This window comes from Bombina bombina, chromosome 1 (assembly GCF_027579735.1).
Source record: "Bombina bombina isolate aBomBom1 chromosome 1, aBomBom1.pri, whole genome shotgun sequence".
NCBI lineage: Eukaryota > Metazoa > Chordata > Amphibia > Anura > Bombinatoridae > Bombina > Bombina bombina.
The window spans coordinates 209,036,028-209,180,206 of NC_069499.1; the positions used below are offsets into that span (position 1 = coordinate 209,036,028).

The following is a 144,179-nucleotide window of genomic DNA, read 5'->3' on the forward strand; positions in this document are numbered from 1 at the left end:
TGTCAAATGCTGTTTTGAGATCTCTCCACAGGTGCTCTATGGGATTGAGATCTGGATTTATTGCTGGCCAGTTCAGTAGTCTCCAGCGCTTTGTCTTAAACAATTTCTGGGTGCTTTTTGACGTGTGCTTTGGGTCATTGTCCTGCTGTAAGACCTGTGACCTCTGACAGAGACTCAACTTTCTGACACTGTGCCCTACATTGCACCACAGAATTCTTTGGTAGTTTTCAGATTTCATAATGCCATGCACACAGTCAAGACATCCAGTGCCTGAAGCAGCAAAGCAACCCCAAAACATCAGTGAACATCCACCATGTTTGTAGGGACTGTATTGTTTTTTTTTTTTAAAGCCTCATTTCTTTTTCTGAAAATAGTAGAATGATGGGCTTTACCAAAAAGCTGTAATTTTGTTCATCTGTACACAGCACATCTCCCAAAAGGATTTCTGGCTTACTCGGGTACATTTTGACAAACTTTGAGTGGAATCTATCAGATTTGTCTTTTTGTTCTCCACTTTTTTGTGTTACAGCAATACAAACAAAATAAATAAACACAAGACTGCCTAAACATTTGTAATGGCAACAATTTTCTGGGCAAAGTGGTGCATTATTTGACAGAAATGCAGGGGTGCCAATATTTTTGGCCATGACTGTATATATATATATATATATATATATATATATATATATATGCATTATATATACATACATTTATATATGCCCATGTATTACCAGCATATCATATATATATATTAAAAACAGCGAATAGAATGAAGCACTCACTGGACTTTGGATATCTGTAAAACTTATTTATTCGTGATGTTTCGGGACCTCAAACGTCCCTTCTTCTGATGTTTGGGTCCCGAAACATCACAAATAAATATGTTTCACAAGTTTCACAGATATCCAAAGTCCAGTGAGTGCTTCATTCTATTCACTGTTTAATATTCCCTTCAAGAGAACCCTGGCAGCTGCAGGGCGGTGGTGAGAGTGCACATACCTTTGAACTTTGTTTAATATATATATATATATAAATCAAATATGAGCAACTGGAGAGCACTCTCACTTCCAAAGTCAATCCGCCAGGGTGCATGCAGGGGTTGAATACTATAGTGAATGAAAGGCAGCACTCTCTGGTCCTTTACATATACAGTTTTATTTGTTTATATATATATACCTTTATATTACCAATATATATATATATATATATATATATATATATATATATATATATATATATATATATATAGTATATAACAGAAGTGAGTATATCAGATTATTCAAAATTGTATCACCTCTCAATAATTGTTTTATTTCTAAATTGACAAGTAGAGTATTACAGACCCCAAAGTAGAAACTTAATGCAACAAAAGTGAATACACCTGTAGTCACTGACACACAAGTTAGATCACTGAAACAAAATTGAGTACACCTATGATTTCCAATTAGCCTAATTGCATGATCATAGTTACCAGAATAGTCTATTTTTTTTACCAATGGGCTGTGTCCATCTGCAAGTGTGCATCATGTCTCCACATGGAAAAGAATTGCCAGAGGAATTGAAAAATCTGTTTGTGAGATTTCACAAAGATGGAAAAGGATACAGGAATATTGGTGTTCAACTAAAATTCAGTCAAAACACAGTTGCAGCAGTAATAAGGAGGTATAGATCAATACACAGCGCCAAAAATCAGAACCGCAGTGGCTGTCCTCCTAAAATGATGCCACAAACAGTGCGCTACTTGCACAATCTAGATCTGAAAAACAGGCAACAGGCAAGTGCTTCAGATTTACGTCAAGGCAAGTACTTCAGATTTGCAACAAGCAAGTGCTTCAGATTTGGCTCAAGGATTATCGATAGAACTTGGAGTTTCTGTAACAGCTCAGACAGTGCTAAGGACATTGCATAATGTCAACTTCTATGGACAGCATCCAAGGAAAAAAAACCTGCTTGCTCTTCGTGACAAAACTGCAAGATTAAACACTGGTAAACAACATGAAAAGCCTAATGAATACTGGGAGCACATTATTTGGTAAGATGGCCTAGACCAAGATACAATTTTTTGGCTCAGATGGGGTGCAGCATGTTTGATATGAACCTGGTCAGGATTATTACTGTGAATACAAAGAGATCTATTTTCATAGATCTTGCAGACCTGATCCGACAGTGCGGATCAGGTCCGCAAGACCTCGCTGAATGCAGAGAGCAATACGCTCTCCGTATTCATCATTGCACCAGCAGCTCACAAGAGCTGCTGGTGCAACGCCGCCCCCTGCAGCCTGCCATCAGGGAGGTGTCAATCAACCCAATCAGGTTGAATTCCGGCAATGTCTTTAGACCGCTGCTTCATAACTGCAGGCTCGCCAGAAACACGGGGCGTTAAGCTCCATTTGGAGCTTGATAGATAGGCCCCATAGTCCCAACAGTGAATCATGGAGGTGGGAGTGTGACGATATGGGGCTGCATGACTGCAAAAGGTGTTATAGAGATGACATATATAGATGGCACCATGAATGCCTGCAATATACCAAAATACTGGCTGACAAGATGACTCCCAGTCTCCAGAAGTTTGGCAGAGGACGAATAGTCCACCATGATAACTAACCAAAGCACACTGTCAAAATCACAAAGGAGTTTCTAAAGGAGAAACAAGTGAAAACTATGACCTGGCCAATTATGTCACCTGACTTGAATCCAGTAGAACACCTTTAGGGTATTTTAAAGATAATGGTAGAGCAACACAACCCCTCCAGCAAAGAGCAGCTGAAAAAATGTATCTCTGAAGAAGGGCAGAACATTTTGTACGACAAAGGTTGCCAAGGAGGATTGAGTCTGTCATCAAAAATAAAGGTGGACATGTTAAGTATTGAAAAAAATAAAATATTTGAATCTCAGTAATGAAAGGTGCAGTATTGATTTCCTGCTTTGGGGCCAGCATTTTTAATATAGTAAATCTAAACTGTTAGTTTTTAATTTTACATAAGAGCAAATACCCTACTGTAAAGCTTAACGCAATGCAGTTACTGTTAGGTTGTACAATTTTGAATCATTTGACATTTAAGTGATATTGCACTGGGGTGTACTGACTTCTGTTGTATACTGTATAAATGTATATATAAAAAATGTATTTAAGAATAATTATTCCATGTGAAGAACATTGGAATGTGAAATATTAATTTTCATGTCAAGCTTAGCGCTCCTGAATGATTGTGTTCGTGTTATCGAGCAAATATTGGCGTTAGTTTTCTTGCAGTTGGTGACCTCTATTGAAGTCTATGGGAAAATATGTTTAAGTGGTTGCAAAATTTAAAAATCAACTTTTTGCACACGTCACATTTTTTCTCACGTGTTAACTTTTAACTTTGAACTTGTAATATGAATGCAACCCGACGTGTGCAAAAAGGATCTGTCTAGTTAAGTTAACACATGAGCAAAAAAAATCGCACTCCACTCTTAATCTTCCCGTAAATAAAGTATTTTTCATTAGTTTTTATTGACCAACCAGCTAGAAAAATGTGGAATATTAAGTTAATATTACATTTTTGTAATGTTTGTCGCACAAATTCTTAGTAATAATATGATATTGCAAGTATTAAACTTCCCCTTCCTGGCTACTTAATAATGCCACCCGGCTAGAAAATTATTCTGTGGAGAGCACAGTATGCCTTGCTTAAAAGGACATTAAGCACTAAAAGAAAATGCCATTTAGAATAACATATTTAAAGCAAAAAAACTTTAATTTATAATAAATATTTAAGTGGAAACATCAATGCTTATAAAGCTAGGGGGATTGCTATGCTATAATCTCGGTTTCCCTTATCTAATCTTCTCTGTGGAGACCAGAACCCTTTCTCCCCTGACAGTTGTTTAGAGAGCAGAAGCTTGACAGGATACCTACCGATTCACTCAGGACCCTTGTTGGTTTTACTGTGACAAATGGTGGAAATGATGGTGTCCTTTAGGAAGAGAAAAAATAGCATCTAGATCCAAAATTTACAGGAACAAAATGAAGGCAAGCTGGTTGGTTTGCAGCTATTTCTTTCAACCAGGCAGGATCAAGGGTTGTGGAAAAGAAGTATTAGAACACACAGTTGATCAAGCAGATAGTAGACTGTAGACAAATATGATTTACAACTAATGGGTTAAAGAGTTAATGTTTTTACTAAAATAGCAAATAGCTGACAAAGCCTGACAATTAGAGGATCTTTATTGGTTCACTGTGTAGATTGGTAAAATACTGTCAAAGGAGAATGATGCTAATGAGAAAAGAGATAGTGATGTCAAAGTATAATCAAGACATCAAATAAAGTCCAAAAGCAAGAGCCGGGACAATACGAACAAAAGATCAGGGCCAGCAAAAAGCAGAATGGTTATAAACCAGACAAATTAAAGGATATTGTACCAGAATCTAGATGGCCACTGGTATAACTCATATGTCAGAGTAGCAAGGATAGGGTTATAAAGGTTGAAGCTGAAAATAGTTTTCAACAGGTATGTGAATAGGATGAGAGTAGCAAGTAAGGTGCCAAATACAGGTAATACCTATTAAAAATTAAGAATAGACTCTAAGGGGCCTATTTATCAAAGTGTCAACTAAAAATACACTGGAATTCTGTGTCATAATTGTCGCAAGATTGATCCGCCGTAGTTATCAAAGCGTCAAGATCGCAAATGCTGAAATTTGTGAAGTAAAATACGATCCCGTGATCTCAATCTGAACGCAGATCAATTCGAGTTGAAAACCGTGGTATTCAAGCGGAATTGTGTTCATTCGCCCTCCTATTCAACACTATTTGAAGCTTTCACAAAGTTATCAAAAATTGTACATTTATGCTCGCATCTTTTTGGACTCAACGTACCTAGTTTTCAAACCACCACCCTTGAGGTCGAGGATGCCATAGAACTCAGTGGTAGTCTGAAACACAGAAAGCTTATGTTTGATGCTGCAAGAGAATGAAGTATATTACATAATAATAATATTACATAATAATAAGTAAATTAGAAATGCTATTAAAATTGTATACCCTTTCTAAAATAAAACAATATTATTGCTCCACATTTGGTGCACTATTAGATAAAGGGATACAAATGAAAAATACATTACTACTTATGGATTATGCTACAACTCTGTCTCTCATTACAAAGTAAGGGAACAATATTATTTCTACATATTTGGTGCAAAGTTTTGCCCCAAACTTGTGGCACTTATAGATATAGAGATAAAAATGAAATAAATACACAACATAATATAGCTAACTTCCTTTTTATTTTTGGGAAAAATCTATATGCACCATGTTTAAGCCATATAATACAAGTCACACTCTCCACTTCACGCCATATTTGACTCAACACTTTTCACACAAATCATGATGCAAACTCCTAAATAACCCACACACTAGTGAATTTTTCCACCACTTTTGATTGGAATATGCATAATAACATGATTTATGACATCTGCCAATCTGATTCAAATACACATTAAAAACGATCACTAACGAATCAAATTGCTCGATAGTTGTGTCATTGATCATCAGAATGTGTAAGTGCCATTTGCTACATTGTGTATTATATAATAATAACATTGATGCTGACATTAGGACACACAGTGTAGTATTTTATACAAGGATTTTAAAATTTGAATTGATGTTTGATTCAATAGAATCTTAAGCTAATAGCTCAAAGGGATAGCCCACATAACATTACACTGTCATGATTCAGATACAGCAGAAATTAAAATCACCTCTTTACTGGCATGCTATTTTCAGTGTATTTCTTCCTTCTCTTGAATTTATTTTTCAGTAAGAAATGTCCTCTTATATGCCAGCCCATTTTATAACACCTGTGTAGGGGTGTTTTTTTAAAAAAATATAGATTACAATCAGGAGAGGTTAGACAGGTACAGAGAGAAAACTGGCCAAACTCTTAAAGGGATAGGAAACCCCAAAATATTGTTTCATGATTTGGATAGAACATACAATTTTAAACAACTTTCCAATTTACTTCTATTATCAAATTTGCTTTATTCTCTTGTTATCATTTGCTAAAGGAACAGCATTGCACTACTGGCAGCTAGCTGAACACATCTATTTAGCCAATCACAAGAGATGAATGTGTGCAGGCACCAATTAGCAGCTAGCTCCCGCTAGTGCAACTTAAATTTTAACTTTCCTGTTTCTTTAAAATATCCATTGATTGCAAATAAATACATATGATACTCTGATTACATGTTATACAGACTAATAGCAATATATATAATAATAACAACATTATAATAACAACAATATATACATATAGTGGTATAAATAAACACAGAGATATGACAGATAACATTGTTTAGGACAAATAAAGGAATATATATATATATATATATATATATATATATATATATAAGTATGTGCAAGGATATATGTACAAATGCTATCATTAATAATAATTAAAAAAAAAAAAAAAAAAAACATATGACTCCAAGAAATACAAATACACATTAATTTCTGTGAAAGTATCATATAACAAATTAATTTAAAAATAACTTTCTATGAGATATTGTTTGTTGAGGTATAAATCACTCTATTTCTTGGACATTAACAGATGAAAAATAAAATATTAGCTTCAGAGAAATGTGCTTGTTCATGGGCAGTAATGAAATGGTATAAATAAAGTTGGGAAAAACCTGAATAACCGCGACATTGATGAATGTTAGTTAACACTAGTCCGATGCTCTTTGCACCGTACTTGACGCGTGTGTTTTTGACAGTTTTTTTTTATAAATAAGGAGATTGTATTCAGATCTGCGGCATCGATGTCTCGCAAACGTATTGGTGCCAGCGAATGCAACATAGTTAACGCTTTGATAAACAGGCCCCAATATCTCTGACCTAAAACCAGCAGATGTGATCTGCCTTCTTTTAGAATTCTAGACCCCTAGCTTTGCTGCATTATATGAATACGTTTTCTTAAATCTACTAAACACACTGGTTTAGAGTTTTAAAATAGAAGGAACGGGAACTCTCTGAAAAAGTGAATAGCTAGGGGAGAGTCTAATTTTAGACCATACAAACTTACAATGAGCAACTTATGTGTTTCTGCCATTTGAAAAAGTAAGTTGCACATTTACAGAATTGTTTTTAGTTTAATTTAAAAAAAAAATATACAGTGTTGTATTGTATGTGTGACATTAAATTGTTACATGCAACAGAGTACCGTTAGCTTTAGGTTAAGGGATCTAAGGGTGACACTAGAAAGAGAAGGAAGCATTTAAGTGCAACCGGGGGAAAAAACATAAAGGGGTATATTTATCATAGTGCAAGCGGACATGATACGATGTAGCATATCATGTCCGCTGCACATCGATAAATGCCGACAGCGTATGCTGTCAGCATTATCATTGCACCAGCAGTTCTTGTGAACTGCTTGTGCAATGCCACCCCCTGCAGATTTGCGGCCAATCGGCAAATAGCAGGAGGTGTCAATCAACCCGATCATATAGGATCGGGTTGATTTCTGTCCGCTGTCTCAGAGCAGGCTGACAAGTTATGGAGCAGTGATCTTTAGACCGCTGCTTCATAACTTCTGTTTCCGGCGAGCCTGAAGGATCACGCAGAAACAGGGGCATCAAGCTCCATAAGGAGCTTGATAAATCAGCACCAACGTGTAGAAGATAGAGGGCTAGATTTTAAAGCAGCATTTTGTGGAAATACAAGGATTTTTTTTTTTTAAAATTGAGAAAATTGTAATATTTCTGAAATAAAGCTAGAAAGAATTAAGTCTTGATTAAACACTACACACTATTATCAAAGTACTATTTAAAAAAAAAATGAAAACTGTGGGGTCTATTTATATGTCCGGACAAACATGATCCGCTATAGTGAATCACGTCTGCCGCACATCGATAAATGCCGACAGCATACACTGGCGGCATTTATCATTGGGCCAGCAATTCTGGTGAACTGCTGGTGCAATACCGTCCCCTGCAGATTCGTGGCCATTCGGCCGCTAGCAGGGGGTGTCAATCAACCCGATCGTATTTGATCTGGCTGATTGCTGTCCACCGCCTCAGAGGTGGCAGATGAGTTAAGGAGCAGCGGTCTTAGGACCGCTGATTCTTAACTTCCGCTTCAGTCAGAACTGAAACGGAGAGGGTCAGAAGCAGCATCCGCTGCTTCATAAATAGACCCCTGTATGTCCATTTTAAAGAAAACACACATCGAAGTTTACAATGCAAAAGATATGATAGTTAAGCCAAAGGGATGTCCCAATAAATATAAGGTAAGAAAAAAACAGACATTTGCAGAGCACAGATCTAATAAAAATATGTTGAAAAAATTATTAAAGTATTGAACAAATGAAACAAGTAAAATCACACTTGCAAGTGAAAAAGAAAATGGTTTGACGCGTTCCAGCTTTATGCCTTCACTAGAGACCTGGCACACCATAGTTTTGTTAAAGAGAGAGATTATAGAATTTTTTTTTCACAATAGTGGCTTCATTAACAAATGTTGGATGGACATTGTTTGCTGCTTGTGTAATTCGTCCCCCTAATCGCTGGCGGCCAGTCATCCACGGGAAGGGGCCAGTCGTCCACGAGAAGGGGCTGTCAATCATTATGATCAAATAGGCTACACTTTAAGTGGTGGAGAGGATAAACAACAGCGGTCTTAAAGGGACATGAAACCCACATTTTTTCTTTTGTGATTTAGAAAGAGTGTGCAATTTTAAACAACTTTCTTATTTACTTCTATTATCTAATTTGCTTCATTCTCTTGATATCCTTTGCTGAAAAGCATATAATTGATAGGCTCAGTAGCTGCTTCTTGGTGGCTGCACATAGATGCCTCATGTGATTGGCTCACCCATGTACATTGCTATTTCTTCAACAAAGGATATCTAAAGAATTAAGGGAATTAGACAATAGAAGTAAATTGGAAAGTCATTTAAAATAGTTTTGTCTATCTGAATCATGAAAGAAAAAAATTAGGTTTAATGTCCCTTTAAGAACGCTGCTATGTATTTAGTGTTTCAGGCTGGGGCCGCGAAGCTGCTTTCGCAGTTGATAAATTGGGCTCTATGTGTTAAAAGAATGTAACACAAATTGTCTGAAATGAAAAGAAAGATCAGGATAGGTTAAGGAGGATAGATCAGAAAATTATAATGTGCACACATTTCTGTAAACTATACAGCCAGGTACTCTTCCTGTCTGTCTGTCCTTCTGTCTATTGATTCTCAGGCATTTAAAAAGGCATGAACCTTTAAAAAGTTATTGCATTTAATGCATTTGATAGCTGGGAGGGGATTTAAAACAAAATCCTTAAATGAGAACATAAATTCCATAATTTCAAGCTTTTTTATATGTATATGAGAAATTAACAAAAAAATCTTATTTGTCTATCTTTGGCTTCAATTATAAAACATGCTTTATTTGACTCTATTATTATTAAATAGAACAAATCATTTAATAGCTGTCTTTTATAAAATAAGAGTTTATTTTAGTTCACCAATTATTTTATTTATTTCTTATTAAGTATTCTATGAGCACTTTTGAATGTTTAAAATGTTGTACATGTTATTTCCTTTTATAGTTTTCTAAGAAGAGAAGTGCTTGGTTGGTTGCTACTTTGGATATGCAATTACAGTATAATGTCAGTAAAATGGATTGTTAGTCCAACATAATAGTATCCTGCTGGAAGAAAATAGTTTTATACTAGAGCAGGTTTTTTACTATGTACACTACATGTTATAGCAAAATAAATGTGTATTCTGAAAAAAAAAGAAAAAGAAATATATATATATATATATATATATATATTCATGTATTTATATATTGTTCAACAACATGTCATCAATTTAAATCCATTAGAAGAGCTTTGAGAACTTTTCAGATGCATGCTGTGGTGATTTTTCACTCTCTTCTTATGTCATTGCATATATCTGCCATTTGAATTAGAAAAACAGCCTGTATAGCAAATGAAAGAAAAATATGGAAATGCATGCTCAAATGTTTAAGAAACAGCATTTTAAATTCTGTCTTTGACTGATAACCTCGAAGATTTTTTATTAAATTCTAGGTTTCTAGAAGAAACATGTGAAAACTGTGGCTTCTTAGAGTTTCTAAGATCAGAAGTAAAGAATATCTGCTCTTGATATTATATTTAAGTGCATGGTAGCCGATGCAGAATCAAACTATGCCATCCTTTGTGGAACAAAAAAAAACCTTTTTCAGACTGGACATGAAGAACATCGAATGGATTCCTTTACTAGATTTTCTTGATCATATTTGTCCATGAATTAGCCTTAGCAGGAATATGCATCAATTAGGAATAGGTGCTCCTGGTATTAGATCAATGACAATGATCAAATAGGCAATATGGAGGGATTACTTCTGTCTCCTAGATAAAGATCAAATCCAAAGATTCTAAATATGTAGATGGTAAATTTTAATTTTGAAGATGCAGAGGCAAAATAAGTTCAGCTTAGAAGAAGAAGAAGAAGAGGTGCTCTTAGACAACTTCAAAAACATCTGGGACCTTAAGAGCACACTTTTCTTGTAGACCACTTTAAATAATCTATGGTCCCTATAAACATTAGGTAAAACATGTATCTTTATCTACTGGGGTCATCAAATAGAAAAATATATGTTTAATGGGACAGTCAACACCATAATTGTTGTTGTTTAAAAAGAAAGATAATTTATTACCCATTCCCCTGTTTTGCATAACCAACACTGTTATATTAATACACGTTTTACCTCTGTAATTACCTTGTATCTAAACTTCTGCTGACTGACCCCTTATTTTAGTTCTTTTGACAAACTTCCATTTTAGCCAATCAGTGCTCATTCCTAGGTCACTTCACGTGCATGAGCTCAATGTTAACTATTGAAACACATGAACTAATGCCCTCTAGTGGTCAAAATGTATTCAGATTAGATGCAGTTTTCAAGGTCTAAGAAATTAGCATATGAACCTCCTAGTTTTAGCTTTCAACTAAGAATATCAAGAAAACAATGCAAAATTGGTGATGAAAGTAAACTGGGAAGTTGTTTAAAATTACATGACATATTTAAATCATGAAAGCTTTTTTTTGGACTTGACTGTCCCTTTAAGTATAATAAATGTGCCTTTGCAGTTAGTTATATTTGGTTTACCTTGGATCAGACAACATGATGCTTTGTTCCAGTATTATTAAAGTAGGTTTTTAAAAAGAGATCTGGGCATCAAGAGGCTAAACTGGATGCAGTATCCATTAATCTAAGGCATTTTTAACAATATTACGTACAGGACACCAATTGGGCTAAATGCCGTCTAGCCATGCCTGCACTGAACCATTCAACCACTAGATGGAGATTAACTTAAAAAGGAGCGATACAAAGATATTTAATAAACATTCATTATATATATATATATATATATATATGTATATATATATATATATATATATATATATATATATATATATATATATATATATATATATATATATATATATACAGGGAGTGCAGAATTATTAGGCAAATGAGTATTTTGACCACATCATCCTCTTTATGCATGTTGTCTTACTCCAAGCTGTATAGGCTCGAAAGCCTACTACCAATTAAGCATATTAGGTGATGTGCATCTCTGTAATGACAAGGGGTGTGGTCTAATGACATCAACACCCTATATCAGGTGTGCATAATTATTAGGCAACTTCCTTTCCTTTGGCAAAATGGGTCAAAAGAAGGACTTGACAGGCTCAGAAAAGTAAAAAATAGTGAGATATCTTGCAGAGGGATGCAGCACTCTTAAAATTGCAAAGCTTCTGAAGCGTGATCATCGAACAATCAAGCGTTTCACCCAAAATAGTCAACAGGGTCGCAAGAAGCGTGTGGAAAAACCAAGGCGCAAAATAACTGCTCATGAACTGAGAAAAGTCAAGCGTGCAGCTGCCAAGATGCCACTTGCCACCAGTTTGGCCATATTTCAGAGCTGCAACATCACTGGAGTGCCCAAAAGCACAAGGTGTGCAATACTCAGAGACATGGCCAAGGTACGAAAGGCTGAAAGACGACCACCACTGAACAAGACACACAAGCTGAAACGTCAAGACTGGGCCAAGAAATATCTCAAGACTGATTTTTCTAAGGTTTTATGGACTGATGAAATGAGAGTGAGTCTTGATGGGCCAGATGGATGGGCCCGTGGCTGGATTGGTAAAGGGCAGAGAGCTCCAGTCCGACTCAGACGCCAGCAAGGTGGAGGTGGAGTACTGGTTTGGGCTGGTATCATCAAAGATGAGCTTGTGGGGCCTTTTTGGGTTGAGGATGGAGTCAAGCTCAACTCCCAGTCCTACTGCCAGTTTCTGGAAGACACCTTCTTCAAGCAGTGGTACAGGAAGAAGTCTGCATCCTTCAAGAAAAACATGATTTTCATGCAGGACAATGCTCCATCACACGCGTCCAAGTACTCCACAGCATGGCTGGCAAGAAAGGGTATAAAAGAAGAAAATCTAATGACATGGCCTCCTTGTTCACCTGATCTGAACCCCATTGAGAACCTGTGGTCCATCATCAAATGTGAGATTTACAAGGAGGGAAAACAGTACACCTCTCTGAACAGTGTCTGGGAGGCTGTGGTTGCTGCTGCACGCAATGTTGATGGTGAACAGATCAAAACACTGACAGAATCCATGGATGGCAGGCTTTTGAGTGTCCTTGCAAAGAAAGGTGGCTATTTTGGTCACTGATTTGTTTTTGTTTTGTTTTTGAATGTCAGAAATGTATATTTGTGAATGTTGAGATGTTATATTGGTTTCACTGGTAAAAATAAATAATTGAAATGGGTATATATTTGTTTTTTGTTAAGTTGCCTAATAATTATGCACAGTAATAGTCACCTGCACACAGAGATATCCCCCTAAAATAGCTATAACTAAAAACAAACTAAAAACTACTTCCAAAACTATTCAGCTTTGATATTAATGAGTTTTTTGGGTTCATTGAGAACATGGTTGTTGTTCAATAATAAAATTAATCCTCAAAAATACAACTTGCCTAATAATTCTGCACTCCCTGTATATATATATATATATATATATATATATAAATACGCACACACTTATATGCACACTTTTGAGGCCTCCTCAGTGACATACCTTGAATAGCAATAAATATAATAAATATTTTTTTAACAAATGTAATATGTTTTAATGTTTTTTTTATAAAAATGTCAATTTCCTATGTTCTTTTGTTCTATATATATATATATATATATATATATATATATATACATATATATATATATATAAATAAATATATACATATTTATACACACACACACACACACACACATACACACACACACACACACACACACACACACACATATATATATATATATATATATATATATATATGTATATATATATATACATTAGTTTGGTAATTTCACAGGTGGATTATTAGGACTTGTTTCAGATCTGTGTTTCGGATCTGTATTCCATAGAGTATGTCGCCAACAAGATCAAAGGTGGTTAAACTGTCAGATCCCTGTTCCTGCTGATATTGATTATTTATTTATAATATACAAGTTGTTGTTTTTTAACCTTACCAGCTTAGGTATTTCACTCAACAAAAGTAGACACCTGCATTAGAGAGGACTATAAAGGCAAAACACACAAGATCAAATTATTAACAGGCACAACTGTATGAACCTTACACTTCTTTTTAAAAAATCCAAATGATGTATATCCCTTTAGATTAAAGGTATTTCATGGAGATGACTTGCTAAATTAAGACATATATGAGCTATATTTAAATAAATTATTGTCCTATAGTATAAATAAACAATCTTTACTTCAGTATTAAGAGGTTTCACTAAAATATGTGGGTAAAGGGTTAGCTTGTATAGTGAAGATTTTAACTAATCCCAACTTTATTTACTTTCTAAAATTGATAGTTGTGATAATTAATATGAATCAATTACCTTCTGAATGTGTTTATTATTCACTGCACAATTAACACTGTTGACACTTGAGAGATTTGAAAGTCTAGTATAGTATGAAAATAGCAAGGACAATAATATTTTCTTCACAATTTTCAAAATGTACTTTTAATGCTATTTGAGTGCTTTAATATAAAATCTAAACAGGTAACACTTTCTTGACCTTGCCTTCAGGGGAAGGCAAATACCCTTACAGTAATGTTGTTCAACCTCAAGTGCATCTCAGTTTTAAATTCACTATTAGGTTCATTGTATATTTCTGTAAAGGAATTCATTTTTCTTTCCAATTACTATTCCAAACTTTATGCTAAAAGAAAAATGTAATCTACTTTTTATTGATTCCCATAGACTCTGGCTGTGAGAATCTGATATAGTTGAGTTGTGTGACCTTTGAGATCTGGAGCTGATCACCCTGTTGCCTATGATTTTATTGAGTTAATTTAGTGAAGTAAAAAAGTAAATCTTGATTTTAATTAGCCAGCAAATTCAATGCTACCATTTGGTGAACTTGAATATTCTTATTTGGTATTAGCCAATTATATCATACTTTCTGTCCAATAAAGCCTACCTTACCATTAAGGGCTAGATTTATTAATGCTGAGGCGTACAGGGGCGCGTGTATGTGCCCCTGTATGCCTCAGCTCGCCTGTGGTTGGGTGAAATTACCCGCAGGTATTCGCCATTGCACACGAGAGCAATTTTGTGCTCGCGTTCAATCCCGCCCCCTGCCCGCGCACAGCCAATCACGCATGGGCAGGAGCTGTCAATCTCCTCGGTCGGACTCGACCGAGGAGATAGAATTTTGCCACAATAGAGGTGGCGAAGATCTTAGGGAAGCAGCGGTCTGGTGACCGCTGCTTGAAAAATCACGGCGAGCAAGTTCTTGTGAGAACTTGCAGCCATAGAGGCTTGATAAATCGAGCCCTATGTGTACTCCAACTCTATCATTACTATCCAATAAGGTCTACCTTACCATTATATGTAGTCCATCTCCATGCAATGAAATAACTAGAAAAATTCAAAATGTGCATTAGTATTCAGACAAATTACGGAAAAAACACATCAATTTTGATATATTCTTTGCATTTGCTTCAATCTGTTATAATCTGCCTATTTTGTAAAGCAGAAAGTAAATTTACCATCTGGCTGTCAAAGGGAAATTAAAAACTTTGAGAGGATAACATAGAATGATAAATCATGTAAATATATATATATATAAAAAGTCTGCACTATACCATCATTATTTATTTTGTAATTCCATTCAGAGATTATATTGTTATATTCCACACAGCCATACACTGCAAACTCTATTGATCTTTTCATAACTCTCCCTAATTGGCCACAGCAGAGAAGGTAACCTAAGTTACAACATGACAGCTCCCATTGTTTTATAGTCACTAAAACTTTAGACTTATTTTGTCAATATTTAAAGGGACAGTCAAGTCCCAAAAATATTTCATGATTTAAATAGGGCATGTAATTTTAAACAACTTCCCAATTTACTTTTATCACCAATTTTGCTTTGTTCTCTTGGCATTTTTAGTTGAAAACTAAACCTAGGAGGTTCATATGCTAATTTCTTAAACCTCGAAGACTGCCTCTAATCTGAATGCATTTTGACCACTAGAGGGCATTAGTTCATGTGTTTAATATAGATAACATTGAGCTCATACACGTGAAGTGACCTAGGAGTGAGCACTGATTGGCTAAAATGCAAGTCTGTCAAAAGAACTGAAATAAGGGGGCAGTCAGCAGAAGCTTAGATGAAAGGTAATTACAGAGGTAAAATGTGTATTATAACTGTGTTGGTTATGCAAATAAGGAGAATGGGTAATCAAAGGATTATCTTTCTTTTTAAACAACAAAAATTCTGGTGTTGACTGTCCCTTTAAACAGCTAATGAAACTTTAAAAAAGACATCTAAATGTTATTCTCAGACTAATCTTTTCTTTGAATGCATCATTCTATTTAGCTATTATTTAGTGTTTAATGTCCCTGCAGAAGTGATACAGGACGAGAAATCTGGTGTATTATGGCTACCTAGCTGAAAGAGGTCTAACTGATGTGGACTGCTTTGCCTTCAAATGTCTGGGCCTATTTTTGGTCCCAGTCCAGTCCTGGGTGGCCCTTTAATGAATAAACAAAGGAAAGAATGATGGCGAAACAAAAAAATAATAAAATATTCCTTTATTTAAGCAGTTAAAACTATAGATCTAAAGGTGGAGAACTTTTGTGCAAGTAGAAAATAGTTTAACATTCCAGATTTATAGTATTAAGGAATTAAAGGTTTCAGAAGTTCAAATTTATACTATTTAAAGATATCCAGCAATTCCATTGTCAGTTGATTGTTTGTTATGTCAATTAACAAGTATATGAGGATCACTTTTGTTCTTGGCCAATTCTAGCATTTAAAAAAAATAAAATAAAAAAAATGTAGCACTAGCTAACAATCAGCTAGATTACAAGTTTGTGCGTTAGTCTTTTAATGCATAAAATATGGTATTTTCAGGGTTAAAACAGCACCACATCCATTACAAGTCTTTTTGGTATAGGTGTACCTCAAGACTTTTAGAATGTAACGCAACATCAGTACCGCACTCATAAAAAATGACGTTTTTTAATGGAATTCCCATAGCGCCGGTAATACGAGATTTGCAGTGAGGCTAAAAGCGAGCGTTACACTCTAAAATGACAAGGTCCGTAATGCCATCTAAAGTCAGTAGTTATGAGTTTATCGCTACAAAGCTGTAACAAAAACTCATAACTAAACTACTACAAAGTACACTAAACACCTATAAACTACCTATAAACCCCTAAACTGAGGCCCTCCCACATCCTAAACACTATAATAAATTTATTAACCCCTAATCTGCCGCTCCCGACATCGCCGCCACTAAAACATATTATTAACCCCTATTCTGCCGCTCCCCAACATCGTCACCACTATAATAAACATAAAAAACCCTAAACCACCGCCCCCCCACATTGCAAACACTATTTAAATATTATTAACCCCTAATCTGCTGTCCACCCACATTGCCCCCACTATACTAAAGTTATTAAGCCCTACACTGCCGCCACTATAATAAACCTATTAACCCCTAAACCGAAAGCCCCCCAAATTGCAATAAACTAAATTAAACTAGTAACCCCTAAACCTAATGCTTCCCTAACTTTAGATTAAATTTACAATTTCCCTATCTTAAATTAAATTAAAATTTACCTGTCATATTACAAACGCTAAGTTAAACTAACAATTAAACTAATATAATTATTAAACTAAAATTAAGATAACTACCAATTAAATTAAACTAAACTACACATTAAAAAAATCCTAACATTACTCTAAAAATTACAAAGTATCTAATTATCAAAAAATAAAAAAAGACTAAATTACACAAAATAACAAACACTAAAGTACGAAAAATAACAAACAAAATTATCAAAAATAAAAAAGAATTAACCTAATCTAATAGCCTTATGAAAATAAAAAGCCCACCCAAAATAAAAAAAAAACCTAACCTACAATAAACTACCAATGGCCTTTAAAAGGGCCTTTTGAAGGGCATTGCCCTAAGTTAAACTGCTCTTTTACCTGTAAAAAAAAAACAAAGACACCCCCAACAGTAAAACCCACCACCCAACCAACCAACCCCCCAAAATAAAAAACCTAACTCTAAAAAAAAAATAAGCTACCCATTGCCCTGAAAGGTAAGAAAACCTAACACTAACCCTCGATGATCCACTTACAGTTTTTGAAGTCCAGCTTGAGCGATCTTTATCCCAGCGGAGAAAGTCCCCATCCAGGCAGCGAGAAGTCTTCATCCAGGTGGCCTCTTCAATCTTTACCCCAGCGCAAAGTCCTCATCCAAGCGGCGAGAAGTCTTCATCCAGGTAGTCTCTTCAATATTCATCAAGGCGGCATCTTCTATCTTGATCCCGGCAGAGCGGGTCCATCCTGAAGACATTGGGTGCAGAGCATCATCTTCACACGGTCGCTGCCATACACTGAATCTTAAATGCAAGGTACGCGATTCATGATGGCGTCCCTTGCATTCCTTTTGGCTGAAAAATTTGAATCAGCAAATAGGAATTAGAGCTGCTTAAATCCTATTGGCTGTTCAAATCAGCAAATAGGATTTAGGCAGCTCTCATTCTATTGGCTGATTAATCATCCAAGAGAATGAGAGCTGCTTAAATCCTATTGGCTGATTTGAACAGCCAATAGGATTTTAGCAGCTCTAATTCCTATTGACTGATTAACATTTTTCAGCCAATAGGAATGCAAGGGACACCATATTGGATCACGTACCTTGCATTGAAGATTCAGTGTACGGCGACGACCGTATAAGGAGGATGCTCCCCGCCGGATGTCTTCAGGATGGACCCGCCCCACGCCGCCGGGATCAAGATAAAAGATGCCGCCTGGAAGAAGATTGAAGAGGCTGTCTGGATGATGACTTCTCGCTGCCTGGATGAAGATCGTTCAAGCGGGACTTCAAAAACTGTAAGTGGATAGGTTTTTTTTTAAGGGTTTTTTGGGTGGGGTTTTTTTAGTTTAGGGTTTGGGCATGTAAAAGAGCTAAATGCCCTTTTAAGGGCAATGCCCATCTAAATGCCCTTTGCAGGGCAATGGGTAGATTAGGTTTTTTAGATAGTTTTTTTTATTTTTTGAGTTTGGGGGGGTGGAGGTTTGTAATGTTAGTGGGTATTTGTATTTTATTTCACGAAAGAGCTGATATCTTTAGGGCAATGCCCTACAAATTACCCTTTTAAGGGCCATTGGTAGTTTATTCTAGATTTGTTTTTTTATTTTGGGGTGGGTATTTTTTTAATGGGTATTAGAATAGGACTAATTTTTATTATTTTGGATTATTTGTTTGCTCTTTTGTGTAATGTATTTTTTCAGGGGGTGATTTTTTTTGTAGCAAAAGAGCTGTTTAACTTAGGGTAATGCCCTACAAAAGGCCCTTTTAAGGGCCCCCCAAAATGCTCTTTTAAGGGCCCTTGGTAGTTTGGGGGTGGGGGTTTGTATACTGTTAGGGGTGTTTTTTTTTTAGCAAAAGAGCTGTTTAACTTAGGGCAATGTACTAAAAAAGGCCCTTTTAAGGGCCCTTGGTAGTTTATTCTAGATTAGGCTTTTTTATTTTTGGGTGTTTGTTTTTTTAAAGGGCATTAGAATAGGAATATTTTTTTTAATAATTTCTTTTTTCTTTTTTGTAATAGTAGTTTTTTTATTTTTGGTGATTTTAGTGTTTTTTTATTTTTTGTAATGTTACCTTTTAGTGTAAGGTAGCTTAGCTTTTATTTCACAGGTAAGTTGTATTTAATTTAACTAGGCAGTTATTAAATAGTTAATAACTATTTACTAACTAGTCTACCTAGTTAAAATAAATACAAACTTACCTGTGAAATAAAAATAAAACCTAAGCTAGCTACAATATAACTATTCGTTTTCTTTTACAGGTAAGTATGTATTTAGTTTTAAATAGGTAGTTAGTTAATAATGGTAAGTTCAATTTATATCTATTTTAATTATGTTAAAGTTATGGGTGTTAGGGTTAGGGTTACGTTAGGGTTAGGTTTAGGTTTAAGGGTAGGTGCAGGGGTTAATAGTTTAATTTAGGTTGTTGCGAATTGGGGGGCTGTCAGTTTAGGGTTTTTTAGGTTTACTTAGTGGTAGTGATGTGGGAGGCCGGAAGTTTAGGGGTTAATAAATTTAATATAGTGGCAGCAATGTTGGGGTACGGCGGAATAGGGGTTAATAACTTTATTTAGGTGGCGGCGATATCGGGAGTGGCAGATTAGGGGTTAATAACTGTAGGTAGACATCGGCGATGTCGGTGGGGGGCAGATTAGGGGTGTTTAGACGTAGGGTTCATGTTAGGGTGTTAGGTTTACACGTTAGTTTTCTTTTCCCATAGACATCAATTGGGCTGCATTACGGAGCTTTTCTTTCCGCGATCCCAGGTGTTAGCCTTTTTTCTGACCCGCTCTCCCCATTGATGTCTACGGGGGAAGCGTGCACAAGCACATCAAAACAGCGCTTGCTTTTTGGTGCGGTATGGAGCTTAAAACCCCATATCGCCTGCACAAGCCTGTTTTTTTAAAAAAAAAAAAAAAAATTATAATGGCAGTGCTATAAGGGATTAAATAACGCCACTTTTGTTGCATTCATTAATTTTCCTATAATGCTCAAAACTCATAATCTAGGCGTAGTTTAAGGTTTTGTTCATCTGCTTCTCTGCTGTGCTGAAGATATTGGCTAAATAAATTAATAATGTGTTAACTAGGAATTTTAATCTTTTTTTAATAATGGACTACTGTCACACCTGGGATTGAGATGGGTCACCTGGCTCACAGTCGTGTATTTCCCCTCTGAGTCACAAGAGGGCTTTGACTGGGTGGTTATCTTCAGTTTTGCTGTTTACAATTGCTGATTCTCTGGCTTCCCCGTCTTACCAGCTTTTGGTACTTCTGCGACTTTTACAGACTATTGAAGATTTCTTACGTTTTCACTTCATTACTTGACATTGAGTTTTCTGTTTAGTTCTGTTTTAGTGACCCTGCTTGTTTGTTTGGAAGCATGTTTTAACCTTATTCTGTTTCTCAGTTTTGACTGTGCCTGATTACCTGACATTTCTCTTGGATCTTCCCTTTGCTTGCTACTAGTAAAGATTGAATTGATTCCTGACCTTTTGCTTGCTTTTGAACTCTGTCTTTAGCCTTCTGATTGTGTCCTGCTTCTGCCCATCTGCTTCTGACCCTGGCTACTTGACTATTCTTCGTTTGCTGATTCAGATCTATGCATAGTACTCAGCTTTGTTTTCCTGAGAAACTTGTATCTAGCCTTTTGCTCCAGTGACACCTGCAAAATAACCTGTATCTGGTCTTGTGCTCAATTGACACCTGTATCCAATCTTATGCTCCAGTGACTCCTGTATCAAGTATTGTTCTGCAGTCACTCCTGTATCCAACCTTGTGCTCCAGTGACACAGGTATCTAGCCTTGTTCTCTAGTCACACCTGTATCCAACTTTGTGCTCCAGTAACACATGTATCTAGCTTTCTGCTCCAGTGAGACCTATACCCAGCCTTGTTCTCCAGTGCCATCTGTATGCAGTCTTGTGCTCCAGTGGCACCTGTACCTAGCCTTGTGCTCCAGTGCCACCTAAACCCAGTCTTGATCTCCAGTGGCACCTGTACCTAGCCTTGTGCTACAGTGACACCTGTACCCAGCGTTGTTGTCCAGTGCCACCTGTACCCAGCATTGTGCTCCAACGGCAACATTACCCGGCCTTGTGTTCCAGTGGAACCTGTACCCAGCCTAGTGCTTCTGCTGTCTCTGGTTCCTACCTTATGTGTCGGAGGTCTCAGTATCCTGCCTTGTGTTCTGGTCAGATCCAGAGTTCTGCCTTGTTTTACTGTATTCTGCATTGTGTTCTAATCAGTCCCACAGTTCTGCCTTGCATCCTTGTGTCCTGCCTTGTGTTCCAATCTGTCCCAGAGTTCTGCCTTATGTTCCTGTATCATGCCTTCTGTTCCAATCAGTACCAGAGTTCAGCCTTGTGTTCCCTTATCCTGTGTTGTGTTCAAATCAGTCCAATAGTTCTACCTTGTGTTCCTGTATTTCATGCCTTCCTGTACCCAGCCTAGTGCTTCTGCTGTGTCAGTTTCCTACCTTGTGCTCCTACTGTCTCAGGTTCCTACCTGAGTCCCAGAGTTCTGTCTTGTGTTCATGTATTTCATGCCTTCTGTTCCAACCAGTCCCCAAGTTCTGCCTTATATTCCTGTATCTTACGCTGTTTTCTAATCAGTCCCAGTTCTGCCTTGTGTTCCTGTATCCTGCATTCTGTTCCAATCGGTCCTAGAGTTCTGCCTTGTGTTCCTGTGTCCTCCTTTGTGTTCCAATCAGTCCAAGAGTTCTGCCTTGTATTCCTGTATCATGCCTTCTGTTCCAATCAGTCCCAGATTTCTGCCTTATGTTCCTGTATCCTGCGTGTTGCAATTACTTCCAAAGTTATATGTTCAAGTCAGTGCCAGAGTGTGCTTTGTGCCTTGTGTTCCATCCTTTGCTAGTACCTCAGTACCTGTCAATAAACTTTATAATTTCCATAGTATGTTCAACCCATTTGAAAACTGAGCTCTAAGCTACCTCAGAGAATAAGCTCTACTCACCTGATCACACCATAAACTTGACATTATTTCTCCCAAAAAAAAATTCTCTGTATATAATAATGAAAAAATAATACTATTGTAATTGTAACATTGCTTCAAACTCTATCCACCTACAAAAGCTTAATAACTTATTTTGCATTAGTTATTATTATTATTATTATTATTATTATTATTATTATCAAGTATTTGTAGAGCGCCAACAGATTCTGCAGCGCTGTAAACATAGTCAATATAGAGGATAGCTTTTGCAGGGATCAAGTGGGTTTCACTGTTGTAGTAGGCTCTTATGAAGGAGATCTGCAAACAGCTGGGCTCATAGGCTTATATTCTAAGGGAATCAAGGGGAAAGCAATGGAGTTAGGAAAGGTTAGTGTTGGTTGTAAGCATCCCTGAATAGTAGAGTTTTTAGGGAGCACTTGAAGCTGTTAAAACTAGGGGAGAGTCTTGTGGAGCGAGGCAGGGAGTTCCACAAGATGAGGACCAGTCTGGAGAAGTCCTGTAGACGGGAATGTGAGGAAGTAACAAGAGAGGAGGAGAGGAGGAGATCCTGAGCTGATCGAAGGGGACGGGAGGGAGAGTATCTGGAGACAAGTTCTGAAATGTAGGGGGAGCAGTGCAGTTGAGAGCTTTGTATGTCAGAGGGAGGATCTTGTGTTTGATCCTAGAGGCAAGAGGAAGCCAGTGAAGGTATTGGCAGAGAAGCGCAGCAGATGAAGATCGACGAGTAAGGAAGATGAGCCTGGCAGAGGCATTCATGATGGATTGTGAAGGAGCTATGCGGCAGCTAGGTAGACCAGAGAGGACGGAGTTGCAGTAGTCAAGGCGGGAATGGATGAGAGAGTGGATTCAAATCTTAGTTGTATCTTGTTTAAGGAAATGTCTAATTTTAGCGATGTTTTTAAGGTGGAAGCGGCAGGCTTTAGCCAAGGACTGAATGTGAGCGGTGAAGGAAAGATCTGAGTCAAGTGTGACCCCAAGACATCAGGCATGATGGGTAGGAGTAATGATGGAATTATCAACAGTTATATAAATTTTGGGGGTGGAAACATTGGAAGAAGGGGGAAAAATAAGGAGTTCAGTTTTGGAGAGATTTAGCTTAAGGTAGTGAGAGGACATCCAAGATGAGATATGAGAAAAACAGTTAGTGACACGGGTTAGTAAGGAAGGAGGTAGGTCTGGTGCAGAGAGGTAGATTTGGGTGTCATCGGCATACAAATGATATTGAAACCCATGGGACTTTATTAAGGAACCTAATGATGACGTGTAGATTGAAAAGAGAAGGGGACCGAGGACAGAGCCTTGAGGTACCCCAACAGAAAGTGGTAACGGGGCAGAGGATGCTCCGGAGAAGGCTACACTAAATGTACGGTTAGTTAGATAGGAAGAGAACCACGAAAGAGCTGTGTCGCAGATGCCAAAGGATTGGAGGGTTTGGAGCAGAAGAGGGTGGTCAACAGTATCAAGCAAATGCAAGCAATGCATTTAAATATGTATAGCTTTTCTTAAATGTAATGTATCTATTTATTATAAGGTGGTTTTTTTTTAAAAAAAAATATATATATATATGGAGAAGTATCTGAACTTCATAAACAGGAGAGAGTAAAGAGGCCCTTCTGGTGTCAGTGAATCTGGCAGTTAGCAAAACCACTTAGAAATTAACATAGAAATTAACATTTTATCAAAGATTGTATCAACTCAATCCAAATGTGGTCAATTATCTATCTATCTATCTATCTATCTACCTATCATTTATCTATCTATCTATTTAGAAAGAACAAAAACAAATTTAAAAGGAAAATATATATGATGTTTATTAGTCATATTTCATGCAAGGTTGTCAACATAAATCAGTAGGATGAACAATTAGTAAAATGAGCCATATGTAAAATGTTTAATAATATCTAACTGCTACAATTATTTCAGCCCACATATAAAAACAGACTATTTCAGAGATTAGTTCCACTCTTTTTTTCACATCTCATTAACTATTCTAGTTGTCTTTTGATATCTTATTGAAAAACATCTTTGCAATGCTTATTTGTAAGCTTAGCCAGTGTTTCGTTTTAGTACAGATATGCCTGAACAGAATAAGCAATTTAGTAAATCTACCATAAAAATAGAGCATCTCAACTGAGGACTTTGATTGTGCATTATATGCAGTCTAGCATTTTGTATAAAAGCTTGCATAAATTATACAGTGCTTGGCAAAATGACAACTTGCTTACAAGTAGAACTGAATATTTTAGAAACTCATTTTATATTTTTGCATTTTTTTTTCTTTGCCTTTAGATAGTGCTAATAATTAGCTGTTTAAAAGACATCTAATGCACAGTATAACACAATGCTATTATAGAGCTTACAGTATAACAAAATGTCATCCCTGTAAAGTACAAAGTGATGCAAGTACTATAGCAAATATTTTCAAATGAATATTATTATTATTATTATTAATAATAGTAATTAAAATATTAATTTATTTGTAAAGAATGGCTACATTTCATAGCACTTAATAATAATCGTACGTGTGTCTTGATGTTGTGAAAACTATTTCTAGAAATAATCTTATTTAAAATGTTATAGAAATTCAATTAATAAAACCAAATAAAAAAATCAAATTCACCTTGGTTACTTTTATAATTTGGTATTTAATTTTTTTTTAATCTATGTAAATTTAGAATTGTGGAATATGATAAATTGTTTTTTTTTCTTAGACTTCTAAAGTTGAAAAAAGTTCTTAACACTTTATTATGAAAAAATCTAACATGTTAAACATTATATGACAAATATTTAATTATTGATTAAAATCTTATGAGCATTTTAGCTGTGTATGATAAGCTTTTTTTCAACTGGAGTGAATTTGCTGCTATTTTTCTATTTGAAGTTTACTGATAATGCATTATTTTTTTGTGTGTAAATTATTACAATCATATAAGCGAAATTTCTTCTAATGCAGTTGCATAATGTGTTTGGAATGCAGGGCATCCTAAAACAATATATACAAATATATACAAATACTACAAACAAGAGAGACTGTATGCATGAGAGCCAACTAAGAAGATGACTACACATAAACAAATAGCCTCTAGGGGGCACTCTCAAGTGTATTTAAAGTACACAATATAGAAAGTCCATTTAGGATAGAATTAACTGTAAGTACTCCTAGGCAGCTCTTTTGAGAGAAGGTGGTCAGCCTCCCAAGGTAAACATCTGTAGAAAAAACAAAACACAAAGGCACCAGATGGCTTAGTACAGTCTCAACTCAGAGGTGTAAAGAGTAAGTAAGTTCAACTCACAAATGGATGGCACCTGTGTGGTACAAGTCAGGTGTGTTGGAAATTTGTAGTTGCCCAGCTAACTATCTCTGTTTAATCAAGAGGCGTTAAAGATGAATGGATAGTGTTATCCAATAATAAGAGAACAGAGAACACCATGGCCCAGTACAGCTGGAACAAAAAAAGTAAATGTAAGATAAGTAACACTTACAAAACAATAGCACCTCCGGGGGGGGCGGAGCCGGCTGCTGCCATGAGTGCAGCATAAATCCGGAGCTCCGTGTTGGCAATCCCTTAAATCCTAATTATCCCACTAGAATTCTACTAGAACTAACTTAGAGGCGACCATAAAGATCACTAAAGCACTGGGGATCATAGAAATAGCTGCAGATCCGAAGCACACAGAAGCTAAGGGCACACAAAAGCTGCTGAAGCCCATCCTGCAACAGACCCGGCCGGATCTCCTCTCCCCGGTAACCGGAGCCTGCCGACTGCTCCACAGTTCACAGCTAGAGGCTGATCTCCTCCGGATCACACCCGAACACATCTGTGAGCAGCAGATCAACCTTTCCGCCGCGGCCAACACGGAGGGCGCGGGAGCCTCTTCAGGGGTGAGCCGGCTGCCACTGCGGCCACAACACACTAGCCGCAAATACATCTGACAAGTACCCCTTAATAACTTCCCCAACTACCGCACCACCCTGTAAGATAACCCCCGCTCACCTACCTGGGGGATTCCGGCGAAGGAGATCATCGCCCTTCACATAGGCCATAGAGCTTGTGTTGCTGAGGGGAGGAGAGTCTTCCCGGAAGTGCGCTGGCCGCCATAGCGGCTCCCATCCCAGCCGCGCTATATCTGCCGGCGATATACTTTTAAAAAAAGAAAACAAAAAAAAAAAAAAAAGCAACAAGCACCAACAGGGACAACATAGGGGAAACTTCACAAGCCATTCCCCCAAAACTGTTAGGACAAATGCCACTTAAAACTAGCTGCTTAAAGGAGATATAACAAGCTTTGAATGGGGACAAATGTGGCACAATTCACACAGTTCATAACCCCCTCACACACATACAGAGGTGCTCGGCTCAATTAAAATATTGTGCACCAGTGTAAAGAGCTGCGCATTTGCAAGACCAACATATGGTGAGAGCCACAGAACAGGAGGGGCTATAGCAACTATATTTACATAACGCCTTTCGCTCTGTCTTCTACATTTCACCCAAAAGAGATCCCTCATAATACGTCAGAAAGAGGTGACACTGCCCTGGAGTTTAATTAAAACAGAATTCACAGACCACCTTTTTATAACGAATCTACTCTACTCATAGGTGACTTTTGGGTGGGGGCACCCGCTGAAACATATATCTGTCAATTTATTGAACACCACTGACCAGTGACAGCATCCCGTGATCATACCTAATAAGATTTCTTACAACCTGCCCCTCTGAACCAGCCACCATGACATCCAGACGGCCAAGACAAGATAAGCCCCTAAAAACACCTGCATTAAAAACAGCCAACATTTCTTCCTATATGCAGACAACGGATACACCTGAGCCAAGAGATAAGAGACTTTCTACAGAACACCAACCCTCACCCATACCTACATCACAAGATGAAGACACCAACTTTACTTCAACAATCCTTCAGGGCCTACCCTCAAAACAAGACATCGCGGACATAGTCCGCATGTGCATCCGTGAGGAATTAACGGGTATGAAACAGGACATCCATACCATAGGGCTCCAAGTGGACTCTCTTGAAACCAATCAAGATGAGATAAAAGAAGATGTCCAGTCTCTCACTGACCAAGTCACCTCACACCAAGAAACCATCACCTTGCTTCAAGAAAAGCTGGAGGACTTGGAGAACAGGAGTCGCCGAAAAAACATAAGGATCAGGGGGGTTCCTGAGAATGTTCTCCCGCGCGACTTTCCAGTCTATCTCCAATCTTTATTTCAACAAATAAAAGAATCGGCATGCACTACAGACATCCAATGGGTGCGAGCCCACAGGTCTCTTAGACCAAAGCCCCCAGACACTGCACCTCCAAGAGACATTATCATTCGCTTTAAAAATTTCTTAGAAAAGGAAATGCTCTTGAATCAATCCAGAAAGTTGCAACCAATCAGATTTCGTGGCAATGTTCTCCAATTCTACCAGGACCTGGCCACACAAACACTACAGCGAAGAAAGGAGTTCAGCCCATTAACCACTCTCCTCCGCAACAAAAAAATTCCATACAGATGGGGTTTCCCCACGCAGGTCTGGGTGCTCAAAAATAACACTCGCCTAACATGCAAATCCCCAGAAGAGACTGATTCCTTTTGCAAGCAACTGGGGATAGACTTCCCATCAGATTCTGCCACACAGAACAAGCCAGGACCCTCAACATCAAGAAACAACAAGGACCCACCCACACCTGAAAGGATTGCTGCTGGGGGACAGGGCAAAAGTTTTACCCAGCCACGGTCTCCCCGTATTCATCAAGTGCCTTCATCTGCTCCATTGCAAGACCATGACACCTATAGAGACTCAACTCACTGAACTGTTGCGGATCTTACTATTTAGAACTGAAGAGACGATAAGTATACAGAGGCCGCCTCTTTGTCTCCTTGTCTTTTTGTTTGTTTGTTGTTATGCAATGTTTTGTATTATCAGTTAAATATTGTTAATTTTGTGGAAAGATACTTCCATACCCTAGCGATAACCATTCAAGTAGATCATTGTGGAAAATGTCTTTGACCTATACAACTGATAAATATTCTAGTCTTATATACACATTAGGCTGTTATTGATAACTACAAATTTAAGCTAAACCCCCGGCGGAAGCGCATTGAATCCCCCCATCCGTAGGATTCACAGCATAATTGTTTAGCTAGAGCAACAAGACCGAGCCACAAATGCCAAATGAACTACCTAACATCCATGGGTATACGTCTTACAATATAGAGAATTACCTCCTTAGGGTACTTGACCGAGCCCGGTACAAAGCTTTTAAGCCCCGCTAAGCGAAACAGCTACTAAACATCCAAGTCAGAAAACCTTTTAACTAACTTTAAATTGTGGGATCGACCAATATGGATATATCTCAAGGGACAGCCAACAATTTTCCCTTCCCGAACGCTCTCAAAAATGACCTATATTAGGCAGAGAGCCAGTTTTTTGTTCACTTTGTTTAATATGTTCAGTATATTTGTTATGTTTTGTTTTCAGAAAAGATGGTTTTATTGTTACAAGATGTATGTTCTTTTCTTTGCAATTTCAACACTTGTTACAACGACCACAACTACACACACAACCCTCAAGCCTAGTACTAATTCATGCCCTACCATTCAAATTCAACACGAACCACCACAGCATTACAATGCTAACACCGACACATGACTCAGCCCCTCAATTGACCCTTCTGACTCAGAATGTAAAGGGATTTAACTCGCCACTAAAGAGATCAAAAGCCCTGTCCGATTTAACAAAGCGACACATAGATATACTCTTCCTCCAAGAAACGCACTTCAAAACACACCATATACCCAAGTACTTTGGGAAGCACTTCACCACACACTTCCACAGTACAGGTCCGAACAAAAAAAATGGAGTGAGCATCTTAATACATAAATCCACCCCATTCACCATTATCAAAAGAACGGCAGATAGGGAGGGCCGATTCTTGGGCGTGGTGGGTCTTCTGTATGGGAGACCTATAACACTTATAAATATATATGCTCCCAATACCCAACAACTTCCTTTCTTTCGCACTATGTTTACAAAGATATTAGACTTAGCCAAAGGCCCAATCTTTCTATCCGGTGATTTAACGTACCCATACAGCCCACTATCGACAGTACTAATGCAAACATTCAAATTCCCCGAAAACTTTCCAGAACTATTTGGCAAGGAATGAAAGATATGAATCTCTATGACACTTGGAGATTCATGCACAGGGAGAGAAGGGATTATACCTTCTTCTCCCACCCCAACAAATCTTATAGTAGACTAGACTACATCTTTACAAACCAGAATGGTCTCTCCCACATAAACAGATGCGACATAATTCCCACCTTTTGGTCAGATCATTCATCGGTCCAACTTAAAGTCACCTGGCCCAACATCCCTCATACCCCATACCAATGGAAAATGGATGATAGCCTTCTAGACCATCCGGACCTAGTCCCAAAACTAACTACATCCATTGGGGAATATTTTGCCATAAACTCACGCTCAATTTATGATAATTTTGCTATTTGGGAGGCACATAAATGTGTAATTCGTGGGGAACTAATCAAAATAAAAGCCCACCATACACAGACCTACCGCAAAAGATATAACGAACTCACATCAAAATATGCACAACTCGAATACACACACAAGAAATCTCCAACAAACACTAATATTCTAACCGAAATCCAAACAATCAGAGATGAATTAGACAATTTCTTAGACTTGGAATACCAATCTCAACGCAGAAAAACCAACAGTATGTTCTATTTTGAGAACAATAGAGCAGGTAAACTCTTAGCTAGAGCGCTAAAGAAAAAAAGATTCAAGTCTTATATCCATGAAATACAGAACCCAAGAGGGAATACACTCCAATCTACCCCAGAGATCTTGCAGACCTTTCATGAATACTATACCTCACTATACAACCTCCAAAAAGAAAATCCCACCACAGACCACCCTGTTAAACTTGCCGAATACATCACAAAACATCCAACACCAGAACTGACGAATGATCAAAAGAACCAACTTAACAAGCCAATATCCTCACAGGAAGTCCAATCAGCCATTAAAACCCTGAAAATCGGGAAGAGTCCTGGGCCAGATGGCTTTACAGCCAAATATTACAAGACCTTCTTAGCAGAGCTATTACCTCACCTCACCACAATGTTCAATGAAGTGGCTGAGGACAATCCCTTCCCACCTTCTATGTTAGAAGCTCTGGTAGTAGTGCTCCCGAAGCCAGGAAAACCCTCAAATACACCTGCAAATTTCCGCCCCATCTCCCTCCTAAATTTTGATGTAAAACTTTTCGCAAAGATCATAGCCACAAGAATAAACCTAATCTTACCCTCAATCATACACACCAACCAAGCAGGCTTTACACCCTCTAGAGAAGCTAGGGATAACACCACCAAAATACTGGACCTGATGGAATATACATCTACACAAAAACTCCCGTCAATATTCCTCGCCATGGATGCAGAAAAAGCCTTTGATAGGCTAGACTGGTCATTTCTAAAACAAACCATGCACACATTCGGCTTCCCCCAAGAAATTATAGGGAAAATATTTACCCTCTATAATAACCCACAGGCCAAAATCAAATTAAATGACACCATCTCACCCCCCTTTAAAATCACGAACGGAACCAGACAGGGCTGCCCGCTCTCGCCTCTTCTGTTCATACTAGCAATGGAGGTGCTTGCTATACATAACCGACATTCATGGAATAGAGATTGGACCCGCAACATATAAAATAACCTTGTACGCAGACGACATCTTCCTAACGCTAACAGACGCCGAGACGTCGCTACCCCCCCTGATAAAAACACTACAAACATATGGTACATACTCCAACTTCAAAATTAATGCCTCGAAATCTGAGCTATTGGCCACCCATATACACCCAAATATAATAGACACCATCCAGCAGCGGTATCACTTCCGCATACAACCGGAAGCCATCAAGTACCTAGGGGTGTATATCTCACCATCCGTAGAAACCATAATATCCCTAAACTATAAAACCCTTAACTCGACAACCCAAGCCACTCTTGGATCATGGAACCGCAAACCTCTTTCCTGGTTAGGAAAAATCAACGCAGTCAAAATGATAATTTTACCCAAAATTTTATATTATCTGCAAACTCTCCCGGTTCCCATCCCAGAACAGCTCCTATTCTCCCTGCAAAAACAAATTAACTGCTTCATATGGTCACACAAAAGACCCCGTATTGCCACCTCCACTTTGTATCGCCCAAAAGAGTTAGGAGGGATCGGAGCCCCAAACTTGACGCGTTATAGACAGGCAGCTTTTCTCATGCGAATTGTAGATTGGTGCAAACACAGTATGAATAAAGAGTGGATTCAAATAGAACAGTCACTCTCAGATAAACATTATCTGTGTGGGAACTGCTGGATTCCCAGAGCCCAACGTAAATTATTACACACTACTCCCAGGTTAGTACATGAAACCTTCAGACAATGGGACAAAATACTTCAGAAACACCCCAAAATCTCCACCACATGCTCTCCCCTGACACCGGTCAGTAAAAACACACCGTTCTCATCTAAGATAAAGACTACCGTCGCAACTCATCCCACCTCCTCTTTACAAAGCTCAGTCCCACACTACCTTTTATATAAGGATAGAGCGATCCAACCACAACAGGCAATATGTGAAATTCTGGGAACGCACTTCCACAACTGGTACACTTACACACAGTTGAAACACTATCTATCCACGCATCCCCTCAAACCCCAACTGCAAAGGCACCTCTCTCAATTTGAAGCAATATGCTTCCACCCTCACCCACAAAGGGGAACCTTATCCTTAACATATAAAATGCTATCGCAGGAATCCCACTCGATGCCCCCCACATACGTGGCGAAATGGGAGGAGGATCTGGAAACCACTTTAGATCTATCAGACTGGACAAGCATTTTCCAGCAGATGACGAAAGCCTCATCGTCCATCTCAATTTTAGAGATGAACATGAAGCTATTAAGCCGATGGTATTACACACCGGTCCGATTACACCATTCATTTCCCAACACGTCTGCCATGTGCTGGAGGGAGTGCGGGGAGGTAGCGACCTTTGCACATATCTGGTGGACATGCCCGATAGCAATTTCCTTTTGGCGCTCTCTTAAACCAGAAATTGAAAAAGCTCTAGGCACACCGCTCCCGCTCACACCCTGGGTCTTCCTTTTCAATAAATTCCAGAAAATCCCTTGCAAACTGAAACAAACACTCCTCACCATCATGATCAACTCTGCAAAAAGGTTAATCCCACTTAATTGGAAGAGAACAAACCTGCCATCCCCGGCAGTCTGGAAAATGAAAGTCACTCACTACCTCCAATTGGAAAAACACCATTACACCCGCGCCAAACGCATAGAAGACTTTCAAAATATAAGATTTCTATGGGAAGAATATGTAAATAGCTAGCAGACACATACCCCTGACTTCTCCAAACCCAGTTCACGTAACTCATTTATACAGAAGGGTCAATCCATAGTACACAACAGAAAGGGGGGCGACAATGTCACTCCACTCATAGTTACTCTCCATTCGTAGACACCGGCAGATTGGTACTTTACTTCTAACCCAACCTTAATAGCTAAACTCGAGTCTCACTACTATAAATATGACTGTATAACTGTAACGAAGTTTTATTTTTATTATTCTTGTAACAGATGTTGTCAATTTGAATGTTTTCTCAATGCTTTTCTATGTATATCTTGGAAAATTCTCAATAAAGCATTTAAATAAAAAAAAAAAAAAAACAAAAACAAAAAAAAAAACAATAGCACCTCCAGCTGACTGATATCCCATGATATCCCAGGCAAATATAGGATACACTCAAAATGTCCCAAATAGCAGAAGGCAGAAGCAAGCGTGTTGAAAATAATGAACATTTATTTAAAAACAAACAGCGACTCGTTTCTCAGCCACAAACATAGGCTGTTTCTTCAGGCTTAAAGTTGTTTTAAGATAGTTAGCTGGGCAACTACAAAGTTCCAGCACACCTGACTTGCACCACACAGGTGCCATCCTTTTGTAAGTTGAACTCACTTACTCTTTATACCTTAGACTGTACTACGCCATCTGGTGCCTTTGTGTTTTGTTTTTTATATACAAATACTGTTGAACAATATACGTTTATAGATTATTCTGAAGAACCAATAAACACATTATAAAATGTTTTGAAAAATACCAATAAATAAAATCCAACTTTCCCTTGTTTCTGAGATTTACTGCACTGTTTTGTTGATTTGCAGATAATGTTATCATATGCTTTAAATAAATAACTAATATTTTAATAGAATAGCAAAAATCATTTCTAATGAGATCTGCTGTGTTTTAGACTTACATTTTGTATAAAACTTCCAAGAAACCATCATGGCATTTTCCTCTGAGATTTTTATTGATTGCTAAAAATTTATATATTGCATTTGCTTTGATCATTTGAGTAGGAGAATAAAAAATAAGCTGAACACCTATAAAATATGAAAATGATAGACTAAGAAGAGTACAAAATGAAAGCAGCAGGATAAATCAATAATGCATATACATTAAAGGGATAGTAAACCCAAATGATTCAGATAGACCATGCAATATTAAGCAACATTCTAATTTACTCCTATTATCCAATTTTCTTCCTGCTCTTGGTATCTTTATTTGAAAAGCAGGAATGTATGTTTAAGAACTGGCCAATTTTTGGTTCAGACCTGGGTTGCACTTGCTGATTGGTTAGTTACATTTAGCCACTAATAAGCAAGTGCAACCCAGGTTCTGAACCAAAAATGGGCCGGCTCTAAAACACACATTTCTGCTTTTTAAATAAAGATATCAAGAGAAGGAAGAAAACATGATAATAGGAGTAAATTAGCAAGTTGCTTAAAATTGCATGCTCTATCTGAACCATGAAAGAAAAAAATTGGGTTTACTATCTTTACTATTAGGTAAACAGAATAGTTATCCTGAGTGAATATGTTTACGGATATGCAATAAACTTTGCAGGTTTGTGAGAAAATTTTTTTCTGCATAACAGTTATTTTGTGATTCACTGTTACTCCAAGATTACAGGGAAATTAAACCCAATTTTTTTCTTTCATTATTCAGGCAGAGCATGCGATTTTAAACAACTTTCTAATTTAACTATATTATCAATGTTTCTTTATGCTCTTGGTATCGTTTGTTGAAAAGCAAGGATATAAGCTTAGGAGTGAGCATGTGTCAAAAGTTATCAGTTTGCAAGAAAACTAGATGGCAGCACTAATTCTTGCCATGTAGTGTTCCAGACACCAACCTAGGTATCTCTTCAACAAAGACTACCATGGGAACAAACAAATTTGATAATACAAGTAAACTGGAAACTTTTAAAACATTGTATGCTCTGTCTGAACCACAAAATAAAAGTTGTTTCAGTTTTCGCCCACCATTGAAGTCTTTGGGTGAATACGTTAACGCATTTGCAGTAATTTAAGTACCACTTATTGTGCACACCAGGTTTTTGCTTGCGCGCTAACTTTTTACCTTTAATTCATACTATGAGCGCAACCCAACGCGAGCAAAGAGCCACCATCTAGCAAAGTAAACATGCGAGTAGGAGCACTCATTTGTGCTCCACTCATTATCTAGCCCTTAAGTATGTATTACCCACCCACTCAATTATTTGAATTTCTTTCTAAAGGAGAATTCATTTATCAATCCAAAAATAGAAATTCATGTGTATTTTTTTTTTAAGGTTTTGAAAAACAAAACTGAAAAAATTATGGTCGAGAATAAGAAGGATTGGCCTAATGATATTCTGTCTTTTTGAAAATGAAACATTTGTGTTTCTTGGCAGAATTTATTTAAAAGAGTGTTTTGACAATGTTTACTAATAATAATAATAATAATAATAATAATAATAATAATAATAAAAATAATGTGTATGCTTAAATAAAAAAAAAGATTAATTAATTTTTCTTTATTTTGTTTTAGGCTTTTCAACCTGATCTACAATGGACAAACTGTTCTGTTATCTGCTGTTCATTGGCATGGCAGTGAGAGCTGAGATCTGTCCAAAGCGCTGTGCCTGTCAGAATTTATCTCCAAACCTTGCAACCCTTTGTGACAAGAAAGGGCTACTATTTGTCCCACCAAATATAAATCGCAGAACTGTAGAACTACGTTTGGCTGATAATTTTGTAACAAGTATTAAAAGGAAAGATTTTGCCAATATGACCAGTCTAGTTGACCTAACGTTGTCAAGGAATACAATAAGTTACATTACACCTCATGCATTTGCTGATTTACGCAATTTGAGAGCATTGCATTTAAATAGCAATCGATTGACTAGAGTAATGAATGATATGCTTAGTGGGCTTTTAAACCTTCACCATCTGATTCTCAATAATAACCAGCTGACATTAATTTCATCTACAGCTTTTGATGATGTTTTGGCTCTAGAAGAACTTGATTTGTCTTATAATAATCTTGAAACTATACCATGGGATGCTGTGGAAAAGATGGTTAGTTTGCACACGTTAAGTCTGGATCACAATATGATTGAATATATCCCAAAAGGGACTTTTTCACATCTTCACAAATTAAACAGATTAGATGTGACATCAAATAAGCTTCAAAAGTTACCACCTGATCCACTGTTTCAGAGAGCTCAGGTGTTAGCGACCTCAGGAATTATAAACCCTTCCACATTTGCATTGAGCTTTGGTGGGAACCCATTGCATTGTAATTGTGAATTATTATGGCTAAGGCGACTTTTAAGGGAAGATGATTTAGAAACATGTGCTTCACCACCACTTTTATCTGGTCGTTATTTCTGGTCAATCACTGAAGAAGAGTTTTTGTGTGAGTCACCACTTATTACAAGATATACACAAGAACTGAGAGTACTAGAGGGACAAAGAGCAACATTAAGATGTAAAGCCCTTGGAGATCCTGAGCCTGCAATCCATTGGATATCTCCAGAAGGAAAATTAATTTCTAATGGAACCCGGATTCTCGTCTACGACAATGGAACATTAGACATTCTTATTACAACTGTAAAGGACACTGGTTCTTTTGCATGCATTGCCTCTAATCCTGCAGGAGAAACAACAAAAACTGCCATGCTTCACATAATGAAACTCCCTCACTTAGTTAACAGTACAAATGATAGCCACGTACAAGTTCCTGGATCTTCGGATATTTCTACTTCCACTAAATCTGGCTCTAATGCTAGCAGCAGCAATGAAGATACAAAAATTAACCAAGATAAAAAAGTAGTAGTGGCAGAAGCAACCTCATCCACTGTCCTTATTAAATTTAACTTTCAGAGAAACATACCTGGAATACGTATGTTTCAAATACAATACAATGGTACATATGATGATTCCCTTGTTTACAGGTAAGAATAGATTTCAATACCAATATTTATTTTTAGACAATAAAAAATTATAATTTCCTTAGAATTTAACATGAATTTTGAAGAAAATATGTAGCTAAGCTTTTTCATTTGGATTAAAATCTGCACCAAAGTTTGTAGAATGTTTGAAAAATAAGAGGATTAAATGGAAATGCAAGTAGGCCTTTTTCAATATTAAAACCTAACCTACTACATTAAGGATCAGTTACTGAAACCTCCCAATTATTTTCCGCACAAGATGTATTATTGTTAAAATGCAACAGACATGGATTTGTGCAAATCCACTAATACTCAAATATATATCCAGCACCAAAAATAGATGAATGCTGCTACCCACGGCCATATTTGGAATTCTTTCTACAAATGTATATCCGAATAACAAATTTTACATATACCTAGTTTTTTTCTGTGTATAGCCTACACAAATTCACTTCATTCCCAAAAAAGAACTTTAGTCATTCTCCCAGTAAATACATGCTAGACATAATGATGTATTCCATGCAAATTTTAGCCTTAGCATAATATGTTTTTTCTACTAATTATTTAAATATTAATTATGTAAGTGTAAAAGTTTAGTTTATTGTAGAGTTTGTGTAAACAAGGCTGTGTGGAGTTACCTTTTTTTTTGCTTGTTTTATATCTGTTCCTAATTGTTTGCAGTAGGGCAGTAAAATAAACTTAAAACTTAAAGGGACAGTATACTATAAAATAGTTTTTCCATTAATGTGTTTCCAATAACTTTTTACCAGCTGCAGAGTATAAAATATATGAGATTTGCTTTTTTTTAAGGCTTATTTGTGTAAATTAATTAGCTGATTTTGTGTTTTGAAGCCACACACCTAATAAAATGGGTTGAGCTTGTAGGTATAATCAGATCTCATTACTTTATCACATTGTGTTGATATACTTGCTGCTTCATCTTATATCTGTCCATAACCCAATCACCAATACTTGGAGAGAACAATGGAAAATTAACATTTTATTACCTTATATCTTCTATAACCCACTGGGAGTGTAATTTCTTCTACCGGCTGTGCTAACACAGCTTGGCCTTGAGGCCAAAAACTTTCAGGATGGGTGGGAATACCACATGCTAAATAAACTATTTCAAATGTCAAAATAAGGGTAATGGAAATACTTTAATACACGCCAGCAGGTAATGTGGATAATTGGGAACAAATTAAAGGGGAGACATTTTTTGAGTAAACTGTCCCTTTAAGTTTAAATATGGCAGCATCCATTACTTTATAAAAACTCTGTGGAATTAAAAAAAAATCAGAGTTAAATTAACTCCTTCACTACCGGGAATTTCAGAGAAAAACTTGCCCAAAGTACCTAAGCAGTTTTAGCATTTTTGCTACCACTCTGTTCAAACAGAAATAGAGCTTTTGATTTTTTTGATTTACCTATGAAAACTATATATATTTTTAAATTAGACAACCCAGGATATTAATCTAGACCAATTTTGGTATGTTTGATGCCACTATTTGGCCACCAGATACTATCATAAAAAAAAAAGTTAACCTTTTTGCAAACTTTGGGATTCTTACTAAAATTATTTACACACAACTACTGCAGTCATATGACAAATTATTAAAAAACCTTCTCTGGGATCACCTTTATTTAGAAATAGCAGACATGCATAGATTTGCCAATGCTTTTTGGCAATAAGAATGCCACTATTGGCAGCTGCACACCTTACTTGAAATTCCTGGCAGTGAACTGAAGAGGTTAATCATTTAGCTTGTATGGTTAATTTTTGATGCAGAGTTAAGATTACAATCCAACCTGACACCTCTCACTCCCTGTTCTCTTCCTGATCCCTCCCAAACAGCTCTTTTCCCTCCCCCCCACTGGTCACCACCATCTTAAGTACTGGCAGAAGGTCTGCTAGTATCCAGTTTAGGACTATTTTCTATATTATTATTTTTTCAATGCAGTGTAGTGATCCCACTTCTTGGATCCACCAAAACAGCTCTTTATCCCTACAAGTGTTAGTCGTCTTAGGTACTGGCAGCCATAAAAAAAAAATTCTGAAGTGTAGTGGTGCCCCCTATCGCCCCCCCCCCCCCCTGCAATCATTAATTACGGTGTCCCACTTTCCAGTTCCCTTTTTGCCATAGTGTAGCGTCCCATCCTTCCCTTCCTCCACCTTAAAATTGTTTGTTCTGTAGCATAGGGCCCCTCCCTCCTACTTTCTCGCACCACCACCTCTGTGCCACCCACCTACCTCCCACATTCCCTCCTACGCCTCCAGCCGGAACAAGAAGTTGATCATTACAACCGGTGACACACAGTGTCACTGTGTGTAACAATCTAGTATCTGCCCTCATGTGGTAATGGTGCCCATCACTTTACAGCCGAGGCTTCTGTAGCTTCCTGAAGCTTCAATGTATATATACGTTATGCGGTTAGATGGACAATGTACAGCATGATGTATATATGTTGTTTTGGGTCAACCAGTTAAAGGGATACTGAACCCAAATTTTTTTCTTTCATGATTCAGATAGAGCATACAATTTTAAGCAACTTTCTAATTTACTTCTATTATCAAATTTTCTTTGTTCCCTTGCTATCTTTACTTGAAAAGAAGGCATCTAAGCTAAGTAGCCAGCAATTTTTTCATTCAGAACCCTGGACAGCACTTGTTTATTGGGGCTGTCCAATCAGCAAGGACAACCAAGGTTGTTCACCAAAAATGGGCCGGCATCTAAACTTACATTCTTGCTTTTCAAATAAACATACCAAGAGAATGAAGAAAATTTGATAATAGGAGTAAATTAGAAAGTTGCTTAAAATTGCATGCTCTATCTGAATCATGAAAGAAAAAATGTGGGTTCAGTGTCCCTTTAAAGAAAAAGTTAAACAAAATGAATAATTAAAATATATTACAAAGTTATTTAACTATACATAATTGAACATTTTTTTATTACAATATCATACTGTTTAATATCCCTGAAACACTAGGGCCTCAATTCTGCTTTCACAGCTTCATTAATGGAGCCCAATGTCTATTTTTTTTTAAAATCATTTTTTATTGAGGTTTTGCACATAAGAAAACATAGGATAAATGTCTATTGACATTAAATAATTAACTTTCATACAGCACATTACAATGAAATAAGTAAAAAGAAAACAGAAACAGAATAATTGACAAAACATAAATGGAAACCTCAAATTTTTAAATTTAACAGTTTACATAAATGACTAATTAGCTGGCCACTTATGGGCCCTTTGATGGGCCTGTTGGGTCCAATGACACTTAGTGATATTGAAAGTATAATCATAACCATAATAGTAGAATACAAACTTGTGTTAAATACAAAATATTTTGTTCAACGGGTAAGCACTGCTTAAAATACTGTAAAGCAATATAAAGAAGCTCTATAAGTATTTAGGCATCCTGAAGAGGTTATAGGGAACTATAATATAAAAAGCTAGTTCCCCTTAAAATATATATATATAACATAGGAAGCCAAAAGACCTTATACATTTTCAGCAAGACATTGATATTGAAAAATAAAAAGAGCTAAAACAAGGCAATATAAAAATGCTCTCAAAGTGTTTAGGCTGCAGTAGGAGGTTATAGGGAGCCACAGAAAATAAGCTCCTTGTGTGATATATATAACATAGAATGCTATATCACCTTAATAATAATTTTCATCAAGTCTTATGTGGTAGTGGAGGGATCTCTTAATAGCAAACAAAAGTTTATTTATGGACCCAGTAGAAGTTGCTCATGCTATTTTATTGTACTATGTGGAGCACCTTAAGACACCTAGTAGCTAGCCAGAAGAAAATAAAAAAGGTACATTATGCATTTAGTCCAATATGACAAAATGCAGCCATAATACCCTATTAGCCTATAAACTTGGCTTGTGACTTAAACTACACAGTAAAATGTTATACAACTACGTAATACTGAAGTGTAAAATCATACTTTCTTTTGCACAGTATATCTGACTACGGTCAACATTAACATTAGGCCAATAATGACAGATTATTCATGGCTGAGGTTAAATATCTGCATATAATATTTAGGACAACCTAATGCGTCTGATTGTATAGGGGAAACAAATTAATAACACTTAAGTTGAATTTAAGAGTTACAAGAGGGGAAAGGATAGCGATCTTATAAGCTAGGCTCTATCTGTAGTAACGCTCCAGTAGGTATAACACTCACAAGTATAATATGATCTCAACAGCAAAGATATATATTAACTTAAACAATATAATACAGAATTCAAGTTGATGTCAAACCATGTAGCAATGTATATGTAGAGTCCTGTTTCTCACAGATCAGGAGAGATGGGATATCTGTAAGCCTGAAGGAGCACAGCAACATTGAATATATCAGTTAAATATAACTGTTCTTCATTTACATATATAATCTAATCCCCACATAGGCTGCAAAAGTCATTCTACTGTGTAAAGAGGTAGGAGGCAGCTAACTCTGAGACTACCAGTTATAGTTGGTTGGTATTTCTTAATAGCAGTGGTGAGAAAAAAGGTGTGATCATCAATAGAAGTCCACAAATATAATAAAAAAGCAAAATTAAATGATAAGGTCTCTGTGATTCATAACTGTACATCAGGTTATTAACCTATACCATGTCTACACAGACACGATACTCTGGGAGAAAAATGTGCAAGGAGCACGCAACTCAGTAGCATGTAGAACTTATGAGGCCACTCTTTCTTACCAGGATAAAGATTATAGAGACTCTCTGCCCTCTGTGTCAAAATATTCTGTACGTTATGATCGGTGTTTATGCCCCAGCCGCCACCCGGCCACATCTGTCTGGGATTTGACTATAGGCAAAGTCTTTTTTGATCTTCTAACCTCTGCAGAGGGGGTCAGGTAGACTGTGGGATCCCCGTCATCAAGCTCCTAGTTAGCCTGGGTATCACTTGCCTTCTCCATGACTGCCTTGTCAGACCTCTAAACCCAGTTTTGCAGTGCATTTACCTCAGTAATAGGGCTCAATATATTCAAATGTGTTTGTGTTTGTCAATTGTCAATGTGTTGGTTATTTAAATCCATTTCTTCACTCATGTTGATCTCATCTTCATCTCCCTCTTTGTACTGGGTTCCCGCCAGAATTATAAGCTGATCAAAGCGTCTATGTATTCGGTGTTCAAAGTCAGCTAGTAGAGTAATTAACATCATATGAATTTCCTCCTCCATGTTTAAATGAGTAATTAGAGATTTAGTCTTGTAGATTGCTCAAATGAGTAGTGTGCTGAAAACCCCCAGTACAAGGGGGGGTGCCGAAGGCCTGCTCACTTGTGCATAGCTGGAGGTCTCAACAGTCCTGATTGCGTAGCGGGGAAGTCCTTTGCAAGATGGGTATCTTTTAGTTCAGCTAGTTGTATTTCTTTAATCTCCATTTCTTAAGTCAGATTCTCCAGTGCTCGCCACTAATCCAAAGCTCTTTGTTCCTATTCCCCACTCGGGTGCGATGGTGCGCACGCTGTCTGTGCTAGGCCGCGATCGTGGCAATCCTGTTACAAAACTGTCAACCCCGAGGTGAGTATGTTCGCCCGTCCTGCTCAAGGATGTCTTGCGCTAAGTGACTTAGTTGGGGTCCTGTTTCAGGCTACTTTCTGTTTTGAAAACCCATCTAGGTACAAGGTTTTTCACTGTGCTCTCCTTTGATGTGACCGCTCCGTTCAGCGATTAGCTCCCCCCCCAATGTCTTTTTTTTTAAATTACATTTTAATTCTGTTTTTTTTCCAGTAAAAAATAGTGATTGAGACAATATTTGAATTCTCAATTTGCAACATCTTTATTAGATAAATTATTAAGCTACATAAAAATCTGATTCAGAGCATGATAACAAAACAATTCTGATATATAAATGTTGTTATCCTTAATTAAGCTTGCTTGCACCAATATATTTCAAAACCTAATCTATTTTTCTACTCACTATATCCTCCCATTTAGGGCCAGAATACAAGTGAGCGGTATTTAACGCTCCCACATGAGTGCTAACTGAGCTAGAAATAAGCTTTTTGGGCACGTCGGGTAGCACTCGTATTACAAGTTGAAAGTAAACAGTTTTCGCTCGCATGCTCAATGGAGCAAAAAAAGTGGGAAAAAACACCCTAATCAAGCACAACCCAGATTACATATTCTCAAGTGCACTAACCCGACATGAAAATATTAATATTTCACATTCCAATGTTCTTCACATATAGAATATTTTCTATTTATTCGTAAGTACATATTTTTAAATATATCTGATGGTATTTTGGTAAAATATATATCTATACCTATATATACTGTATACCCCTGTATTTCTGTCTGATAGTGCACAACTTTGCCCAGAAAATTTTTGCAATTAAAAATGTTTAGGCATTCTCATGTTTATTTCTTTTGTTTGTATTGGTATGACACAAAAAAGTGGAGGAAAAAGACAAATCTGACACATTCAATGCAAAAATCCAAAAATGGACTGGACAAAATTATTGGCACCTTCTCAAAATTTTAAGAAATAATTGCATTCCAAGTTTGTGATGCTCCTGTAATTTGTAATTAAACTCACCTGCATCAATAAACAGGTGCTGGCAATATAGAAATCACACCAGTTAAAATGGTGAAAAATTGACTCAACCTTTCTGTTGTGTGTCTCTGGGGCCTATCTATCAAGCTCCGAAAGGAGCTTGATGGCCAGTGTTTCTGGCGAGTCTTCAGAGTCACCAGAAACAGCAGCTATGAAGCAGCGGTCACAAAGACCGCTGCTCCATAACACTGTCCGCTTGCTCTGAGCAGGCGGACAGGAATCTCAACAATTCAACCCGATCGAGTACGATTGGGTTGATTGACACCTTCCTGCTGGCGGTCGATTGGCCGCGAGTCTGCAGGGGGCGGCATTGCACCAGCAGCTCTTGTGAGCTGCTGGTGCAATGCTGAATATGGAGAGCGTATTGCTGTCCGCATTCAGCAAGGTCTTGCGGACCTGATCCGCACTGTCAGATCAGGTCCGCAAGACCATTGTTAAATAGGGGCCTCTGTGTGCTACACTGAGCATGGAGAAGAGAAAGAGCATCAATGAATGAAGAGTGGTACAAAATTCCAGTAGAGAGGTGTAAGAAACTCATTGATGGTTCCAAGAAGTGATAGATTTCAGTTATTTCCATCTTAATGGGAGAGAGTACACTGCTTCATTCATTACTTGTTGGAATATAGAACTTGAACACCAGGAGGAGGCAAAGACACCCCAGCCAAAGGCTTAAATACCTCCCCCACTCCCCTCATCCCCCAGTCATTCTTTGCCTTTCCTCACAGGAGGTTGGCAGAGAAGTGTCGGAAGATTCAGAGTAGTCTCTTATGGAGGGTAGTACTCTTCGAAATGGGACTGGAGTTTTAAGTAGTCCTGTCAGCCTCTCAGTGAGAGCATGGGTGAATGTTAGAGTCCGGAGATGCAGGGAGAGTCTTTCTGCAAAACCATCCCGACTCAGTTTAACAGCTCCATTAGCAATCAGCGTTGACGAGTTTCACTGCCTGCTTTTCTTCTCTCAAGTCCATGTCAAGAGTGATGCTACTACTCTGTCACACTTGAAGGGCCGTGTTCCTGATCCACGGCGTTGATTCTGGTAAGATTGTTTCATTTATATATATATATTTAATTACGCATGAAGACAGGGTCACAGTGTGGCTCCTTTTATCTTTATAGAATCTAAGTTAATACCCTCGGAAGGGGGCTGTTGAACAGGGGGATATTATTATGCATAATATTGTTTATTGTTTTTGCTACAGGCTCTGTCAGTGTGGAACATTAGTGAGAGATTGAGGCAGGCTTTTATGGCGCATACTTCTCTCGAGTGCAGGGGCGGTCCTGCATGGCACTCCATGTGACCGGGTGTGGCCTCTACAACTTCCTCTTTCTAGACCTGTGTTCAGAGGAGACGAAAGCTGTTTCTTGTAGTCCAGGTCATAGGAGGTGGTGAGTGCCCCGGCCATTGTGATATAAAGGTGCTATTTATTTTTGATCAAGTTCGTAATAAAGGCGCAAGCTATGGAGAACTCTGATATGTTAGAGGATACTCCTTCTTTATCTAAACTCATTAACTGTGTATATTGTGAGGAGGTTCCAGTTGAACCGCCTATGCAACTCTGTTCCACATGCTTTGACAATATTGCTATTTCCAAAAAAAATAAAGTATTTAGTACAACTGACCCGTCCACCTCTTAGGGTTCTCTGCCCGCAAAGTGCGTTTTCTGCAATAATCTCAGATTGCACAAGCAGTTCTCCAGTGCACTACTAATTCTCCTGCGGGAGGGGCCCTTTGACCTCCAGACTTCGCCGATCAGTTACATACTGAGGTTTCTATGGCCATTAATGTGAAGCCTCACCCTACTAAGCGGAAGCGGAGGTTATGGCATGGCTATCCATCTCAGGGGTCTTCGACTCTGCTGGATGTCTGAGACAGATTATCCGTTGAGGAGGACAATTCCGACTTATTGGAGGATGTCGCTTCTGGGTCAGAATTGGCTACTTCTAGGCCTCCGCTCGTGGAGGAGCCTGATTTTAAATTTAAGATGGAGCATTTGCGCTTTCTGCTAAAAGAGGTGCTTGCTACGTTGGAGGTTCCGGAACCGAAACTACCGGAGGAACCTTCAATCCCTAAACTAGATAGGGTATATAAGGACAGGGTAGTGCCCCAGGCCCGGTTCCAATCAAGATGGCTAACATTAAGAATGAATGGAAGAAACTTGGTTTGTCCTTTTCCCCCTGTTCTTCTTTAAAAATGTTTTTCCCTGTTCCAGAAGCGCAACTTGAACTGTGGGGAACCGTCCCTAAGGTCGGCCTAAATCTCCATGCTCGCGAAGAGAACGACTATTCCGCTAAAGGATAGCTCCTCTTTCAAGGAACCCATGGATAAAAAGATGGAGTCCATGTTACGGAAGATGTTCCAACTCACGGGGTTCGCTTTTCAACCGGCGGCGGCGGTCGCCACGGTGGCTGGTGCGGCTACCTACTGGTGTGACGCACTATCAGCAATGGTCGAGGTGGAGACCCCTCTTGATCAAATTCTAAAATGGATCAAGGCCTTAAGAGTGGCGCATTCATTCATTTGTGATGCTAACATGCAGATTATTCACCTGAATGCTAAGACATCAGGTTTTTCTGTTTTATGATAAAGTATTCTTTATTAATTTTGTAATGAAAGGTAAAATAACAGGAAAAAAGAAATGTATATGAAAAAGAAAAAAAACAGATCAAGAAAGCAAAAATCTTGGTTTTCTTAAGTTACATAGTAATTGAAATAATGCAATATACATAACAATGAATCGTTCGATTACTACATCTACACCAGTAGGACCGCTCTAACATGAGACATTTAAGTAGTGGCATACATTGTGGACCAATAGTCCTATAGCAAGAGATCTCATATTTGAACAAAAAGAAGGATTATATTGTGTTCTTTTGGACACTAAAGGCCCCTATCTATAACCTATTACCAAAGATAGTGAAAAAGAGTGTTAGAGAGTAGAGGAAAAGTAGGGTGAGACGGGGGAAAGAGAAAGGTGGGGTATGGGTAAGAGGATATCTCCTGACCATTCCGCTCCAATTTGTGTAGATAAAAAAGATCTTAATTGTTAGTGGGGTTATTGTGTCTCTTAGTGCCCTTTGTTGTGGCTATCTCACCCAGGGACCCTGTTTATCTGGAGAGTAAGTCTATCTGTGTGGGGAGTCCTATCATAATGGGTTAGTATATTAGGACACGTTATTTAATAACCAGTAATACCATACTTTCTGGAAAGTTTCTTGGGTGTTAAGGAGAAAAGCTGCCTGCTCTGACATATTGTAATAATATTTAATTTTAAGTTGGATTTCTTCCCATGAAGGAGCGCCCTCTCTCCAGTGGCGGGCTATGCAGATCCTTGTGGCTGTACAAGTGATTCTGATAAACAGATTTATGTGTTTGTTAAATTCTTTAAGTCTGACATGGAGCAAAGCTTGCTCCATGGTCAGTCTAATTGGGCTGTCTAGGAGTGAACTTAAGAATCTGGATAGACGGTTCCATATCCTGTGTGAATAAGTGCAGTCCCACCACATGTGTCTATAGTCTCCCAACTCCCCGCAGCCTCTGTAACAAAGTCTAGATTTATTTTTAGCAGAGTGTGAGGTTATCAATGGTGTTAAATACCATCGGAAGTTGGTTTTAATGCAGTTTTCCCACATATCTGCGCTCAGTAATCCTCTCCCTGCACTGGAAAGAGTAGTATACCACTCCTGTATCTCATATTCTTTATTAGTATCCTTTTCCCATTTAATTTGTAAAGAAGTTTTGGAATTGTTTGATGCTAGCTGAATCGTTTGATAAAGCTTAGAGATAGTGTGCTTGGGTCTGGATGAGGTGCTGCAGATGTTTTCTAGTATGGAGGGCACGTTCTTAGTTATAAGAGGTAGTAGGGGATGAATTATGGAAGATAGTTGTAGGTATAGGAACCATTCTAATTTAATTGGTTGAAGTTTTTCTTGTATTTGTGTGTAACTCAGCAATTTGCCTCCCTCTATAATGTCGGCTATCCTGTAAAGGCCCCTATTTTCCCATTTTTTGATGGCAGTGACCAATTCTTGTCTAACTTGGCTTGTGAGTGTGGCTTTGACGGAGTGTGTGGGGAGTAGATTCAAGGAAGTGGTTAGCCTAGACCATTGTTTGATCGTGAAGTCTATTATTGGGTGGTCTTGTTGTTTCCTACTAAAGCATCGTTTAGGGTCCCAGAGGATCATGTCACGTGGGATAAGTCCCACGATGTCTGTTTCTAATTGCGTCCATATAATGTCCTCTTCAAGGTCATTTAGGAGAGCTGTCTGTGCGAGTCTGGCTGCCTGATAGTAATGCTTTAGATTAGGTGCTCCCACCCCCCCTAACTGTCTGTTTCTAGAGAGGACTGACGAGGGTATCCTAGCTTTTTTGTTTCCTCTAATGAAGCTAGTTATGTGTCTTTGGAGATCCTCTATGTCTGGGGCTGGTATTCTAATTGGTAGGGTACGGAATAAGTAAAGGATCCTTGGTAATATCATCATTTTGATTGCCGAAAGTCTACCATACCATGAGAAACGTAATTTACTCCATTTATTTAAGTCTTGTTTTATGGATCTATATATAGGGGGGAAATTAGCCTTATATAGTGTTTTGGAACTTGTAGTCAGATTGATCCCCAAATATCTGAGAGAGTGTTTGGCCCATTTGAACTCAAAATTAGCCTCTATGAGCTTTTTGGTGCAATCTGGGAGGTGTATAGGTAATGCTACACATTTTTCTAGGTTGATTTTATATCCTGATATAGAGGAAAAGGAATTAAGGGTATGGTAGAGGTTCGGTAGTGTTATCATTGGTCTCGTCAGGGAGAGGAGGACATCATCTGCAAAGAGCGTAAGCTTATACTCCTTCTGCTTGATTTTGATACCCGTTATGTCAGGGGATTGTCTAATCTGTTGGGCCAGGGGTTCTATGCATATAGCGAATAGCAATGGAGACAGAGGGCATCCCTGACGGGTTCCGTTAAGAACAGGAAAGCTATCGGACTGGTGACCCATGGCTCTTACGTTTGCTGAGGGGGTTGAATATATTTTTTGTATAGCGCTCATAAATTCTCCCGAAATGCCTGCTTTAGTCAGCACTGCCTGCATATAGGTCCAATCGACCCTGTCAAACGCCTTCTCTGCGTCCAGGGATAGGAGCAGAGAAGGCGTTTTTGTTTCTTGTATATAGTCAATCAGGGATACCATTCTTCTGACGTCTGGCGCCTCTCTGTTTTGAATGAAGCCTACCTGATCCGGGTGGATCAGTTTGGGGAGTATGGGTTTGAGTCTGTTGGCCAAGATTTTAGTGAAAATTTTGAGGTCTTGATTTATGAGGGATATTGGTCTATAATTTTGACATCTCAACTTATCTTTGCCTGGTTTCGGGAGTACTATAATTTTAGCGTTTAACAATTCAGAAGGGATTTCTTGACCTTTTAGGATAGAATTACAGAATTGAACAATATGTTTGGTGAGGGTAGGTTTGAACTGTTTGTAATAGTCTCCTGGGAACCCGTCAGGGCCTGCTGCCTTGCCTGGTTTTAAATCTTTGAGAACCCCTATGACCTCTCTGTCTGTTATGTCAGCATTCAAGGAGTCTAAGTCTTGTTCACTTATCTTGGGTAGATTCGCTTCCTCTAGGAAGGTGTCTAGGGAGTTCCGTGTGGAATCTGATTTGGTTACCTTCCGACCATCATACAGGGAACTATAGTAGGCTGCAAATGAGGCCACTATATCTTTGGGGTTTGATGTAAGAACCCCTTGAGTGTTATATAAAGATGGGATTGACATGTCTCTGGTTCTGTTTCTGATTTTATAGGCCATGAATTTGTCTGGCTTATTTGCGTAGAGGAAATATTTAGATTGAAGCCTCAACCCTGCCCTGGATGATTGGTCGGAAAGCAACTTGTCGAGTGCTTGTCGTTTTTCTACTAGTGTTTTATAAAGATTAGATGAGCCTGAGAGTTTGTGACGTTTCTCTAGATTAGCTATGTCACGTTGGAGTGAGTCAAAAATAGTTTTCGATTTTCGTTTAGCCTGTGACTTCATTTGGATCAACAGTCCCCTCATGACCGCTTTGTGGGCCGCCCACACCTGTATGGGGTTATCTACTGTATTTGTGTTTATTGTCCAGTATTCCTCCATGTGTCTAAGGACTGTCTCTTTGTGATTTGGGTATTTTAAAGATAAAGGGTCAAATGACCAACTTTTAGTATTGTTGTGTGGAAGAATTCCTGACAATTTTAGTGAGACTATTGAGTGATCAGACCATACACATGGCTGAATGGAGGAAGATGCAATGTTTGCTATTAGAATCTGGCTAGCGAAGATGTAATCTAAGCGGAAATATTTACGATGTGCTGAGGAGTAATATGTGTGGTCAGCTGTAATGCCGTACATTGCCTGCCATGTGTCCAGTAAGTTGTGTCCTGTCATCGTGTTAAGGATTGATAGTATCTTTTTATTCATTCTAAGCTGGGCAGCCGTGGGTGGAGTGTTTGAAGCTTGTGTTTGCGTATATAGAGGTACATTAAAATCGCCTGCCAGGAGGATTCTGGTTGTATTCCAGCTAGTCAGAAGGTAGGATAGGTTAGTGAAAAACTGTTCTTGGTGTTCGTTTGGGGCGTAGACATTACAAAAGATTATTTCTGTTTCATTTATGGTACCCTTAATAATGAGGAATCTCCCTTCTTTGTCTATGATGGAGTCAGTAAGTTGAAAATTTAGGGAGGAATGGAGGAGTATAGACACCCCTCTTTTTTTCTGGTTAACCGTCGAGTGATAGTGTAAAGGGAATTGTCTCTCCCAATATTTTGGTATTTGGGAAGTCATAAAGTGAGTTTCTTGTAGGAATATAACGTTAGCCCCTAGGTGTTTGTATTGTGACATAGCCTTCCTCCTTTTAGTGTCTGAATTAAGGCCTCTCACATTATGTGAGACTAACGTGATGTTGGTACTAGCCATCTGTGTATTTGGGTAGTGTCTTAGATTTAGTATGTATTGGTGTGTTTTTGGTTACCTGACCCCAAGTGTGTGACCAATCTGGAGTTAGTGAGTCCAGGGTTCCCAGGTGAGCAGCAGCTCTGCTTCTACGGATGCGGATTATCTGTGGTCTTTGTAGGAGTGGGATTGAGGGGAGGAGAGAAGAGGAAGAGAGGGAAAGGTACATAGGAAAGAAGAAGAAGAAGAAAAGATACATCAGGTTAATCATATTGTATATTACATTCTCAGCCCATATTATTAAACCTGGAATAAATAACAAAAAAACTATAACTTGACTAAACATTGAAAAATTAGTTTCTAAGGGGACCTAGAGTCCGAGGAGACATCACCTATCTACCCTTTCGTTGCTTAAAATAATACTTATTGGAAGAGGTGTTCTAAAGAACTTAGTAGTAATTTTGTAGATATTGGTCTTGGCCACCCTGTTGCAGTTCCTTGAACCTTGTGTAACCATAACATTTAAACTCTATTGGCTATACTAAACAACTATCCAACCACGAACACATCAAGTTCCTGGCACCGTGTCCTTGTTGATGTGAGGTAGCTACTGGTTGTAAATGGGATGCCTAGAAAGTCAGACATTATGTCCCTCTAACCAGAGAGTCTCGGGGAGACTGTAAGAGAGTTAGTGCATGAAGGTTTCTAAACAGCTCATCAGCTGTTTTTAGGTTTCTTTGTAGGATTTCTTGTCCACTGAGATCTCTGTGACTTCATGGGTATCCTCTGTGGTTTTGAAATGTCCGTGAATGACTTAGGGTCTTGAGTGGCAGGCAGCTCCAGATCTAGAGCTTCACATATATCTGGGATCCCCTCTGCGTCTTTTATTGTCAGCAGTTTATTGTCCTTTGATATGTGGAGTGCAAAGGGGTACCCCCATCTATATTGGATTTGATTTTTCCGTAGAAGGGTTGTTAGGGGTCTCAGGGCTCCCCTTCTTTGTAAAGTTCTGTTGCTGAGATCCTGGAAGAAGTGCACCACATTACCTCTGAATTTAAAAGTAGGTTGTTTTGCTGCCTCTCTGAGGATCTTGTCTTTTTCAGGGAATCTTAGGAAGGCCACAATGACATCTCTGGGTGGGAGATCCATTTTGGGCTTGGGTTTGAGTGCTCTGTGGGCTCTTTCAATTTCAATTTCTGTGGATGTGTCCATTCTTGTGATTGCACAGAATAGTTGGTGGAGGTATGAGGGGAGGTCTGCAGATGTTACTGATTCTGGGATGCCCTTAAGGCGAATGTTACAGCGTCGGCTCCTATTCTCCATATCCTCCAACTTGTCTAATAGTTCTGTAACGACCTGTTGTTGTTGGGATGTCTGCTGGACTGCCATCTCTACATCCTCTATAATGTTGTCGTTGTTTTCCTCTAAGAAGTCGACCCTTGCTCCTAGGTCAGTCATATCCTTCTTGATTTCATTGAGGCTCTCATTCATAGAAGTGTGCATGGCATCCATCTTGGCCCACAGTTTATCGAAGCTGTTAGTGATATCTTGTTTTGATACTAGTAGATGAAGATCTGCTCTAGTTAGAGGAGTGTTGTCCTCTGTAATGTTAGGCTCTGATGAAGCGACCCCCTCAAATGCCCTAGACTCAGAGGTGAGTTCGGCTGGGTTGTCATTCTGCGTTTGCTTGAAAAAAGAGGTCACTTGAGAATTTTTTCCTCCTCCTATCTTCTCTGATTTATTCAATCTCTTTGATGTCATGATGGTTTTCTTGAGTGGATTGTTCTGTAAGAGGTTAAATTTGGGAAGATATAAAAGTGCTTTTTATAGATAAGTTGTGGTTTCTTAATTCTTTTGGGTTTAAATTGTGTTTTGAGAACAGTTCAGTGAAATAAGAACTATATCCACTAGGTGTCAGACTTGTATTAGAAATGGAAACTTTGCTGAGATGTCTGAGGTTCTTTATCTGTATTGACACCGTTGGACCACTAGGTGGCAAGCTTGTGTTAGAAATGAAAAGGTGCAAAGAGAAATGAATCTTCTGTGTGTAGCTTTACTTTTGACCACAAGATGGCAGGCAGGAGTTAAACATGAACCCACATGTTGAAAAAAGCAGACAGAGCCAAATACAAAGAGAAAAATATATAAAACTTTCAAAAACTGACAGTCTAAATATAAATCCCCACAGAGTTTGTTCTGTACTATTAGTGGAGTGGGACTAATAAAAATTTTTAGTTGCTGGAGGGGGTAGTGTGCAAGACTAAACCCCGATAGATAATATAGGCATGGGTAGAAGTTGCCACGTGGAAAATTATTATCTTTCAGGCTTCTAGTCCCCTTTATTGAAAGTTCACAAGTTTGTTGTCTGTGTTTATTAGGGGATTTATTGATGTGCAGATTCCCTTATAAAATCGTCTGAAGCGTCTGAAGCTTGGCGGTTCAGTTTAGCAGCCTAGAAACCCGTGTTAGGAGGGCCGTTATAAAGGCTTTGCGGCCTGTGGTTAAGTGTGTGGTTGATCCCCCTGATATTGGCTAAGACGTTGTGGATCGGCTGGGTGTGGAGCCGCCATCTAGCATATACTCACGCCCCGAGTGTGGTGGAGCTCTGAAGCTTTGTCCGGTGCTGCACTTCGTCGGCTTAGCTGAGCTGGGGTGAGGTTGCGCTGGTTCTGTGGCGCAGCTCCGGCATCGAGAGGAGAAATGGCGGCTACCACCGGACCTTTGCGCTTCAGGTATGGCTTAGTAATCAGAGGTATGGGGCACATAAGTGGTATTGTTCGATGCTCCACGAATTCATGGTGACGGCTGTCGCTTTTGTTTCCCTCATTAAGGTGATTTGAGCGGGTGATGGTGTTTCTCTCCGGACTGGAGTGCAGAGCTCTAGGGAGACACGTCCATCTTAGATGTAGGCAAACTCCGCCCCCCAGGTTTTTCTGTTTTAGCCCGCAGGGCTCTGTGGCTAAAGTTGTGGTCTGCTGACATGACTTCTAAGTCTCAATTGCTTTCCCTTCCATTCAAGGGGAAGGTTTTGTTTGGCCCGGGCCTGGATTTGATCATATCTACGGTCACGGGGTCAAGGGTGTCTTCTTGCCTTAGGATAAGAAGGCTAAACCTAAGGGGTCTACATTTTGTCCTTTTCGTGCGGATAAGTCTCAGCGCCAGCAGCCTGCCGCAAAGTCTGAACAATCCAAGGGATCTTGGAAGCCAGCTGGTTCTTGGAACAAGTCCAAGCAGAACAAGAAGCCCGCCGAGGGGCAGCCCCCAGTCCGTCCACGGAGGTAATTTCCCAGGGTTACAGGATAGGTTTCAAATCTTATCCACCCAGAGGCAGATTCCTCCTGTCAAACATATCTTCAAAGACCAGAAAAGAGAGACGCCTTCCTGGGGTGTGTGAAGGATCTCTCATCTTTCGGGGTAATCATCCCAGTTCCTCTGGCAGAAAGAGGTCTGGGGTACTATTCAAACCTTTTCATGGTCCCAAAGAAGGAGGGCACGTTTCATCCAATGCTGGACCTAAAGACCCTAAACAAGTTTTTGTCAGCCCCATCGTTCAAGATGGAGATGATCAGGTTGATTTTGCCCCTGTTTGAAGAAGGGCAATTTATGACAACTATAGACCTGAAGGACGCTTACCTTCATCTTCCAATCCAGAAGGATCACTTCAGGTTTCTAAGGTTTGCTTTCCTTGACCAACAATTCCAGTTTGTGGCCCTTATGTTTGGTCTGGGGACGACCCCAAGAGTCTTCACAAAGGTTCTGGGAGCTCTACTCGCAGTAGCGAGAGCCAGAGGAATTGCAGTGGCGTCTTATCTGGATGATATCCTGGTCCAGGCTCTGTCCCACAGTCTTGCGGATGATCACTCAATAGCTCTTCTCCTTCGGTCCCACGGGTGAAAAATAAACGAAGGAAAGAGTTCATTGGTCCCCAGCAACAGGGTGGAATTTCTGGGTATGATAATAGATTCTTCAGCCATGAAGATATTCTTGATGGATCGGAGACGTTGCAAGCTTGCAGCCAACTGTCTAGCTCTTCAGACATCCTCCAGGACATCTGTGGCCAGGTGTATGGAGGTGATTGGGCTCATGGTATCCAGCATAGATGTCATTCCATTCGCCAGGTTCCATCTCAGACCTCTTCAGCTGTGCATGTTGAGACAATGGAATGGCAATCGTTTAGATCTATCCCAACAGATATCTCTAAACAGACCGGTGAGGGAGTCCCTATCTTGGTGGACCCGACTGGGGCAGTTGTCTCAGGGGACATCATTTTTGAGACTATCCTGGGAGGTTGTGACCACGGATGCAAGTCTATCAGGATGGGGAGCTGTATGGAGTGCCAGAAGGGCACAGGGCAGATGGAATCGAGAAGAGTTGAGTCTACCTATAAATATTTTACAACTTCGAGTGATATTCAATGCTCTGAGGGCTTGGCCCCTTCTGGTGTCATCCCGATTCATCAGATTCCAGTCAGAAAATATTACCTCAGTGGCTTACATAAACCATCAGGAGGGACAAGAAGCTCCCTAGCCATGAGGGAAGTATCTCAGATTCTGGAATGGGCAGAGACTCACAATTGTTCGCTCTCAGCGATCCACATTATGGGTGTGGACAACTGGGAAGTGGATTTTCTGAGCATACAGACATTTCATCCAGGGGAATGGTCCCTCCATCCCAAAATGTTTGCAGAGATCTGCAGCAGATGGGGGACGCCAGAGATAGATCTCAAGGCATTCAGACTCAATTGCAAGCTACCCAGATACAGGTTGCAATCCAGTAATCCCCAGGCAGAACTGATAGATGCCTTGGCAGTACTTTTTACGTATTTGCATCTACTACTACAAACGGCTCCAATGCACTTACATGTCTATATATGTGTACATATGTATTTATGTGTTTATATGTATATATATGTCTTTAAATACATATATACACATATAAATACATATGTACACACATATAAACATATATTTACAGTATATATATATATATATATATATATGTACATATACATATACTGTACATATTTAGACATGTGTATGTATGTATCTCTATGTTAAAACCATTTGCCTGCCTTTTTATCTAACACCTGCGTTCTCATATCTTTTAACCCTTTATTTTTTATTAGATGAGTGTAACTGTATTTTGTATTGTATTTTTTATGTGTTTTGTGACACTTTTTTGTTTTGCAAAACAGTTAACCAGAGCTCTGAGGAAGGGGTAAGCATTTTAGCGTAAATCACTATTACGCTCACATGTTTGCATTCACTTTAAATTTGTAATACAAGCAGAAAACCTGATGCGCACAAACATACGCAAAAAAAATCCCTTTTCACTTGCGTGTAACTGTAAATGTGCTACTCGTAATCTAGCTCTTAATAGGGAGGAGATGTTGAGTGCAACAGATGTTTAATATTTAGGGCTCCATTTAAGAAGCTGGGAATGTAGCTTTGGAGCTCCTTCAGCTTCAGGCTCGCATGAGCGAGCCCACAGTTGATTGTTAAAAACCAGTGGTCATCAGGCCGCTGTTTCCTAACCTGCTATGCCAACTATAAACCATTGTGCAATGATAAATGCTGGCAGTGTATTGGTGCCTGCTAGCCCCAAAGTTGGGTGGACAGGGGCGGAGATGTCCACCCGTGTCCACCCGGGGTTTGTTAAATGGACCTCTTTGTCTCTAAAACTAGAATCTAAAGCGTTAGCAAAAAATAGCCCCTTTGAACTCTGCTTTCCAACAATTGAAAATGCATATGTAATTTTACTGGACACTTACTCAAACGTACTACGGACAGTAACCATACATTCTTAAATTATGAAAAATGACTATTTATGTTATGCTGAATTGCTGAATAAGATACATTTGCTGAATAAGGTGATGATGTTGCTTTGTGTTAAACGTGCGTTAGAAAATGAGTGCACTACTTAAATTGTATGCACAATCTAATGAAAATACCAAAATATTGATTATTATTATTTAGAGCTGGATTTATTAAGTCAAACATGTCTAGATATTAAATTGTATAAATATTATTTATTATATTTAAAGATAATGTTTCCTGCTATTTCCTGTTTTTCCTGGCCATCCTTTTACTTTCTGTTCATGACTTACTACTTTCTTCTTCCTTATGACTTCCTTTCATTCCAGTATGAAAGCATTTTTCAGGTGAACTGCTTGTGCAATGCCGCCCCCTGCAGATTTGCAGCTAATCAGCTGCTAGCAGGGGGTGTCAATCAACCCGATCGATGAGATCGGACGGATTGATGTCCGCAGCCTCAGAGTTCTTGTGACCACTGCTTCTTATCTCCTGTTTCCAATGAGCCTGAAGGCCGAATTATCAAAGTCATGATATGCTGTAGTGTATCATGCCCGCCAGACATTGCTGAATTGCCAGACATTGAGTGAACTGCTTGTGGAATGCCGCCCCCTGCAGATTTGCAGCCAATCGGCCGCTAGTAGGGGGTGTCAATCAACCTGATCGTATTTGATCGGGTTGATTGCTGTATGCCAATCAGAGGCAGCGGATCCAGTTAAGGAGCAGCGGTCTTAAGACCGCTGCTTCTTAACTCCTATTTCCGGTTAGCCTGAAGGCTTGCACGGAAACAGGGTGAGTTGGCCCCGTATGCTGTCTGCATTTATCGACGTGGGGCAGACATGATCCGCTGCAGTGGATAATGTCCGCCAGTACATGGTTAAATTGGCCCAATAGTCAAAGTTACCAAAACACTGTCACACACACATAGTCAGACACACACAAGCATTTTTGTTCTGCTTAAGTGTATACAATACCTACTTTTGGTTATAATAAAATGAGCACAGAAACTTCAGAAACTAGTCACACTAACGTTACAGCAATATGTGCTACATGTATTGCTGCCCCGTCTGCCTCTCTCTTCCATGAGTTGACACTTGACAGAACTTGTTAGTGTGAAAACTTTTCATGCAAACAGGAAACATAAGCTTTGCTCTGGGTATGAAAATAAGAAGGAGGACTACCCCCGGCGTGAGCTCAGCCAAGTTGCGAGGCAGAGTGCATCGCACTTCTCGCACCCACCTTGAGCTGGCCCTGTATATATGAATGTGTATATACATTATAGCCCTTTTCATGCAAATACCTTTTGATATACCATATACCTTTTAATTCTTATAACTTTTTAACTTTTTTTTTAAATATTTCTATGAATAATTAGTATTAGATAGTGTATTTATGAGTGTAACACTTTATTTTAATATATTTATGTTGTGTTTAGTTCAACTTTTTAATTAGCTCTAACCCTTTATGCAAGGACTTTGTGCTCATGCGATAACTTGTAATACACTTGAAAGTTTAGCGCAGGCGTGACATTTCAATTTCGTGCTCACCAATTTTAGCGTACTAATCCTAAATTGATGCTAAATAAATGAATTAATTCATTAAAAATAATACGTATGCTGATGATGCTTATATATTTTTAATAATTTTTTGCAATTAATGCATGGACATTTTCTCTATGGTATACAAAATCTACAAATTAACTAAACACTGGTATTAATGTTTACAAAAAAATATATACTGAAGGATCTTACTATCTCTGCAACTTAAAAGGTTATACAAGAGGCTATGTTTTCATTATCAGTGATGTTAATTATCTGAGCACTGACTAGAGCAATAAAATTAGCACCACAGCAATAGCAAGCTATAAATACCCAAAAACTGTTAAACTGAAGACACTATTATGCTAATGGCAAAAAAAATTACTAACAGATAATGCTTTAATTATTGATTAACTAAATATCTGCACATTAATCAAAGTAAGCAAGCGGCTTTGGATAAAGTCAGCCATTTGTGTAATAATATTAAAATGGTATAGGGAAAAATGCATAATTATTATAATAAGATTTTTTTCTCTATTACACTAATGGGAAAAATAACTATTTTGCAATATGTGATTCTAAAAAATGACTAAGGCACCGATTATCTAAACATCACAAGATCAGACGTGGTTTTTCCCACTAACCCTTGCAGGGGCCACCCTGGTGGAATTATCTTTAAAAAAGAGGCAGTCTCTGCGAGTGGTGATGTTTCCTATTGAAATAAATGTAGCTATCTGAAAGGAAATCACGTTGCGCTGCTTTCTGCGTATAGCATCCTACAATCACCTCTATTTTCAAATGCATTTCTTTTTCTATTAGGGTGTTAAATATTTTGAGCATTTTGTCACAACCTTGCCACCTTTTAATTTGCAAGCAAAAACAGTGAGAAGTGTAGGGTGGAAATGTTTAGAGAATTACGCTGTTATTTGAGAGAAAATTTTATACACACCCATTGAACACCCATGTTCAGCCCCTTTTATGAAAAAAAACAACAATTAAGCTTTGTATTTTGTAGTTATAAGCACACAGTTTTAAGTATTTTTTTGCACATCAAGCGTATTTAAATTATGAATTAAGCTGTGCATATTTAATACAATTTATTCCTGTGTAATTTACATAAAAAATTTACATTTTTGATAAAATACGATATTTGGTGAACAATTTTGTTACAATTTTTGATGCACCTTAATAATACAATTTTTTTCTGGTTAAAGTTTTAATTTTGTATGATTTTTAAATTACAAATTTCATTGTGTACTTTTGTAATGTATGTCTCCTTCCCTTATGAAAATGCAGTATACGCCCCATAGCGTGACACCCTGTTTTCGGGGTAAAAAGTGGCTTTATATAATTCCACCAGTGAAATAGGACTGGTGAGCATTCTTAAAATATCTTGCCAGCCCAGAGACTTTTAGATGATCGGCCCCTAAGTTCCTAAGAATAAAATATAAATATCTAAACTAAATATATTAATATTTCCAATAAATGCATAATATATAGAGCTTAACAAACAAAATGTAATTTTTTGCAATCACACATTTTTCAAGAATTTATTAAGAAATGCATACAGGGAGTGCAGAATTATTAGGCAAGTTGTATTTTTGAGGATTAATTTTATTATTGAACAACAACCATGTTCTCAATGAACCCAAAAAACTCATTAATATCAAAGCTGTCAGTGTTTTGATCTGTTCACCATCAACATTGCGTGCAGCAGCAACCACAGCCTCCCAGACACTGTTCAGAGAGGTGTACTGTTTTCCCTCCTTGTAAAGCTCACATTTGATGATGGACCACAGGTTCTCAATGGGGTTCAGATCAGGTGAACAAGGAGGCCATGTCATTAGATTTTCTTCTTTTATACCCTTTCTTGCCAGCCATGCTGTGGAGTACTTGGACATGTGTGATGGAGCATTGTCCTGCATGAAAATCATGTTTTTCTTGAAGGATGCAGACTTCTTCCTGTACCACTGCTTGAAGAAAGTGTCTTCCAGAAACTAGCAGTAGGACTGGGAGTTGAGCTTGACTCCATCCTCAACCCGAAAGAGCCCCACAAGCTCATCTTTGATGATACCAGCCCAAACCAGTACTCCACCTCCACCTTGCTGGCATCTGAGTCGGACTGGAGCTCTCTGCCCTTTACCAATCCAGCCACGGGCCCATCCATCTGGCCCATCAACACTCACTCTCATTTCATCAGTCCATAAAACCTTAGAAAAATCAGTCTTGAGATATTTCTTGGCCCAGTCTTGACGTTTCAGCTTGTGTGTCTTGTTCAGTGGTGGTCGTATTTCAGCCTTTCTTACCTTGGCCATGTCTCTGAGTATTGCACACCTTGTGCTTTTGGGCACTCCAATGATGTTGCAGCTCTGAAATATGGCCAAACTGGTGGCAAGTGGCATCTTGGCAGCTGCACGCTTGACTTTTCTCAGTTCATGGGCAGTTATTTTGCGCCTTGGTTTTTCCACACGCTTCTTGCGACCCTGTTGACTATTTTGAATGAAACGCTTGATTGTTTGATGATCACGCTTCAGAAGCTTTGCAATTTTAAGAGTGCTGCATCCCTCTGCAAGATATCTCACTATTTTTGACTTTTCTGAGCCTGTCAAGTCCTTCTTTTGACCCATTTTGCCAAAGGAAAGGAAGTTGCCTAATAATTATGCACACCTGATATAGGGTGTTGATGTCATTAGACCACACCCCTTGTCATTACAGAGATGCACATCACCTAATATGCTTAATTGGTAGTAGGCTTTCGAGCCTATACAGCTTGGAGTAAGACAACATGCATAAAGAGGATGATGTGGTCAAAATACTCATTTGCCTAATAATTCTGCACTCCCTGTATTTTCATTGCATGAACACATCAAAGATGGACCAATTGATTTGTATTATTATTGTTGTTGTTGTTTGTTGTTTTTAAATAATAATAATGATAATAATATAATTCAGATTTTTATTTCTCCTGACACCTGATGATTTTTAGAATGATAATTAAGCTAGCTGTACAGTGTAAATTATTATCTATACTATAATTTGGTTTGTAATGTCCGTCGCCGTCGGCAGTTGCACATGCATCCTCAAAGGAATGTTGGATGCGTGTGCAGCCACCTCGTGGCGACGAGACAACTTCAGGAGCTCCAACTCTCAGCTGTGACATAACAGCTGTGACCTGGAGCTTCTGAAGCTTCTGGCATCTGCTGCATATGAAGCCGGAGCATGATCAGTGTTTCGCCTCCATATCAGGTCAGATGCCTGATCGTTACAGATGGTGACACTGTGTGTGCCATGGTCTGGACGATCTTCTGCTGGTGCCGGCGGGAGGTGTGGGCAGGTGGTGTGTGGGCGGCTCAGCAGGGAAGGGGAGGCAGTGGGAGTGCCCTAATTTAAAAAAAAAAAAAGAAAAAGGACAGGGGGAGAGCAAAAGAGAGGGGAGAAAGAGATGGGGAGTGAGAGCAAAAGAGAGGGGAGAGAGAGCAAACGAGAGGGGAGAGAGAGCAAAAGAGAAGGGGGAGAGAGCAAAAGAGAGGGAGAGTGAGAGCAAAAGAGAGGGGAGAGAGAGCAAAAGAGAAGGGGGAGATAGCAAAAGAGAGGGAGAGAGCAAAAGAGAAGAAGAGAGAGAGCAAAAGAGAGGGGGAGAGGGAGCAAAATAGGGGAGCGAGAGAGCAAAGAGAGGGGAGAGGGAGAGCAAAAGAGAGGGGGGAGAAAGAGCAAAAGAGAGGGGGAGAAAGAGAAAATGAGAGGGAAGAGAGAGCAAATGAGAGGAGAGAGAGAGCAAATGAGAGGGGAGAGAGAGAGCAAAAGAGAGGGGAGAGGGAGAGCAAAGGAGAGGGGAGAGGGAGAGCAAAAAGAGAGGGGGAGAGAGCACAAAAGAGAGGGGGGAGAGAGAGCAAAAGAGAGGGGGGAGAGGGAGAGCAGAAGAGAGGGGGGAGAGGGAGAGCAAAAGAGAGGGGGAGAGAGAACAAAAGAGACTGGCAGAGAGAGAGCAAAAGGGGGGGGAGAGAGCAAAAGAGAGAAGTGAGAGAGAGCAAAAGAGAGGGGGAAGAGAGCAAAAAAGAGGGGGGAGAGAGAGCAAATGAGAGGGGGAAGAGAGAGCAAAAGAGAGGGGAGAGGGAGAGCAAAAGAGAGCGGGGAGAGAGAGCAAAAGAGAGGGAGGAGAGGGAGAGCAAAAGCGAGGGGGGAGATGGAGCACAAAAGAGAGGGGGAGATAGAGAGAGCAAAAGATAGAGGGAGAGAGATCAAAAGAGAGGGGAGAGAGAGATCAAAAGAAAAGGGGTAGAGAGAGCAAAAGAGAGGGGGGATAGAGAGAGCATAAGTGAGTGGGGAGAGAGAGCAAAAGAGAGGGGGAGAGAGAGCAAAAGAGATGGGAGAGAGAGCGCAAAAGAGAGAGGGAGAGAGAGCAAAAGAGAGGGGGAGAGAGAGAGCAAAAGAGAGGTGGGAGAGAGAGCAAAAGAGAGGGGGGAGAGAGAGCAAAAGAAAGGGGGTAGAGAGAGCAAAAAAGAGGGGGGATAGAGAGAGCATAAGTGAGTGGGGAGAGGGAGCAAAAGAGATGGGAGAGAGAGTACAAAAGAGAGGGGGAGTGAGCGCAAAAGAGAGGGGGAGAGAGAGCAAAAGAGAGGGGGGAGATAGAGAGCACAAAAGAGGTGGGAGAGAGAGCAAAAGAGAGGGGGGAGAGAGAGCAAAATAGAGGGGAAGAGAGAGCAAAAGAGAGGGGGTAGAGAGAGCAAAAGAGAGGGGGGAGAGAGAGCAAAATAGAGAGGGGGAGGGAGAGCAAATGAGAAGGGAAAGAGAGAGAGCAAAAGAGAGGGGAGAGGGAAAGCAAAAGAGATGGGGGAGAGAGAGCAAAAGAGAGGGAGGAGAGGGAGAGCAAAAGCGAGGGAAGAGAGTACAAAAGAGAGGGGTAGTGAACACAAAAGAGAGGGGGAGAGAGAGCAAAAGAGAGGGGGGATACAGAGAGCAAAAGAGAGGGGGGAGAGAGAGCAAAAGAGAGGGGAAGAGAGAGCAAAAGAGAGGGGGTAGAGAGAGCAAAAGAGAGGGGAGAGAGAGAGCAAAAGAGAGGGGGGAGAGAGAGCAAAATAGAGAGGGGGAGGGAGAGCAAATGAGAGGGGAGAGAGAGCAAAAGGGGGGAGCGAGAGAGCAAAAGAGAGGGGGGATAGAGAGAGCAAAAGAGAGGGGAGAGAGAGCAAAAGAGAAGGGCGAGAGAGCAAAAGAGAGGGAGAGTGAAAGCAAAAGAGAGGGGAGAGAGAGGAAAAGAGAAGGGGGAGAGAGCAAAAGAGAGGGAGAGAGCAAAAGAGAGGTAGAGAGAGAGCAAAAGAGAGGGGGAGAGGGAGCAAAATAGGTGAGCGAGAGAGCAAAGAGAGGGGAGAGGGAGAGCAAAAGAGAGGGGGGAGAAAGAGCAAAAGAGAGGGGGAGAAAGAGAAAATGAGAGGGAAGAGAGAGCAAATGAGAGGAGAGAGAGAGCAAATGAGAGGGGAGAGAGAGCACAAAAGAGAGGGGAAAGGGAGAGCAAAGGAGAGGGGAGAGGGAGAGCAAAAAGAGAGGGGGGAGAGAGCACAAAAGAGAGGGGGGAGAGAGAGCAAAAGAGAGGGTGGAGAGGGAGAGCAAAAGAGAGGGGGGAGAGGGAGAGCAAAAGAGAGGGGGAGAGAGAGCAAAAGAGACTGGCAGAGAGAGAGCAAAAGGGGGGAGAGAGCAAAAGAGAGAGGGGAGAGAGAGCAAAAGAGAGGGGGGAGGGAGCAAAAAAGAGGGGGGAGAGAGAGCAAATGAGAGGGGGAAGAGAGAGCAAAAGAGAGGGGAGAGGGAGAGCAAAAGAGAGGGGGGAGCGAGAGCAAAAGAGAGGGAGGAGAGGGAGAGCAAAAGCGAGGGGGGAGAGGGAGCACAAAAGAGAGGGGGAGATAGAGAGAGCAAAAGAAAGGGGGTAGAGAGAGCAAAAGAGAGGGGGGATAGAGAGAGCATAAGTGAGTGGGGAGAGAGAGCAAAAGAGATGGGAGAGAGAGTACAAAAGAGAGGGGGAGTGAGCGCAAAAGAGAGGGGGAGAGAGAGCAAAAGAGAGGGGGGAGATAGAGAGCACAAAAGAGGTGGGAGAGAGAGCAAAAGAGAGGGGGAAGAGAGAGCCAAATAGAGGGGGTAGAGAGAGCAAAAGAGAGGGGGGAGAGAGAGCAAAATAGAGAGGGGGAGGGAGAGCAAATGAGAGGGGGAAGAGAGAGCAAAAGAGAGGGGAGAGGGAGAGCAAAAGAGATGGGGGAGAGAGAGCAAAAGAGAAGGAGGGGAGAGAGAGCAAAAGCGAGGGAAGAGAGTACAAAAGAGAGGAGTAGTGAGCACAAAAGAGAGGGGAAGAGAGAGCAAAAGAGAGGGGGTAGAGAGAGCAACAGAGAGGGGGGAGAGAGAGCAAAATAGAGAGGGGGAGGGAGAGCAAATGAGAGGGGAGAGGGAGCAAAAGAGGGGAGCGAGAGAGCAAAAGAGTGGGGGGATAGAGAGAGCATAAGTGAGTGGGGAGAGAGAGCAAAAGAGAGGGGGAGAGAGAGCAAAAGAGAGGGGTAGTGAGCGCAAAAGAGAGGAGGAGAGAGAGCAAAAGAGATGGGGGAGAGAGAGAGCAAAAGAGAGTTGGGAGAGAGAGCAAAAGAGAGGGGGAGAGAGAGCAAAAGAGAGGGGAAGAGAGGGGGTAGAGAGAGCAAAAGAGAGGGGGTAGAGAGAGCAAAAGAGAGGGGGAAGAGAGAGCAAAATAGAGAGGGGGAGGGAGAGCAAATGAGAGGGGAGAGAGAGCAAAAGAGGGGAGCGAGAGAGCAAAGAGAGGGGAGAGCAAAAGAGAGGGGGAGAAAGAGCAAAAGAGAGGGGGAGAAAGAGAAAATGAGAGGGGAGAGAGCAAATGAGAGGGGAGAGAGATAGCAAATGAGAGGGGAGAGAGAGAGCAAATGAGAGGGGAAGGAGAGAGCAAATGAGAGGGGAGAGAGAGAGAGCAAAAGAGAGGGGAGAAGGAGATCAAAGGAGAGGGGAGAGGGAGAGCAAAAAGAGAGGGGGGAAGAGCGCAAAAGTGAGGGGGGAGAGAGAGCAAAAGAGAGGGGGGGAGAGGGAGAGCAAAAGAGAGGGGGACAGGGAGAGCAAAAGAGAGGGGGAGAGAGAGCAAAAGAGAGAGAGCACAAAAGGGAGGGGGAGAGAGCAAAAGAGAGAGGGGAGAGAGAGCAAAAGAGAGGGGGAGAGAGCAAAAAAGAGGGGGGAGAGAGAGCAAATGAGAGGGGAAAGAGAGAGCAAAAGAGAGGGGAGAGGGAGAGCAAAAGAGAGGGGGAGAGAGAGCAAAAGAGAGGGAGGAGAGGGAGAGCAAAAGCGAGGGGGGAGAGGGAGCACAAAAGAGAGGGGGAGATAGAGAGAGCAAAATATAGGGGGAGAGATAGCAAAAGAAAGGGGGGAGAGAGAGCAAAAGAAAGGGGGTAGAGAGAGCAAAAGAGAGGGGGGATAGAGAGAGCATAAGTGAGTGGGGAGAGAGAGCTAAAGAGAGGGGGAGAGATAGCAAAAGAGATGGGAGAGAGAGTACAAAAGAGAGGGGGAGTGCGCGCAAAAGAGAGGGGGGAGAGAGCAAAAGAGAGGGGGGAGATAGAGAGCACAAAAGAGGTGGGAGAGAGAGCAATAGAGAGGGGGGAGAGAGAGCAAAAGAGAGGGGAAGAGAGAGCAAAAGAGAGGGGGTAGAGAAAGCAAAAGAGAGGGGGGAGAGAGAGCAAAATAGAGAGGGGGAGGGAGAGCAAATGAGAGGGGGAAGAGAGAGCAAAAGAGAGGGGAAAGGGAGAGCAAAAGAGATGGGGAGAGAGAGCAAAAGAGAGGGAGGAGAGGGAGAGCAAAAGCGAGGGAAGAGAGGGAGCACAAAAGAGAGGGGGAGATAGAGAGAGCAAAAGATAGGGGGGAAAGAGAGCAAAAGAGATGGGGAGAGAGAGCAAAAGAAAGAACGTAGAGAGAACAAAAGAGAGGGGGGATAGAGAGAACATAAGTGAGTGGGAGAGAGAGCAAAAGAGTGGGGGAGAGAGAGCGAAAGAGATGGGAGAGAGAGTACAATAGAGAGAGGGAGAGAGCGCAAAAGAGAGAGGGAGAGAGAGCAAAAGACAGGGGGAGAGAGAGAGCAAAAGAGAGGTGGGAGAGAGATCAAAAGAGAGGGGGGAGAGAGAGCAAAAGAGAGGGAGTAGAGAGAGTAAAAGAGAGGGGGAGAGAGAGCAAAAGAGAGGGGGGAGAGAGAGCAAAAGAAAGGGGGTAGAGAGAGCAAAAGAGAGGGGGGATAGAGAGAGCATAAGTGAGTGAGAGAGTACAAAAGAGAGGGGGAGAGAGTGCAAAAGAGAGGGGGAGAGAGAGCAAAAGAGAGGGGGGAGAGAGAGAGCAAAAGAGAGGTGGGAGAGAGAGCAAAAGAGAGGGGGGAGAGAGAGCAAAAGAGAGGGGAAGAGAGAGCAAAAGAGAGGGGGTAGAGAGAGCAAAAGAGAGGGGGAGGGAGAGCATAAGAGAGGGGGGAGAGGGAGCAAAAGAGAGGGGAAGAGAGAGCAAAAGAGAGGGGGAGAGAGAGCAAAATAAAGGGGGTAGAGAGAGCAAAAGAGAGAGGGGGATAGAGAGAGCATAAGTGAGTGGGGAGAGAGAGCAAAAGAGAGGGGGAGAGAGAGCAAAAGAGATGGGAGAGAGAGTACAAAAGAGAGGGGGAGAGAGCGCAAAAGAGAGAGGGAGAGAGAGCAAAAGAGAGGGGGAGAGAGAGAGCAAAAGAGAGGTGGGAGAGAGAGCAAAAGAGAGGGGGGGAGAGCAAAAGAGAGGGGAAGAGAGAGCAAAAGAGAGGGGGGAGAGAGAGCAAAAGAGAGGGGGGAGAGAGAGCAAAAGAGAGGGGGGAGAGAGAGCAAAAGAGATGGGAGAGAGAGTACAAAAGGGAGGGGAAGAGAGCGCAAAAGAGAGGGGGTAGAGAGAGCAAAAGAGAGGGGGGAGAGAGAGCAAAAGAGAGGGGGGAGAGAGAGCAAAAGAAAGGGGGAGAGAGCGCAAAAGAGAGGGGGTAGAGAGAGCAAAAGACAGGGGGGAGAGAGAGCAAAAGAGAGGGGGTAGAGATAGCAAAAGAGAGGGGGGAGAGAGAGCAAAAGAGAGGGGGGAGAGAGAGCAAAAGAAAGGGGGTAGAGAGAGCAAAAGAGAGGGGGGATAGAGAGAGCATAAGTGAGTGGGGAGAGAGAGCAAAAGAGAGGGGAAGAGAGAGCAAAAGAGATGGGAGAGAGAGTACAAAAGAGAGGGGGAGAGAGTGCAAAAGAGAGGGGGAGAGAGAGAGCAAAAGAGAGGTGGGAGAGAGAGCAAAAGAGATTGGGGAGAGAGAGCAAAAGAGAGGGGAAGAGAGAGCAAAAGAGAGGGGGTAGAGAGAGCAAAAGAGAGGGGGAGAGAGAGCATAAGAGAGGGGGGAGAGGGAGCAAAAGAGAGGGGAAGAGAGAGCAAAAGAGAGGGGGGAGAGAGAGCAAAATAAAGGGGGTAGAGAGAGTAAAAGAGAGAGGGGGATAGAGAGAGCATAAGTGAGTGGGGAGAGAGAGCAAAAGAGAGGGGGAGAGAGAGCAAAAGAGATGGGAGAGAGAGTACAAAAGAGAGGGGGAGAGAGCGCAAAAGAGAGAGGGAGAGAGAGCAAAAGAGAGGGGGAGAGAGAGAGCAAAAGAGAGGTGGGAGAGAAAGCAAAAGAGAGGGGGGGGAGAGCAAAAGAGAGGGGAAGAGAGAGCAAAAGAGAGGGGGGAGAGAGAGCAAAAGAGAGGGGGGAGAGAGAGCAAAAGAAAGGGGGTAGAGAGAGCAAAAGGGAGGGGGGATAGAGAGAGCATAAGTGAGTGGGGAGAGAGAGCAAAAGAGAGGGAGAGAGAGAGCAAAAGAGATGGGAGAGAGAGTACAAAAGGGAGGGGGAGAGAGCAAAAGAGAGGTGGGAGAGAGAGCAAAAGAGAGGGGGGATAGAGAACAAAAGAGAGGGGAAGAGAGAGCAAAAGATAGGGGGTAGAGAGTGCAAAAGAGAGGGGGGAGAGAGAGCAAAATAGAGAGGGGGAGGGAGAGCATAAGAGAGGGGGGAGAGGGAGCATAAGAGAGGGGGGAGAGGGAGCATAAGAGAGGGGGGAGAGGGAGCAAAAGAGAGGGGGAGAGAGAGCAAAAGAGAGGAGGGAGAGAGAGCAAAAAAGAGGGGGTAGAGAGAGCAAAAGAGAGGGGGAGATAGAGCAAAATAGAGAGAGGGGGGGTGGTGAAAGAATCCACCTGGATGCAGCATAAGCTGCATCTAGGTGGATTCAACAAATGGCAGTGTGGTGAAAGTGTCCACCTGGATGCAGCTCCTTTCACCACCCTGCCATTTTCGGAATCCACCTGGATGGCAGGGTGGTGAAAGATTCCACCTGGATGCAGCTCCTTTCACCACCCTGCCATTTTCGGAATCCACTAGTTATTAATAAACTCAAAAAGCTCCAAGATGTATCTATTTTTGCAACCAAGGGATAGAGTGTGAGTGGAGCACAAAAAGTTGAGCTAGAGCTATAAGGGATTTATCGTGGGTGTTTGCACACATCGGGAAGTAGCTTGTGTATTACAAGTTGAAAGTAAACGTGTTTGCGTCGGGTGAGTGCGACTTCAAAGCTCTGGTTATCTGTTGCGCTCAAATACAAATTTGCAGAAAAGGCATAAAAAACATTAAAAAGTACAGTTACACTCATAATAACACATTATTTTTTATTTTTTAAATTGCATTAAAACTTTTAAGAGCTCAAAGACACAAGGTCTCAGATGTTATGGAAAAATACATGCAAAGGGCTTTAACATAGAGTACATACAAACACATGTTTAAAGATTTATTTGTATATAAATATATATATATATATGTTTATATTTCTGTACATATGTATTTCTATGTGTTTACATATATTTTCAGACATATATACACATATGAACACATACATAAAAAAGTGCATTTGGAGCCCTTTGCAGTCAAGTTGCTTGAAACATGTATTTTGAAATAAATATTAATATATGTATACTGTATATATATATATATATATATACATATATATATATATATATATATATATATATATATATATATATACCCATTGCTCGATGTGCCTAGAGGGATATGGCTGCACCTCACTGAGCTGAAACATACGTCTGGTGTTTTGCCGTTACTCTCATTCAGAGAGGGATTGCCTGGTATTTCAGGGCTAGACTGTACTATTAAGTCAGGATCAGACTGATATGCTACAGGAAAGTCCTTCTCTGGGAAAGGCACATGTTGAGCAAAAAGAGGATACTTCTTGGGTGGTAACTAGCTATAGAACAGACTATTATGCTATTGTTCGTTCCCAGGCTGAGCGCTTCTCTCTTTTTATTTATACAAATTATGACTCTTAGGGAAGTCTCCCTAAGTGTGATGTAAGAATCCATATGTGGACCCATTGCTCAGTGTGCCTAGAGGGATATGGCTGCACTTCACTGACGAGACCCACACTAAGCCGAAATGTACGTCTGGGGTCTTGCAGTTTCTCTCGTTGAGAGAGGGATTGCCTGGTATTTCAGGGCTGGACTGTACTGTTAAGTCAGGATCAGACTGATATGCTACATGAAAGTTCTTCTCTGTGAAAGGCACATGTTGAGCAAACAGAGGCTGCTTCTTGGGTGGTAACTAGCCATAAAACAGGCTATTATGCTTTTGTTCATTCCCAGGTTAAGCGCTTCTCTCTTTTTATTTATTTATATATATATATATATATATATATATATATATATATATATATATATATATATATATACTGTATATATGTATACACACATATATATTTATATATTTATATATATATATATATATATATATATATATATACACATATAAATACAGTATATATATATATATATATATATATATATATATATATATATATGTATATATATATGTATGAATAGATATATGTTTTACCAAAAGAAAATCTGATATATATACAGGGAGTGCAGAATTATTAGGCAAGTTGTATTTTTGAGGATTAATTTTATTATTGAACAACAACCATGTTCTCAATGAACCCAAAAAACTCATTAATATCAAAGCTGAATAGTTTTGGAAGTAGTTTTTAGTTTGTTTTTAGTTCTAGCTATTTTAGGGGGATATCTGTGTGTGCAGGTGACTATTACTGTGCATAATTATTAGGCAACTTAACAAAAAACAAATATATGCCCATTTCAATTATTTATTTTTACCAGTGAAACCAATATAACATCTCAACATTCACAAATATACATTTCTGACATTCAAAAACAAAACAAAAACAAATCATTGACCAATATAGCCACCTTTCTTTGCAAGGACACGCAAAAGCCTGCCATCCATGGATTCTGTCAGTGTTTTCATCTGTTCACCATCAGCATTGCGTGCAGCAGCAACCACAGCCTCCCAGACACTGTTCAGAGAGGTGTACTGTTTTCTCTCCTTGTAAATCTCACATTTGATGATGGACCACAGGTTCTCAATGGGGTTCAGATCAGGTGAACAAGGAGGCCATGTCATTAGATTTTCTTCTTTTATACCCTTTCTTGCCAGCCACGCTGTGGAGTACTTGGACGCGTGTGATGGAGCATTGTCCTGCATGAAAATCATGTTTTTCTTGAAGGATGCAGACTTCTTCCTGTACCACTGCTTGAAGAAGGTGTCTTCCAGAAACTGGCAGTAGGACTGGGAGTTGAGCTTGACTCCATCCTCAACCCGAAAAGGCCCCACAAGTTCATCTTTGATGATACCAGCCCAAACCAGTACTCCACCTCCACCTTGCTGGCGTCTGAGTTGGACTGGAGCTCTCTGCCCTTTACCAATCCAGCCACAGGCCCATCCATCTGGCCCATCAATACTCACTCTCAATTCATCAGTTCATAAAACCTTAGAAAAATCAGTCTTGAGATATTTCTTTGCCCAGTCTTGACGTTTCAGCTTGTGTGTCTTGTTCAGTGGTGGTCGTCTTTCAGCCTTTCTTACCTTGGCCATGTCTCTGAGTATTGCACACCTTGTGCTTTTGGGCACTCCAGTGATGTTGCAGCTCTGAAATATGGCCAAACTGGTGGCAAGTGGCATCTTGGCAGCTGCACGCTTGACTTTTCTCAGTTCATGGGCAGTTATTTTGCGCCTTGGTTTTTCCACACGCTTCTTGCGACCCTGTTGACTATTTTGAATGAAAAGCTTGATTGTTCGATGATCACGCTTCAGAAGCTTTGCAATTTTAAGAGTGCTGCATCCCTCTGCAAGATATCTCACTATTTTTGACTTTTCTGAGCCTGTCAAGTCCTTCTTTTGACCCATTTTGCCAAAGGAAAGGAAGTTGCCTAATAATTATGCACACCTGATATAGGGTGTTGATGTCATTAGACCACACCCCTTCTCATTACAGAGATGCACATCACCTAATATGCTTAATTGGTAGTAGGCTTTCGAGCCTATACAGCTTGGAGTAAGACAACATGCATAAAGAGGATGATGTGGTCAAAATACTCATTTGCCTAATAATTCTGCACTCCCTGTATATACAGTATCTCGCAAAAGTGAGTACACCCCTCACATTTTTGTAAATATTTTATTATATCTTTTCATGTGACAACACTGAAGAAATGACACTTTGCTACAATGTAAATTAGTTAATGTACAGCCTGTATAACAGTGTAAATTTGCTGTCCCTTCAAAATAACTCAACACAAAGCCATTAATGTCTAAACCGTTGGCAACAAAAGTAAGTACACTCCTAAGTGGAAATGTCCAAATTGGGCCCAATTAGCCATTTTCCCTCCCGGTGTCATGTGACTTGTTAGTGTTACAAGGTCTCAGGTGTCAATGGGGAGCAGGTGTGTTAAATCTGGTGTTATGGCTCTCACAATCTCTCATAGCATTCACTGGAAATTCAACATGGCACCTCATGGCAAAGAACTCTCTGAGGATCTGAAAAAAAGAATTGTCACTCTACATAAAGATGACCTAAGCCATAAGAAGTTTGCCAAGACCCTGAAACTGAGCTGCAGCACGGTGGGCAAGACCATACAGCAGTTTCACAGGACAGGTTCTACTCAGAACAGGCCTCTCCTTGGTCCACCAAAGAAGTTGAGTGCACATGCTCAGCGTCATATCCAGAGGCTGTCTTTGAGAAATAGAGTGCTGCCAGCATTTCTGCAGAGGTTGAAGGGATGGGGTGTCAGTCTGTCAGTTCTCAGACCATATGCTGCACACTGCATCAAATTGGTCTGCATGGCTGTCTCCCAGAAGGATGCCTCTACTAAAATTGATGCACAAGAAAGCCCACAAACAGTTTGCCGTAGACAAGCAGACTAAGGACATGGATTACTGGAACCATGTCCTGTGGTCCGATGAGACCAAGAGAAACTTTTTTGGTTCAGATTGTGTCAAGCGTGTGTGGCAGCCACCAGGTGAGGAATACAAAGACAAGTGTGTCTTGCCTACAGTCAAGCATGGTGGTGGGAGTGTCATGGTCTGAGCCTGCATAAGTGCATCCGGCACTGAGGGAAACATGAATGCCAATATGTACTGTGACATACTGAAGCAGAGCATGATCCCCTCCCTTCGGAAACTGGGCCGCAGGGCAGTATTCTAACATGATAATGACCCCAAACACACCTCCAAGATGACCACTGGCCAAGCATGTCTCCAGACCTAAACCCTATTGAGCATCCCCAAATGGAAGGTGAGGGAGCGCAAGGTCTCTAACATCCACCAGCTCTGTGATGTCGTCATGGAGGAGTGGAAGAGGACTCCAGTGGCAACCTGTGAAGCTCTGGTGAACTCCATACCCAAGAGGGTTAAGGCAGTGCTGGAAAATAATGGTGGCAAAACAAAATATTGACACTTTGGGCCCAATTTGGACATTTCCACTTAGGGTTGTACTCACTTTTGTTGCCAATGGTTTAGACATTAATGGCTGTGTGTTGAGTTATTTTGAGGGGACAGCAAATGTATACAGTTATACAGGCTGTACACTCACTACTTTACATTGTAGCAAAGTGTCATTTCTTCAGTGTTGTCATATGAAAAGATATAATAAAATGTTTACAAAAATGTGAGGGGTGTACTCACTTTTGTGAGATACTGTATATATATATATTAACCATATTCTGCTATGAGAAGAAGAACATTGTAATGTGAAATATTAATATTTTATGCCAGGTTAGTACAACTGAGAAAATGCGATCAAGTTTGCACAGGAGTAGGAGTGTTAGGATTTTTCCACTTTTTGCACACCATTGAAGTCTATGGGGAAATACGTTAACACTGTCGTGATATTCTAACTTTTTGCGCGTCAGGTTAGCCCGTGAGTGTAAACTTTTTACTTTCAACTTCGAATACACATGTTACCCAATGCACGCAAAAAAGCTTACTTCTAGCGGAGTTAGCACATGTGCCGAAGCGATAAATAGTGCTTCACTCATTATAACATATTAACTTAAGGTACTATCTAGATTAATTAAACATTCAAAAACATTCCATGAGATAAATCTATATATAATTTCTGTCCGATGCTATCAAGCCAGTTAGCTACGATTTTGAGCGGTGTATTACATTTTGGCTCAGTTACACAAGGTTGATTTGATAACATGAGTGTCACTTAAAGGGACACTGAACCCAAATTTTTTCTTTCATGATTCAGATAGAGAGGCCTATTTAACAACGGTCTTGCAGACCTGATCCGACAGTGCAAATCAGGTCCCCAAGACCTTGCTGAATGCCGAGAGCAATACGCTCTCCGTATTCAGCATTGCACCAGCAGCTCACAAGAGCTGCTGGTGTAACGCCGTCCCCTGCAGACTCGCGGGCAATGGGCCGCCAGCAGGGAGGTGTCAATCAACCCAATCATACTCGATCGGGTTGAATTGTGGCGATTCCTGTCCGCCTGCTCAGAGCAGGCAGACAGGGTTATGGAGCAACGCTCTTTAGACTGCTGCTTCATAACTGCTGTTTCTGGCGAGTCTGAAGACCAGAAACACAGGCCCACAAGCTCCATATGGAGCTTGATAAATGGGCCTCTGAGTATGAAATTTGAAGCAACTTTCAAATTTACTCCTATTATCAATTTTTCTTGGTTCTCTTGCTATCTTTATTTTAAAATCATGAATGTAAATCTTAGCAGTCAGCCCATTTTAGGTTCAGCACCATGGATAGCGCTTGTTATTGGAGGTTTACATTTACCCACCAATAAGCAAGCATAACCCAGGATCTCAACCAAAAATGGCCCGGCTCCTATGCATCACATTGCTGCTTTTTACATAAAGATAGCAAGAGAACAAAGAAAATTGATAATAATTTAGTGTCCCTTTAAGACTTCAGCAATTCATTTTTAAATATAAACAACAAATCTTCCTGTCTTTCAGCTGTAACGATTTCTGATCTTTGAATTTTAGATCCAGTGACCAGAAGCAGCAAGTTTCTTGCTTGTCAGTAGAAGGTGGGAAGAGAGAAAAGAAAGCACTAGTGCATCCACAAACCAATAGCTTCATATCTGAAAATATATCTGAATATACTAGGGGAAAAAATATTGATAAATATCTTCCATTGGTTTACCAGCAATGCTAAATGAAATCATGTTTTTTTTTTTATTTTTTTTTTATTTTAAAACAATGAAAATAGCCTTGAAAAAAAAAAAGAAATGTAAGAAGATAAAAGTTTAGGGCGAGATTACATATGCGGCGCAGGTTTCAGCGCAACTGCTGAAACCTGCGTCACCCGTAAGTTCACCTTGCGCATTGGGTAAATCATATATACGGCGCTGTCAGATCATAAACTGCCATAGGTCAGATAAACTGGCGATGTTCAGAAATGTGCGCAAATACACATTTCTGGAGTTGCCAGTGACTTACATTACTAAAGAATACCTAAGAGAATATTTAAGTGGACACTTCTAATCCTGCATTGTCTTTTGCACTTTATATTCTATAAGACGGTGTAACCACAATATCCATTTTTATAACATCGCCCATACAGTTTATGTTCTTTGTATGTTTTTTGTCTTAGATTAGGAATCTTAGAGCGCTGTTATACTCTTGCACACACACACACACACACACATATATATATATATATATATAACCTTCAGGTGTAATTATTATTATTATTATTCTTTATTTATAAAGTGCCAACAGATTACGCAGCGCTGCCCATGGGTACAAGGATAACAGTACAGTGGAGAAACAATACGATAAGACACAAAATTTTACAGACAAATACAGGGGGAGTTGAGGGCCCTGTTTGACACCCTTATTTGAATGGATTGCTGTCCTAAATATATTTAAAATAGTTAATTTCGAATAAAGCTACAGGATATATAATAAAGCTACCAAAGTAGCAAAAATGTATTATGAAAACTGCTTTAATCTATTTTTAAATATTTCTACAGGTGTAGTGACGGCCTTTTTGTTTAAATTAAACTGTCCTATAAAAATTATATATATATATATATATATATATATATATATATATATATATATATATATATATATATATATATATATATATATATATATATATATCAGTTTAGCCAAACCCTTTTTGACAAACTTATTGAAAATGTGTGTATATACAGGGAGTGCAGAATTATTAGGCAAGTTGTATTTTTGAGGATTCATTTTATTATTGAACAACAACCATGTTCTCAATGAACCCAAAAAACTCATTAATATCAAAGCTGAATAGTTTTGGAAGTAGTTTTTAGTTTGTTTTTAGTTATAGCTATTTTAGGGGGATATCTGTGTGTGCAGGTGACTATTACTGTGCATAATTATTAGGCAATTTAACAAAAAACAAATATATACCCATTAAATTATTTATTTTTACCAGTGAAACCAATATAACATCTCAACATTCACAAATATACAGTTTTGACATTCAAAAACAAAACAAAAAAAATCAGTGACCAATATAGCCACCTTTCTTTGCAAGGACACTCAAAAGCCTGCCATCCATGGATTCTGTCAGTGTTTTGATCTGTTCACCATCAACATTGCGTGCAGCAGCAACCACAGCCTCCCAGACACTGTTCAGAGAGGTGTACTTTTTTCCCTCCTTGTAAATCTCACATTTGATGATGGACCACAGGTTCTCAATGGGGTTCAGATCAGGTGAACAAGGAGGCCATGTCATTAGATTTTCTTCTTTTATACCTGTCATGTTATGTCTCAGGATATCATGTGAGAGCCTCATTGTCTGGAACAGTTGCTTTAAAGGAAGATTAGTAGAAGCCATACTGATTGAAAATGAAAACAAATTTATTTAAACAACAGAATACTTTGTTTAAGCAAATACTTGCAGAATATTTAAATATGCTACTCAGGTATGTTAAGACCACATACAGCAGGAGTGAAAATAAACAAACAAAGTAAGCAGAGATGCAGATTCAGAAAGGAAAGTCTTTCTCCTACTAATTGCTGAGTGCAGGATTTGCACAAGGCAGGATACAAACTTGCAAACTGGTAACAGGTTTAAAGGTAAAGTCTCTCTCCTTGTAATTGCTGAGTGCAGGAATTGCACAATGCAGGAAACAACTTGCAAACTGGTAACAGGTTTAAAGGTAAAGTCTCTCTCCTTGTAATTGCTGAAGGCAGGAAACAAACTTGCAAACTGGTAACAGGTTTAAAGGTAAAGGCTTTGCCCTGGTAATACCTTGTAAACAGGTGCAAAGGAAATCTTTCTCCTGGCAATGGCCAAGTGCAGGAATTGCATAAAGCAGGAAACAAACTTGTAGATTGGTAACAGGTTTAAAGGTAAAGGCTTTCTCCTGGTAATACCTTGTAAACAGGTGCAAAGGTGAAGTCTTTCTCCTGGCAATAGCTGAGTGCAGGAATTTGCATAAAGCAGGAAACAAACTTGAAGATTGGTAACAGGTTTAAAGGTAAAGGCTTTCTCCTGGTAATACCTTGTAAACAGGTGCAAAGGTGAAGTCTTTCTCCTGGCAATAGCTGAGTGCAGGAATTTGCATAAAGCAGGAAACAAACTTGAAGATTGGTAACAGGTTTAAAGGTAAAGGCTTTCTCCTGGTAATACCTTGTAAACAGGTGCAAAGGAAATCTTTCTCCAAAGAAGTACAGGAAACAGGTTCTGACTTGACAAAACAGATCCAATGTGAAGACCAAAATGCAGACTAAAAGCCATCCTTAAATAGGGAGGTTTTGCACAGGGTTGGTTCTGATTAATTCCAGAATTGAGAACACCTGTGTGTTGCACAGGTGTAATAACAAGTAAGGCAAATAGTTATTTATCAGATCATTTAAGATCCATGCTATTGCTAGAACTGGCTGTGGCTCAACATGTAAGCAAACAGAAATAGCAACCACAGAGTCACAGGTTCAAATCCCCACACAGCCCTTCTTAGCAGAATGCCTCCCAGACCTTTTCTTTTTCTTTTTCGTCTGGAGGCTTGGTTCATGACAGATGCCCCCTCCAAAGAGCGCACTCTGGGCGCTCAAAGCCTGTTCAAACATCTGAAGGTGGGATTTACGAACAAGTGTTCCATTTGAAGCCCTAATACAATCAGATGGAATGGATTCTTTGCTTGGAACAGCTGCCTGAGATTGGGGACCCTTAGAAGATATCCCTGTAGGCATAACAAGAGCTGAAAAACCAAGACAGTTTTGATTTAGAGGTTCCTGATTATACCCAGCAGCTTGCAATGGACTGGCTGATGGGCAGGGTACCTCCGGGTAGGAAAAGACCTCTCCTTCAGAGTCAAGGAATTTGTTATCTGGGTCATATCTGCCTGATGGGTAGAGTACCTCCGGGTAAGGTATGACCTCTCCTTCAGAGTCCAGGAATTCATTTTCTGTGTCATTTATATCCAATTCAACCATCTCATTCAATTCTTTCTCAGTCAATGAGTAGCTGGGTGAAGGTGGTGCAGGGAGGTGTGGAACTTTAGATTTGTCAGGGTCTGATTCAGCTGGAAGATTTGTCACTTTTATGTCTGATGAGTGACTTTTGTTAGATGGATCTCCAACCAAGGCAGAAACAAGGTAATGTGCAGGATTTCCAGGAGGTGTTTTTGCAGAGTTCCCCAATGTGGTAGATGCAGAAACAGAGGCAGTGGCATGGGTAGTGGATGTTGTTGAAGTTGTACTGCCAACAACCATCTGTTTCAAATCAGGTACCATTTCTTGAAGCGTGTTAGAAACGGTTGCTTGTAGAATAGATGTATTCTCAGTAGCTGGATCCTCTCCAGGGGTATCTATAAGTTTGCTAGTGGAAGAATAATTTGTTCCCTTAACATCAGAGTCCATTTTAAACTTGGCTGTATCTCGACTTGATCCTCTAGGGGGTCTTACTGGACACCCTGTGATGCGGTGACCAGTTCCCCCACAATAGAAACAGAGGTTAAGCTGTCTTCGCCGAGTCTTTTCCTCTTCTGTTAAGGGTTCTTTAAAACCTTTCCTTGTTTGGGAGGTAACTTCAGACAAGGTTTTGGTTGGGAGAGATAACATTTCCACCAGCTCCATGAAGTTAATCAGTATGTCCTTAATAAACTTTAACACTGATTCCAATACAGCAATAATCCCAGAGGGCTCTCTTTTAAGGTCTTCACATTCTGTCATGTTATGTCTCAGGATATCATGTGAGAGCCTCATTGTCTGGAACAGTTGCTTTAAAGGAAGATTAGTAGAAGCCATACTGATTGAAAATGAAAACAAATTTATTTAAACAACAGAATACTTTGTTTAAGCAAATACTTGCAGAATATTTAAATATGCTACTCAGGTATGTTAAGACCACATACAGCAGGAGTGAAAATAAACAAACAAAGTAAGCAGAGATGCAGATTCAGAAAGGAAAGTCTTTCTCCTACTAATTGCTGAGTGCAGGATTTGCACAAGGCAGGATACAAACTTGCAAACTGGTAACAGGTTTAAAGGTAAAGTCTCTCTCCTTGTAATTGCTGAGTGCAGGAATTGCACAATGCAGGAAACAACTTGCAAACTGGTAACAGGTTTAAAGGTAAAGTCTCTCTCCTTGTAATTGCTGAAGGCAGGAAACAAACTTGCAAACTGGTAACAGGTTTAAAGGTAAAGGCTTTGCCCTGGTAATACCTTGTAAACAGGTGCAAAGGAAATCTTTCTCCTGGCAATGGCCAAGTGCAGGAATTGCATAAAGCAGGAAACAAACTTGTAGATTGGTAACAGGTTTAAAGGTAAAGGCTTTCTCCTGGTAATACCTTGTAAACAGGTGCAAAGGTGAAGTCTTTCTCCTGGCAATAGCTGAGTGCAGGAATTTGCATAAAGCAGGAAACAAACTTGAAGATTGGTAACAGGTTTAAAGGTAAAGGCTTTCTCCTGGTAATACCTTGTAAACAGGTGCAAAGGTGAAGTCTTTCTCCTGGCAATAGCTGAGTGCAGGAATTTGCATAAAGCAGGAAACAAACTTGAAGATTGGTAACAGGTTTAAAGGTAAAGGCTTTCTCCTGGTAATACCTTGTAAACAGGTGCAAAGGAAATCTTTCTCCAAAGAAGTACAGGAAACAGGTTCTGACTTGACAAAACAGATCCAATGTGAAGACCAAAATGCAGACTAAAAGCCATCCTTAAATAGGGAGGTTTTGCACAGGGTTGGTTCTGATTAATTCCAGAATTGAGAACACCTGTGTGTTGCACAGGTGTAATAACAAGTAAGGCAAATAGTTATTTATCAGATCATTTAAGATCCATGCTATTGCTAGAACTGGCTGTGGCTCAACATGTAAGCAAACAGAAATAGCAACCACAGAGTCACAGGTTCAAATCCCCACACAGCCCTTCTTAGCAGAATGCCTCCCAGACCTTTTCTTTTTCTTTTTCGTCTGGAGGCTTGGTTCATGACAATACCCTTTCTTGCCAGCCACGCTGTGGAGTAATTGGACGCGTGTGATGGAGCATTGTCCTGCATTAGAATCATGTTTTTCTTGAAGGATGCAGACTTCTTCCTGTACCACTGCTTGAAGAATGTGTCTTCCAGAAACTGGCAGTAGGACTGGGAATTGAGCTTGACTCCATCCTCAACCCGAAAAGGCCCCACAAGCTCATCTTTGATGATACCAGCCCAAACCAGTACTCCACCTCCACCTTGCTGGCGTCTGAGTCGGACTAGAGCTCTCTGCCCTTTAAAAATCCAGCCACGTGCCCATCCATCTGGCCCATCAAGACTCACTCTCATTTCATCAGTCCATAAAACCTTAGAAAAATCAGTCTTGAGATATTTCTTGGCCCAGTCTTGACGTTTCAGCTTGTGTGTCTTGTTCAGTGGTGGTCGTCTTTCAGCCTTTCTTACCTTGGCCATGTCTCTGAGTATTGCACACCTTGTGCTTTTGGGCACTCCAGTGATGTTGCAGCTCTGAAATATGGCCAAACTGGTGGCAAGTGGCATCTTGGCAGCTGCACGCTTGACTTTTCTCAGTTCATGGGCAGTTATTTTGCGCCTTGGTTTTTCCACACGCTTCTTGCGACCCTGTTGACTATTTTGAATGAAACGCTTGATTGTTCGATGATCACGCTTCAGAAGCTTTTCAATTTTAAGAGTGCTGCATCCCTCTGCAAGATATCTCACTATTTTTGACTTTTCTGAGCCTGTCAAGTCCTTCTTTTGACCCATTTTGCCAAAGGAAAGGAAGTTGCCTAATAATTATGCACACCTGATATAGGGTGTTGATGTCATTAGACCACACCCCTTCTCATTACAGAGATGCACATCACCTAATATGCTTAATTGGTAGTAGGCTTTCGAGCCTATACAGCTTGGAGTAAGACAACATGCATAAAGAGGATGATGTGGTCAAAATACTCATTTGCCTAATAATTCTGCACTCACTGTACATATATATCCAACAGGTATAGTGACAACCTTATCGGGATGGACTATTGTCCTAAATATATGCAAAATATATTAAATATAATGTTGCTATAAAGTTTATAATGTTACAGATATTGCAACACTTTATTTAGCAATGCTGCTTATATATATATATATATATATATATATATATGTATATGTATATATATATATATATATATATATATATATATATATATATATATATATATATATATATATATATATAGTAATCTACTGGTGTTAACACCTTTTTTTTTAGAAACTGATTTCCTAAATAATCTACAGATGTTGCAAACCCCTACTTTCAATATCTTTCTTATATTATTCTAAACTATAGTTACATTTTCAACTTTCTTTTTAACATTCAAACTTTAACCCATTTTTTTTTATATAGTATACCTTTTAAATAAAGAGTATACTTTATATTAATATATTTATATACATTATTATAAAATTTTGTATCCAAATGAGCTACTTATGTAGAAACAGACTTTTTTTTTTAATTACTTTAGCTTTTAAAAAAGCTTTATAATTATATTTAGCATCTGTTATTTAGCTTTCTATAAAGCTTATGAGGTAAAATATGTCCAATTGTTTTTCTTTTCTTTTTTTTTTTTACAAAACTTAAGCTTTGAAAAAATCTGTTAAAAATAAAAAACAACAGGCTTATCTTTAGCTTTTATAAAAGCTTTTGTATAGAATAGCTAATAATGCTAAAAAATTTAAATATGTTCCGCTATTAAACTAACTGATCTCTCTCTACAACAACTCTCCTCACAGACTGCTTTTCCTAACTGTATCAGATAATGTTTTAACTTATTATTTAAATTGAATAACCGGCGCGAGGAAGGGGCGTGGTTAGTTGCGAGCGACACACGCGGTTTGCCGCAAACGAGAGGCGTGGTTTTCCACAAACATGCAGTGTTTGATTGACACTGATATATATATGTTAATTCCTATGCCCGTAAAATATTTTTGGAAGTTGCGATCAGCAATTTCCGTAACTCGCCTACACATAATTTATACTGTAACAATGCATAGTTACTGTGACCTAGATTTGGAGTTTGGCGTTAGCCGTGAAAACCAGCGTTAGAGGCTCCTAACGTTGGTTTTAGGCTACCGCCTGTATTTGGAGTCACTCAAAATAGGGTCTAACGCTCACTTTTCATCCGCGACTTTTCCATACCGCAGATCCCCTTACGTAAATTGCGTATCCTATCTTTTCAATGGGATATTTCTAACTCCGGTATTTAGAGTCGTTTCTGAAGTGAGCGTTAGACATCTTACGACAAAACTCCAGCCGCAGGAAAAAAGTCAGTAGTTAAGAGCTTTCTGGGCTAACGCCGGTTTATAAAGCTCTTAACTACTGTGCTCTAAAGTACACTAACACCCATAAACTACCTAGGCACCCCTAAACTGAGGTCCCCCCACATCGCCGACACTCGAATATTTTTTTTTAACCCCTAATCTGCCGACCGCCACCTATGTTATCCTTATGTACCCCTAATCTGCTGCCCCTAACACCGCCGACCCCTGTATTATATTTATTAACCCCTAACCTGCCCCCCACAACGTCGCCTCCACCTACCTACACTTATTAACCCCTAATCTGCCGACCGCAAAGCGCCGCCACCTACGTTATCCTTATGTACCCCTAATCTGCTGCCCCTAACACCGCCGACCCCTATATTATATTTATTAACCCCTAATCTGCCCCCCACAACGTCGCCTCCACCTGCCTACACTTATTAACCCCTAATCTGCCGACTGGAGCTCACCGCTATTCTAATAAATGTATTAACCCCTAAAGCTAAGTCTAACCCTAACACTAACACCCCCCTAAGTTAAATATAATTTACATACAAAATTAATTAACTCTTATTAAATAAATTATTCCTATTTAAAGATAAATACTTACCTGTAAAATAAATCCTAATATAGCTACAATATAAATTATAATTATATTATAGCTATTTTAGGATTTATATTTATTTTACAGGTAACTTTGTATTTATTTTAACCAGGTACAATAGCTATTAAATAGTTAAGAACTATTTAATAGCTAAAATAGTTAAAATAATTACGAATTTACCTGTAAAATAAATCCTAACCTAAGTTACAATTAAACCTAACACTACACTATCAATAAATTAATTAAATAAACTACCTACAATTACCTACAATTAACCTAACACTACACTATCAATAAATTAATTAAATACAATTCCTACAAATAAATACAATTAAATAAACTAGCTAAAGTACAAAAAATAAAAAAGAACTAAGTTACAAAAAATAAAAAAATATTTACAAACATAAGAAAAATATTACAACAATTTTAAACTAATTACACCTACTCTAAGCCCCCTAATAAAACAACAAAGCCCCCAAAATAAAAAAAATGCCCTACCCTATTCTAAATTACTCAAGTTAAAAGCTCTTTTACCTTACCAGCCCTGAACAGGGCCCTTTGCGGGGCATGCCCCAAGAAGTTCAGCTCTTTTGCCTGTAAAAAAAAACATACAATTCCCCCCCCCAACATTACAACCCACCACCCACATACCCCTAATCTAACCCAAACCCCCCTTAAATAAACCTAACACTAAGCCCCTGAAGATCATCCTACCTTGTCTTCACCTCACCAAGTACCACCGATCCGTCCTGGCTCCAAAATCTTCATCCAACCCAAGCGCGGGTTGGCGATCCATCATCCGGTGGCTGAAGAGGTCCAGAAGAGGCTCCAAAGTCTTCATCCTATCCGGGAAGAAGAGGCGATCCGGACCGGCAACCATCTTGATCCAAGCGGCATCTTCTATCTTCATCCGATGATGACCGGCTCCATCCTGAAGACCTCCACCGCGGACCCATCTTCTTCCGGCGACGTCCAATCAGATTGAGCTCGCATTCTATTTGCTGATCGGAACAGCCAATAGAATGCGAGCACAATCTGATTGGCTGATTGGATCAGCCAATCGTATTTGAACTTGATTCTGATTGGCTGATTCCATCAGCCGATCAGAATATTCCTACCTTAATTCCGATTGGCTGATAGAATCCTATCAGCCAATCGGAATTCGAGGGACGCCATCTTGGATGACGTCCCTTAAAGGAACCGTCATTCTTCAGTTGGACTTCGCCGGAAGAAGATGGGTCCGCGGTGGAGGTCTTCAGGATGGAGCCGGTCGTCATCGGATGAAGATAGAAGATGCCGCTTGGATCAAGATGGTTGCCGGTCCGGATCGCCTCTTCTTCCCGGATAGGATGAAGACTTTGGAGCCTCTTCTGGACCTCTTCAGCCACCGGATGATGGATCGCCAACCCCCGCTTGGGTTGGATGAAGATTTTGGAGCCAGGACGTATCGGTGATACCTGGTGAGTTGAAGACAAGGTAGGATGATCTTCAGGGGCTTAGTGTTAGGTTTATTTAAGGGGGGTTTGGGTTAGATTAGGGGTATGTGGGTGGTGGGTTGTAATGTTGGGGGGGGTATTGTATGTTTTTTTTTACAGGCAAAAGAGCTGAACTTCTTGGGGCATGCCCCGCAAAGGGCCCTGTTCAGGGCTGGTAAGGTAAAAGCTTTTAACTTGAGTAATTTAGAATAGGGTAGGGCATTTTTTATTTTGGGGGGCTTTGTTGTTTTATTAGGGGGCTTAGAGAAGGTGTAATTAGTTTAAAATTGTTGTAATATTTTTCTTATGTTTGTAAATATTTTTTTATTTTTTGTAACTTAGTTCTTTTTTATTTTTTGTACTTTAGCTAGTTTATTTAATTGTATTTATTTGTAGGAATTGTATTTAATTAATTTATTGATAGTGTAGTGTTAGGTTAATTGTAGGTAATTGTAGGTAGTTTATTTAATTAATTTATTGATAGTGTAGTGTTAGATTAATTGTAGGTAATTGTAGGTAGTTTATTTAATTAATTTATTGATAGTGTAGTGTTAGGTTTAATTGTAACTTAGGTTAGGATTTATTTTACAGGTAAATTTGTAATTATTTTAACTATTTTAGCTATTAAATAGTTCTTAACTATTTAATAGCTATTGTACCTGGTTAAAATAAATACAAAGTTACCTGTAAAATAAATATAAATCCTAAAATAGCTATAATATAATTATAATTTATATTGTAGCTATATTAGGATTTATTTTACAGGTAAGTATTTATCTTTAAATAGGAATAATTTATTTAATAAGAGTTAATTAATTTTGTTAGATGTAAATTATATTTAACTTAGGGGGGTGTTAGTGTTAGGGTTAGACTTAGCTTTAGGGGTTAATACATTTATTAGAATAGCGGTGAGCTCCGGTCGGCAGATTAGGGGTTAATAAGTGTAGGCAGGTGGAGGCGACGTTGTGGGGGGCAGATTAGGGGTTAATAAATATAATATAGGGGTCGGCGATGTTAGGGCAGCAGATTAGGGGTACATAGGGATAATGTAAGTTTACGGAGCGGCAGATTAGGGGTTAATAATAATATACAGGGGTGAGCGATAGCGGGGGCGGCAGATTAGGGGTTAATAAGTGTAAGGTTAGGGGTGTTTAGACTCGGGGTACATGTTAGAGTGTTAGGTGCAGACGTAGGAAGGGTTACCGCATAGCAAACAATGGGGCTGCGTTAGGAGCTGAACGCGGCTTTTTTGCAGGTGTTAGGTTTTTTTTCAGCTCAAACAGCCCCATTGTTTCCTATGGGAGAATCGTGCACGAGCATGTTTTTGAGGCTGGCCGCTTGCATAAGCAACTCTGGTATCGAGAGTTGAAGCTGCGTTAAAAATGCTCTACGCTCCTTTTTTGGAGCCTAACGCAGCCTTTATGTGGACTCTCAATACCAGAGTTATTTTTATGGTGCGGCCAGAAAAAAGCCGGCGTTAGTTTTTCGGGTCGTTACCGACAAAACTCCAAATCTAGCCATGTATCAATAATGTAGACACTGACAATGAAAAAATAAGCATTAATAAAAATCATGTACAAACTTAAACTTATACATACACTTCCTTTCAATACATACGACTAAATGCTAAATTATTAAATTGTCAGTATGTACATTATATATATATATATATATATATATATATATATATATATATATTACAAATGCTTATTATAGAAGTATCAGTGTCTACATTATTTATACAGTCACTATGCATTGTGACTGTATAAATAATGTGTAGACTGAGCCACCTGCCAATTATAAACCTAACACTTCTTTACCTATATTTCCGCCATCCCCAAAAAATTGCAAGTTAAAATTAAAATTAATAACCCCTAATCCGAAAACCCCCCACATTGCAATAAAACTAATTACAACTTAGGAAAAGTCTGAATATTATCACTTATAAGCTTATTTAGCAGTGCTGTTTGCGAAGCCTAGGGAAAGAGGTGGTATTTTCTTGTTGCTCTTAGGTATTAAACTCTATAGTCCATAGCTAACAGGTTAATTATAATATGTGTAAAATAAGTGTTGCAATAAAGCCTGTAGCTGTCATTTTTAAAGGGACAGTCTAGGCCAAAATAAACTTTCATGATTCAGATAGGGCATGTAATTTTAAACAATTTTCCAATTATTTTTTATCACCAATTTTGTTTTGTTCTCTTGGTATACTAAGTTGAAAGCCTAACCTAGGAGGTTCATATGCTAATTTCTTAGACCTTGAAGTCCACCTTTTTTTAGAATGCATTTTAACAGTTTTTCACCACTAGAGGGTGTTAGTTCACATATTTCATATAGATAACACTGTGCTCGTACACGTGAAGTTATCTGGGAGCAGGCACTGATTGGCTAAACTGCAAGTCTGTCAAAAGAACTGAAATAAAGGGGCAGTTTGCAGAGGCTTAGATACAAGATAATCACAGAGGTTAAAAGTATATTATTATAACTGTGTTGGTTATGCAAAACTTGGGAATGGGTAATAAAGGGATTATCTTTCTTTTAAAACAATAAAAATTCTGGTGTAGACTGTCCCTTTAAGTAAACACCTTTGTCCGCATCAGTATATGATTTATCAAACCAAATGTGTAGCTAGAAGTCCTTTCCTATGCAAGAGCTGTTTTATCCCTCTGCGTGTTCTGACTTTCACTTGTGTCCTTAATGCTGATATTTCTCAGACATGGCAAATGTAAAGCGGTTGCACAGGTGAAGTCTCGTGGATAAATGAACAAAAAAATTTGTTAGGAGAGCGTGTTTTTACTGGCTGCTGGTAGCGGATACAGCCCAATGGAAACCACTAGGAAAAAATAGCATATAAACAAAAGTTCACCGAAGTGAGGAAAATCCAGCAGTGAATGGACCGAGATGAATTTGAATAAAAAGTATCTTTATTGCATCAAAAGTAAAACTTGACTGTAACTAAGTCAAAAAGTAACGATACCACAGCCAGAGTGTCAAACTAACAGTATAGTGGTTTTACATCCAACATGTTTCGTGCCATTACAGCACTTCGCCAGGGATAGTAATGGGTTAACTGTTCAGGTGTTAAAAGCAATTTTTGCCCAATCAGATGTGTCTACTTAATTTAGCCACTCATAGCAGTCAATTTTGAAAAGCGACAGAGGCTTAATTTAAAAATTGTGTGTTGACACATTCTGACAGTGTCGATTAATTACACGAGAACAGTATATAAAAAGATTAAGTACTTATACTATATATAAAAACAAGAAAAAACACCATGCAAACATAGATATCAATGAAATAAATTGATATCTTATGGCTATTGTAAGTAGTAATATAACGATATAGTGTAACGTTTATAGAGACAATATCTATATAAAATATAAAATACTTAAGTACTTAAAGTAGATACAAAGTACACAGGATAGATATAGTGTAAAGATCATTCCATTACAGAGCTACTATACAAAAACTAAGTAAAACACAAAAAAACTTTAGAATTTACAAGTGAATCTGTTCGTTACACAGGGTGGCAGATATTAGAAAATTATGTTATCTAAAATGATTTAGTAAGGATGGTAACTAATAATGAAATCAGTATAGGTATAATGTAAACATGCATATATATTTAATCAGTGGTAAATCAAAAAGAAATTACTAGACAAAGTGATAGACCACAACTCCCTATGCTATCATGAGGTTTATACATGTCTGTGATGTGAACGATTTATGTGAAAATAAATAAAAAAGAATTAAATAAATATTAGATAAGGTGATGCAGTGTGTATAAATGTAACTTGTGCAGTGATAGTTGGGCATATAATATGATTCTTGATAGTGTAGTCAGTCACCGACTGAATAATTGTGATATATGATAGTGAACTACTAAAAAAATATTAATATTAAATTATTATATAATGAAAAAATATACATAAATGACTGATATCATGTCCCCATACTAACTATAATAGATTAATATATTGCCATTCCTACCTTTCTAACAAAAAGATGCCTTACTAAAAAATGCTTTCTCATTTATGCCCATAGGGGTTCCAGATTGGAAAGTGAATATCCAATAGATCTCACATTTATTGAGTTTGTTATGTCTATTGCCTCCTGTAATTAATGGATTAATTAGTGGATTGTTGAAATGTGATCTAAAATGTTTGGCAACTGGTGTTTTTGGTTTCTTTTCCAGGAAATATAAGAGATGTTTCCTTATTCTACCCTTGAGCATGCGGGAGGTGCAGCCTGTATTCTGTTTTTTTACAAAGTTTACATGTTATTAAATAAACTACAAAAGTAGATTTACATGTTAAATTGTGTTTTATATTAAATGTTTCTCCAGTGTGGCTGGAGGAGAAAGTAGCCTCAACTTCTGTATACTCACATGACATACAGGGATTTGTACCACATTTAAAGAAACCTAGTCTCGGTTCAAGCCAGGTTCTATGTGTATGCTCAGCTTTTTCTCAAAGTGCCTCTTTAGACTGTTTCCCATGGTTATTGCTTTTCTTGAGACAAATTTAACATTGCACAGTATATCCACATCAAGGAGTTTATCTTTTTCAAGTATTGCCAAGTTCTTTCTAATGATTGAACATATTTGTTGGTACTGTCTACTGTATGGCATTGAAAAGACTACTGAGGATCGAGAAAAGTTGGTTATTTTTGGTTTATCTTTCAATAATTCATCCCTATCCATATGTAGGACTTCTTGTGATGTGTTAATAAGTAAATCATTTTTATAACCTCTAGCTAGTAATCTCAGTGTAAGTTCACCAGCTTGTTTCAAGTACTGGGATGTGTTGGTACAATTTCTACATAAACGCATATATTGGCCCTTAGGTATTCCTCTTTTTAGGGGTTCTGGATGATGAGAGTTGGCTCTTAGGATAGTATTACTTGCCGTTGGTTTACGATATGTTTCTGTCTCTATTTTATTCATAGATACTTTAAGTAATACATCCAAAAAAGCCAACTCTAGACTGGGGTTACTGTGTGTAAATTTGAGATTCATATAATTGTTATTTATGTATTCCATAAAGTCATATAGTTGTTTAGTAGTGCCCCTCCAGACAATTAAAAGATTGTCTATATATCTAAAATAGGCCTTTATGTATGTTTTAAAAGGGTTTTTATCTGTATATATTTTCATTAATTCAAAAAAACTCAAGTAAAGATTGGCATATGAGGGGGCAAATTTCGCCCCCATTGCTGTGCCACATTTCTGTAGATAATATTGACCCATAAATAGAAAATAATTGTGAGTCAAAATGTATCCTGTGGTCTCTATTAAAAACTCAATATATTCTGTATCATAATTTGTAAGCATTTTTAACATTTGATACAATGCAAATAGCCCTTGGTTATGGGGGATGCAAGATTAAAGTGATGAAACATCAATAGAAACGAGGGTACATTTATCATCAATTTCTACTTCCTTCAACATATTCCTATCAACATAAAAAAGCCCCCCAAAATAAAAAAACCCTAGCCTAAACTAAACTGCCAATAGCCCTTAAAAGGGCCTTTTTTTGTGGGCATTGCCCCAAAGAAATCAGCTCTTTTACCTGTAAAAAAAATACAAACAACCTGCCAACAGTAAAACCCACCACCCACACAACCAAACCCCACAAATAAAATCCTATGTAAAATACCTAAGCTCCCCGTTGCCCTGAAAAGGGCATTTGGATGGGCATTTAGCTCTTTTTCAGCCCAAAGCCTAAGCTAAAAATAAAACCCACCCAATAAACCCTTAAAAAAACCTAACACTAACCCCGAAGATCCACTTACAGTTTTTGAAGACCGGACATCCATCCTCTTTTAAGCCGGGAGAAGTCTTCATCCAAGTGGGCAGAAGTCCTCAACAAAGCCGGGAAAAGTCTTCATCCAAACGGCAAGAAGTGGTCCTCCAGGCGGGCAGAAGTCTTAATCCAGACGGAATCTTCTATCTTCATCCTTCTGACGTGGAGCGGCTCCATCTTCAAGACATCTGGCGCGGAGCATTCTCTTCTGTTGACAGCTACTGAAGAATGAAGGTGTCCCTTGAATTCCGATTGGCTGATAGAATTCTATCAACTAATCGAAATTAAAGTTGAAAAAATCTATTGGCTGATCCAATCAGAAAAATAGGATTGAGTTTGCATTCTATTGGCTGTTCCAATCAGTGATTATTTTTTATGTTATCTATTTATTTGTATTTAATTAATGTAATTTATTTAATTGTAGTGTAAGGTTAGGTGTTAGTGTAAGACAGGTTAGGTTTTATTTTACAGGTAAGTTTGTATTTATTTTAACTAGGTAGTTAGTAAATAGTTAATAGCTATTTACTAACTAGTCTACCTAGTTAAAATAAATACAAACTTAGCTGTAAAATAAAAATAAAACCTAAGATAGCTACAATGTAACTATTAGTTATATTGTAGCTAGCTTAGGTTTTATTTTATAGGTAAGTAAGTATTTAGTTTTAAATAGGAATTATTTAGGTATTAATTATAATTTTTATTTAGTTTTATTTTAATTATGTTAAAGTTAGTGGGTGTTAGGGTTAGGCTAAGACTTAGGATTAGGTTTAGGGGTTAATAACTTTAGTATAGTGGAGGCGACGTTTAGGCGGAAGATTAGGGGTTAATAAGTGTAATGTAGGTAGCAATGACATTGGGGGCAGCAGATCAGGGGTTAATAAGTGTAGGTAGGTGGTGGCGTTGTCGGGGGCGGCAGATTAGGGGTTAATAACTATAATGTAGGTGGCGGCGATGTTGGGGGCAGCAGATTAGCGGTTAATAAATGTAATGAAGGTGTCGGTGATGTCAGGGGCAGCAGATTAGGGTTTAATAAGTGTAATGTAGGTGTCGGCAATGCTGGGGACGGCATATTAGGGGTGTTTAGACTTGGGGTTTATGTTAGGGTGTTAGGTGTAAACATAACTTTTCTTTCCCCATAGGAATCAATGGGGCTGCGTTACAGAGCTTTACACTCCTTTATTGCAGGTGTTAGACTTTTTTTTTAACCGGCTCTCCCCTTTGATGGGGAAATCGTGCACAAGCACGTAAAACCAGCTAAAAGCAGCGCTGGTATTTGTGTGCAGCATGGAGCACAACGCTGCCATATTGCCTGCTAATAGCAGGTTTTTGCAAACCTGTAATAGCAGCGCTATAGGGAGGTGAGGGATGACAATAACTTGCAAGTTAGTACAGAGCCGCTCATAACGCAAAACTCGTAATCTGGCCGAGTGTTAGAAAATACACACATATCACCCAATAGGTGTACGTTAGGTCCCCACGAATGGGAGGTAAGGCCAAACCCACAGTGGACATAATACCAAGTATCCGCCTATCTGGGCTTAAGATCACACTAGTATAGCGAAACAAAGTGTTAGTTCAACATATAAATAATAATTGGGAACATCGCAATTAATCATATACAATTAAAAGTCAAAACTACTTTTACAACACCTCGCCGTAAGAATAAAAAGCAACAACTAGTGAACCCATTAATATAGTCTACACCTAAATATAATCGGACTGCTATAAGGGTGCATATGGGCCAGGGTCATCAGTCAATGGAAGAATATCTGGAGTGAGCATTTTAACAGTTCTCCTTGTATGTAGTAGGATGCTGGACTGCCATCAACCATTGTCTATAAATAAACACATACACATGTTAGAGGATAAATTGTACCATTCATCTACTACAATCCCTGTTATTCGTATGAAAAATAAAAGAACAAAATCAAAATCATAAAAAAGGCGAATATATGCTATCTAATAGAGATGTCCATATAAGACACTATCTTCTTACAGTACAAACTAATGTAGATTGGTGCACATGCACTATAAAGTTATATATAGCTTGGTTGTTTACCCCCTCTCACTGATATGGTGGTATAGTGAATAATCACTGTATACCCCCACCTTGAAGTAGTCCTCCGGTGGATCCTCACAAGCCCAGGTAGGAAAAACATAAAAGCCTAATGGCTTGTTGCTATGTGAATAGTGTACAAAATCTATATCAATTAATTTGACCCTCCCTAAACAGACATAGACCAATCAAAGTAGAAAAGGTAAAAGTCTATGTCAACAAGACAAAACCCCACCATTGAACTATCTATTGAAACAATACAATGGATACAAACAGATATTTATAGATAGCATTGCCAATCCAACTGATGATTTAGGCGATTAGGGTGTAAAGTTCTACGTTTGAAGATCCCTTTGGCTTCGATTTGAAGTAGGCATAGGTTTCTATCCCCTAATCTTTTTAGGGGTGGTACGTGGTTGATCAGGATAAATCTCAAATCACTGATTGTATGTTGATGCTTCATGAAATGATTAGCTACTGGTAGTTCACTCGTCTGTTTTTTAATAGCCTCCCAGATGGATTGTCAATGATTCGCCATCCTAGTGCGGATCGTGTCGTTTGTTTTGCCCACATAGAACTGTCCAAACGTGCAATTCAGCAGATAAAAAACATGAGTAGTTGTGCACGTGAGATAGAATTTGATGTAGTGTATGTGCAGGGGCTAGATTTGTGCACCATTTTCTCCCCTTTTTTTAATAGAATTTGATGTCGAATGGCTAATTAGTGTGGGGATGTCGAAAAATGCGTTCCCTGGATCATGGAGTTGCAGGTTGTGCACCCCAGACATCTATAGCATCCCTTATCCTTACTGTGTAACCAGTTCCTTTGGTAACACTGCTCAGGATCATACTTTTTTTTTTTCAAACAACTTCATTGAAAGTTAAATAGAACAATACAGATAGTAGGAGGCGCAGCTCCTCAGTTGTTTAATTTCAACAGCTGTTATTTTTACAGGTTCACATAACCAGTTCTTATTATCATTGTTAACTAATTAATAAAGCAAAAAATTAAAGAAAAACGATTTTGAAGCCCTTAGTTAAGGGTCTTAGTAATATATTTTATTCTTAGAAAGTTGAAGATATATATAAGAAAAGAAGAAGAAAAGAATAGAGCAGTAAAGGAGGTGAATATTCCGGAATGAGGAAGTATAGGAATAAGGGAAGGGTAAAGAGGGGGGGGGGTCGTCCTGTCCCAAACCCAACATCCCACAGTGTTCATATCACATATTTATTTTTTTATTCTTTTTTAATATATTGTTTCTTATATGTCTGTACATATGCATCCCACGTGCAGGAAATCTCTGCATAGATCTCCATTTGTTCGGTTTTAAGATAATAATATTCTTCCAATTCAATTAAATCTGTAACCTTTCCGACCCACATATCTAAGGAGGGGACCTCTCTATGTTTCCAGTTTTTTGCGATCAGTGTTTTGATCCCATTAGTCATGATCTTAAATAAACAGAGATAGGGTTTGTATTTAATGTGGGGGGGGGGGGGTCTATTTAATAGCCATATCAATGGGTCTAGTGGAAACTCGATACTTAATATTGATTCTATTTCGGTGATTATTTGTCTCCAGTAGTTTTGAACGGTAGTACACCACCACCACATATGTGCGGCATTACTGTTTATATGTCCACATCTCCAACATTTATTGGATTGTGAGCGGAATAATCTATGTATTTTCTGAGGAGTAAAGTACCATCTATGTAACAATTTGAAATTGACTTCCAAAATGGAGGAGGAGATGGAGGATTTCATGGTGGCTTGGAGTATAGATAGACTCGTCTGAGGGGTGATTATAATTCCGAGATCAGTTTCCCATCTCTCTAAGTATGGGGGTATATATCCTGGTGGTTTTTGGAGTAATAGTTTATATATTTTTGACAGTGTGTGTCTAAGTGGAGGCGCTTGCACGCATAAACTTTCGAAATTTGTCATTGGTCTGGTCATATTGTTAGATTGTTTGTGCTTGAGTATGTAATTTCTTGCCTGTCTGTATGTAAACCAGTTGACAAAACACTCATATCCTTCATCTATTAGTTCTGATTGTGTGCGTATAGTTTCATTTGTTACTATAGAGTGAATTCCGAAGTCTCTGTTGACCATGTCTGTTGTTGACAAATGAGAGTAAGGCCTCAGTGTATATTCTCCATTATCTATCAAACATGTCAGGGGAGAAGGGATAGAGGAGATAAACAATGACGTGGTGATGGTTTTCCTCCACACCTGATATGTTTCTTGTGTTACTGGGTTATCATATGTTGTTATTTTGTGTGTATTTGTGTCACTCCAACACATTCGACCAAGATGTGGTTTTTGTGCTATAAGATGTTCTAGAGGTACCCAACGTTTGTGGTGATAGTGAATATTCCAGTCCACAATCCGTTGTAAAAATATGGCCTGTCTATATAATTCAAGGTTTGGAACTCCCAACCCTCCCTGAGATTTAGGGGATTGCATTATTTGGCGATTGATTCTTGGGGGTTTCTTGTTCCAAATATAATCACTAAAAGCTTTTTGTATGGTGTGTAAGCAATTTGTCGGGAGTGGAATAGGTAAAGTTTGAAGGTAGTAGAGTATTCTTGGGAAAACATTCATTTTAATTACTTCTATGCGTCCTAACCAGGAAATTTGTTTAGATCTCCACGATGATAGATCATTAATAATTGCACACTTAATTGGGATGTAGTTTAGAGTATATATATCTGTAAATTTTGGAGCAAGTTTAATTCCCAAATAGTTTAATGCTGAGTGGCACCATGTGAATGTGGTGTGTTGTTTGATGGATTGTCTGTCAGTATCATTCAGATTTATATTCAGAATTTCTGATTTGTTTTTATTTATGACAAAATTGGAGAGTAGGCGGAATTTCTCAAACTCTCCGTTTAAGTGTGGTATGGATTCCTCGAGTTTTGTAAGGGAGAAAAGCATGTCGTCAGCAAAAAGGGAGACCGTATATTGTTGGGAGCCTAGATTAATTCTGTGTATCTGTGGGTTGTGTCTAATGCTCGTAGCCAATGTCTCTATTACACATGTGAACAAAAGGGGTGATAGGGGACATCCTTGATGTGTCCCATTCATTATTGGGAATGGATTGGATAGGCATCCATTTATCATTATTCGTGCACTAGGTTGAGAATATAAAGAGAATATTCTATTTAGTATTTGTGGGCCAAAACCTAAATGAGTCAGAGTGGCTTTTAAATAATCCCAGGCAACACGGTCAAAAGCCTTTTCGGCATCTGTTGATAAGAGTATAGATGGTATATTATTTTTTTTGGCATAATGTATCAAATGCAGGGCTCTGACCGTGTTGTCTTTAGCTTCACGACCTGGGATAAAGCCAACTTGGTCCGGGTGTATGATATTAGGTAAAATTTTGTTTAGTCTATGAGCCAATATCTTAGCAAAAATGTTGATGTCTGTGTTTAATAGCGAGATCGGACGATAATTTGCGGGAAGAATTAATGATTTATTTGGCTTTGGTAACAATGTTATGTGGGCTTCTAAAATTCTTGCTGAAAAGGCCTTAGAAGAATCGATAGAGTGAAAATAAGCTAAAATGTGTGGGGACAGGGTTTCTCGGAAAATCGAATAGTATTTGTGGCCAAAGCCATCTGGGCCCGGTGCTTTCCCAGTCGGTAAGTCTTTAATAACTAGGTTTACTTCTTCTATTGTTAAGTTGTTCTCTAAGTTGTCTCTTTGTTCAGTCGTAATAGTAGGAAGGTTCAAGTGTTGTAGGAAGTCATCTATTAGTTGTGATCGTGACCTATGGTCGTTTGTATGTGATTCAGAGTCTTTTTTAATATTGTAAAGTTTTTGGAAGAATGTTTTGAATGTTCGAGCTATAGTATGTGTGGAGTAATGCGACCGTCCTTTCTCATCGACAATATGTAGAATATATTTTTTATGTGCTTTATGTTTAAGATAGCGTGCTAGCAGGCGACCAAATTTATTACGTCCCTCATAGTGTTTTTGGTGGGTGTGCAAAGCCCTTCTTTTATGATCTTTAGATAGATGGGAGGCCAGTTTTTTCCTTTCCAATGTAAGTTCTGTTAATATGTCTCTGTCTGAGGGGAGTCTTTTGTGCGCAGTCTCAAGTTGTTGAATTTTGAATAAAAAGGATTGGACAGATTCTCTTTTAATTTTATTTATGTATGCCTTCATGGCCATCAATTCTCCTCGAACCACACTTTTATGTGCTTCCCAGAGCATTTGCGGAGAAGTCTCCGCATTGGTGTTTAATTGAAAGTATTCTGTGATTACTTTATCTATCTTTATTACATTCTGTGGGTCTAATAGTATGGAGTCATCCAATTTCCATATAAAGTTCTTTATAGGTTTAGATGGCCAAGAAAAAGAGCTAGTTAATGCTGAATGGTCAGACCATGTCATTGGGCATATTTAGGCTGATTTAAATAGGGATAGACCTCCCACGTCAGTAAATACATAGTCGATCCTAGTGTATGTTGCATGTGGATATGAGTAGAAGGAATAATCCCGAAGTTGAGGATATAGTATCCTCCATACGTCGTGTGCTACTATGTTTCTGAAATATTGTTTAATTTTATTCAGATGGGAGGGTGGGAATGAGGAGTGACCTGATGAACAATCAAGTACGGGGTTCAACGCTATGTTGAAGTCCCCGCACATGATGAGTACCCCTTTCTGGTTGTCTAACAACAGGTTAGATAGCTTTCTAAAAAATTATTGTTGATTTGCATTTGGTGCATATACAGAGACAAGGGTTATCGGCCTGTTATATAATAAGCCAATTAGAATGATATATCTTCCTTCTTTGTCTTTTATGTTTTGCAACTCTATAAAAGGAATACCTTTTTTAATTATAATACCAACCCCCTGTTTTTTATGTTTGTTATGTGAGGCCCAGTAGCACGCGCCAAACACGCGAGCAAATGTTGTGGGTTCCCTTCCCTTTCTAAAGTGTGTTTCCTGGAGAAACATCAAATCAGCCCCTTGACTGCGACATTCCCTCAGAACCATTGATCTCTTGTTCGGGATGTTGAGGCCTTTGGCATTCACCGAATATAAGTGCAGGTCATTTGTAGTTAAGGGTTGAGACTGGTGTTTAGCCATGTTCATATTGAGTATCTGATCTAATGAGTGTGAAGTGCAAAATCTGTACGTGGGAGCACATTCTAATGTTCTGTTTGAGAACATCGGGTAGAACAGGACAGATCCTCATGGGTATAGGGAGAAGAGGAAAGAAAGAAAGAAAGTATAGATCTAAACATAACATGTCTTGAGTGTGAGGTAGCATGTCTTTGATTAAGTCACCGGTTTACTTGAAACAGTATAAATTAGAGAGATTCCATCTAACATTTTTACTTACTATCTGCCTTTATGAACTTTCAGGAAAAACAAACATAAACAAGAAGAGGAAAAACAAAATAAGAACATTGCCATATACCTGCTATATGTGTATTTTCCACTATGTCTTTGTCAGGGTAGTAAGGATAACATAATTTATAGATTTCGAGATATGGTGAGGCGTTTTTAGTTAGTGTCTAACAGGTTAACCACTCTCATTAGCAGTTGGCCAGTCAACATATAATGTGTCTAATCACTAGGTTGGGCCTCCACTAAGGTAAGTCCTACGTCTAACAATGGCTTATCAGGGACTTAAAAATTTGCTGTTCGCAATGATTTATCAAACATGTTATCCGATAATATGACATTTAAGTATAATCATCATAAGTCCTGTTATGTATTTATACAGGTTCTGTCATTCCCCCTCAGTAAGATTGTAGATATCGCAGGTAGATTACTCTTATGGTGCATAGGGTCATCATTTCAATAGGTACCAACAAAAGTTCAATAGTTCATAACAACTACTTATCTATCAGTATAACAAGTAATAAACATATTCATGTTAACTAGAACAAAACATTAAATATACTTATCAGTCCATAAGTATCTTGATGAAATTTCTATCCACCTGGAAATAAAGAATTGAAATCACTTTATGGTAGCATGGTGAATGTTCAGGTAGTGTCTGTGGGCAACTCCACCTTCTTTTTCTTATGTTGGACGGTAGACCATTGTGGTCTTTGAGGAAGAGGAGCGGTTTCTCTGCGTGATGTTGAGGCCTGTAGGTTAGGTTGCGGAAACTCCATATTCAAACCTCTGGAAAATGAGTCCAAGTCATTGGGATCTTTATAAATGTGTGTTTTGCCTTCTTTTTGCACAATAAGACTGAAGGGAAACCCCCATCTGTATCTCACTTTTCTTTCCTGTAGACTTTGAGTGATTAAGCAGACTTCTTTTCTCTTTTCTATGGTTGTAGGGCTAATGTCTTGGAAAATTTGGATACTATAAGTTTGAAATTTAAGCTCTCGCTGTGTTCTAATGTGTTTCCAAATAGCATCTTTATCTGAGTAGTTGGTAAACTTTATGATTATATCCCTGGGAGGTTTTGGTGGGGTCGGCATTGGTTTCAATGCTCGATGGGCCCTCTCCATCGATGATTCTGAGAGTTTAAGATTTGGTATGATATATTCAAACAGTTGCAGCAAATATGAGGTCAGGGATTCCTTGGTGGCCTCTTCTGGCACTCCCCGTATCCTCAGGTTGCTCCTTCTATTCCTATTTTCCAAATCTTCCACCTTTAACTGTAGTGCCTGTATAACTGTATCTTGTCTTGTCAGTTGGTGGTCGATGTCTGATACCATATTGTTTAAAGTCTCCTGTCCTTCTTCTAGATATTCCAATCTGGACCCCATTTCATTGATATCCCTTCTCAATGAGGACATCTCGTTTTTAATAAAGAATTTTAAATCTGCAAGGTCTGATTTAGATGGAAGAAGTGAGATATTTGATTGTATCTTATTTAATTGGTCTATATGTGAGCTTTGGTTGTCTGGGTTTGAGTTTAGTTGTGAGGTGTCACTATTATTGAATGTCTGTGTGTGATCTAGCCCCTCTGAGTCTTGTTTTGAAAAAAAAAGAGTTCATAGTGGCTGTATTAGTTAATTTCTTTTCAGGTTTGGTGTTTCTTTTGGAGGCCATTTGGAAAAAGTGTGAGTTCCAACTTCTGAGTATCACTTGTGGGCCCCGCTGGTATAATATAATACGAAATGTATATGTATAGCAGGCAAACTGATTTCTCACACCTCTATCCCATATCGTTTAATGAATAAGTCCCATTAAAGTATTGTAACAGCTTTGATTGTGGTTCGCCATTTGCCCTGCTGTTTGTGAGGTTTTAATAAGTGTTGTTTTGTTTGGCTGTTCTAGCAGTAAAACGTTCCGGCCACTGAAAAGTGGAGAATCTCGAGCACTTTCTAATTTTTATAAGGGTTAGGTTCGTGCGATACTGTATAGATGTGCAGGGCTTTCAGCCGCGTCTATGGCCAGTTGCCGTCTTTATCACTTACCACGTGGAGCGGCGCAATGGAGGCGGTCTCTCATTCACTCACCCGACTTAGCCGGATGATCTCTGCCGATCTCTTTTTCACTTTAGGTGCTGTTCAAGTCGCTATGGGGTTCAGCCTGCTATGCGATCTGTGCCTGCCACTCAGTTCCCTTCACCTCCAGGTGCGTGGGACGGCTCCGGCTGACTTCAGTATTTTTCCTATAGCCGTTCAGAATTATATTAGCCGTTGCTTATAAGGACTCTCGTGGCTTGTCACTTCAATCCGATGTAGTTTTAGGGATATCTCTCAACTCAGAAATAGATGTATGTGCCGGTGACCTAAGACATGTCACGGAGCTAGCTTAACATGCGGCCATGTTCCTGCATGGCTACGCTCCGCCTCCAGGATCATACTTTTTAAAGAACAAAGAGAGACTGGTTCTTTATAAGAATACACATAGTAGCACTCAAGGTTTAAAGCTTATAAGTCTAGTATATTAGGACAGCATGTAATGATTAAACTTGTGAAACTAGATTAAAACATACATTTTATTAAATAACTAGTAAAATTAGGAAATTATTTTAAAACCACATTTAGATCACCTTCTATAGTCATAGAATAGATGTATATAAAGTTGTATCAGGTCTGATATATGAATTGGTGGTGTATAAGAGTCTGTATTTATATCACAGAAATGCAAATTATAAATCTGTGCAGGTCTGCTGCAGTTCAATCGGACTACGCAGTTCTCAAGTCTTGTCTTCTCCCACAAGGGTATATTATCTATGTAAGGTCACAGCTAGTAAATAGTATAGTGATCTGGGACCTATATTAGGTGAAGTTACAGATGTGTAGATCGTTGTACTTAGTTGGATACCTAACAGTGCACTCAGGGTTAGTTTGCAGATTTGTAATATGCTATGTTATCTGAATTGCTATTGCAGTGATCCAAACCTTTGATAGTGCTAACAGAGTGTCTAATATCTGTGCTTTGGGTGAATAGAATGGAATTCTTGTCCGTCGGTTTGGAATAAAGGGTTGTCGCCAATTTGTCCCCTTCCTTGTAAATAAACAGATCCAAGAATTCAATGCCTTCAATATGGAATTTGAGCTTAAATCTTACTGGATGTTGAAGCATGTTCAATTCAATGAACCACTTTTCTAGATCATGTACTGAACCATTCCAAATGAAAAACAGGTCATCTATGTATCGCTGATACATAGATACCTGTGGTTTGGCCGCAATCCTCATGACTTCCACTTCGTATTCCTCCATATAAATGTTGGCGTATGATGGGACCATATTTGACCCCACCGCCGTCCCTGATGTTTGTAGATAATAATTGGACTCAAATTTAAAAAAGTTCATTTCCAAGCAGCATCTCATAATGTCCAGCAGAATATCAATCGAAGGACCTACATAAGGAGTTCTGAGTAAAGATTTCCTCGCTGCCCGAATCCCTAGTTCATGGGGGATGATTGTGTATAAACTATTTACGTCAGCCATCACTGAAAGACTATTTGGCTTAAGCTGGTAATTGAGGAAATTGTTGCTCAGAACTCCTTATGCAGGTCCTCCGATTGATGTTCTGCTGGACATTATGAGATGCTGCTTAGAAATTAACTTTTTAAATTTGAGTCCAATTATTATCTACAAACATCAGGGACGGCGATGGGGTCAAATATGGCCCCATCATACGCCAACATTTTTATAGAGGAATATGAAGTGGAGGTCATGAGGATTGCTGCCAAACCACAGGTATCTATGTATCGGCGATACATTGTTGTTGTCTGGTGATGGATACCTTATGAAGGCATTTGAGATGCGATGTAAACAGCCACGCCTACTCTTTAATTGTATTGCATTTTGAAAGTACTCAGGACACAGAAACACACGTCTATTAAAAGTTTCATTAGGATCACAGTGATGATATGATGCTTTCATATAGATATAATAGTTTTCTTGCTTGAGTTTATGTAGATCCTCTCCCCTCCTGCATTGTTGTGAGAACCCTCATTGTAGATCCACATATTTGGATCTTGTTTATATATTTTATTTATTTATTATATATTTTTGATTATCACTATGTTTGTACATTGTGCACACATACAACCCCATTATTATGACATTTTTTTCATATATAATCATTTCTTGTTTTGCATATTTTTATGTCATTTCCTGTCAGAACAGGGGCTGTTCTTCTTTGATTGGTGGCGGGGTTTTACACCTGTTATAATCACTTGTGTTTGTTTATTTGTTCACTTGGTCTGATGAAGGGGTGATTGATCCCCGAAACGTTACGTGTTTGATGTGCCATTAAAGCACCTATTTTGCACAAATCTAGAAAGTGCATGCTTCTGTTTTTTCATTATTATTATTTTATTTATATATATATATATATATGTGTGTATATATATATATATATATATATATATATATATATATATATATATATATATATACATACACACTTCCATTTTAGATCACACTCTCTGGAAACATATTCTTTAAAACATAACTTTAATCTTCAGAATAAAAATACATGCCTATAAGGTTTCGGTTTCCAACGGGTACCTTTCTCAAATGAATTACATGCATAAATTGTGTGATTGCACTGGGAAATGCATAATTTATGCATGTAATCCGTTTGAGAAAGGTACCAGTTAGGCAATTAAATTTTATGGGCACTCTTGTAATTGAAGTACGGATAAACAGTGAGGGAAGACTCTTTTAAAACATACTTTTATATATATATATATATATATATATATATATATATATATATATATATATATATATATTATATATATATATATATATATTCTGTAGAGTGTATTTGTCCACCTGTCTAACATTTCACATAAGCAGCAACCTAGTGGAGCTATTGCCAGCATGCAAATTTGATAATGAGCAGAAAAAATGCATTGAATTTGTTATAATTGTCAATCTTCATTAAGAACAGCTTTGTAAACAAGTAATACAATCTTCTGTCATTCATGTTTAACATATTACAGTACATAAATATCATTCTGTTTATATATTTAAAAATAAAAATCATACCTGATGCAATAAGAAATTGATTGCTATCAAATATCAACACAATACTTTTTTTTTTTTAGTTATATTGATGAATTCAAGCCATACTATGATGTGTAGATTATATACATGTATCATTTGCAATGCTGCTTTTACTGCCTATTTTGTATTATAATGACATTTAGTAATTCTCAATGTTATTAGTAGGAAAACATAATTTTTATTTAGATTAGATTCTCGGATGGCTAATGCATACATTCAGCATTCTATTCATAAATAGTAAATTTGTTTAACATTTAAATTAAAATATGATGAATGTTTGGTTGTTAAATAATACATTAATATATAGGCTGTATTCAATAGTGTTTCCTTTTCTGAGTCATTTGTAATCTCTGTAATAGAAAACTAGAATTGTTAAATGTGGCATGTTTTTTGTTTTGATTTTGGCAATGTGGCAGTCACACCATTTCCAAGTAGGTCAATTTTAATGGTCAAACAGGTGACAAATGCATCTGAATTTTCAATCTATGTAGCAAAATTTGATTGAGCGAAAAATTAGTGCACATTCCACAGATGACATCCTCGATACATGAATGCTGGAAAGATTATAATAAAAACTGATTTGTTTGTGTTGTGCCAAATGTGATGCACAATTTTAGCTAGCTGTCCATTCTTTCTTTTATAAATCTTTCCCATTAAATTTAATAAAATGATTATGGTTACAAAAAAAATAAAAGATATTCAAATATCGCTGAAATGTTAATTTTATAGAAATGCTCTGTAATTTATATATTTTTTAATATTAATGTATTAAAGTATGCTCCTAAATAAAATATCATTCAGCATTTAGACTTTAGCACAACACAGTGGTTTTTTTTGTTTTGTTTTTTTAAGGCTAGTTTATTTTTAAGGGACACTGTTCTCCTTTTTTGTCTAATATTTTTATGAAAGGTTAGCATTTAAAGAAACAACAAACACCTTGTAATCTAAGACACTTCTGTTGTCTTCTCATTGAATAACAATAATCAGCCAAGTCTAAACATTTCGAAAACAAATTGGCACATCAACAAAAGATTTGGTTTTGTCACAGACACACACACACTCACAGGCGAGAGCCAGTGCACACAGACAGACACACAAATAAATATAAAATATCTTCATGGCAGATAGAAGTTTTGTATAAAGGAAATAATTTTAGCTGTAAGGAAATTATTTTCATGAATGTGTCAAGATATACACCTATCTGTCATAGTAAGACAAGGCTAAGTGATAAGCAATAACAATCTAGGCTACATGTGTGTGTTTATGCTAGTTCAGCATGACCTTCACCTAGTAAGCAAATATAGAAGGAATCAGTCACTGACAGCTGAATCTTTTCACTCTATACATAAAAATAATACTTCAGGCTTTTCCTTTTATGTATTTTTACTGGCCACATAAGATTTCATAAATTAAGTCTGACAGAGCTCACGGGATTGTGTATAATAGATTATATGTTTCTATACAAATTATGGAATGTTCATGGTTATATTAAAATGTACTTCCATTCACCCAGATTACACGTTTTGCAGTATGGTGCAGTACGGCTATACCACTGAAAATGTGACCATTGCGTGTGGAATAGCAGGTCTCATATTATATAGCTATACCGCAAGCCTTTTAGCCTGTAACGCAACACTCCTTTCCGCACTCAGGATTTTCATACCGCTGTATTACAGGTTGTGTGGACCGACTAAAATGCTTGCATTAAAGCCTATACCGCCATGATCCATACCGCGATCTGAGACCAGTAGTTATGTATTTTTGTTACAAAGTACACTAACACCCATAAACTACTTATTAACCACTAAACCGCCACATTCCCACATCGCAAATACTATATTAAACTTATTAACCCCCTAATCCGCTGCCCACCCACATAGCCAACTCTATATAAAGCTATTAACCCCTAAACCACTGCCCCCCACATCGCTACTACTATAATAAACCTATTAACCCCTAAACCGCCTGGCCCCCACATCACAACTACTAAACTAAACCTATTAACCCCTAAACTGCCAGCTATAAAGTAACCTAACATTACTATAAAAAGAAAGTGCATAATCTGATAATGGAATTAAATTGGAAAGTCTATTAAAAGTGCATGCTCTATCTGAATTGTGATAGCTTAATTTTGACTATTGTATCAGGTTAAGGGAAACATGTTAGATAGCCATCAACAATGAATTAGTTATTTGTCATGTTACTATTTTTTCTTTAGCTTTATTTGTTTAGCTTCCATGAAGGTCTGTGAAAATTCTGATTTCTTTCATGTAATTGTCAAGAGTCCATGAGCTAGGGACTTATGGGATATACAATCCTACTAGGAGGGGCAAAGTTTCCCAAACCTCAAAATGCCTATAAATACACCCCTCACCACACCCACAAATCAGTTTTACAAACTTTGTCTCCTATGGAGGTGGTGAAGTAAGTTTGTGCTAAGATTTCTATGTTGATATGCGCTTCTCAGCATTTTGAAGCCTGATTCCTCTCAGAGTACAGTGAATGTCAGAGGGATGTGAAGGGAGTATCACCTATTGAATGCAATGGTTTTCCTTGCGGGAGATCTATTTCATAGGTTCTCTGTTATCGGTCGTAGAGATTCATCTCCTACCTCCCTTATTCAGATCAACGATATACTCTCATATTCCATTACCTGTACTGATAACTGTTTCAGTACTGGTTTGGCTATCTGCTATATGTGGATGGGTGTCTTTCGGTAAGTATGTTTTCATTACTTAAGACACTCTAAGCTATGGTTTGGCACTTTATGTAATAATAGAAAGTTCTAAATATATGTATTGTACTTATATTTGCCATGAGTCAGGTTTATGTATATTTCCTTTTTGCAGACTATCAGTTTCATATTTGGGAAAAAACATATTTAGGAAAATATTTTTCTTACCTGGGGTATAGTCTTTTTTCATTTGACGGCTTTTACATTAAATTTTGCGGGCAAAATTAGGCTTGCGAGGGCACAAAATGCCAAAGTTTATTGCGTCATTCTTGGCGCGAGAATTTTTTTGGCATGAAGGTACATCCGATGACACAAATTCGTCATTTCCGGCATCTTAGTTGATGCAGAGTTCCTTGCACAAGATTGCGTCTACAATGATGCGAGTGTGTCATTTCCGGATGTTGTTAGTGCCAAAAAAATTTCAGTTTGCGTTGTGCTCCATACTTGGTGCCAAATAATTTCATTATTATAAAACCCCATTCCTTTATGCCTCTTGCCTTTTTCTATATGAGAGGGCTATGCTATTTGCATTTTTTCCCATTCCTGAAACTGCCATATAAGGAAATTGATAATTTTGCTTTATATGTTGTTTTTTCTCTTACGTTTGCAAGATGTCTCAATCTGATCCTGTCTCAGAAACCACTGTTGGAACCCTGCTGCCCGATAACAGTTCTACCAAAGCTAAGTGCATCTGTTTTAAATTTGTGGGGATTATATATCCAGCTGTGGTATGTAACAGTTGTCATGATAAGCTTTTACATGCAGAGAATGTGTCCATCAGTAATAGTACAATGCCTGTTGGTCCTTCAACATCTAATGTACATGATATACCTGTGAATATAAAATATTTTATTGCTGATGTGATTCAGAAGGCTTTGTCTGCCATCCTGCCTTCTAATAAACGTAAAAAAGGTCTTTTAAAACTTCTCATAAAGTTGATGAAATTTCAAATGACCAGCAACATACTGAATTATCCTCCTCTGATGAGGATCTATCTGATTCAGAAAATCCTTCCTCAGATATTGACACTGACAAATCTACTTATTTATTTAAAATGGAGTATATTCGTTCCTTGTTAAAAGAGGTGTTGATTACATTGGATATTGAGGAGACTAGTCCTCTCAATATTAAAACTAGTAAACGTTTAAATTCTGTTTATAAACCTCCTGTGGTTACTCCAGAGGTTTTTCCAGTTCCTGATGCTATTTTTTGATATGATTTCTAATGAATGGAATAGGCCTGGTACTTCTTTTATTCCTTCTTCAAGGTTTAAAAAATTGTATCCTTTGCCAACAGTTAGATTGGAGTTTTGGGAAAAGATCCCCAAAGTTGATGGGACTATTTCTACTCTTGCTAAACGTACTACTATTCCTATGGAAGATAGTACTTCTTTTAAAGACCCTTTAGATAGGAAACTTGAATCTTATCTAAGGAAAGCTTATTTATATTCTGAAAAAAGGGGGTGTAAAGTGGTGCGCAAATCCTACCCCTGCACATATACTAATCTGCTCCTATAAAACAGAAAAAATGTTAAGACAAAGATACACAAAAAACTATTTGTATATGTTCACTAACAGAAGAAAAGTTAACCTTAGCGCTGGAATTAAAACCACAAAAGCAGCAGCATAATATAAGGAATCCCTCACTCCTTACTGAAATAGTACTCCTAAAGGTTAACTACACTGTCTGTAGTAAAACTGCAGACAGGAAATTGAACACTGCTTCACTAACAGCTAAGGGATAATGGTTAAAGTAGGTCTATCTATAGAGATAAATGATAGGTAAGAAAAAATCTAGTTATTTGTTGAAAATAAATCTCATAAAAGGTACTATACATATATACAATGCACCAAGAGGAATTAATAATATTAAAAAATAGTAGTAAAAATCCACCTTACATATGACTGGTCACCTAAATATTATCTTATCTTATAAGTATAAAATCTAGGAACAATGTAAACAATTTCAGGAACAATGTAAACAATTTCCACCTTATACGCCACTACTAGCAACTAAATACCACTTGTGGCAACTAAATAGCACTTATGTGCTTGATTACCAATTACACTGCTGGTACAAGCAAAATTATATATAATGAGTCCAAGACTGCATATTGGCCTATTATAATGTATGCTATCGTGTGTCCTTATTGTGAATAATATATAGAATCCCTTTTACAAACAAACTTGTTTGCACATTATAGAGTCCTTAATAAGGATATATATTGATGTTTTTTCGTTAAAATCCTTGTTTAACATCTTTAATAAAGGTCCTTTTATAGGATTACACTTAATGTGATTACACTTGTTGGAAATGTCATTTATAAGTGTTAATCCACACAGGTATAGCTGGGTAGTAGAGTTTAGATCCTTGTGGTTGTACTTACAATTGCTGGATAAGTATTTATGGAGCTGCTGAAAGAAATATCCCAAAAGAGAAGAACCACACTCACTGGCTGTTACACCTCTGTGTGCCTACCTGAATTCAGTTGGTTACTTGCCATTTGGTGTAGCAGGGCACAGGTGTCTGTACAGCTCCGTGTAGCTGATTTTCCGGGTTGGTGACGTCACTCGCTGTAAATAGTTCCGTATTAATGAATGTATTCTTACTCTGCGCAGAGTTGGTTCCGTTATTGAGAAATAGTCCCTTTTAGGATCCGTGTTAATCCTACAAATTGGCTTAAAGATTTTTTCATCAGCAACTTCTTGTATCACCATCAATGCGTTTCGCCATATAAAATGGCTTTATCAAGAATTCTGAGATTTATTTTCAATAAATAACTAGATTTTTTCTTACCTATGCTTTATCTCTGTAGATAGACCTACTTTAACCATTATCCCTTAGCTGTTAGCACACGTATACAAATCGTTAGTTGTGTATCCTTATTTATATTCTGGTTATCTTCTCAGGCCTGCCATTTCTATGGCTGATGTTGCAGCTGCATCAAATTTTTGGTGGAAAGTTTAGTGCAACAGGAAATGGATCCTGATTTGTCTAGCATTGTTCGCTTGCTTCAACATGCTAATCATTTTATCTGTGATGCCATTTTTGATATAATCAAAATTGATGTTAAATCTATGTCCTTAGCTATTTTAGCTAAAAGAGCTTTGTGGCTCAAATAGTGGAATGCTGACATGGCATCTAAGTCTCTCTAAGTATCTCTTTCTTTCCAAGGTAATAAGTTATTTGGTTCTCAGTTGGATTTGATTATTTCAACTGTCACTAGGAGGAAGGGAGTTTTTTTGCCTCAGGATGAAAGACCTAAGGGTAAATCTAAAGCTTCTAACCATTTTCGTTCCTTTCGACAAAATAAGGAACAGAAACCTAATCCTTCCCCCAAAGAATCTGGTTCCAATTGGAAACCTTCTTCAAGTTGGAGTAAATCCAAACCATTTAAGAAATCAAAGCCAGCCCCCAAGTCTGCATGAAGGTGCGGCCCTCATTCCAGCTCAGCTAGTAGGGGCAGATTAAGATTCTTCCAAGACATTTGGGCAGATTCTGTACAAAATCAATGGATTCAGAGTATTGTCTCTCAAGGGTACCGAATAGGAGTAAGACCTCCTGTGAGAAGATTTTTTCTCTCACTCATCCCAGCAAATCCAGTAAAAGCTCAGGCTTTTCTGAAGTTTGTTTAGACCTGGAACTTTCAGGGGTAATCATACCAGTTCCGTTTCAGGAACAGGATCTGGGGTTTTATTAAAATCTATTCATTGTCCCAAAGAAAGAAAATTCATTCAGGCCAGTTCTGGATCTGAAAATTTTGAATCGTTACGTAAGAGTGCCAACTTTCAAAATGGTGACTATAAGGACTATTATGCCTTTTGTTCAGCATCAGCAAGGATACTATATGTCCACAATAGACTTACAGGATGCATATCTTCATATTCTGATTCATCCAGACCACTTTCAGTTTCTGAGATTCTCTTTTTTAGGCAAGCATTACCAATTTGTCACTCTTCCATTTGGCCTAGCGACAGCTCCAAGAATCTTTTCAAAGGTTCTCGGTGCCCTACTCTCTGTAATCAGAGAACAGGATATTGCATTGTTTCCTTATTTGGATGATATCTTGGTGTACTAGCTCAGTCTTTACATTCTGCAGAATGTCACATGATTCAACTAATGTTGTTTCTTCAAAGACATGGTTGGAGGATCAATTTACCAAAAAGTTCTTTGATTCCTCAGACAACGGTCACCTTTTTAGGTTTCCAGATAGATTCAGTGTCCATAACTCTGTCTCTAACAGACAAGAGATGATTAAAATTGGTTTCAGCTTGTCGGAACCATCAGTCTCAAGCTTTGTATGCTGAACCAATAGTGCAGGGATTATACAAAGATATCACAATTAATATCCTTAAATCCCAATGTTCGACTCTCTCTGACTTGGTGGTTAGATCACCATCGTATAGTTCAAGGGGCCTCTTTTGTTCGGCCAAACTGGACTGTGATCACAACAGATGCAAGTCTTTCAGGTTGGGCAGCTGTGTGCGGATCTCTGACAGCAAAAGGGGTTTGGAAATCTCAAGAGGCGAGGTTACCAATCAATATTTTAGAACTCTGTGCTATTTTCAGGGCTCTTTAGGTTTTGCCTCTGTTGAAGAGAGAACCGTTCATTTGTTTTCAGACAGACAATATCACAACTGTGGCATATGTCAATCATCAGGGTGGGACTTACAGTCCCCAAGCTATGAAAGAAGTATCTCAGACACTTGCTTGGGGGAGTGGTCGCTCCATCCAGATGTGTTTTCTCAGATTGTTCAGATGTGGGGTCTTCCATAAATAGATCTGATGGCTTCCCATCTAAACAAGAAACTACCCAGGTACCTGTCCAGGTCCAGGGATCCTCATGCGGAAGCGGTGGATGCGTTAACAGTTCCTTGGTGTTACCAACCTGCTTATATATTCCCGCCTCTAGTTCTTCTTCCAAGAGTGATCTCCAAAATCATCATGGAAAAATTGTTTGTGTTGCTGGTAGCTCCAGCATGGCCTCACAGGTTTCGGTATGCAAATCTTGGTCGGATGTCCAGTTGCCAACCTTGGCCACTTCCATTAAGGCCAGACCTTCTGTCTCAAGGTCCGTTTTTCCATCAGGATCTCGAATAATTAAATTTGAAGGTATGGAAATTGAACGCCTAGTGCTTAGTCATAGAGGTTTCTCTGACTCTGTGATTATTACTATGTAACAGGCTCATAAATCTGTTTCTAGGAAGATTTATTATCGAGTTTGGAAGACTTATATTTCATGGTGTTCTTTTCATAAATTCTACTGGCATTCTTTTAGAATTCCTAGAATTTTACAGTTTCTTCAGGATGGTTTGGATAAGGGTTTGTCTGCAAGTTCCTTGAAGGGACAAATCTCTGCTCTGTTTTATTTCACAGAAAGATTGCTAAGCTTCCTGATATTCACTGTTTTGTACAGGCTTTGGTCCGTATCAAGCCTGTCATTAAATCAATCTCTCCTCCTTGGAGTCTTAATTTGGTTTTGAAGGCTTTACAGGCTCCTCCATTTGAGCCGATGCATTCTTTGGACATTAAACTAATTTCTTGGAAAGTGTTGTTCCTTTTGGCCATCTCTTCTGCTAGAAGAGTTTCCGAATTATCTGCTCTTTCTTGTGAATCTCCTTTTCTGACTTCTAGTCTATTTGTTATCTTTTCTGGTTCTAGGAAATGTCAGAAGGCTTTTGCCATTTCCTTGTCATCTTGGTTAAAGCTTTTGATTCATCAGGCTTATTTGGAGCCGGGTCAGGCCCCGCCTCAGAGAATTACAGCTCATTCTACTAGATCAGTCTCTACTTTGTAGGCTTTTAAGAATGAAGCTTCAGTTGATCAGATTTGCAAAGCAGCAACTTGGTCTTCTTTGCATACATTCACTAAATTTTACCGTTTTTATGTATTTTCTTCTTCGGGAGCAGTTTTTGGTAGAAAAGTTTTTCAGGCAGCTGTTTCAGTTTGATTCCTCTGCTTTTTCTTTTCATTATGAGAATAAACTTATATTTTGGGTTGTGGATTAATTTTTTTCAGCAGAAAATGTCTGTTATTATTTTATCCCTGCCTCTCTAGTGACTCTTCTGTGGAGTTCCACATCTTGGGTATTACTATCCCATACGTCACTAGCTCATGGACTCTTGCCAATTACATAAAAGAAAACATAATTTATGTAAGAACTACCTGATAAATTAATTTCTTTCATATTGGCAAGAGTCCATGAGACCCACCCTTTTTATGGTGGTTATGATTTTTTTGTATAAAGCACAATTATTTCAAAATTCTTTTGTTGATGCTTTTTACTCCTTTCTTTATCACCCCACTACTTGGCTATTCATTAAACTGAATTGTGGGTGTGGTGAGGGGTGTATTTATAGGCATTTTGAGGTTTGAGAAACTTTGCCCCTCCTGGTAGGATTGTATATCCCATACGTCACTAGCTCATGGACTCTTGCCAATATGAAAGAAATGAATTTATCAGGTAAGTTCTTACATAAATTATGTTTTTAATGGTTTTGATTAGTTTACTGGATGTTTTTTTTTATTGGTTTCAAATTCAAATGCTTTTCTAGTTCAAACTGTGACTCTTCTTACTGACTGCAATGGTTTTAAAATGTTGGGGAGTAACAGCAAACCAAAAGCAACCAAGCTACTTTACAATGTTTTCAAATGGATTATAATGCACCTTTTTGTTCATCCAATATTTACCCTTATTTTTTGGTGAAATTAATTGCCACATTGATAAAAACCTTCCTTAAGCATTAATTCACCTCATGTTGAAATATTAGTTATTTAAAATGCACCAATTAATTATAATAGACAAATTGAACAACACATTATTGTTATTAGATACTGTGATTAAGAAGCTTCAATAAAATATATTAGCATGATTATAACATCAATGTTACATCCCTTTGGGAGATATTAAAGTCATATGGTTAATTGTCAATAACTTATCTTGTACAAATTCTTAAGATTAAGAAAAAAAATATATAGTCAATTGAATATAATCAACTAGAAAAGACAAAAAGAACAACAGAAAATGACAAATAGAACACATAGATCAATTAAAAATTAAAGAATTTAAAAAATTAGCTATTTCTAATGTCTGCACATATTTCTTCAAGATTTAAGGTTAAAAGCTTTCTGTATAGCAAATGCAAATACTTTATTGCTACATGTGTCTTCCATTAAATATTGTATTGTTATGATAGTAATCACATTGTTTATTATACTCTTATGATACTCTTAAATACACTAATTATTATAAATGTTTGATGGTAAAACACAGAGGACTAATGCAGCCTGCAGAAAGAGACAGAGTAGAAGACACATACATATGAACTGTAGAACAAGGCTTATAAAGGTAAAATACATATATAACAAAATGTTAGACTCTTAACCCGGAACCAGCAGATGGAATCTGGATGGTCAGGGATCAGAGTTTGGGTAGACTAAGTACAGAATTCAGAGTATACTTTAAAAGTTGTAGCTGGATGATCCAGGGTGAACTCTGTATGGGGTTGGTCATTTCCGGATGTGATTTGTGCTGTTTCAAATACCATTCTGTGAAATTGGGATATTAAAAAGGGAATGAGAAACAGTAGGGCACATCCCTCAAATTGCAGGATAATTGGGAGCTATAGAAATAGAAACAGGAGAAGGGGAGATACAATGGGAGAGGATTATATGATTGCTAAACATTTCTTTACCTATAACTGAAAATGAAAAGAAAAATCTGAAAACTAAATATAAAATAGTAAACATTCACTAAAAAATCAAAGGGAATTCAAATAATAATTAAATGTTGGTAAATCATATTAAGATATCAGTTGTGTCCTCTGATAGTTTTCATCTTAAAAAAAGAGGGTCAGTAGAATGTTGAAAACTTTAGTAGATTTGTTTCTTTTCTTATTTTGTAGCATTTTACATACACACCAGTTACTGTAATGTTGAAGAGAAGATTAAACGTAAATGGAATTCTAGATAAAATACCATACGATTTATAGAGAGTGTAGCTATTGATGAGGCTGATCAAGTTATAGTGAGTCTGGCTGAGTGTCATATAAGTGGCTTGAGGTTTTGAAGTGTGCTTTTAAGACGTGTTTACAAATTAGTATAATACAAATAATTAACTAGTTAAGGATCATCTTGACAGGAATACATGACAAACATTATGGTCTTTAAAACTCTTTTGAGATTCATCTTCAAATGATCTACGCATTTGTGCACTTCGTTGGTCACAGATATCTAGGGCACCTGTTGTTTCAAAATCCCTGGGTCATAATGCATATACAGGAAGGACATAAGCTCCCTGCCCTCATGTGTTCTACCCAAGAGCCTTCCTAAAACATTCATATTAGCATTTTTCCCCCTTTCCAATTTCCTTTCCTTTTTCCTCTCTCTTCCCTCCCCTCTCCCTTTTACCTCCAAATTTGACAAACAATTTTATTAATTAAACAGACAGTGCATAAATAGTTAAAGGGACAGTCAACACCTGAATTTTTGTTGTTTTAAAATATAGATAATTCCTTTATTACCCATTCCCCAGTTTTGCATAACAAACACAGTTATAATAATATACTTTTTACCACTGTAATTAACTTGTATCTAAGCATCTTCTGACAGCCCTATGATCACATGACATTTTATTTATTATCTTTTGACTTTCATTTTAGCCAATTAGTGCAGTGTCTGCAACAATCCATGGTCGTGCTCACAATGTTATCTATAGGGATTACCTGAACTAGCTCCCCCCCTGCTGTAAAAGTAAATGCAAAAGCATGTGATTAGAGGCAGCCTTCAAGGGCTTAGAAATTATCATATGAGCCTTTCTAGGTCTAGCTTTCAACTAAGAATACCAAAAGAACAAAGCAAAATTGGTGATAAAAGTAAATTGGAAAGTTGTTTAAAATTGCATGTCCTATTTGAAACATGAAAGTTTTTTTGGACTTGACTGTCCCTTTAAAACTGTTTTAAATAAATGTAAAAACCACAACCAACATTAAAATACAATAAAAAATGTGTTCTTTCATTTAAGGGTGGTAATTGTAAAACATTTACATGCTATAAATGCTATTACCTGCAAAAGAGAATCACCAGCAGTTTTTGTTTGTGATCAGCAGTGCTTTTGTGGGTCCCTCGTGATACTTCTACTGTATGGTTGACAACTTTGTGGGGATAAACACACAGTAGTCTAGGGTTGATAGTCTTAAAATTACATGAGCATGTCATCTGTTGACTTTTATGGTTCTTTAAAGAACTATAAGGGATGATGTCTCCCAGTTTTCGGTCTGGTAAAACAGTAACCATAACCCATGCAAGATACTTTTTACAGAGTATTTAAGGTATTGAAAAAGAACCCATAAACGTCTCCTTGTAACAAGGAGAATGCACATTCTTACTCATATCAAACTTTTTTTCATTTAGTATACCATAGTCTTAAGCAAGCATTGAACTCAAATAGTTGTGTCATGTTCATAAAAAAGCAAAAATTAAATATGTTGAAGCAGGTATGTTTTTCAAAAACTCAGACATAGGGGAAAATTGGTCAATGTCTGATTAGCACAACTCCCACAAATCTGTTGCTGGACCGGGGCATGCATGCACTAACATAAAAAGAAAAAGTCGTCTTATTCATGGCATGGGTCTAAATATTTAATAAACAAAACTAATGTAATACTTTTCAAAAATCTCTTTTGTGTGCAACACATAAACTAATTAGCATCAATGTCTAAATAAATATTAGACACTAAGCAGTGAAATACAGGAAGCATGGATATAAAGCAATGACATATTTTACCCTCTTAATGTAATAATAGTAACTACATTGCTATCATAGTGTTCTCTAGTATTCAGAAATTAATACTTCAGTACTTTAGAACAATACTTTTTTTTTTTTTTTTACTTAAACTTATAAAAGAAAACAGCGTGCATGTATATGTATATGTGTGAAGTGGATTTATTTAGAAGTCAACTATTGTTACAGTCAAACCTTTCAAAACCAATTTGTCATAAACAATTTTTAGTAAGTTTTTTTTTAATCAGGTGTTCTGCACTATCAAACAATTTAATTAGCATACTGGATTATTATTAAAAAGCCTTTCCGTTGTAGGATAATTGTGCTGTTGATGGAAAATATTACAAAAACACTTTATAAACCTTAATTTCTAGATTGATCTTAGTAGAGAAGTTTTATTTCATTATTTTTTCTATGTATTTATTTGTTTATTTATGTGACATGGTCGGTTGTTTTTTTGCTAACCATGTCCTAAATCAATTTATGAACAAAAGTGTACAATGTAAAACTAGAACTTACCTAGAGACAATAATATATTTTGCAAAGAGTCAAATGTAACAAATTGGAATTTCCAATCACATCTCATTTCCTTTGCTTACTTGACTCTCATGGGAAGCTCCACTATACTTTTAATATTTATGACTGGTCTTCTACATTTATTTTATGGATAATAAAAGATCTCAATGCCTTTGGTATCAGTATTTTATTGACTCATGATAAGGAGCCAGTATTCTTAGCCAGAAGGAAGAATATTTTGAAACATTTTCAAAGTTATAGCCAAGCAGAGCAATTAAGTGGGGTGTGAGCTATTGTGATCGGCTGCTACTCTCATCTATACATGGCTTTTTGCAAAATTTAGACTTGCTTCCTGGAAGTTTGAGATGAAGGACAAAAAATCATACAAATTAATATTTTAATAATAAAACAGTATTATTGAATATTGTTTATTAAATGATACCATAACAAGATTTCTAATTTTTCTTTCCATAGAATGATACCTCCAACAAGCAAGACATTCCGTGTTAATAACCTGGCTTCTGGAACTGTGTATGACTTGTGTGTTTTAGCAATTTATGATGATGGAATCACTTCACTGACAGCCACAAGAGTTGTGGGATGCATACAGTTTACTACAGAACAAGATTATGTCCGCTGTCATTTTATGCAGTCTCAATTTTTGGGAGGTACCATGATAATTATTATTGGTGGAATAATTGTTGCATCTGTATTGGTTTTTATAATTATACTTATGATAAGATATAAAGTTTGCAACGGTAATGGAAACCATAAAGCAACAAAGGTCAGCAATGTTTATTCTCAAACTAATGGTTCCCAAAATCAAGGATGCAGTGCTTCAATGCCACCATCTGCATCCAAACAGATGGTAGTACATGATGACAGTGCTCAGTGTTGCAAAGCTTCTAATGATAGTGGGGCACAATCTTCAGACACTTGCTTAAGCCAAGATGCTCCCACCACTACCTCTGCTTTGCCTCATACTTGGACTTCAACTAGTTCTGCATCTTTAAAGCAGAAGAAAAAGACTGTCCTCAAGCCAAGTATGGAATCACAGACTGACACAGTTTTAAATATGGAGTCCCAAAACACAAATAGAAATAATTCAACGGCCCTTCGGCTTTCTAGTCGTCCTACTGGCTCTTACAAAGATACTCCTATGTATAAAAGAGGGCAATCAAAGCCAAGTAAATTTCTTACATTACCTGCAGAAACATCTAGAGCAAGGAGAAGATATTCCTTGAATGGTGAAATAATGGAATACCATTGTTATGTTAACTCACAAAATACAGGTGGATTATGGTCCAAAAGGAGCATGTCTATGAATGGGATACTTATACAATCAGACAATTCTGATATGGACAGTGGAAAAGCAACATTTTCAAGCTCTGAGTGGATATTAGAAAGCACTGTGTAATAAGTTCCTTTATTTTTAAAAAGGGTAAATTCTCATTAATTCCAAGCACTGTCCTTGAAAATTAAAAGTAGGATTCCCAATCTAATTGTTTTAATTTATGGCTTCTACAAACAGGGTTATGTATGAGCCACCAACTGCACCTTCTTGTTCACATTAAAAGGTGTAAAATAACCACATACAGATGAATTATGAATATGGAGATACAAAATTCTTAAAACTGCACCAGTGCCTTCCCTTCCTATAGGACTGGCTTCCTGGTTCTGCTTCACCAGAAGCATGAGACTTAATTCACAAAAAAAGCCTTTCATATGGGAAATAAAATTTCCTTCAAGCTTACAAATCACACAAAAAGACCAATTATGGAAGAATTAGTAAAATATTTTTTAAATGACCAGACTGTATTTATTTTTGAGTGATAATGGTGTTGCCTTTATTTTTAGGCAAATGATGTACAGAACAACTTATGTGTTGTTATGTTGTGTAAAATAAAATATTCAATATCTATACCAAGACATTGCTTTAAATTGTTTATGTATATTGTAACTATAAATGCATTCATACAGTTGTCCATCTTCATCCAATATGAACACAGACACAACAGAATTCTTTACTAATTGTATTTTTGTGGAAACAAAACAAAATAAAAAAGTACCTTACTTCAATAATTATTTGAGATTTACTAAAAAACTGTATAACATAAATTAACCCTAATTATAGAAATGGACATTTCATATGTAATCTAACCTTTTAATATTTTATTTTATACAGAAAAAAAACACCCTGATCTTAAAATTATAGTTATAAATATTATGTTTGTATATAGATGATGATTATATTTTTAATAATAATAGAAGGGATATTTATTAGTAGGTATAAATGTTTGACAGAAAAGCAAAATATAACAGCACGATAGGCACACAAAAACATAAAACACATAGAAATAATTTAAGTAGGTTAATGTAAAGAACTATTTTAATTTGAAAAGTGTAATTGAATTATATATTTTTTTTAATTATAAAAGTTATATAATTTGTACATGCTAAAAAAAATCATAATCATGCACAGTATTCTAGGTTTTACTGGAAACACTGTAAAAACTGGTCTCTTTTAAAACCAATATTTCACTTGATACCTCAAATAACATTTGCATTGGTTAACATTTTAATTACTTTTAGTGTATTACTATAGACTTTTATTTCAAAGATCCAAATGTTTAAAACTGTGTAAATGGCTTCCAAAAATAGCAAACATTCCTAGGGTCAGTGTCTGAACATCATGGTTGATATTAAGCATATTCAGTAGTTGGTATTATATACAACTTCAAGTTAATTCTGTTACACAATGTGAAAACATACACCTGCTTTTTGTTCAAAATGCAAGTTTGGTAGTCATTGACACATGAATAATTTGAAAATATTTATAAACACAAACAAATACTGTTTTTTGACTATGAAAGTCTGTCATATTTTAAATGAAAAAAAAAAAAAACAAACACATTTCATTAAGTTTATTCAAATAATATCAAATGTCTGCCCAAATATCATATTTGAAATATTAAGCACATTTAGAAGTATTTGGTATAAGAAACAGTTACAGTTTCATGTATTTAGGAAATTGCTATTGCACGCATGAATTAAGTGCCAAAAAATACAACTGTTTAATTCCAAATGTGAGCTAATTAGACTTTGAGCTGTGTGCTTATGTTTTAGGGCCTGATGATCTCACCGGCAAAGAGAGAAATTGTGTAAAATCTTTGGATTCTTGTGAGCATTATATAAAAATGTAGGTGTATCTCCTTCAGCAAGAAAATATAATCTCCCAAACTAAAATTTACCTTTCTAAATTTGTTTGAGATTGCAGTAAATAGTAACATAGTAACATAGTAGATGAGGTTAAAAAATGACCAAAGTCCATCAAGTTCAACCTATACAAATCTAATATACTTACAAAAAAGCTGCTCCAAATGAGCTTAAATTAATAACATTAAAAGGTGACCCATTTAACACAAGCAATCATATCCCTGAATTCTGTTTCTAGCCGGCAATGTATCCAAACCATTTTTAAATGTATCTAAGGGATTTGCATTCACTACCTCCTTTGTTAATGAGTTCCACAATTGTATTACTCTTAAAGTGAAAAAAATATTTCCGTTGCAGAAGATTAAATCTCCTTTCCAACAGCCTTAAATTGTGACCTCTTGTCACAAACTATTTTCTTGGAATAAACAGAGCTTCTGCCATATCTGTATATGGGCCTTGAATATATTTATATAAAGTAATCATGTCACCTATCACGCACCTTTTTTTCTAGAGAAAACAGACCTAGTTTGGCTAACCTCTCATTATAGCTTACATTCTCCATTACCCTTATTAGCTTTGTGACCCTTCTCTGAAAATGTTCTAGGTCTGCAATGTCTTTTTTTGAGATTGGTCACCAGAACTGCGCTCTATACTCAAGGTGAGGTCTGATCAGGGATTTAAATAGTACTTCTTAATAATCTTGCAATACTAGAGAGCTTATGACCATCAAGCCTTAATTTTGTCACTATAATACTTTTGAAATTGTTATTTATAAACACAAAAAAACAAGTGCATTGCTTATGAGGATCAAATTCTCATAAGAAATGCACACACTCTTAAATAAATTCAGTTTCAATTTGTTGAAATTATACATTGCTTATTCCTCTGAACATCAGTGTCATGAACAACGTTCACAAAGAAGTACACATATATGCATCTAAAATGTATTGTATTCATTTGTTTGGAAAATATGTGCCAGATAAATATAACAGATATATTTCTTATTTCAGATAGCAGACTCAAATGAATAGATTTGAGTCTTGCTGGCCATCCTGAATGTGTTTTCTAGGTATTTTCAATTCTGCACAATTATATTCAGCCTTTTAATCTCAATTTTCAGTACTTTTCAGATGACTTTGGTTGAAAATAAAGCTTAAGATATTTAACATTTTTTTCATCATATCCAGCCTCTTGAAAACCTATTTTCCCTATTATCAGGCAGCTGCAGACAGCTTATTTCATATCCAAAGCCATTGGAAAAGCATTTTTGCCCTTGCTCATTTTGAACAAACAATTTATTTCCCTGCTTTGCTTTAAACAGAAAAATGGTTATGAGTACATTTTACATTGCTTTTTAGGGTTAAACAACTACTTGTTGCCAATGCCCTCCTGTCAGTATATCAGTATTTAATAATCAAAGCTCCTGAGGTACTAAGATTGGTCTTATATAGAATCAAACAATTTGGGGGGGGGGGGGGGGTTAGGGCTAGAACCTATGTCAGCTGCTATTGAACATGTCAAGGCCAATAATGGTGAAAGAGTCATAATACTTGACAAGCTCAAGCTATTTGCCAACTTCCAATTAAAACAGCTACTACTTTCTATAGAAGCCAGAAGAGCATTATAAATACAGAATTGTATGATTATTGTAGTCATGTTATCCTACTATGGAGCATTTGCTGTAAAATGTCTTGAATTTGTTGCAAACTCTTTACAACAGCCATTAATACTAAGATGACAGCATGCTTCCCCAGCTTTACATAAACCTATCTTCCAAACAGACTAAAACCCTATTGTCTGATCTATTCTTCCCACTGCAATTAAACACTGACCAGGTCCAAAGCTAAAGAAATTGAACTCCAAACTGAAAACCTGTTTCAGATCAACTTACCATAACTCTCATAAGACTTTAATATAACAGTTAACACTAAATGCCTGATTCTCAAAAACAGCTGAATTTTATTTAAGTGGAATCTGTAAGGCTCAGAGAGATGTAAGCTGCTTCCCCTAGAAAAAAAAGAACCTCTCTAGAAAGAAAGAATCACACAAGGATAGTTGAGGTTAAAAAAGGGAGTACATGGCCTTTAAATCCATACTCAGCATGAAGAAATGCAAATGAAACTGAAATGTTTTCACTACAGTTTAACTTGCATTTGCTTCTTTAGTATAAATTAGTTTTCTGTCAGTTAAATTAGTGTATTGTGAATCTGTAGCAAACTTTCCTGGCTTACAGGTGGTGAGAGAAATCAGCAAGACCTGCAGGTTAGGGATGGGTGAATGTGGTGAAAATGCAATTTGCTTGGTAGAATGAATAATCCTGTAAACATTAGTTTTAGACAATCGGAAGTTGATAAGAACAAAAATCTATTAAAATTCGGTAATCAAATGTTGTTTCTGGTTTTCAAATGTTACTTTCATTTTTGAATGTTCATAATTAGATTGAATATCCACATTCAAAATTTCGAATGTAACATTCAATTTAAAAAATACTATTCAGAAGTTCATAAGTTCATGTGGTAGGGAATTTAGTAAATTGATAATACTAGATACAAATATAATGACGTGATTTATTCTAATTTAAATATTGCATAGTGCAATTTGAATTAAGCAATATTTGAATTAGAAAAACTTGGATTGAATATTACATTTAAAAATAGCATTAGAAATACTATTACATTAAACAAATGTTAGAATGTTGTACAAACATTTGAAATTCAAAACAAATTAACGAATATGTTAAAATTTGTTTCCTTTTTTCGAATGTTGCAAAACTTTTGCCCCATCCATACTGCAGGTCTAAAATGCTCAGACAATATAATGAGGTACAGTATGTGAATTTGAACACCCAGAAAATGCCCTTTGTATTAAAGGGACATTCCTATCCAGCCAATTCTCTGTTTTATTTCACATAATAAAAAACAAAGTGCAATGTAATGTGTAAAAGATAAATAGAAATATACAAAGTAAAATCTTTACTGATTAAAGTTACACAGTCTAATATACATTGCTATATCTAAATGCAATAATGGTATTAGGAATGGAACATAATTTTTTTTCGCTCCAGCTCTAAACCTATCTGTGAAAAAAATGGAGAAAAAAAAGTGGGAAAAAACCAACTTGTGCGCTAACCTGAATCACCGTAAGACCCCCTACTCTAATAACCCTTAAACCGCCACAATGTTTCCTGCAAAGTCCCCACTACACTATTAACCCCTAAACCTCTAGCCCCCCACATTGCAGAGTAACCCTCTACACTATTAAACCCTAAACAGCCAGCCACCACATAGCAAAGTAACCCACTATACTATTAACCCCTAAACAGACAGTTCTCCACATGCAAATTAACCCACTAACATCTAAACCTCCTAACCTAACACCCCTAAGTTAACCCAAAATAGCCTAACCCTACCTTTAACAAAAATAAAAACTTACCTTTTAAAGAAATTAACCTACCATTACTATTAAAAAAAAAACTAACATTACACAAAATAAAAGAAAACTAACATTACATTATTTACATTATTTAAAAAATACATTATTTAAAAAAAAAACACCTAACATTAAATAAAACAAAACTTAACATAACTGTTAAAAAAAACAAAAAAACAGGCCTTTTGTAGGGCATTGCCATAAAAGTGAACCAGCTCTTTTTGTGAAAAAAAAAAAAAACTTACACCTTCTAACATTAACACCCCCAAACCCTACCCGAAAAAAAAGCTATAGAGAAAAACGTGAAAATGGCATTACGGTGGGGTGTGTGGTGGTTTATGGGTTAACAGTTTAGAAGCTTACTTTGCAATGGAGTGCGTGGCAATTTATGGGGTAATAGTGTAAAGAGGTAGTTTTTGATGTGTGGGGGCTGGCAGTTTAGGGGTTCAAAGTGTAGTTTAATGCAACTGTTTCCTCTGGACAAACTCTTATGCGACCCTTCAGGTCGCAAAATAAATTTGAGTGGTAAATGGGATTGCGTTTGCACGATCGTATTTACTTTCAACTTATAATACTAGCGCATATTACTGCTCAACACTACCCGTAGAAAATATGGGGACCGTAAATTACCGCAATTTTGCGCAAACATATTTGCAGCAATTTTAACAGCGCACCACTTGTGATATGGATTTTAGTGTAATAAGAACACCACAATCTTGCAATCACATTTACGCTCCTCGCGCCAACAATAGTACTCCACTCGTAAAATAGGCCAAATTATGAAGTAAAAAATAAAATAAATGTAATAAAAGCTAATTGAAAAATCTGAAGTATAAAGCACAACATGCAAATACAACTCTAATGTCATGCAGTGCTTGGAGAGCTATAGCAAAATGTGCCTTTCTAGAACTTTGCGAGGTATCTCACAGTACTGATGGATCAGTTTAAATAATCTCACCTGAGAGCTTTAGAGATTCAATCCCTCAGTCACAAAGTGATCACACGAATTAAAAGCTTTGTTTTGCCTTAAAAATAAGTATTAGTAAAAATAGCTATAAGATGTAAGTCATTCTCTGTAATAGATGAATTGCACAAAGCACACCAGTAGTAGCTACTTAATAATAACCCCATAAATATAGTTATAAATGTGTGTATATATATATATATATATATATATACACATTATTTTCTGAAGACATTAGACTGAGATGCATGGGACACAGTAGTAGTGCTGGGTATAGAGATTAAAATGATACACAGGATAAAGTCACATATTGAGATAATGGGGAGAGGGATTGGGGACCAAAAATAAATTAAAAAGAGCTCAGTAAATTATGGTAAATATAACAAAAAGTTAAATTTAGCAGAAAGCAGAAAGAGATATAATGGGGTTAAAGGGATGTAAAATAATTAAAGGGACAGTCTACACCAGAATATTTATTGTTTTAAAAAAATAGATAATCCCTTTATTACCCATTCCCTAGTTTTGCATAAGCAACACAATTATATTAATACACGTTTTAACTCTGTGATTAGGAACTCCACATGCATGAGCACAGTGTTATCTATATGAAACACATGAACTAACACCCTCTAGTGGAGAAAAACTGTCAAAAAGCCCTGAGCTAAGAGGTGGCCTTCAAGGGCTTAGAAATGAGCATATGAACCTCCTAGATTTAGCTTTCAACTAAGAATACCAAGTGAACAAAGCAAAATTGGTGATAGAAGTTGGAAAATTGTTTAAATTGGAAAATTGTTTAAGATTACATGTCCTATCTGAATAATGAAAGTTTGTTTTGGACTAGACTGTCCCTTTAACCCCTTAACGACCAAGGATGTGTCAAGCATGTCCTACAAAAAGTGTCAGTTAATGACCAAGGACATGCCTGACACATCCTCTGGGGTTTCAAGTGCTGGAAGCAATCATGATCGCTTCCAGGCACTTTCAGGGTATTGCAGTGATGCCTCAATATTGAGGCATCACTGTAATAACCTTTTTTACCCACCGATGTTGAGAGGGCTGCTCTGTGGCCCTCTCTGCATCAGCCATCGATGGTGTCGATCGTTGGTGGGTGGGAGCTATAGCAGGGAGGCGGGTGGGCAGCCCATCGTTGGTTGAGTTCCAGATCCTGTTTGACTAAAATGCGTGCGGGGCGCTGGGGGGGGCGGGGCAGTGCGCGCTCCACATTTCACTTCAATACAATTAAATTATATGAGAAGGAGGGAGTTGGAGGGGGGAATCAATGTTGGCAAGGGATCTGGGAGGGGGAGGGGGAGGGTATTGAGGGGGGCAGCTACAATACAGAAAATTGGGGTTTTATTTATTTATTAACAAAAAAGGCATTTTTTTTTTAACAAACTGGGTAACTGCCAGTACCCAAGATGGCGGGAACTAGGTAGAGGGGAAAGGGTTAGAGAGCTGTTTGTGGGGTTCAGGGAGGTTGGGGGCTAAGGGAAATCCAACACTGCTGAATAACTATAAAAAAATGCCTTTTATTTTAGTACTGCCAGTACTTAAGATGGCGGTGACAATTGTGAGGTGTGGGAGGGAATAGAGCTGTTTGAGGGGGGTCAGGAAGGGATCAGGGGGTGGGATATGTCAGGTGGGAGGCTGATCTCTACACTAAAGCTAAAATTAACCCTACAAGCTACCTAATTAACCCTTTCACTGCTGGGCATAATACAGTGTGGTGCGCAGCGGCATTTAGTGGCCTTCTAATTACAAAAAAGCAACACCAAAGTCATATATGTCTGCTATTTCTGACCAAAGGGGATTCCAGAAAAGCATTTACAACCATTTGTGCCATTATTACACAAGTTGTTTGTAAATAATTTCAGTGAGAAAGTTTGTGAAAAAGTAAACATTTTTTTTTATTTGATTGCATTTAGCGGGTTGTCTACTAAACAAAAAATATACATGTTAATTGGTTATTCAGGGATTCTTGACAAATATCAGTGATCCAATGTAACTAGCGCTAATTTTGGGGGAAAAAAAATGGAAATAGCAAAGTGCTACTTGTAGTTATTGCCCTATAACTTGCAAAAAGCAAAGAACATGTAATATTGGGTATTTCTAAACAGGACAAAATTTAGAAACTATTTATCATGGGTGTTTTTTGGTGGTTGTAGATGTGTAACAGATTTTGGGGGTCAAAGTTAGAAAAAGTGTGTTTTTTCAATTTTTCATCATATTTTATAATTTTTTTATAGTAAATTATATGATATGATGAAAATAATGTTATCTTTAGAAAGTCCATTTAATGGTGAGAAAATCAGTATATAATATGTGTGGGTACAGTAAATGAGTAAGAGAAAAAGTACAGTTAAACACAAACACCGCAAAAATTTACAAATATCCCTGTTCCTTAAGGGTAAGAAAATTGAAAAATTGTCTGGTCACTAAGTGGTTAATACATGCTAGACATGATGTATTATAAGTAAAGATTAGCCTTAAAACATGGGTTTACAAACCTTTCCTCAGGCCTACCTAACAGGCCAGATTTTCAGGATTTTTAAACTGAAGCACATTTGAATTAATCAGCTGATTAGTAAACATAATTATTAACCTGCTCTGACCCAAGGTAATCCTTAAAATCTGGCCTTTTATGGAGTCCTGATGACATTTTAAAACCCTCCACCTTAAAGTAATATGTAGATGTATTTCTTACAATTATATTAGTTGTTTAAAAAATAAAAATATAAGTGTAAAAGGTAAAGGTTTAGAGTCACTTTAGTTTCTATAAAGTAATTGATGTCACAATGTTTGAACTAGTTTTAAATTTATCTATTTACAAACAAGGCTGCAAGGAAACTATTTAAGAAAATCCAATTTTCCACACAGCCTTGTTTGGACATTCTCTTTTATAGCCTGGTTTATATCTGTCCCTAATTGAGAGCTAAGCAAGTGTAGATACAGCACTACTGTAGGGTGCACGATAGGACTAGAAACACTGCTGAGTCTCTACACCAACAACAATAACTTCAAAGATGTCCACAGAACTCCTAAAAATCTTTAAAAGACTTTATTTAGACAATAAAACAAATTACCCCACCATTTGTCTGAAACAGTGAATTCTTGACCTGCTGTTTTTCAGATTTTTCAGAAGAGACACTGAACCCAAATTTTTTCTTTCATGATTCAGATAGAGCATGCAATTTTAAGCAACTTTCTAATTTACTCCTATTATCCATTTTTCTTCGTTCTCTTGCTATCTTTATTTGAAAAAGAAGACATCTAAGCTAAGGAACCAGCCAATTTTTGGTTCAAACCCTGGACAATACTTGTTTATTGGTGGGTAAATTTATCCACCAATCAGCAAGAACAACCCAGGTTGTTCATCAAAAATGGGCTGACATCTAAACTTACATTCTTGCTTTTCAAATAAAGATACCAAAAGAATGAAGAAAATTTGATAATAGGAGTAAAATAGAAAGTTGCTTAAAATTGCATGCTCTATCTGAATCATGAAATCATTTTTTTTGAAGGAATTAACTATTAGTAGCAAAATGAATATTTAGAATTAACTTTTGAGAATATTTGCTCTCTAACAAAAAGGATGCCCACGAAACCATTTGTTTTAAGATTCTATTTTTTAACCCTTTACTGATAAGCTTTTTTCACGCCCCTGTACATCTCTCTGTAAGGCTCAGAGAGATGTAAGCTGCTTCCCCTAGAAAAAAAAGAACCTCTCTAGAAAGAAAGAATCACACAAGGATAGTTGAGGTTAAAAAAGGGAGTACATGGCCTTTAAATCCATACTCAGCATGAAGAAATGCAAATTAAACTGAAATGTTTTCACTACAGTTTAACTTGCATTTGCTTCTTTAGTATAAATTAGTTTTCTGTCAGTTAAATTAGTGTATTGTGAATCTGTAGCAAACTTTCCTGGCTTACAGGTGGTGAGAGAAATCAGCAAGACCTGCAGGTTAGGGATGGGTGAATGTGGTGAAAATGCAATTTGCTTGGTAGAATGAATAATCCTGTAAACATTAGTTTTAGACAATCGGAAGTTGATAAGAACAAAAATCTATTAAAATTCGGTAATCAAATGTTGTTTCTGGTTTTCAAATGTTACTTTCATTTTTGAATGTTCATAATTAGATTGAATATCCACATTCAAAATTTCGAATGTAACATTCAATTTAAAAAATACTATTCAGAAGTTCATAAGTTCATGTGGTAGGGAATTTAGTAAATTGATAATACTAGATACAAATATAATGACGTGATTTATTCTAATTTAAATATTGCATAGTGCAATTTGAATTAAGCAATATTTGAATTAGAAAAACTTGGATTGAATATTACATTTAAAAATAGCATTAGAAATACTATTACATTAAACAAATGTTAGAATTTTGTACAAACATTTGAAATTCAAAACAAATTAACGAATATGTTAAAATTTGTTTCCTTTTTTCGAATGTTGCAAAACTTTTGCCCCATCCATACTGCAGGTCTAAAATGCTCAGACAATATAATGAGGTACAGTATGTGAATTTAAAACACCCAGAAAATGCCCTTTGTATTAAAGGGACATTCCAATCCAGCCAATTCTCTGTTTTATTTCACATAATAAAAAACAAAGTGCAATGTAATGTGTAAAAGATAAATAGAAATATACAAAGTAAAATCTTTACTGATTAAAGTTACACAGTCTAATATACATTGCTATATCTAAATGCAATAATGGTATTAGGAATGGAACATAATTTTTTTTCGCTCCAGCTCTAAACCTATCTGTGAAAAAAATGGAGAAAAAAAAGTGGGAAAAAACCAACTTGTGCGCTAACCTGAATCACCGTAAGACCCCCTACTCTAATAACCCTTAAACCGCCACAATGTTTCCTGCAAAGTCCCCACTACACTATTAACCCCTAAACCTCTAGCCCCCCACATTGCAGAGTAACCCTCTACACTATTAAACCCTAAACAGCCAGCCACCACATAGCAAAGTAACCCACTATACTATTAACCCCTAAACAGACAGTTCTCCACATGCAAATTAACCCACTAACATCTAAACCTCCTAACCTAACACCCCTAAGTTAACCCAAAATAGCCTAACCCTACCTTTAACAAAAATAAAAACTTACCTTTTAAAGAAATTAACCTACCATTACTATTAAAAAAAAACTAACATTACACAAAATAAAAGAAAACTAACATTACATTATTTACATTATTTAAAAAATACATTATTTAAAAAAAAACACCTAACATTAAATAAAACAAAACTTAACATAACTGTTAAAAAAAACAAAAAAACAGGCCTTTTGTAGGGCATTGCCATAAAAGTGAACCAGCTCTTTTTGTGAAAAAAAAAAAAAACTTACACCTTCTAACATTAACACCCCCAAACCCTACCCGAAAAAAAAGCTATAGAGAAAAACGTGAAAATGGCATTACGGTGGGGTGTGGGGTGGTTTATGGGTTAACAGTTTAGAAGCTTACTTTGCAATGGAGTGCGTGGCAATTTATGGGGTAATAGTGTAAAGAGGTAGTTTTCGATGTGTGGGGGCTGGCAGTTTAGGGGTTCAAAGTGTAGTTTAATGCAACTGTTTCCTCTGGACAAACTCTTATGCGACCCTTCAGGTCGCAAAATAAATTTGAGTGGTAAATGGGATTGCGTTTGCACGATCGTATTTACTTTCAACTTATAATACTAGCGCATATTACTGCTCAACACTACCCGTAGAAAATATGGGGACCGTAAATTACCGCAATTTTGCGCAAACATATTTGCAGCAATTTTAACAGCGCACCACTTGTGATATGGATTTTAGTGTAATAAGAACACCACAATCTTGCAATCACATTTACGCTCCTCGCGCCAACAATAGTACTCCACTCGTAAAATAGGCCAAATTATGAAGTAAAAAATAAAATAAATGTAATAAAAGCTAATTGAAAAATCTGAAGTATAAAGCACAGCATGCAAATACAACTCTAATGTCATGCAGTGCTTGGAGAGCTATAGCAAAATGTGCCTTTCTAGAACTTTGTGAGGTATCTCACAGTACTGATGGATCAGTTTAAATAATCTCACCTGAGAGCTTTAGAGATTCAATCCCTCAGTCACAAAGTGATCACACGAATTAAAAGCTTTGTTTTGCCTTAAAAATAAGTATTAGTAAAAATAGCTATAAGATGTAAGTCATTCTCTGTAATAGATGAATTGCACAAAGCACACCAGTAGTAGCTACTTAATAATAACCCCATAAATATAGTTATAAATGTGTGTATATATATATATATATATATATATATATATATATATATATATACACATTATTTTCTGAAGACATTAGACTGAGATGCATGGGACACAGTAGTAGTGCTGGGTATAGAGATTAAAATGATACACAGGATAAAGTCACATATTGAGATAATGGGGAGAGGGATTGGGGACCAAAAATAAATTAAAAAGAGCTCAGTAAATTATGGTAAATATAACAAAAAGTTAAATTTAGCAGAAAGCAGAAAGAGATATAATGGGGTTAAAGGGATGTAAAATAATTAAAGGGACAGTCTACACCAGAATATTTATTGTTTTAAAAAAATAGATAATCCCTTTATTACCCATTCCCTAGTTTTGCATAAGCAACACAATTATATTAATACACGTTTTAACTCTGTGATTAGGAACTCCACATGCGTGAGCACAGTGTTATCTATATGAAACACATGAACTAACACCCTCTAGTGGAGAAAAACTGTCAAAAAGCCCTGAGCTAAGAGGTGGCCTTCAAGGGCTTAGAAATGAGCATATGAACCTCCTAGATTTAGCTTTCAACTAAGAATACCAAGTGAACAAAGCAAAATTGGTGATAGAAGTTGGAAAATTGTTTAAATTGGAAAATTGTTTAAGATTACATGTCCTATCTGAATAATGAAAGTTTGTTTTGGACTAGACTGTCCCTTTAACCCCTTAACGACCAAGGATGTGTCAAGCATGTCCTACAAAAAGTGTCAGTTAATGACCAAGGACATGCCTGACACATCCTCTGGGGTTTCAAGTGCTGGAAGCAATCATGATCGCTTCCAGGCACTTTCAGGGTATTGCAGTGATGCCTCAATATTGAGGCATCACTGTAATAACCTTTTTTACCCACCGATGTTGCGAGGGCTGCTCTGTGGCCCTCTCTGCATCAGCCATCGATGGTGTCGATCGTTGGTGGGTGGGAGCTATAGCAGGGAGGCGGGTGGGCAGCCCATCGTTGGTTGAGTTCCAGATCCTGTTTGACTAAAATGCGTGCGGGGCGCTGGGGGGGGCGGGGCAGTGCGCGCTCCACATTTCACTTCAATACAATTAAATTATATGAGAAGGAGGGAGTTGGAGGGGGGAATCAATGTTGGCAAGGGATCTGGGAGGGGGAGGGGGAGGGTATTGAGGGGGGCAGCTACAATACAGAAAATTGGGGTTTTATTTATTTATTAACAAAAAAGGCATTTTTTTTTTAACAAACTGGGTAACTGCCAGTACCCAAGATGGCGGGAACTAGGTAGAGGGGAAAGGGTTAGAGAGCTGTTTGTGGGGTTCAGGGAGGTTGGGGGCTAAGGGAAATCCAACACTGCTGAATAACTATAAAAAAATGCCTTTTATTTTAGTACTGCCAGTACTTAAGATGGCGGTGACAATTGTGAGGTGTGGGAGGGAATAGAGCTGTTTGAGGGGGGTCAGGAAGGGATCAGGGGGTGGGATATGTCAGGTGGGAGGCTGATCTCTACACTAAAGCTAAAATTAACCCTACAAGCTACCTAATTAACCCTTTCACTGCTGGGCATAATACAGTGTGGTGCGCAGCGGCATTTAGTGGCCTTCTAATTACAAAAAAGCAACACCAAAGTCATATATGTCTGCTATTTCTGACCAAAGGGGATTCCAGAAAAGCATTTACAACCATTTGTGCCATTATTACACAAGTTGTTTGTAAATAATTTCAGTGAGAAAGTTTGTGAAAAAGTAAACATTTTTTTTTATTTGATTGCATTTAGCGGGTTGTCTACTAAACAAAAAATATACATGTTAATTGGTTATTCAGGGATTCTTGACAAATATCAGTGATCCAATGTAACTAGCGTTAATTTTGGGGAAAAAAAATGGAAATAGCAAAGTGCTACTTGTAGTTATTGCCCTATAACTTGCAAAAAGCAAAGAACATGTAATATTGGGTATTTCTAAACAGGACAAAATTTAGAAACTATTTATCATGGGTGTTTTTTGGTGGTTGTAGATGTGTAACAGATTTTGGGGGTCAAAGTTAGAAAAAGTGTGTTTTTTCAATTTTTCATCATATTTTATAATTTTTTTATAGTAAATTATATGATATGATGAAAATAATGTTATCTTTAGAAAGTCCATTTAATGGTGAGAAAATCAGTATATAATATGTGTGGGTACAGTAAATGAGTAAGAGAAAAATTACAGTTAAACACAAACACCGCAAAAATTTACAAATATCCCTGTTCCTTAAGGGTAAGAAAATTGAAAAATTGTCTGGTCACTAAGTGGTTAATACATGCTAGACATGATGTATTATAAGTAAAGATTAGCCTTAAAACATGGGTTTACAAACCTTTCCTCAGGCCTACCTAACAGGCCAGATTTTCAGGATTTTTAAACTGAAGCACATTTGAATTAATCAGCTGATTAGTAAACATAATTATTAACCTGCTCTGACCCAAGGTAATCCTTAAAATCTGGCCTTTTATGGAGTCCTGATGACATTTTTAAAACCCTCCACCTTAAAGTAATATGTAGATGTATTTCTTACAATTATATTAGTTGTTTAAAAAATAAAAATATAAGTGTAAAAGGTAAAGGTTTAGAGTCACTTTAGTTTCTATAAAGTAATTGATGTCACAATGTTTGAACTAGTTTTAAATTTATCTATTTACAAACAAGGCTGCAAGGAAACTATTTAAGAAAATCCAATTTTCCACACAGCCTTGTTTGGACATTCTCTTTTATAGCCTGGTTTATATCTGTCCCTAATTGAGAGCTAAGCAAGTGTAGATACAGCACTACTGTAGGGTGCACGATAGGACTAGAAACACTGCTGAGTCTCTACACCAACAACAATAACTTCAAAGATGTCCACAGAACTCCTAAAAATCTTTAAAAGACTTTATTTAGACAATAAAACAAATTACCCCACCATTTGTCTGAAACAGTGAATTCTTGACCTGCTGTTTTTCAGATTTTTCAGAAGAGACACTGAACCCAAATTTTTTCTTTCATGATTCAGATAGAGCATGCAATTTTAAGCAACTTTCTAATTTACTCCTATTATCCATTTTTCTTCGTTCTCTTGCTATCTTTATTTGAAAAAGAAGACATCTAAGCTAAGGAACCAGCCAATTTTTGGTTCAAACCCTGGACAATACTTGTTTATTGGTGGGTGAATTTATCCACCAATCAGCAAGAACAACCCAGGTTGTTCATCAAAAATGGGCTGACATCTAAACTTACATTCTTGCTTTTCAAATAAAGATACCAAAAGAATGAAGAAAATTTGATAATAGGAGTAAAATAGAAAGTTGCTTAAAATTGCATGCTCTATCTGAATCATGAAATCATTTTTTTTGAAGGAATTAACTATTAGTAGCAAAATGAATATTTAGAATTAACTTTTGAGAATATTTGCTCTCTAACAAAAAGGATGCCCATGAAACCATTTGTTTTAAGATTCTATTTTTTAACCCTTTACTGATAAGCTTTTTTCACGCCCCTGTACTAAGCCAATTTTAATATTTTTTGGCTGCTTACATTAAAAACATTATTATACATATTATACATCATTTTATTAAGTTGGCCCAGAAGATTCAGGATATACAATATATATATATATATATATACATACAATGCGGAAGAATGCATCCGTTTACGGCAAATCCAGATCTTAGTGTGTTGCACTTTCACAAGAATAAATACAGCTCCAAAAAGAACCTAATGTCACGACCAGCCACCTTTGTCTGCATTTGTCACTGAAGGAAACTGCTGAATTGACATATCTAATATATGCTATTATACCTTTTTTTTTAAAAGGGCTTGTCAACTATAAAGTAACTTTTATTATAAAGCCAGATTTTGTTACTTTTAAAACTTTTTTATTTTTGGGGCTTTCTACTTTACAAGACCCCATCGTTTGAAAGAGAAGGCTCAATAAGCACATCCATGAACACTGAACCGCTACGAAGTCCCAGACTGGCTGAAAACACCACCGGAAGTTGATGGGAGGAATGTGAGAGTGGAGCACTGGGGCAGCCGGTTCCGCTGCTGTATAGCAATACGAACAAGGAAAGGTACGGCTGCACAATGCAGAGTCAAAAATTAAAAAAAATGTAAACTTTATTCATCCAAAGTTAAAAGCTTGCAATACAAGGTACAACAAGGCTGCAGGAGAAAACCTTCTAACTCCTCCTGACTCTGCATTATGCAGCCGTACCTTTACTTGTTCTTAAGGCCCAATAAGCAACCAATGATCCCTAGCCTGAAGTACGGGCGATCACTGAAAACAGCTTCTGATCGGCACTCTCCCTCCATGACAAGGATGGCTTGTCATGTGCATTGCAGCATAAACGGCTCATCGTGTTTATTGAAATGTCAGTCCTAATAAATATTGCCTAATAATGTTCCATTAAAGGGATAGTCTAGTCAAAAATAAACTTTCATGATTCAGATAGAGTATGCAATTTAACAAACTTTCTTTTTTTTTTTTTTGAATATCTTTATTAGTTATAGCCACATAACAACAAAAAAGAGAAAGAACAAACACAACAACCAAAAACAAAATAACATATGTTCTGTAGATTCAGAGTCTCGCAGGACCAGAGAAATATCCAGTAATACTACTAATACTGGAACAAACTTAAAAATTCATAAAAATGTTAATACTGAATCTACATCCAGTAGAAATTGCAATAAAGTGGCTAATTTTTTTCCGCTATATACATAAAAAGAAAGAAGGAAAAGAGAAGGAGAAAAAAAAAAAAAAAAAGGGGGAGGGGAAAAATTATATATAAACTCCTCCCTTCTCCTCCAGCATCCTAAGTACACGGACCAGATCTAGTCTAACAACTCCCGTCCAAATCTACTCTACCAAATTACTATTTCTAATCCAGGTATCGGGAAAAATCCTGTGTAATACCATTTCTGCAAAACTTATCGAGGCCACAAAAGGTCTTAAAATCTGTCTCTGCAAACCACTTGGATATGTCATAATAACCAGTGCCCAGCCTTCCAAAAACTCTTTAATTTTTCTTTAAGACACTAGATGTAGATGAAAAGATTCAAAAATAATATGGGCTTGAATATCTCTTAAGATTTGAGTCAGGCTAGGGAAGCTCTTTGCTATCCATTTTTTAAGAATATTATATCTCACTGTTAATATAATTGTATTTAAGATAGGTATTCTCACATCTCCTCTTGGTTCCGAAAAAAGTAACACTATGTCTTCAAAAGTGAAGGTAATAGAACTTTCAAAGACTCTATTATACCAGAATTGGACTTTCAACCAAAGTTGAGCAATCTTTGGACAGGCCCACAACATATGGCGAAGATCGGCTCGAATGTATGCACAGTGTTCACACTGGAAATTTTTTCCAGGATAGAACTTGGCCAATAAAGCCGGAGAAAAGTAAGAGTTGTTCAATAGTTTTAAATGAGATTCCTTCCAACTCACCGACAACGGGAGTTTAGAAACTCTCGCGAGACTATTGCTTACTTTCTCAAAGTCTATAGAAGGAAAATAAGGGAGCCAGTATTTAATCAAATTATCTTCCTCAAGCATGCCTTGCTTAGTCAGCATAATATCGTAGATTGGAGAAATTGATGCATCACCCAAAATAAATTTTCGGACACAGATCTTGACCTCGGACCAATCATATCTCCTGTCTGAGTACCATTTCTGGCCGTTAATAAAGTGACGAATCTGAAAATACGCGAATCGATTCAATCTAGAAAGCGAAAACCGCTCCCTGATTGTTTCCCAAGGAAGCATCTGTAAATCATCATTAAGTAGTTGATGAACATATTCTAGCCCCTTAACCTGCCACTCATAGAAACATTTCTGGTCTATACCTGGAGAAAACAAAGGGATTCCCCCTAATAGGTAGGTATTCAGAAAAAGAAGAATCAATTTTAAGCAGTTTACAAAACCTATACCACGCTGTAATAATATTCTTGAATGAAATAAGTGACAAAACCTCCAGTGGAAGGGATCGGGGAGCACAATGAATTAAAGCTTTCAAGGACCAGGGTTCAACCATATATGATTCAAGATCAAATGTAGTAACTAAATCAGACCGAGAGATCCAGTCAAAAACAATCTTACACAATGAAGCGTAGTTGTAAAGTCTAATGCTGGGTAGGGCCAGCCCGGCATTTGTATATTTTTGGGCAAGCCGATTAAGAGATAATCGTGGCTTTTTGGATTTCCATATAAACTTAGAAAACCATGATGCCAACTTCTTCAAATCCTTATTTAAGATCAGAAGAGGTATAATTCTGCAGAAAATAGAGAATTTTTGGGAAAACTATCATTTTAATCAGATTGACTGAGGCTGAAAGCGAAAAGGGAAATGCCACCCATATCTTAAGATCCTCTTGAATTTTCTGAAATAGACAACCAAAATTGGCCTGATACCAGAGTTTCGGGTTTCTATTAATCTCCAACCCAAGATATTTAACAGCATCCACCTTATGGAAAATTGTCAAGGGTTGCTCTCTCTCCCGGCTCCCTAGCCAAATCAATTCGCTCTGCTCCATATTAATTTTATAGCCCGCAAATGTACTGAATAAATTTATCGTATTGATCACATTCGGGATAGTAATAGTCGTTTTATTTAAAAAGAGTAAGATATCATCACCATAGAGTAATATTTTCAAGTTTAGGCCCTCCAAAGAGATCCCTGGAAGAACTTGACGCAGTTTGATTGCCAAGGGTTCCAATACCATATTGAAAAGAAGAGGCTACAGCGGGCACCCTTGTCTTGCTCCTCTTTGCGGAACAGTCTCGGAGGAAATCATACCGTTAACAAGTAAATAAGAGACAGGTCTCTGATATATCTTTTGAACAAAATTAAAAAAATTACCAACAAAACCAAATTTAAACAACGTTGAGAACATATGTTTCCATGAGATGCAGTCAAAAGCTTTGACTGCATCTAACGTAAGATCCGCTATGTCCTTAAGATCAGTCCTCTCCTTAAACTGGTCTGAGTTCCAAATATAATCAACTAAGGTTATTAATTTCCTTATATTCTTAGAGGAACACCGCAATGGCATAAAACCCACCTGGTTAGGGTGAATAATTTTCTCCAGACATAAAACTAGTCTATGCGAAATAAGGGATGTGAGAATTTTATAATCCGCATTAAGGACAGAGATGGGCCTGTAGGAGGCCGGATCCTCTGGGTTTTTCCCTTTTTTAAAAATCAATGAGATATTAGCCGCTGAAAATAGCGAGGAAACTTAATTACCCGTTACAAAATAGCTATTATATAATTTTTCTAAAATTGGTATAACCTGCTCATATAGGCTTTTATAAAATTCCGAGGGTAACCCGTCGGGTCCTGCTGCTTTATTCGATTTAGAATGAGATATCGCACTACTTATCTCATCAGCCGAGATAGGGGCATTTAACATATCCAGATCTTCTGAATGAATTTTGGGTACTGAGATCGAAGACCAGAAATTCAATTCATTATCATGGTTGAAATCTCCTTTGGCATATAATTGTTGTTAAAATTCAAAGAAGATCCCAGAAATCTCTTCCAAATCAGAGGTGTGACTATCCAGATGCTGTAACACCAGAATACGATTCTTATTTTTCCTAGTTTTGACTAGTCTCGCCAAGCTTTTAGCTGAACTACCATGGATACTCTTAAACCGTAAATTGATTTTTAATTCCTCTTCCTGATGTTTTCGCAATAAAGCGGAATCTCTCTCCTTCTTAGCATTTACATATGCATTCCAGTTGTTCCTAGAACACTGACGGCGATAATTCTTGAAAGCATTTCTTACTTGATTAGTCAATTGCACCTCTCGGGCACGCATTTTCTTATTCCTAACATTTAGATATCCCTTTATTTCTCTCCTTAAAACTGCCTTGCTAGTTCCCAAAAGATTTCAATTTTATGAAGGTACGCAGAATTAAGCCTAAAATACTCACTCCATTTTTCTTTTAACCAAGACATGAATCTGGGATTATTGGATAGAAACCGGGGATAGAAAAATCTAGGAATCTTATAGCCCTTTCTATCTTGCAGACGCAATGAGACAGAAATTATTGCGTGGTCCGTGATAAAGATCTCGCCAATTCCAGCCTCCAACTTACCAGTTGGAAGTGACTCTGCAATCAAAAATAGATCTATACGCGAGAATGTTCTATGCACCTTTGATTCGCAGGTAAAATTTTGAACATCCGGATTCAACCTGCGCCATATATCATACACCTGTAATTTATGACAGAATCTCAAAAAATACTTTGAACTTCTCTTATTCTCCGACATATTTTTAGTTGAGAGCCTATCCAATTCTGGGTATAAAGTCATGTTAAAGTCTCCTCCAATTATCAAATTCTCTTTAACAAAAGGGAACAACTTGGTTTTAATTTTATCCCAGAACTCACAGTTGAATTTATTGGGACCATAAATATTACACCATGTAAATCTTGTTTATATAGACGTGCAAAATAATAAATCTGGCCTCAGGATCTATCTCAGCGTGAATAATCTTATAATCAAGAGATTTACTTATCAAAATCACTACCCCACACTTTCTCCCCCTGGCTGAAGATGTAACCACCTCCCCTACCCATTTAATCTTGAGTTTTTTAGCTTCTAATTCTTCCAAGTGGGTTTCTTGGAGAAAAGAGATATCTGGATTATTCTTTGCTAGGAGTTTAATAATAAGTTTACTTTTAGAAGGTGAAGAGATCCCTCCCACATTCCAAGAAGCTATCTTAAGCTCCATAGCCTGAAGTACAAAAGTACACTAGAGACCTAAACAGATCTGGAGAAAGAAGGAGGGGAGAAGACAAAAAAAAGGGGGGAAATTGGACAGACAGGAGGCAAGAACATAAATAAAAAGTCTTGTTTATACCAATCACAGCACAAAATTTTGACAATAATTCTAATCAACATCCTTAGACACATCAAAAAATATAATATTATATTGTAAGCTGAGCAAACAAATTTACTTAGCTGAGGAGAACTGATATCATTCTCATTTATCTATAAGGAATTCTTTAGCTTCCCTCGCCTCCGAGAAGACCTGACGAGATCCCCCGTACTCAACTATTATTTTAGCGGGATAAATCATTCGCACCTGAATACCTTTATTAATAATTTGGGTACAAAGGGGAGCCATCGTCCACCTTCTCTGCGAGGTTTCGGCTGAGAAGTCCTGAAACAAAAGGACTTTGCTATTACCAAAAATTAAGGGGTCCTTCAATTTTTTAAACAGTTTCATTATTTCAATTTTATCCTGAAAGTTTAGTACCTTGCATATACACATTCTATATCTACCCTGACCTGACTCTAGTGTTTTTTTGGGACCAATTCTATGGACTCTCTCAATCGTAATGGGTAACAATGATTGTGGAACTCCCAGTCTCTGTGGTAGCACCATAGAAGTAAACTGGAGCAGATCTTCAAACTCGGGAGATTCTGGGAGACCCACAATTCTTATATTGTTTCTTCTCGCTCTATCTTCGAGGTCATCCAGCCATCCTTGTAGATTGGAGATTTTAGAAACCTGTTGGGTAATTATACTTCCTTGAGTGTTAACCTTGTCTTCCAAGTCAGAGATCCTATTTTCTGCCTCCTGCATTCTTTGAGAAAATTGTCTTACTTCTGCTGATAACACAGTGATTTCTGTCAAAATTGCACCCAACTCTTTTTTGATCATGTCAAATTGTGGAGAAAATAGATCAGACAATTGAGAGATCAAAGAATGAGTATCAGCAGAATTAGTCATAGTTTCTGCTGTAGTCTCAAAGCTCGGATCGGGTACTTTAGCTCTTTTGTCTTTAACTTTTCTCGGCATTCTAGGAGAGGAGGATTTCCCCTGTGATAGAAATTTATCCATAAATTAGTGCGTGAAAATTGTGAGTAATCAAACGTGCAGAGAAAATAATAAAAGCGGAAATCCGGGAAAACCCGCCCCCGTGCGTCCATAAGAAAATTTAATTTAATAAGAGTATGTCTCTTGGCATACAATTAGTGAGAGAAAAAAAAAAAAAAAAAAAAAAAAGGGGTGATCTAGTGTGAAACTTGAAAGTGAGTTAGGCTGTAGTGGCAAAAAGATATCAAAAACTCCCACCTATTATAGGTGCTCCTATAAGTGTAAACTCCCAAAGGAAGCAGTGTATTTTATCTTGTGGTACAAAAAAAAGCCCCACGGTAACCTTCTTAGAATAAAAAATGCCACCAATTATCCAAAGCTGTACCTACAATCCGAGCTGGGCTGATACCCTCAGGAAAAACTATTAGTTAATCTAATACAGACTATGACCCTAGAAAAAAAACCTTCTCGGACTATATTTTAATGGATGACCCCCGAGACACAGCAGTTTTTTTTTTTTTTTTTTAAACAACACTAGAAGAGGTCAACATGTAAATTTAAAAAAAACAAAAACCTGTTGATAGCAGAAAACCGCCATTTAGTATTGCACCCCAGATTTAATTAATCCGACCAGACGTACCCATAATGGGCATTCACCCTCTCTCTGTCTAAGGAGGTCTATACTAAGATTAAATATTATCACCCTAACAGTGATATCTAGGCTCTAATATAAGATCTCCCTGCAACAGAGCTACCTACACCTCTAACCACTAGCGGTCTTTCAATCCTAAGCCTGGAACCAGCCTATACTAGACTTCAGCATAGAAATGATATTCTCTAGTTTTAATTGAGCGTCTAATCCAACCTTGCAAGGATAATATGTCAGTAAAGGAGTATGTTTAACCTAACAGCCTGACATTAACCATATATTCCGAATATTCCTAACATTTAATAGTCCCTTAAAGTACAGACATAGCAGTTTCACTTAAGTTTGTAGCAAGAATAGCACAATCACATTTTTATCATGAATTAGACACATACCCTTGCACTTAATAACAAAATTACAACATAGACCTGGCTAACCAAGTTATTAATATAGCAACTACCTGGGGTAAAGTCTGAAAAATCAATTTCAATCAGAAAAATAAGACCAAACATCAATGATACAACAGAGCAGGAAAAAACAGTCCTTCATGAAAGCTGCAAAGCATCTTTGTCAACAATATTAGCCTTTAAACTTTTCTTTAGGTAAAAAAACATGCGTTTAAGAAGGCATATACCCCAATTAATGTTTTTCTCCGATAAAAATGTATTTTTTCCACTTTTTTCTGATCTCACACACCAGGGGAGGGGCGTTAGCAACAAAGTAAAATTATACCAGCAAATTCACTGAGAAAAACTGGAGCCTTGTTGAAGCTTTGTAGTAACCATATACACGAAAAGTTCTTTGTTGAAAGTCAGATACCCAGTATAACAACTATAAAGGGAATATCAGCCCAGATAGAGACTGGCTATTTGAGTGAGATTCTTATACACCCCGTAAGGAAACAGACCAGCCTTCTGTACACCCGCTAGGGCTCTAGGTCCCGGCATCAACACAAACATAGGGGAGCAGAACCGAGGATCGGCATCCTCTCACAATACCATCCACCCTATAGCCTGTACCTGTACCCTTATCGGCAGTTGCTCTCTCTTCCAGGAGAGGTGCTTCACAAGCTAGAGCACAGCCTTAGAGGGATAGCAGAACATATAGCAGCAGCCATTTACAGCGGGCTTGTAATTTACCTCCCACCGGCAAAGTTGTCAGGGTCGGCACCAGGCGACAGCTGAACGTAGAAAAAGATTTACCTTGACTTGAATGCGAACCTCGGCCCACTATAACTCCTCTCTGTACCTGCTCTTGTTGACTTTAACGTAGCCCAGGATCTTTAGAGGTAGTAAGGATCTTGAATTTCCCCCACTGCTCACCAGGGAGCATCTGGGGGTGTGACTGGCCCCGGCACTGAATCTCCAATGATAATGATTACCACTGCACTTTCCAGCACATGATGCAACAATACTGTCCAGCTAGACGCCGGCTGCTTAGATCACTTTTTGGCGTACAGTGCGAGACTCGCGGCTCACCTCCACCGACCTCAATTACCCCTTCGAGGGAAAGGTTAGCAGGAAAGAATAAAAGCGCAGGCAAACTGCCGAGCAGTTGCGGCCAAATTGTCTCCTTTGGACTTTGAGCTCTCGGGTGGGTCGTAGCCCTACAGAGCGCCACACTCAACACCTGAGTAAACTCCCAGACAAGTGGCGGAGAGCGGGGAGCTGATGATACGGCGTCCTCTCACAGCACCGGTATACAGGTGAACTGGTATCTTTATTTGAAAAGGCAAGAATGTAAGTTTAGGAGCTGTCCCATTTTTGGTTCAGCACCTGGGTAGCGCTTGCTGATTGGTGGCTACATTCAGCATATTACCTATGTAATAGCTGTTCCATATGTCCCATATATTAGCTGTTTATAGAACAAATTGTTTAAAATTTATTTGCAAAGGCTGTGCAGTTAGACTTTATTGGCAGAGGAAAGTTGTACAGATTCACTTACATCCACTAAAAGGGACATTGAATCCCACTAACTGCAATTGTATATAAAAGAGCAGCTATTGTGCATATAAAAGGGCAGCAAAAAAAACATGTTTGTTTGTTTTTTCTTTGCCAAATTATAAGTGAAAGATGTTTACATTTAACTGGCAACTAATGCTTCAGTTTTATTAATGCCTACTGGGGAAAAAAAAGATATCTCCCACAAAAATATAATATGACATATAATGACATATTTTAGATGAAACCAAAAATTATTAGTACAATATACAGTTAAGGACATTTTCTAATTAATAAAAGGAACATAAAACTGTCAATTTTATTTCATGTTTAAACAGAAGCATTTTCCAATACACAGCAAAAATCATTTTAGTAAAACTTAGTGATAGCTTTAACTTTGAACATAAGTACATAAGTCCTGTTGACCTGCATTTTAACACAATGGGCCTTATGTACAAAAGGGTGGGCAGACATAGTTCCTTGCTTGGGAACCTGTTCGCCCTCCATCGAAGCAAACGGGTAGAAGTCACTGTACATCCGTTGCCTGCATCAACCATTACACAAAGATTTCAGGGTTCAGGGCGTTTTATTTCCACCCCTCAGAGGTGCCAAAGAGGGTAAGAAGCAGCAGTCAGATGACCGTTGCTTCTTAAATTGCAGAACACAGGCTCACATCCGCTGCTTTATAATTTGAGCAGTATGCACTGCTTGGAAAACATATATGGCCAGATTACAAGTGGGGCCTTAAATTATCGCACGTGATAATTAACCAGCCATTACAAGTAACTGGTTATTTCTACTGCAAGTTTGCGGTAGCAATTAGCGCTTATCAAATTAATTAACCAGAGATCAGATCTCTGGTTAATGTTATAAATGTGCCCCAAATGCCCCCAAAATAACGTGTAGTGTATTTTAATAAAATAACTGCACTAAGCAGTATTTTGGGGTTAAAAGTGGCAGATTTGGGGTGAAAAAAATGTTACTGTGTGTTCCCAGTAAATATATATATATATATATATATATATGCATATACACATATTAACACATAAATATATGTATATCAGCCTATACATATATTTTAACAAATGCTGCCATCGCTGCGCTAATTACCACTTTGCTGCACTTAGGCCTAGATTTGGAGTTTGGCGGTAGCCGTGAAAACCAGCGTTAGAGGCTCCTAACGCTGGTTTTAGGCTACCGCCGGTATTTGGAGTCAGTCAGGAAAGGGTCTAACGCTCACTTTTCAGCCGCGACTTTTCCATACCGCAGATCCCCTTACGTCAATTGCGTATCCTATCTTTTCAATGGGATCTTTCTAACTCCGGTATTTAGATTCGTGGCTGAAGTGAGCGTTAGAAATCTAACGACAAAACTCCAGCCGCAGAAAAAAGTCAGTAGTTAAGAGCTTTCTGGGCTAACGCCGGTTCAATAAGCTCTTAACTACTGTGCTCTAAAGTACACTAACACCCATAAACTACCTATGTACCCCTAAACCGAGGTCCCCCCACACCGCCGCCACTCGATTAAATTTTTTTAACCCCTAATCTGCCGACCGCCACCTACGTTATACTTATGTACACCTAATCTGCTGCCCCTAACACCGCCGACCCCTATATTATATTTATTAACCCCTAACCTGCCCCCCACAACGTCGCCGCCAGCTACCTACAATAATTAACTCCTAATCTGCCGACCGCAAAGCGCCGCTACTTACGTTATCCTTATGTACCCCTAATCTGCTGCCCCTAACACCGCCGACCCCTATATTATATTTATTAACCCCAAATCTGCCCCCCACAACGTCGCCTCCACCTGCCTACACTTACTAACCCCTAATCTGCCGAAAGGACCGCACCGCTATTATAATAAAGTTATTAACCCCTAATCCGCCACACTAACCCTATAATAAATAGTATTAACCCCTAATCTGCCCTCCCTAACATCGCCGACACCTAACTTCAAACATTAACCCCTAATCTGCCGACTGGAGCTCACCGCTATTCTAATAAATATATTAACCCCTAAAGCTAAGTATAACCCTAACACTAACACCCCCCTAAGTTAAATATAATTTACATCTAACGAAATTAATTAACTCTTATTAAATAAATTATTCCTATTTAAAGCTAAATACTTACCTGTAAAATAAATCCTAATATAGCTACAATATAAATTATATTTATATTATAGCTATTTTAGGATTTATATTTATTTTACAGGTAACTTTGTATTTATTTTAACCAGGTACAATAGCTAAAATAGTTAAAATAATTACAAATATACCTGTAAAATAAATCCTAACCTAAGTTACAATTAAACCTAACACTACACTATCAATAAATTAATTAAATAAAATACCTACAATTACCTACAATTAAACCTAACACTACACTATCAATACATTAATTAAATACAATATCTACAAATAAATACAATGAAATAAACTAACTAAAGTACAAAAAATAAAAAAGAACTAAGTTACAAAAAATAAAAAAATATTTACAAACATCAGAAAAATATTACAACAATTTTAAACTAATTACACCTACTCTAAGCCCCCTAATAAAATAACAAAGACCCCCAAAATAAAAAAATGCCCTACCCTATTCTAAATTACTAAAGTTCAAAGCTCTTTTACCTTACCAGCCCTGAACAGGGCCCTTTGCGGGGCATGCCCCAAATAATTCAGCTCTTTTGCCTGTAAAAAAACACATACAATACCCCCCCCCAACATTACAACCCACCACCCACATACCCCTAATCTAACCCAAACCCCCCTTAAATAAACCTAACACTAAGCCCCTGAAGATCTTCCTACCTTATCTTCACCATACCAGGTTCACCGATCGATCCAGAAGAGCTCCTCCAATGTCCTGATCCAAGCCCAAGCGGGGGGCTGAAGAGGTCCATGATCCGGGCTGAA

The 144,179-nt window shown here is 37.9% G+C and overlaps 1 protein-coding gene across 1 annotated transcript; it reads left to right on the forward strand.

Moving 5' to 3' along the window:
• Positions 1-35,151: 35,151 nt before the first annotated feature.
• Positions 35,152-116,880, forward strand: LRFN5 (leucine rich repeat and fibronectin type III domain containing 5). The gene is made up of 2 exons (XM_053689727.1): positions 35,152-36,543; positions 115,428-116,880. Exons 1-2 carry the CDS (start codon positions 35,156-35,158, stop codon positions 116,368-116,370), a joined length of 2,331 nt encoding a protein of 776 aa, XP_053545702.1. The 5' UTR covers positions 35,152-35,155; the 3' UTR covers positions 116,371-116,880.
• Positions 116,881-144,179: the final 27,299 nt, after the last annotated feature.

Coding starts and splice junctions, on each gene's coding strand:
- LRFN5 (XM_053689727.1), top strand. CDS start 35,156: ATGGACAAACTGTTCTGTTATCTGCTGTTCATTGGCATGGCAGTGAGA. Junction 36,544..115,427: donor GATGATTCCCTTGTTTACAG/GTAAGAATAGAT, acceptor TTCTTTCCATAG/AATGATACCTCCAACAAGCA.